This window comes from Scleropages formosus, chromosome 8 (genome assembly GCF_900964775.1).
Source record: "Scleropages formosus chromosome 8, fSclFor1.1, whole genome shotgun sequence".
Lineage (NCBI taxonomy): Eukaryota > Metazoa > Chordata > Actinopteri > Osteoglossiformes > Osteoglossidae > Scleropages > Scleropages formosus.
In genome coordinates, this window is record NC_041813.1 from 10,706,057 (window position 1) to 10,837,404 (window position 131,348).

The 131,348-nt window shown below is 43.1% G+C and overlaps 2 protein-coding genes across 4 annotated transcripts; one reads left to right on the plus strand and one right to left on the minus strand.

The window, feature by feature from the left end:
- The first annotated feature begins 8,235 nt into the window (after positions 1-8,235).
- Positions 8,236-12,848, plus strand: cox15 (cytochrome c oxidase assembly homolog 15 (yeast)). Of its 2 annotated transcripts, XM_018766161.2 has the most exons (9): positions 8,236-8,360; positions 8,893-9,077; positions 9,213-9,335; positions 9,652-9,838; positions 10,323-10,490; positions 11,115-11,196; positions 11,583-11,737; positions 11,924-12,037; positions 12,229-12,848. In XM_018766161.2, the coding sequence occupies exons 1-9, from the start codon at positions 8,283-8,285 to the stop codon at positions 12,358-12,360; spliced, it is 1,224 nt and encodes a 407-aa protein (XP_018621677.2). In that variant the 5' UTR covers positions 8,236-8,282; the 3' UTR covers positions 12,361-12,848. The 2 variants fall into 2 exon arrangements, with proteins under 2 accessions (XP_018621677.2, XP_018621678.2); XM_018766162.2 differs by lacking the exons at positions 8,236-8,360; positions 8,893-9,077 and having other exon boundaries at positions 9,255-9,335; positions 9,677-9,838.
- Positions 12,849-13,353: 505 nt separating this feature from the next.
- LOC108942584 (Kv channel-interacting protein 2) lies at positions 13,354-106,178 on the minus strand. 2 transcript variants are annotated; one of them, XM_018766016.2, is made up of 8 exons: positions 105,981-106,178; positions 20,265-20,389; positions 20,073-20,142; positions 19,634-19,704; positions 19,335-19,442; positions 19,037-19,141; positions 15,944-16,006; positions 13,354-15,754 (listed from the first exon to the last, which is right to left on the minus strand). In XM_018766016.2, exons 1-8 carry the CDS (start codon positions 106,051-106,053, stop codon positions 15,707-15,709), a joined length of 663 nt encoding a protein of 220 aa, XP_018621532.1. In that variant the 5' UTR covers positions 106,054-106,178; the 3' UTR covers positions 13,354-15,706. The 2 variants fall into 2 exon arrangements, with proteins under 2 accessions (XP_018621532.1, XP_018621531.2); XM_018766015.2 differs by lacking the exon at positions 105,981-106,178 and adding an exon at positions 24,344-24,441.
- Positions 106,179-131,348: the final 25,170 nt, after the last annotated feature.

A 131,348-nucleotide genomic window follows, 5' to 3' on the forward strand; every position in this document is an offset into this window, starting at 1 on the left:
TCCTGTTCAAAACCTCCATTGTGGAAGCAGCCAGGCACAGCTGTGGCCAAAAGCTTGTTGGTGCCAGTCAGGGCGGCAACCCAAGAACCCACTGGTGGACACTAGTGGTGAGGGAAGCCGTCAAGCTAAAGAAGGAGGCCTTTACGGCCTGGTTGGCTCTGGGAACTCCTGACTCAGCAGACAGGTACCGGCAGGCAGAAAAGGCAGCAGTGGCTGCAATTGCAGAAGCAAAATCCAGGGCATGGGAGGAGTTTGGAGAGGCTATGGAAAATGACTATTGGTTGGCTTCAAAGAGGTTCTGGAGACCATCAGGTGGCTCAGGAGCTTCGCTCAGGCTGTGCTTAGCAAGTGTGGAGAAACTCTAACCTCTGATGAGGACATTGTCGGGAGATGGAAGGAACACTCTGAGGAACTCTTAAACCCAAGAGATATGCCTCCCTTACAGGAATCAGGGCCAGAGGCTTCCGGGCTGTCAGAATCCATTTCCCTGGTGGACATCACTGAGGTAGTTGGTGAGCTCCACGGTGGCAAAGCAACGGGGATGGATGAGATTTGCCCAGAATTGCTTAAGGCCCTGAATGTTGTTGGGCTGTCATGGCTGACACCTCTCTGCAATGTTGCATGGACCTCGAGGACAGTGCCTTTGCATTGGCAAACTGGGGTGATGGTCCCTATCTTTAAGAAAGGGGACGGGAGAGTGTGTACCAACTATCAGGGTATCACGCTTCTCAGCCTCCCTGGGAAAGTCTATGTCAGGGTCCTGGAAAGGAGGCTCTGGCCAATAGTTGAACCTCAGATTGAAGAGGAACAATGCGGATTCCGTCCTGGCCGTGGAACACTGGACCAGCTTTTTACCCTCTCACAGATAATTGAAGGGGCATGGGAGTTCTCAAATCCAGTCTACATGTGTTTTGTGGACTTTGAGAAGGCTTACAATCGGGTTCCCCAAGAAATTCTGTGGGAGGTGCTCTGTACACATGAAGCAATAGCTGTGTCAGCATTCTCAGCATTAAGTCAAGCCCGTTCAATGTGGGTGTTGGACTCCGCCAAGGTTGTTCCTTGTATCCACTCCTGTTTGTGGTCTTCATGGACAGGATATCAAGGCGCAGTCGAGGCCAGGAGGGCATTCTGTGTGGGAGTCAGAAGGTGACATCTCTGCTTTTTGCAGATGATGTTGTCCTTTTGGCACTGTCACATAGCTGCCTCCGACACACACTGGAACGGTTTGCAGCTGAGTGTGAAGCGGTTGGGATGAGGATCAGCACCTCAAAGTCTGAGTCCATGGTTTTCTCACGGAAAAGGATGGCATGCCCTCTCCAGGTAAAGGGAGAGAATTTGCCCCAGGTGGAGGAGTTTAAGTATCTTGGGGTCTTGTTCACGAGTGAGGGGAGAAGGGAGCATGAGATCGGCCACAGACTGGGAGCAGCAGCAGTAATGCAGTTGCTGTACCAGACTGTAGTGGTGAAGGGGGAGCTGAGCCATAAGCCAAAGCTCTCCATTTACCGGTCGATCTACATCCCTACCCTCACCTATGGTCATGAACTTTGGGTAATGACCGAAAGAATAAGATCGCGAATAACAAGTGACTGAAATGAGTTTTCACCGCAGGGTGTTGGGACTCACTCTCCGTGATAGAGTGAGGAGTTCGGACATCCAGGAGGAACTCAGAGTAGAGCCGTTCCTCCTCCACATTGAGAGGAGCCAGTAGAGGTGGTTCAGTCATCTGATAAGGAGGTATGTCAGGCATGGCCAACTGGGGCGAGGCCCCGAGGTCGGACCAGGACCTACTGGAGGGATTATATCTCACAGTTGGCCTGGGAACAACTGGGGATCCCCCAAGCTGAGCTGGAGGAAGTTGCAGGGGAAAGGGGCAGCTGGGCCTCTCTGGTCTCCATGTTGCCACCGCAACCCTACTAGGACAAGCGGGACAGAAAATGGGTGGATGGATGGATGGATGGATGGATGGATGGATGGATGGATGGATGGAAATTTGACAAGGCAAGCTTTCTAGTTATGAATCTTCATTGTGAAAATCACTGCTACTGTACTAGTCAGTTGTGTTTTGTACCTCTGTTTGACTAGTTATGATTCTATAACTGAATGTTACAGTGTTATGCAGACTATTAGCATTCCACAGTACAGCTGTAGCAAATACTTGTAAATGCTCAGGAAAGATGAATAAAATGGGCACAGTTCCTTCCTGTCTGTCCGGTCTGATCCAACTGATCACCTCCGAAGTGCTTGTTGCAGAGCACGCTACCTTTTCTGGGCCGATGATCACATCTGCAGTTTATTATCCATATTTACAGTTTTTCTCGATCGATTTGACACATTACTCCAAACTCCAGTCACTGCTCTCAAAACAATTACAGTTTTTCTCGATCGATTTGACACATTACTCCAAACTCTGGTCACTGCTCTCAAAACAATTAACACAGACCTCTGAATACTTCATTCATTGTCCTAAATAGATTGTAAGTTCTTGTCTATCTCATACTAATTTCAAATGACATGCATACTTTTCCCAAAACACTGTGCACAAAATTCTGCAATGTTTGCACAACAGTTCATGCAGCCAACCAGAACTGTAATACATCAGGAAAAAAACAATTGCATATCTTTCATTGGTTTAACACAAATCACAAACATTTACATTTATGTACCTTTTCCTAAACACAACAAGCAAAACTCTGTCATTTGTTCAATGCTCAGTTGCACATGGTATGTTCTCAATGAGCCCCAAATTGATATCCGCTGATTTAGTAATACACACAACACAGGAAATGCAAATTTCCTAATTGATTACACAATTATCACCATCCTTACAATTACAAAAGGGGAAACGAAAAAAGACAAAAAAAAAATAATAACAAGAATGAGAAGGGGAAAAGGAAGATGTGTAAGAGTAAGAGGTGGTGGGGAGGGTAAAGGAAGATGAGTGGAAGAGGTAGAAAGAGATGAGGGGACAGGAGGTGAGGGTGTAGGAAGAGGAGAAGAGGGAGGAGTAGAGGGAGAAGAGATGGGTAGGGCAGAGGGCAATGGTGTAGTGGAAAGAGCAAGAGAAGAAAATGTAACAAGACATGAGCAGAGAGGAAGGGGGCAGCAGGGTGGAAGAGGAGGGAGGAGAGGCAGAAGGATTGGGTACAGATGGGTTTCAAATGAAATGAGGGCCACCCTAATTGACCATGTCATAAATCATGGTCTCTTCTTCAGAGAAGTTGGGCAGAGAGTTCAGCCCAACATAAACAGATCCACAGTGGTTTCAATTATCTGCACATTTCAGTGTGAAAACTGGTAAGTAACCATACCATTGCACTCCTATGGTTAGAATGCAGTACTCTAGTTCTCTGCTATAAATGTTTGTACTTATCCAAACATTCTTCAGAATAGAAGTTTGACAACATTCAGGTGGACAAACAAGACTCTTTTCAGTTGAACAAGAGCATGCCATTGTTGACATGGTGGTCCAGAACACCATCCGCCTCAAAGAAATCCAGCAAAGAATAATACAGGATAACCAAGTATTCCAGAATATTCAGCAATGCAGTCTTGCCACAATTGATCGTGCTGTAAGGAGAAATGCCATCTGGATGAAGCAGATATACAAAGTACCCTTTGAGAGGAACTCTCAGTGTGAAGGAGTTGCGATTCCAGTTTGTTCAAGTACATGTAAGTCACACAATTACTGCACTTTTATTGTAAATACAAAGATATTATTTTCCTGGATGTTACTGTATGTGTCTATATACTATTCCACTCTAAGGGGAAAAATTCAGGCGTCTCTGGGCATAGTGCTGTGTCAAAGTGGGAACCTGGACTGCTCCGCAACACTTAAAGTATAAACTTTGCAATCAATACCATTACTTTAGAAAACACTAACTTATTGTACCTTGTGTTCTTTCCTACTCTAGAGGATTTTGGAGTTGGACAGCAGTGCTACTCATTTTGAGTACCTGTATATTGATGAAGCTGGCTTCAGCCTTAACAAAAAAAGAAGAGGGAGGAATGTGATTGACTGTGGCACGATGGCCAATGTCCCTGGAGAACGGGGAGGCAACATCACCATGTCTGCTGCAATTTCAACTACTGGTGCACAATGACACACACTGCTGTCTTGGGGCCATACAATGCCAAAAGGATGCAAAATTTTTTAAACTCCCTCAATGAAATCCTCTTCCCGCAGGTTGACCAGAAGCAAATCGAGCAAAACTTTGTAGTTGTTTGGGACAATGTGCCATTCCACCATTTGGCGTTGGTACAGAAGTGGTTTGAGCATCACCCACATTTCAAGATGGTGTTCCTTCCACCATATTCTCCTTTTCTGACTCCAGCTGAGTTCTTCTCCTGTTGGAGATGGAAAGTATATGATTGCAACCCTTACAGTCAAGTAAGTATTCCTCAAGCAATGGAAGAGGCCTGTGGAGATGTTGAGGCAGCAGCTTGTCAAGCATGGATTCAACATTCACAACGTTTTTTTCCCCACAAGGCATAGCTCGCGAGAATATATGCTGCGATGTAGATGAAATTCTCTGGCCAGATGTAAATGAGAGGCATGATCAATAAAGTTCAGTGATTGCAGTGCATATTTTTTCTTTCAGATAACTCATTGCTATACAACAGAATTCATTAGTAGAGAATGTTGTGATGAATGTGCATTTGAATTCATGTATTTGTGTATGTAAATCAGACTACATTATACAGTCAACAGAGCGCACACATACTTTTGATGTTAGTATTTAATTTTGGTAAATGCATTAGTAGAAGAAAAGGCAGTACTTCTTTATGCAGTGGAACTGAATTTTTTTTTTTTGGTCAAGGTAAGTGTGTTCAGTTGGCTCTGGTAATTTGTTTTGAGAGCAATTACATTCATTTGGAGAAATGTGTGAAAACAATTGAGGAAGAAGTAATATCTTTCCTTAATCCCTTTCTTCTTTTGGGAATCTAAATTATTCAAAATGATCTGCAACAATCTCCAGATTTTACGCTCAAGACAGTGAACACTTGCACACATCACTCACAGCATTAGTATTTACTATGTTTTATTGGGAAAGAAGGTCAGTGGACATAAAAGTTCCACTGAAATGTTGGTATGTTCGCAGGGCAGTCAAACTAAGCTACAAAGCTGTACCACACAATTTTCCTTCCTGAAGATCATCTGATTTAAATACTTTAACAGTTGTTTGCTGATCCGACCCCTTTAATAGCGTTGAAACCATTGATCCCATTCATTATGCATTATATTTTGCGCTGGAGGTCTATTGCTGCAGTTTGTGGTGTTTCAGGTAATTGTAGCCATGTTGGTACCGCTTTTTCCCAACACGTATTCCTGTCGTGTAGCTGGGCGGATCGACAGACACAATCGGTTGCGTGTCTGTGTAGTTATGGGTGACACTTCTATTAATTTGTTTGTTAAATTGTATTTTGTGGTTTGTTAAGGTGCATGTTCTCTGGAACAATTGTGATCTGTAGTAAGGAGTGGGCGTGACTCTGTTGAGATCAAAGGAGCAGCACTAAGATGGTTGGAGTCCTACCTATCTGACAGATCCTATCCAGTGGTCTGGCTGAGCTCTCATTCTTCTCCTCTGCCTCTCTCAATCGATGTTCTGCAGGGCTCGGTATTGGGTCCTCTTCTCTTCTCAATCTACACCTCCTCCCTCGGCCAGGTCATAGCCTCCCATGGATTCAAACATCACTGCTATGCTGATGATACCCAGCTCTTCCTCTCCTTTCCACCTGGTGCGTCAGACAATTCTGCATGCATTGCTGTTTGCCTGTTGGACATCTCTTCATGGATGTCTGATCACCACCTCCAACTCAACCTCTCCAAAACAGAGATTCTTCACCTCCCAGCTGGCCTGTCCTCCTGTCACAATCTATCGATCAAACAGGACAACTCACTTATTTTGCCTACCTCCTCGGCTAAGAGTGTGGAGTAATGATGGACACGAGTCTGTCTTTCTCTCAGCACATTGAAGCCACAACCCGGTCCTGCAGATACACACACACACACACACACACACACACACACACATTTTCAGAACCGCTTGTCCCATATGGGGTCGCGGGGAACCGGAGCCAACCCTGTAACACAGGGCGTAAGGCTGGAGGGGGAGAGGACACACCCAGGACGGGACGCCAGATACATCCTGCATAATTCAATTCAATTCTATTCAAGTTATTTTTATAGAGCGCTCTTCTCACGCAGTGACACAGAACGCTTTAACATAGGCAGAAGGCAAGAAAAACAGATACAAACAAAGAAGACAGTCGACTAATGGCTACCATAATAAAGTCCTTTTATAGAGCTATAAGTATGCCTACTGGCCACCGGGGAAAGGAACAAAAACTCCCAACTGAAGGTTGAGGGAGAGAAAACTTCGCGAGGTCCACGGGCCAGTGGGTGCCCACCCCTCCTGGACATTTTAGAAAGTAACAATTGTAAGCCAGTGTAACAAGTAATAATGATTATGTTGCTAAATGGCATCTTGGATCCCCAGCTCAGCATGGAACGTCTCGATCGTCATGGCAGACGGACATCATCCTCTGTCAGCATGGGATATAATATAACATAATATTCATAGGATCCGTCCCTACCTCACAACTGACTCTGCCCAACTACTTGTTCAGGCCATGGTGACTTCCCGTCTGGACTACTGCAACCCTCTCCTGTGTGGCCTTCCTGCTACTGCCATCAAACCTCTGCAGCTGATTCAGAATGCTGCTGCACAAGTTGTGTTTGATTTGCCAAAGTGTTCCCATGTATCTTCCCTACTCATTTCTCTGCACTGGCTTCCTATAGCCAGCAAACTATAGCAAATTCAAGACCCTGGTTATTGTCTACAAATGCATCAGTAGAACTGCTCCTAGCTATTTACAAGACTTGATCAACCGTTACACCCCAGCCAGACCCCTTCTCTCATCTACTTCTGCTCGATTGGTGGTCCTGCACACGAAAGGTAAAGCACGGAGGTCCTCGGTTCTGGCTCTGTTGTGGTGGAATGACCTTCCCCTGCAGAATTTCTGTCTACATTCAGGAAGGGTCTGAAAACTCACCTTTTCCGGACCCATTTCGCCCAAGATCTCTCCAGCTCATGTGTGGCGTAAATGTTCTTGCACTGTAACTTCATGATCATCCCCAGATAGGCCTTTACACAGCCGCTACTCCGCCATTGTATGTGATTGTTTGTGTACCTTATTCTTAAAAAAAGGAGGCTATCAGGATTCATCTAACCTGCATTTTATGCACCTACTCAAGCAATGAACATCGGTGCATCAAGTGGAAAGTAACAAACTAGGTTTGCTTAAGAATCACGTCTGCTGCCACGTCTCTTTTTCTTAATGTAATGCAGAAATTGTATTTTTGCTGAGATGTACATCGTTTTAGAGAAAAGCGTCTGCTAAATGAATAAATGTAAATGTAAACAATCCAGATTAATGCACAGCAGAAACTGCAGAAATTCATCTGACTTGTTCTTCTGTTATCACTTGCTAGGAACATAAATTCCCCCTTAAGACTTTTTTACATAGAAGAAACGAAGTACTTGTGAAATGAGAAGCATTTCTCTGCTGCACTTATTTCTGCAGTTGGTTTAATTAAAAGTATAATATTGCGTGCGTCTTGACGTTTGCATTTTTCCAATATGGCGGCTTAGCGGAGCCTTCCATTATGTTGCCATGGCCAGTTTATGTGGGGACGAATTATTCGAAAAACCGCGTGAATCAGAGTTCCTATAAACACTATGACATACTCAAAGAAATTGTTATGTTCAATAAAGAGTGATATTTTGTTTATGCAGAATAGAGTTGCTGAGTGAATCCCGTCAGAGATACGTCATCTCCGTCCTCACTGCACTTTCTCACAGGACCGCGTTATGTATGCACATTTAAGGATCATTTCAGTCTTAATTCAATTACTGTTTTTCATCATGTCTCGTATAACCCGCTTCCACGAATATATAATAAATTAGCGGATCCCCGTGCAGACCGAGCTGTTCGCCTAGGCTAGTAGTAGTCGCAACGCTAACCCGGAGGTCTTGTTAAAAAATAAAAAATAAAAAATAAAAAAAAAAGCTGGCTTTATTTTCTGTAACAGTTTTATTCCAGGCCACTGTACATGACATTCACTATATTGGCAACGTATATCGTTCAATCGACGTTTTAAAAAGGCAACCCAAGACCGCTGTGTCAAAGATCAAAGGTGAATATGAGCGGAAACTGTCACGTTCAGGGCGACGGTGCGCCTGCGCAATTTAGCTGTGTCGCCGCACCTCCTATCATCTGATATGTCCACAATGTCTGTGTTGCTGCGCGCCTTATCGCTGCGGTGTCAGCAATGTGCTGTCGGTCGCCTGCCACTGCAGGTAAGCTCATATAGAACATGCAGCATTCATTTGTCATGGGATAGTATGCGGGGGACCACTGGTTTGTAAACTAAGCACAGCATCATCAGTGATTGAAACAGCAGAACTGTTGTCTTCTTGAAAAATAGGCAAGCAAGTTGAAGTGTAAATATTTTGTGGTCTCTAATTCGGACTACAGTGAACAATAACAACCAATCGATTCAGTCCTCATTCACACACAGGACTAGTCCGCATATTCCTGTTATGGAAGTGCAGTGTTAACACATCACGTGACGTGCTCATGTTCAGAGCTTCATTGTTTCTGGGATGACCTCTGGTCTTATGTTTACTCTTCCCCCACCTGTCATAGTGGTGAAGTGTGACTTGTGATGGGCCAGCCATCACACGCAGTGTGTCAGTTCTTATTAGACACCAGACTGTCCAATATAGTTAATTTGCAGAGTATCAGGTGACCACCAGCCTTGGTGCTCAACCCTGTACAGTCAGTGTAGCTGCCATTTATCCAATTGGGCCTGTTTTTGTGTTGTGGTAGAGATCTACGGTCAGGTCGTGGCTGGTCAACAGGCGCCGATCTACACTCACAGCTGAGGCTGTCCGAGCACAGACCCCACAGGCTGTTACAGTGCCCAATGCAGCCACCAACCGCATTGTGGGCAAATGGCTGGTGGGCTGCAGTGGACTGGTGGTTGGGGCTGTGGTTCTGGGTGGAGTCACCAGGTGAGTTCAGATTGAGGTGGGACTGTGGTAAAGAATTGTGCAGCTGTTTTTTTTTTTTTTCCCTTCTTTCAAGCCTCATGGCAGCGTTTGCATCGTCACCTAGCTGTGAGGTGCGCTGTTCTCTCTCGCTTGCAGACTGACTGAATCCGGCCTGTCCATGGTGGACTGGCACTTAATCAAAGAGATGAAACCCCCCCAGACAGAGGCTGAATGGGAGGCCGAGTTCCAGAAGTACCAGCAGTACCCAGAGTTTAAAATGTGAGTTCCAGTTCTTTGTAGCGTTTTCTTTTATGTTTTCATCCATGTCCTGAGCACACAACCCCCCGCCTTAATGGCTGAATGAATTTTTCCCTTTTGGTGGAATCCTGCTGCTGTTGAGACCTAAACTTTTCTATTTCTATACAAAAGATATTTCAATTTTGCAGCCCTTTCTTTTCCTGATTAAAATGCACCCCCTTCACCAATTCAGGTTATTAAAGGTACTTACTAAGGCTGAGATAATAGAAAAAAGAAAAACGTCCAAGGCAATCTGCACAGTAGTGGATTTCAGGATTCCTTATGGATGTATTTGCAGACTCAATCATGACATGACTCTACAGGAGTTCAAGGCCATCTTCTACATGGAGTGGGGTCATCGTATGTGGGGCCGACTGGTGGGCCTAGCCTATATTCTGCCTGCAGTCTACTTCTGGAGGAAAGGCTATTTCACCCGCCCTATGAAAGGCTGTATTCTGGGCCTCTGTGGATTTGTCTTCTTCCAGGTATCATTACATTTACATGTATTCTTTTAGTTGATGCTTTTTTCCAAAGCAACTTAGAATTTTAAACTGCCTACAGTTATTTACCCATTTATACAGCTGGGTAAGTACCTTGATCAAGGATATTGCAGCTGGAGGTGGGATTCAAACCTTTTGGTCCAAAGGCACAACCACTATGCCACCAGCTGTCCCAGTAATATGTGCCACACCCACCCAAAAGTACCTATCCAACAGGGACACCTGTGTAAGTTAGATTTTCACTGAGAATCGTTTGCTGAATTTAAGTTACTCACCATCATTATTAATAGAAACAAAAATGTGGAGGGTATAGCATTCTGGACTTCTATACTGCTTTCTTCGCATCGTGACCTGCACTCTGTGAAGTTAGATTTTAATTTTTCCATTAAACAATATTTTTGTTGTGAATGGTTCAGTGTAAGATCTTCTACAGCCAAGTATCACTGATGTGAAGACTTGATTCTGTCAGGGACTGCTGGGGTGGTATATGGTAAAGAGTGGTCTGGAGGAAAAACCAGAGTCCTACGACGTGCCTCGTGTGAGCCAGTACCGGCTTGCAGCCCACCTGGGTTCTGCCCTGGTACTGTACTGTGCCAGTTTGTGGATGGGGCTTTCCCTGCTCCTGCCCACACACAAGGTAAATCCACCCCCTCTTGGATGCTACTGCATGTGTGTAATCTACTAATTTTATTACCTGATTATATTACTTGATGTCAAGCCACCCTAGAAAACAGTGCTCTGATACCACCTGTCATGGGTCAGGATGGTACAAAGTAATGTCAAAGATGTTTTTTAAATGTCAAGATCTGAGCACTTAAAACATTTATATTGCTGCACCAGGTTTCTCCAGTGATGGTGCTATGTTTTGACACTAAGCAAGGCTCAATGGGTTCTTTTGAATCTGTTGAAAGTATATTGCATAAGTTTTTTCCTCAGAGCATATACAGTATTATGTTTGTAGGGAATGAGGAAATAAGCTCTGAATAACATCATCAGAGAAATGATATTTGATACCTGGTTGTTCACATAAATGTAAAAACTGTGTTGTTATTATGGCCTTATTTTAATTATCAATACTTATTAGTAGGACAAAATCCCCAGTAAATTAACATAGACTCATTCTGTAAGTGTTTGGTTGCTCTGAGCAATAAGAACTGGTTGTAAATGCTAGTTCTGTGAACCAAAACCTGTAACCTCCAAGCCAGTAGACTCAAATCTGAAGCCTTACTCTCCTCTCTCACCTCTGCCTGTCTTCTGGAAGCTGCCTGACACACGGCAGCTTACCCTGCTGCGGCGGTTCGCCCGGGGGACTGGGGGTCTTGTCTTTCTCACAGCCCTCTCAGGTGAGAATCATGCTGCTCTGGGGTGTGTGCATGTGTACAGGAGCTTTGAGCCTGGAGCAGCTGGTCCTGTGGGAAAGAAACCTTACTGTTATGTAAATGATGTTACTTTCACTAATGTGTAAAATTCTAAGTTTTATAACTGGCTAGTATAACGGATTTGTGTTAAACAAGAATTTTGCTCCAGTGTTGAACATTATCGTTATTTTGTTTTTTGTTTCAATCTAACCTCCCCCACAAAATTAAGGGTGCACCTCTGCGCTCCTTATTTGTACGTTATGCAATAAAAGAAATCTGGAGATAAGAACCCTTAGTAAGTTTCACGTGGACTCAATGGTCAGAAGAGTATCTCTGCTCAGAGCCTCTGTGAGATTATTCTGCCGTTACAGGGGCTTTTGTGGCTGGCCTGGATGCTGGCCTGGTTTACAACTCCTTCCCCAAGATGGGCGAGCGCTGGGTTCCTGATGACTTGCTGGCCTTCTCCCCTTTCTTAAAGAACTTTTTTGAGAACCCCACCACAGTACAGTTCGACCACCGCATATTGGTGAACATCTAGCCTCTCTTTCATAACATTTCTGTTTACACAGTTAGATGCATGTAAACAGGATGTAATGCACATGCACTTACTGGTAGTATAGAGGAATACACACACTTACATGCACAGAGGTATGCAGTGAGCAAGCTGTGGCTGTGGTTTGTGTTGAAGAAAAGCTTGTGCCTTTTGCTCCAGGGCATCTGCACGGTGACGGCCATCACAGGGCTCTACTTGTTCTCCAGGAGGATGGTGCTGCCTCGGAGGTCCAAGATTGCTCTGAGCTGCCTGCTGGCGATGGCTTATGCCCAAGTAAGTGTGGACAGGTTCTCAGCATGCCAGCTGGCTTTTCTTTGACAGAGTTTTGATAGACAGTCTGGGGCTTTTTAATTCTTAATGAAAGTGGAGCAAGAGAAACAGAAGTGGAATATTTCTGTACTATGTGACAGTTATAGTGAGTTTAAATGTGCATGCTCCTGAAAGTGTTTGTTTGTCTCCAACAGGTGGGTTTGGGTATCAGCACTCTGCTCTTCTATGTCCCCACTCCGCTGGCAGCCACTCACCAGTCTGGCTCACTGGCACTTCTCACATTGGCCATGTGGGTCCTTGCAGAACTCCGCAGGGTAGCTAAGTGATGGCCTGAGTTGTACTAGGCAGAGCTGCAACACGTGCAAGTACAGACCACCTGCTCTGGACTTTCTTTTCCTGTTAGATGCCCCCATCCCATTCTCCTAAAATTTTCCCCATTAAGATCTTATCTGAATAAGAATGTAAAATCAAATTTGAGTTTCTTTGTGGAAAAATACATATTTTTATATTTAATGAACATCCTGCAGTTTTAAGGTTCATTTTTGAAAATATGTGTAAAGGTAAAGGACTTCAGCTGATCTGGTATTTGCTGGTTGATGAATCATTGGTTCTATAGATTGAAACTGCAAAGCCTTAGAAAGTGATTTATTGTGGGATTTTGCACTTTTATTAGGTTGCTGGTGTACATGGTATTTTTTTACTTATGTTCTGCTCTGCACAGATATGTAACTGAATTATTTGTGTACTGTATACATCTTCTTGCTGAACTGAAATAAAGTGTTTAAGTGTACACCCTACACATGTGATGTGTTCCTGAAAAACCCTTTGTAAGGTGAATTTTCATATCTCCAACACATAATTATCATTTGTTTTAATGATAAACATTTGTAGTTCCTAAAACTGATGCTCATTTATACCAAATCCCATTATAATGGACAGATACTTCAGTTAACATTTATTGCAAGACAAGGATGTTTCTCTTCATTTATTACTCTGTAATACTGTATAAATGCATGCCTATGCTTATCATGTACTATAAGCTTAAATTGTGTGTTTCCTGTGAGTGTTCCAGATAAATTGTTGATTCTCATTTGCCCATAGTGTGTGAATACATAGGCCCTGTCACACTACTCTGCGGACATTGCGTGTAGAGTCAAAAACCGTGTCTAACCCTGTCATCACATAAACCTTATGGGATATGACACAATAAACTTGTAGTTACACAAAAATTAATGAAACAATCATATTCATAAAATATATTGTTATAAAAAGAAACCGTAAAAACAGCAAGATATAGAATAATACATATAAATCCCCCACTGCCAATACATCCCCCCTTTGCATCTCCCGATGTTAGCAAAGGTTTCCTTCCACAGTTAACAGACATGTTTCAGGTTAATTAGTGGCTCCAAATTGCTTGTAAAATATGTCTCTGTGTTACATTAGTCTGGTTTATCAGTTGTGTGGGTGGCTGTAGGAAGTTCGAAGAAGTGTATTTAACATTGTAAGTCTCCATGGACAAAGGCATCAGAATAATAATTTTATGGTGCTTTGGAGAAAAGTGTCCCCTGAACGAATAACTGTAAATGTCTCATCCTGCTTAGAGGTTGGGATACACAAAATCCAGATTCAGTCCTTTTAAACAAAAATAAATGCTTCATAAAATAATGAAAGGGTGTTAAACTCCTTGTAAAGTCAAATTAACTCTAATGGGCATGTCTTACGGATGACTGTACTTGCTACTCTTTTCTGGGTATTGCTGCAGGTTACTACTGGCTACCGTGGGATACAGGAGGGTAGAATTCCAGTGGACATGAGAGAGTACAGTCTTACAAGGGGACAGGCAGTGACTGTTCCACTTACATGACTGCATAGCAACTGTGAGTTTTATTGAATCTGTACAAAATATACATTGTAAATGCAGAGCAGCCGGTCAGGCTGTTAGACACAGTAAATACAATGGTTTAATATTTTCTGTTATTTATGTCATGCGAATATAGACAAGGATCACTTGTGGTCAGTAATGGAAGATAGCTTGGAAACAATTTATGCCCCTTTTTCCCACACAAATACAAGAAAATGCTATGTCAGATAGGGTCAAGCTTTTACCCACCTTATATTGCAAACATGGGTTTTGAGGAAACTGCTGATTATGCCTAATTTCCCTGATTACTGGGTACTCAAAATTTAAAAAGCAGTTTCATGATAACACTGCTTGTGTAATCTTGCTCTCTAACCATTCAAACATATTTGTAGCCATAATGTAGAAGGAAGGATGGTGACATGACCTGCTTTGGATAGTAAAGTCTCCCAGATTCCTTAGGCTCTCAGCTGGGAGGGTGGTTAATGTTGGTGAGTCCACAGAGGGAAGTCCTTCAGCAGCTCACCACACACAACAGCAAACTTCATGCTCACTTGACTCAGGCTTGACAGTGGACCCAAATCACATGCTTGAAATGAACAAGGACAAATACTTTGCAGCAGCCAAACACAATGTTCAATCTGAACAAGAGGAATACACAGAAATGTTACTTTGGCAAATCTTAAGAGCTAATGTTTCCCAGACCTTGAACTGGCCATGGGCACATTTTTGATCCGGTGTAGCTGAGGACACAGTGAAAATAATGATCCTTATAAGTTTCTTTCTGTAAGTAAGTGACTTTAATCACCATCCTTCTTTGTTGGATACGGAGATGGTTCCAACTGACTAACTAAACTCACAAAAAATTCTCAGTGGTGGGAAACAGGAACCTTGTGAATTGTTAGTCTTTGCTGTATCGTAGTATCTTGGCTCCTGTCCTTCCATAATATAAGGAAGCACAATCCTTTATATTGTCAGGATTCATCTGTGTCATCAGCATATCTTCAGGGATCACTGCTTGAATCATTCTTTTTATGCAATACAGACTTACAAGGTAAGGGTCTATATTATGCCTATCACGGAGATAACCTTCAACTATAACTTCAGCTTTTTCCTTGGCTTGGTTTGGATTTGGGATGGATCGAGATTGTCTTGACCTGCCTCACTGAACTGGCAATCATCCAACGGTAAAATAAAATGCCTTGCCTACATAAGGGTGAACAGATAAAAGGACTGTAGAGAAAGTGGGTGTTAAAGGCCAAAGCATTGCCGCTGGTTAAGGGGATCTTAACTCTTGCCCAGTGCCAATGCAGGCCTGGAAGGATGAACACATTAGAACTGCACACACACTCAGGTACAGAGAATGACAGCAGGCTTTGGAGTACTGTGATCAATACTTAAACAGCATAGGTATGTTGTGACATCATGCAATTGAAAATTGGGTTTTCATCACTTGGACTACTTTCTCATAGATGCATTATACTTGAATGGCAGTCATGTTTTCGCTTGCTGAAGAGCAGAGGTTTTTGCTCAGTGCTAGAATCTGATTCCACCTATGTCCATAAGGGTTACATGTCCAACTGACGTGATGCAGAACCAGGAAAAAAAAAAAAATGTCAGTTTGTATCCTTCAATACCGGCCCCATCCTTTGCCTCCATGTCTCTCTTTTACAGGAATAAACCAAATGAAAGGAGTCCCTTGGCCCATGGAAGCAGGTGAGGTCGGAGTGGTAGTATGCTGTTGGTCAGAGTGGCCCGTACAAGCAGGAATCATCTGACATGCCCTGTTGCTTTCTTCGCAGAACCACACCCTAAATTACATTGTCAAAGAGCTGCATTGATTGCATGATATTTTCATCCTGGGGAAGAGTACAGAGCAGAAAGGTAACAGTGAGGCACATCCATGGTGATAGCAACCTGCCAGTTTTCTCAGTCATACATAAGGTCTCCTGGATCCTTGCTGACAGGTCATATATACATTACTGAATAAGTCATAGTTTAAAATGAAAATAAAATGCTTTCTCTGTTGAAATATTCTGTACACATACCTTTTGGCATGACTCAATGAACTCCTCAATAGTTACCACGCCATCATTGTTACGGTCCATTTTCTTCAGCAGAAAAGCAAGATGCATACACAAGTTATTGACATTTCAGCCTTGGACCACAAAAAGTGTATAATAAGTTTATTGTTAAATTAGTTTTTCTACAATCTAGGTGACAAATCAATCAGCATCAGACCTGAACTTATCAATTATAAAATGTAATATATACATGGCATAAGGATCCTATATCATTAAAGAGTTTTCAAGTACTGAACCTATATAAAGTAAGTTTTACACCCTTAAAAGCAATTAACACAATGGTCACAGCATAAAACAACTTCACTGGTCCTGTCCAGAGAAAATATCTCTTATAGAAGATAGGGATGCTTTTCAAACTTTTCGGATGAAAAGACTAATTTAACTGAGAGCTTCAAACCTGGAAAAATGATCTGCAAGAGGGTATCTTACAGGAGGAGTAGAAGGTTGTTTACCTAAAGAACCTAAAGATCAACAAGTCTAAAACTGTAATGATAAACACTGGACTGCTATAAATTATCAGGGTAGTGTTGAGTGGATGAATGTAAATACCATGTTTACTCAAATATAATTCACCCTCGCATTTATCTCACACCCCTAATTTTACTTTTTTTAAAAAGAAATTAAAAGTTTTGCATATACCTTGCACATGATAAAAGTTTAAAACTAAAAAATAATAATGTTGTTACAGCAGTTTCAGATATTTTGGAATTCAGTTAAAGAAAATCAGCATTTCAACAATCGCTGGCTTGCCTTTGTTGTTGAGTTGTGTAATCTTTTGTTAATACTGCACCAATCATACGCATACTGGCCTACCATTATTGTCCATTCCGTGCTTCACTTTCAGATTACTTCTCATAAGTCATTTGTGAATTATTGTTCATAATGTATCTCAAGTCTTGTAAATTACTGGTAATCTTTACTTGAAATATGAACAAACATTCAAGTTACAGTGCTGGTTTTAAACTCAAAGTTACTGATTTCGCAGAAAAACATGGCAATCAAGCAGCAGGGCATGAGTTTACGGTGACTCAGTGCGATAGTGGTGTAAACAGAAACTTGCACTACAAAACACCAAGTACATTCAACCAACCAGCTAACTGTAATAACCGCTTGCCCCAAGCGGGGTCACAGCGAGCCAGAGCCTATCCCAGAGACAAGACAGAAGGGGTGGGGGGCACACCCTGGACAGGACGCCAGTCCATCGCAGGGCCAATACTAATTACACAGGCACATAACTGGGCAAAGGTAGTGGAGCAATTGCAGGGCAAACACCTTGCTCAAGGGCACTGCAGCCAGAGACAGGGACTGAACCAGCACCCTTTGGAGCCAAAGGCAGCTGTTCCAACCACGGTGCAAGTGCATTCATTTTATAAATAATGTGAGCAATTATAAATTATGATGAATACTGAGGATTTAATTATAAATGTCAATTTAACTTTTTCCTAAAAAACTTTAGTTTCCGAAAATTCCGACATATATCTCACACCTCGATTTTTTAACTTGAATTTTGAGAGAAAAAAGTGTGAGTTATATTTGAGTAAATATGGTAGTTCTTGTTGAACACTGTTTGTATACTGTATAGTTGTATGTGACTGGTGCAGTGGTGCAGTGGGTTGGACTGCAGTCCTGCTCTCCGGTAGGTCTGGGGTTCGAGTCCTGCTTGGGGTGCCTTGTGATGGACTGGCGTCCCGTCCTGGGTGTGTCCCCTTCCCCCTCCGGCCTTACGCCCTGTGTTGCCGGGTAGGCTCCGGTTCCCCATGACCCCGTAAGGGACAAGCGGTTCTGAAAATGTGTGTGTGTGTGTGTGTGTGTGTGTGTGTGAGTGAGAGAGTGTGAGAGAGACTGGTTGTTTTGTGTGTAATGGGGACAGCTGGTAGTGTAGTGGTTAGACCAACTGCCTTTGGACTCAAAGGTCACAGTGTTGAGTCTCACCTCTGGCTGTAGTACCCTTGAGCAAGGTACTTACCCTGAATTGCTCCAGTAAAATTACCCAGCTGTATAAAAGGGTAAATAATTGTAACCTTCACATTATAAGTTGCTTTGAAGAAAAGCATCAGCTAAATGAATAAATGTGGGTGTGTTATTCATGCATTACTTCTGGAAGGATGCTGGAATGCATATGTGTGGTCCACAAGTGTACCTAGGCATGGCCCAGCAAGGAGTTGACATTGCAGGTTCTAGTTGACTTCTTGTAGTGCAACTTATGACTTTTTCAAGACAGCATTTGGGCATGTATGCTTACAGTACAAAGCCTTTCTAAAGACCTTTGTCTCCAGACCTTGTCTGCAGCAATACCACAGAGGAGCACTACAATATATTACACTATGTATGAGTATAATGTAGCGATATAATGAGTGAGTAAGAGCATATGGAAAAATGGTGTTGACTTTCCAGATCATACTTAAAGAGATCCATCTGTAGATATCTGCACTGAGATATCCTCAGTATTTCTCCAGAGAATTAGAGTTTAAACAAATGAAAAATAATTGATAAATCTTTGCCTCACAAAAGCCAAAATCTGTAATACAGATTTTGGAGGAGAGTGAATAAATAATTCCGACATTATGAAATCAGTTATGAACATTTTAATTCTATAGTCTGAATATATTCTAAGATGTTTTTAAAAGTAGGTTATAACCGCAGTGTCATAGCTATCATTTACCTACCTTGTTTATTGTAGACTTTAAAGATCTTTGTTTACATATGTTGTGTTGTACCAGAATTTCTCATTTCATGATTTTTTTAGTCATCTAAAAAGTAGCATACTATTTGGCACCCAATAAACTATAAAACCATTTCCATAGCATATTCAGTTTCACCCACACTATAATGCTCTATGTCCAGTTGTATTACTTAAGAGTCATTAAGTACTACATTTTATGAGAAACCACGCTCTAAAAGACTACTTCTAGTAAATATTTGTAACGGGTTATGGATGAACAATGTTTTGTCACATTCATGCATAGTGGGGTAGCTGTAATTTCAGAGTTTCTTTTTTTTAAAAAAATAAAAAGGTTATGTTACAGATTCCATGTTATGATTTATGAACTTGATCACCTGGAAGAAGTTTTCCACATGTTCTCGAGGAGCATCCTCCTGCATGGTGGGGTAGGTGTATTTCCCCATCATATCATAGATAGATTTCATAATATCCAACATTTCCTGTAAGGCAGAGCAGAAGAATTTGTCAGATGGAGCACTGAGGAGACAGAGACAATTTGCAGATTTCTTGGTAAAGTTCAACATTAGGGCCTCAACTACAATACTGGGATCTGTTGACCTAGTTAGCTATCCCTAACCTACACAAAGGATTGTACGGTGGTAGTAGTGTATTTTTTGATCTCCTGAGCAGCACCTCTTTGGTAATGCAGCCGTCTTTGTTTAAATCATACAAGTTGAAGGCCCAGTTGAGGCGATCATTGATGGAACCCCTGAGGATGATGGATAAGCCCATGACAAAGTCCTGCAACAAGGTGAGGGGAGAAGGTCACAAACAAAACTTGGGTTTGAACACCATCTAGAGAGAGGAGGGCTCCAATGGAGAAGTAGTAGACCACTCAAAGGACAAGCCCTGCTTGTAAGTATAACTCCTCCTTACATTTTCAAGAGTCGTTAAATGAGGTTGCTTCATGTGTACACATAAAAAGATCTCACCTCAAAACTAACAGATCCATTCTTGTTAGTATCAAAGGCTTCAAACAGAAAATGTGCATACATGCTTGAATCTGAAACGAAAAAACACATTTCTGAGAAGGCAGACATCCTCACATTAATTCCTCTGCTAGGAACATTAACAGAGGAGGAAAAAATTTTCCCAAATACAACCCAATCACATACAACAGTTTTTGCAGGAGCAAAAAAAAATCAATTTTATTATGTTTCCTTTGAGAAAACTCAGATGGAAAATACAACTTGGTGCAACATGATTTACACTCACAAATATTTATTTTTACTTGTCCTGGAACTGCTGATCTCTGGAAACGAACTGAACATCTCACTGCCTTCATCTACAAGTCTTAGGTATTCACAAAGCCTTTCTTGATGTCTGCATAAACCCAAGGCTAGGAAACAGCATGCAGAAAAAGATGCTCACCTCCCTGGGGGAAAAACTGGGAGTAGATGAGCTTGAAGGTCTCCTCGTTGACTACTCCGCTGGGGCACTCCTTTGGAGAGGACACAGGTGGTTACACTAGTCAGTCCAGTGATCTGCAACTCTGACAGCAATCAACGGAACAGACTCTAAACGAATTCAACCCCAACCTTGAGTGTAACAGTAGAGACTCACATTCTTGAAGCCTCGATAGAGCACCTGCAGCTCCTTCTTGGTGAATTTGGTCTGCTCCTGCAGCTTGTCCAGGCCCTCAGGCCGGTGGCACACAGTGGACAGCTCAAAGTCATCTTCAGTGCTGTCTGTTGGGGGTGTGGGAAACATATTAACATGGTTCCATCCTGCTCTGCAGGTAGCCCATTGTTATCATCTAAAATGCAGGGCGTTACCTCCATGGGGCCAGTCATAAGTAATATAATCATTCTAAGAGTAATGCAAGTCAATTCTTACAATCAATTCAGTCTAAGAGTTTGAAGAAAGACAGAATGCATTGTTTAAAAATAGCAAACCCACACTACACTGTTCTCTCCCATTCTATCATATTTCTGTCTATGAATATCCAGGGAGTATCTATTTTCTGTTTCCAAATTTCAAATGTGTGTTTCTTCAAAACAGAAATGAAAAAAGCATTGCATCTTAGTGACATTTAAAGAAAAGATGTGACAAATTTCACATGGTCACCACAGCAGCACACTGATTCATGGTCACACACCCACACAGAGGCACACTGCAGTCCTTATAACAGCATGGTCCTCAACATGAGACCACTGCAATGAGCAGATGCCGGAAGAAACCCATAATAAAAGTGCTTCTGGAGAGTGCTTCCAACTGCCATTATGGAGGCCCCTTCTGTTCATAATTCACACATGCACCCCGACTAGGCAACTTCTGGAACCTGCCAGGTTGAATCAAATAATTAGAAACAGAGGCACAAAGAGGAAAGCCAACTGTGATTCAAAGTGGCACAAGCCACATGTTTTCTTTGATCCCTGTACTGTCAATAAAGAAATGAAAAGCACACTGGGAGACCGCTAGTTGAGAGGCTAAATTGACTGAAAGAATAAACCAGACATTGTAACGCATCCAGTAGCAGGACAGATGTGACAGATCAGGTGGCTGATGTGGGCTGACACAGTGCCACTGGTTATAACACTCGGTCCACCTCTCACCTGGGTGGTCGTTGGTCAACGAACACCACCAGTCTATAGGTTGACTTTATGGTGCATTCTTAATACTGGCAGTGGAAGGAACTGAATGAGCATGTGGGCCTGTGATGGTTGGAGACAGACTGGGGAAAAGAAGCTGAGAAACACTTGCATTGACTGACTGAGGGTGCGGCGCTGGGCCCACAGCATGGCAGCAGTTTGAGGAATCTCTGCTTTATGGTTTTTTTGGTTTGGCTGGAAGGAGGATTACCTGCAAGTCACCAACCACAGCAGAGAGGTTAAATACAGAGCACAGTGCACAAGCCCTTACATATGCCTGGGTAGGTAGACAAAAGGGCACGGCAAACCACAGGGACACAGAGTTATGCATGCATGCTCTTGCCGGTGAGTGTTCTAAAAACGGAATAAGGGAAGCTCGTGAGCAGACTCAAATACAGACACATGCAAGCTCACATGTACACATAATCAAATATATACACTAAATAGTGGGCAAACAGAAGCACAACAAAGTAAAGCCAAATGCGCACAGCTACACAAACAATGACACAACAGGGAATCATCTCCTGTGTGCTCTCAGAAGCTCCAGAAAGATCCTGCTGGGGGCTCACAGCTTGGGCTCACAGACACACACCCCACATTAGGTTGTCACCGTGCTGTGGGCACATGTCTGTAAATCCTAAAAAATAAACCTTGTAGGGACATTGTGTTTGCATGTATGGTTTACGGTACATTTTGTTTTGGGTAGGGTTAGGAAACATTTCTCCCACTGAAGAGACAGTCTGTATGAAATTCACACAGTGACTGGGATTATGCATGTGTGTTTCTCAGAATAATGTCTGCTCATCAGGGTGAAGTTTCTCAGGAGGCTTAAAACAATTAAACTATGTCTTGAAAACAGGAAATACCTGCACACCATGTGGCTTGCTATTAAATTACTGTGGTGTATTCTCAAGGTATATAGCACATCAGTTTGTGACTTGGCTGATGCCTTTGTTCAAATATAATGATATCTGATCTATTACAAGGAAATTTTTGTGAAAGCAGCCAGAGGTAAGCAATTTACTCAAAGGTACTTCAACAGAATCAAGGAGTGGATTTCTCGATCTTCATACTAAAATTCCATGCATTTAACTGCTACACTACCAACAAATGGGGGTTTAATTAACTCCTTTTTCCCCACATCTAAGTAAAAAAAAAAACTGTGGAATTCTGGAGATTTGTACTAAGTTGCCAGAGTTACATATAACTGGTCATGAAGTTACAAAGTGGACTAAATGAATAAACAGAAGTTCAACTTTAAATAATTATATTTAATATACATTTTACCCTAATTTAATGTTTTCTACATCAGATTCTGAAAAGGGATTTTTAGAGAAATTTCTCTGAATGTCACACCTTCAGAGTGTTTCAGAAAAGGTCATGTTCATCTTTGCTTTTATTGCTTGATGGCACTTTGCCTGTCTGACAACAAACATGTTAAAAGCAAGGGAAGCCTCAGACCAAAGGCACACAGAGATGTTATCACACAGCTGAAAGCATGCAAAGCAATTCCTCCTCACACACACACAACAATTGTTTGCTGACCAGGCTTGACATTATTTCAGTTGGGAAAGTTATAACAAGACAAGAGAGCAACTGGGAAAAGACTGACAACAAAAAACATAAAATCTGAATAAGCAGCACTGCAGCAATGTGGACCCAAATCTGTGTAGCTTTAACAAGTTCAAGTAGCATGTTTACTCGTTTAGGGTTCTGTGTCTTTCATCTTTCAATCCTGCCATATCCAGTTTCTCAGTTTTTGCCCTTATCTCTTATCAATAAATCAAAAATATGAAACAGGTTCCAAAAGTCACTCATGGCGCTAGCTGCCTTAGGAACATCAGACAGGGTATTTATAGCTGACATTTGAGAGATGCACGGCTACATCTCTTAGTTCAACACGATTGGAAACATGATGGACTTAAAAATCAGTTTATGTTAAATCAAGGCAAAGATGTTACTGTAACCTTATCACGGTCTGACAGTAGTGACTGAAAGGGCAGTTTTCTTCAGAGCACAAGTGCCACCAGTGCAACAAGTGCTACAGCTGCAGGCATAAAGCATGTTCCTAATATTTCAAAAACATTTCAACAACAGTCTTTCTGGAACAGTATTTATTCATGTCATATTGTTCTGTAGCACTGCCTAATTTAATAATTATTCAGAATACTGGGAACGGTAAATACAAAACACATACAATACCTACAACTGCTTGCCCTGAGCAGGGTTGCGGCAAGCTGGAGCCTAACCTGGCAATGAAGGACACACACACTCCAGATGGGATGCCAGTCCACTACAAGGCACCCCGAGCAGGACTCGAACCCCAAACCCGCCACACAGCAGCCCCTGGCTAAACCTACTGCACCATCATACCCCCCCAAAGACAAAACATTATACTGGCAATGACATGTCTGAACATAGGAATAGGCAAGGGTCTGAGAGCTCACAAGGGTACTAAGGACACATCCGTGCCAGCTGTACCGTGTCCACTGAGAGCAGGTCCTTAGTGGGGTGACTCAGACCACCGTGAGCCTGACATCAGCCTCCTCAACATGTTCCACAGCACTGGAGAAAGCTCAGATGTATGAAGACATTTAGCCTTGCATAACTGAAATCTATCCCCTATCATCACCAGCATGACGTCCCATTGACTTAGAAACACCCCACCCCAGCACAGTTACACGCAACTGACACAGCAACACCTTACTAATACCACTATAGTAGCAGCAACACCCATCAAAATAAGACCCCACGTGGTACCATGGTACACCTTGGCATGGAACTGCCCCATAACTACAACAAGACATCCAGTAGCAAAGACCTCAGTGACACATTGCCTCCACAGTGATACGCCAAATCATACCAACAGCCCCCAACACAGCAAATGTCTCCAGCTGCTGTACAACTCTCTCTGGACCTCCAAAGCAAAGCAGCCTGCTGGTCCATGTGCTGTCAGGGAACACTCCCCAGCCCATCCACCAGCTTCCTGACACCTGACTTCAGTTACTTTAGACCTCACTGAGCACACCACCTGTACCAGCCACTCCTTACCTGCACTGGAGAAGTCAATGAGGCCGAGAAAGTGCAACAACTTCAGGGAGCTACAGACAAGCAGTAGCATGGCCACGGTCTGCAAGCCCTCCATCTCTGACTCCTCCCTTGGGAGCAGCAGCATGGCCATAGGGCCACGACACATACCCTTCAGCAACGCAATCCCTCTGCAGCCAGCGTCTGTCCCCCTCCCTCAAGCGTCGTCTTACACGTTATGGACTCCTAGGTGAGTGGAGCCCACCTCTGACAGAACGCCTAAGCAACAAGGAGCTTGTGAAGAGCAGAGCAGAGCTGTATTCCTGGCTGGGCTGAGACCAGGTCCACCCAGACACCCTGTCCCTCAGGCTGAGATGTATTCGTTCTGCATGGATCTCTCCTGCCTAATATACTCGTGTTCCCCTCCCTCCTGTCTTTCTTCCCTGTGCCTAATTGGGTCAGCTGAGTGGGTTTTGTGAAGTGGCTGCTCGGTGACGACAGGTGGGGGCGAGGAGTGACAGCTGCAACATGCCACCTTAAACTGCCCTGTCAGGACACAGCCAGTCGATCCCCTGCTCCACATCTGCCCTGCTTTTACTTCACCATGTCCCGCCCCAGTCCCACCTGTACTCCACTAACTACTGCTCCACACTCTGGCCTGTCCCTGCTCCACCATGCCTTGGCCCACTGGAACACATTCCATAGCAGGAAAAAGAGCAAAAAGAAAAACATTCTTGTGAAATGTAGCTGCACTTTGTTCATTCAAAATGTACTTAAATCTTATGTGAGCCTTAAGAGTTTGCCACAGCACAACATCGATAACATATATCTGACAGAAGGCAAAAACCAAAATACTATAAACTCTAAATTCCAATGTTGTAAACATACCTGTGGTTGGGAGAGGATGTGCATGGCAAGAGTGTTAGAATGAGTGTCAGAACACACACGCGCAATAGCTTGGGCAAAACCATATGCCTAATTACAGTAAACAAGAAGGGGACGGACAAAATTAGCTTCCTGTCAGCTAGCAAATATCCTTTGAAAAAAATTCCTTAAATAGAACATATTTCTGTCTTGACCTGGAAAAGTGTGTGTGTGTGTGTGTGTGTGTGTGTGTGTGTGTGTGTGTGTGTGTGTTGGCCAGGAGGTAGACAATCCTGCCAGAAACGGCAGGAGACAGTCTGGGTACAGGTTTCAGACAGTCTGGGGACGGGTTTCACATCAGTCAATGGAACTCAGAGGCTCACACTATCAGTCCTACCTCATACAGAGAAGAAAAAGGAACCTGCTTGCCAGAAACTGAGCAAAACACTGAGCTTTCTCTGCTATTACTTCCGTAAGCCTGTGACAAATTACCCTCCACATATCCAGCACATTTGTCACTAACATTTATTCACTGAAAAAAATACTTTTCTACAAAGCAACATATAACTCAGTAAACAGATGTGCCTTTCAAAAGATATAAACGCACAATTACTGAAGCACAGCTTGTTGTCTGAAACTTTTCTGCTGGCACGTATTACTCTCCTATCTGTTTGTGGTGGCTGCAGTTACAAAGCAAACAAAGATAATTACAGCAGATGGTGTTGGACAAACACATATGGCTGTCACTGGGTCTGGAGATAAATGGTCTGAAAGTGAAGTATTTTGAGAGCCTTGAATGCTGGGAGGAATTCAGCAGTTCTGAGGGAGAGCAGCAGTTTGTTCCATCACATCAGGGCCAAAACTGAAAACAGACGGGCTTTTGATTTGAACCTTTCATGAGTGAGGCAAGAACGAATTTATCTGCAAGCTTACAGAGACATTTTAAGGAGTGTGCTGTTCAACAAGCTCTGTTGATATAGCTCACTGTGAAGAATTTCCTGGAGCTGGAGAGTAAATATAAATAGCAGCCAGCAGATGGCAGACTAGCTCTGCATTCCAAGCACTTGAACCCTGCTGCTGACTCCAGCATAGAAAGTGATTTAGTGAGGGCTGGAGTCCAACCCTTTCGTTGTGTAATGCTCATAAACACAGCACGTCACACATTCTCAGCTTGCTTTCAGTAATGACAAACTATTGCATGGTCTGCCGACAAGCAAAGTCTAGGTGGATTTGGCTAGCACTTCTTTACCTTTCTTAATGGTATTTTTCTTTGCTCTGGTGTTCCTCGGGGGGGCAGTAAAAGATCACCAGTATAATGGAATAGACAGCCTCCTCAAGCAGCAGTCTTACAATGCTCTGTACGACTGACCTCTCATTGCTATGTAATGACTAATGAACTGTGTGGAAGTGTCAACGCTAATATGCCTTAACGCCACTTCTGTGGGACTTTTAATTGTTGTTGATGTCGGCTGGGCTAGGCTTTGCGTGAGACTCTCATTGTCATTACCAGTACCATCACCATGACTATACTGTATAATGTGTTGCTTCATCAGAGCCAAACAGAGCTAAAGAGTAACATGACCAGAGTCTAATACTGTCATACCCTCAATGCAATTCTTTACCGAAAAAGGAAAGACTATCGCAAAAAGGGGTTGTGCTAGAGTGCAATTTAGGAAAGAATGCATAAAATGTAACGCATAAATTCACATTCAATACACACCGGGGGCATTATTTAAACAGTGTGTTTATACGTTAGCTACATGATGACAGCAAAACTGCAAAGCACAAAGTGAGTTGAAACTGGGTAAAAATCACAAGATGTGCTGACCAGGATTAATCAGTTCCTAGGATCTACCTCCTGTGTACTGCAACATGAGGCAGATGGTTAAACAATTATGCAACTCTCATCATCTATGAATGCACAACACCTAACTTCCTGAGAGATCCCACACTATTGTGGTGCTGATGAGGACAAGTGGGGACTATAAAGAGCCACTTCTGATAGACTGACCACAAACAGATACAACCATGGAAAAGATCTGCTAAGAAAACAGCTGCTCAGTAACAACTGACCACAGCTGATAATGCAACAACAAAGGGATAGAGGCAGAGAAGACCATGGTTGATACTGTGAACACAACAGGTCGAATCCAAAGAGGATCACAGCTGTACTATGACTACAAAAAGACATTCAAAGTGGACCATGCTGGCTCCAGCCACACACTGCATCCCCTTGCAAGAATTCCCACTCTGAGATAAGTGACCTGTTGTGCTCTTTTTGGTGGGGGGTCTTCACATCACTTAATAACTGGAGCTTAAATAGTGGTTAAAGGGACAGCCGTTAGTTTAGTGGTTAGCGCTATTATCTTTGCACCTCAAGGTCACAGGTTTGATTTCTACCTCTGGCTATAGTACCTTTCTGCAAGATACTCACTCTAAAATTGCTCCAGTAAAATTAACTTACTGTATAAGTGGGTAAATAATTGTTAGCTGCTTTGGAGAAAAGCATTAGCTAAATGAATAAATATAGGTAAGGTTTGCTCTGAATCTTAGACACAAAAAACCTCTGAACTGATGCCTGTGTTGTATTTCTTGGGAGAATCTTGTTTCCTCAGCATAATCTTATTAAGATCAAATTCTTGTACAATGAAAGCGAGAGAACAAGTATTCCAAAAATAAAACTGATCGAATCATATGCTATTCTCATCAACGAATTATACAGCTCTTGTATGAAAAGAAATTTGAAGGATACTTGGGTAATTTAACCATAGGTATTCATTTAGCAAAGCATGATTTCATAAAAGCCTACATCTGCAGATTCATTTACTCTGATTATTACATGTATATTTTGTTTGTATTTTAGTTATTAATCTGCAAAATGTGAGCTGAGACATCTTGATCTTGCCACTGCTAACTCACAGTGTATTGTGCTTAGCCATGATGCTCAGATTTATTACACTCGGTGAAACTGCAGGTTAAAGTTTAATTGTTAGAAAATTCACTTATTACTCAAATTAAGTGCCAGGAGACACCTGTCCACAAGGATCAACCCTGCCTCCAGCATGGTACTTTCGCTGATCAGTTTTGCATTAACTACCCATCATTTGTAGAAAAAAACTGTCCAGGAGGGTAGTCTTCATGAAAGAAAACGCAGACGCTGTCACAATGCACACTCTAACACACTCTGGTTTAGTACAACTGGTGCTGTTAATTTGTATTAATTTATTTTAATTGACAGTGTACCAACAAAGGTAGATGACAGGTCAGTGATTTTGATCAGGATGTATGTACTGAACTCCTCTCAGGCATGTGCTTTGATGACTGACCACCATCTACAACCCAATCTCTCAAAGAGTGAGATCCTCCATTTCACAGCAGGTCCTGAAGTGTGAATTGCAGCCCCTGCATGTAGACCTTGGGAATGTGTGAAAGTTCCTTCTGAGGTGATGAAGTGCAGCGCCTCTCTGTTACAGTACGCATCATTAAGTAAGAAGACTAATAGCCAATGTTTGTTCAGGCATTAAAGTTTTATTTGAAGATTTCTGGCTGAAGGGCTTCTGTTTCTTTACATCTCTTGCATATTTAATGATCCTGTCAGATGAGACGGAAACAGAGCTTGTTTCAAAAATCCAGTTGATTTTCCGGTAACACTGGCAACCTGCTACATAATGTACAAGTTAACAATTAAAGGCCATCTCTATGCCGAGTGGAGCTCACACCTAGTTACTAGTTATAGCTAACTACTAATCTGAGGCTTTGATGACTTGCAGTAAATATTCTGTTGGAAATGAATTATCCTCTGCATTACAGCACTGCAGGGTACGTGTACTGTGTGGCTAATTGAAATGAGTATAGTGAGCAACAGCCCTGAATGAGAGCCTAGGTTTCAGCTGTCACATCATGGTTCCGACTACTTTCAAAACTGTGTGAGGCTCAGGAAGATCCAATATGAAACAGCTCATTCAGGTCCTCACAGATGCATCAGGAGCAGGCGACGTATTTGGAAGCATAAGCTTTGTAGGGGAATAGGATTGCAGGGCATGGTGGGTTCACAGCGTCCACTTATCACCTCTCTGCAGTCCTCATCATCATTACTGCATCGCAGTCCCTCACGCACCTATGGTCACTACGCAAGAGGCAGATTTTCAGAGCATATACCAAAATCCTCTTTTGCTGTCTCTCACATAAACACATACTCTATGCTTGGTCTCTAGTGATGTGCACCTGAAGCAGCTCCTGAGGCTAAACACTGGATGTTCCTGTGCGCACCTGACAAAACATGTCAGCAGGGTGCTCTCACATAGGCTCTCCTTTTCCTTGCTTCACCCCTCAGTACTTAACTGATCATGTAACTGTTTCAAAAGGCATGTTCTTACATAGTCTTCAAACATTCAATGATGCTATTATTCCAACATTCTTCTGCAGAGAGAATGAATAGCAGTAATTTAAAAAGATTAATGAGAAATGAGGCTACTTTAATCTGTCATAACAAACTTCACTGGAAATTATTTTTCTGCCTTTCTCTATTTCAAAGAGCAATAATTAAAAATGAAAGATATAACTATTACAAAATTCTCAGCCAGCAGATCTTCTGCTACAGTGCCAGTGGTGTCTTGTACAAAAACTTGTCTGATTATAAGAGAAACACGATTGCAATGAGTGGCAAACACTGGAATATATATAAAGCCCTGAAGTTCATATCAAACTTTCAACCCTTTGTTATTTACTGATACTTCCCCAATCCCCTTACAGGTGGCCTCGTACTTCAGTCTGCAGCACTGCAGTAGCATCCGCTTCAATTAGCCTGACAACTAATCCAGTAAGTAGAAAGTCTTTTATTATAAACGCCTTTGAGCCTCTGAGTTTGCCTGGACGGACTCCCAAAGGGCTGGCACTGGAACAGGGTGCTGCGGCAGAAAAGATGAACAATACCTGACCTTTCCTGTTACGCAGTCAGTACAGAAGCAGGTGGATCAGTGGATAAACTATGAGACTTGTTATTAACAGGTTGGTGCAAAAATACTTTGAGCAAAAGTACCTAACCTGAATTTTTTATCAAATATCAAGCTCTATAAACAGGTAGGAAAATACAAGCATAAGCTGCTTTCGATAAGTTCTTTACTAAGAAAATACACTGGGCAGTGGTGGTTTGAAATAGAGGTGCTCTATCTAAAGCGTGTCGCTCAGAAAATGATTAATAAGTACCGGTCTTCCGTGATCATGGTTAGAACAGCTCTTTGATACTGGGACAGTGGGTAGCGTAGTGGTTAGTACTACTCCCTTTGTATCCAAAAGTTGCAGCTTTGATTCCCATGGCTAGTGAGTGTACCCTTGAGCAAGGTGCTTACTGTAAACTACTCTAGTAAAATAACCTAGCTGCATAAATGGATAAACAATTGTAAGCTTGTAATATTAAAACTGTAAGCCACTTTGGAGAAAAGTGTCAGCTAAATTAATAAATATAATATGTTTAAAAAGTTTTCAGACCACAATGGCATATACATTTTCTGCTATAAAATGGCATTTTTGACTTGATGTCTGTGGAGGGATTACACTAAACTGCTTCTGAATAGCCTCAACTACACCTAGCCATTAATACAGGATTGGCAGTGGGTGGGAGTACATGAATAACTGATAGCTGCTGCTATCATATCAAAAGGGTTTTTTGGATAATTATGATTTCTGCACAAACAAGATGGTTTCTAAAGGCTTGAATTAGCATGTAATATTCTTATAATGCTCCATCAGTATCAAGAAACAATTATATCTTCATCTTATTATTACTATCATTAGTACTAGCAGTAGTAGTAGCAGTCATAACTTACTAGAACCAAAGAACCATTCAACCACTATTGTGTCTTTACAGCTTCAACATCAAGCCCTCTCTGACTTCCTCAAAGTCAGATGTCTGAGTCTGATGTCAAACACTCAGCAGTGATATTCACACACACACGCACGCACGCACACACGCACACACACACACTGACTAAAGCTGCTTGTCCCAAGTGGAGGTTGCAGGGAGCTGGAGCCTAACCGAGCAACATAGGGCACAGGGCTGGAGGGGGTGGGGACACACCCAGGACAGGACACCAGTCCATCGCAAGGCACCCCAAGCGGGACTCGATCCCCAGACCCCCCAGAAAGCAAGCACAGGCCAAACTCACTGTGCCACCGCACCCCTCTGAAACAGTGAAATTGCCCTCCATTTTCTCCTAATTAATGTTTCACTACTCTGGTCCCCCTGACAATAAGGTCCAGCTGAAATAATGATTCTTGCAGGGAATAGCTGCATTGATCAAGCCAACCAGTGCTTGACTGCATTAGTGATGTGTCAGAGACAAAACTGTGCTGCAAACCCATTTTGCCCTTATAGTTTTGGCAACACAGATTTTCAGTATCCCTCAGAGAGCCCCACCCACAAAAGACACTGTGGCCCTTATCAAAGCCAGGATGGGGCTCACAGCTCAGACCTCTGCTGTAGCTAAGCATGAAGGAAGAGCTTATGATGCAAAATAGAGAAGCTTGTACACTTCTGATGAAAAGGATCACAATTATGACTGACAATGATTCTGAGAAATTTTCTGGCACGCTGACAGGCAGAATTCTTAAAGACACACCAAAGTCCAAATTCTTCTGATGGCAGCGGCTTTGCTTTTTGTTATCGGCAATCAGGAACGCCTCGATCTGTCTAAACAAGGGAAAAGAGGGGGCTGTTAATTAAAGATCTGAATGGGTTTATGTCGGCCAGTATGACCAATGACACCACAGTGCTGTAAAGTAGTTTCTTGCTCACCAGTGGACTTGTCATGCGAATTTCATTAGCTGCTTTTTTAAAGAACTCAGCAGCTGGATCCTTTTCAAGGCTTGTGATGTGACTATTGCAAGGCTTTGGAGACAGCTGGAATACAGGGCGAAATACTGAAACACTACAACAAAATGAGATTATCTCGACAGCATGTAAAACATACAAAAAAGAGAATGAGGAAAGTCTACTAATTTGCATTGTTTGTCTAATGTGTCAGGACCAACAAGAAATTTGCTGCCTTATCATTTATTACAATTGTATAACTGTAAGAATGATAAAGATATAATTATCATAATTTTGTTTAACATGTCAGCAGTCAGTTGCTTGGATTCAGTTCAATATGAGCTTGTAGGGGCAGGGCATGGGTCAAACATAATGGGCAGCTTCCCAGCACCTGCATCATGCTGAATCTTCTGGGTACTGGACAGTCAAGGCAAGGATAAAAAAACAGCTTATCTTGGAACAAGAGCAACGAACACCATTGCAGGCTCTGTCAAAGATTTTTTAGCTTGTTTGTTTTTTCCCCAGGATTTTTTTGTCTGTCTGTATAAAATTGCCATTGCCCTAAATTCTGTTTTCATTTTACATTTACATTTTTTTATTTAGCAGACGCTTTTCTCGAAAGCGACTTCCAATGAATTCTACGTAGTGTTATCAGCCTACACACCTTATTCACCAAGGTGACTTATATTGCTAGATACACTATTTACAATGGGTCACTCATTCATATACCAGTGGAACACACTCTCTCTGTCACTCACACACTCAACACATTTTGTTAATAAGGACTCAGTAATTGCAAAAAACCCCTGTCTAATCCATGGGGCCACCTTTGCCCTACAACTGGGCGTGTTAAGCACACTCTTTAAAATTTACAGAATATTAAACTATGAAATATTTTTACTACTTTAATACTGTACATTCAAAACTAAATTCTTCTGCCAGCTGACTTGCAAAGGCATTTGAAAGATTGTTGAATAACTGCTTCAGTTCCACATATTGTGGAAGTTACAATAAAATTGACTTTGACTGCTGCTGACTGCAACTGCATAGTAGAGTGATGCTAGACGGAGGATAGGGTGGGCACTATCCCCCAGATTTTTCCTCAGTGAAGATAAGCCCACCCATTCCATGCCACTACCCCTCCAGACGAAGCAGTCTAAACCTGGGCCCTCTGCATAGCCATATGGACTCTGATGGAATAAAAACTCCACAGGGTCAGAGGAGTCAAGTTAAAAAAGACAGAGTAATCACATCATTGGTCATCTTAAGCCAGTTGAGCTGACAGATGGTGATGAACCAAGGGAAACAGTAAACAAACCAGAATCTGTGAAAACCATCCACCCATTATAGAACAGGCCAATGACCCCGGAGCGCCTGTAGCCATGTGGTCTGTCTGGGCTTCATTGATTACTCTCATACACACACACACACAAACATATTCTGAAACCGCTTGTCCCAAGTGGGGTTGTGGTGAACCCGAGCCCAACCTGGCAGCAGAGAGCATGGGGCTGGAGGGGAAGGCGACACACCTAGGATGGGATGCCAGTTAATCGCAAGGCACCCCAAGGAGGGTTCAAACCCCGGGCCCAGCAGAGAGCAGGACCTAGCCAAACCTGCTGCACCACTGCACCCCCTCGCATTGATTACTGTTCTGTTGAATATATACATGCAGCAAAAATCAAGGTGAACATGAATGCTTCTTACAGCACAAAATCTGAAACAATCAGGAATGTTCTAAAGTCCCAATGTACAAATGGACAGGGGTCTTCAGACATAAGATGCTGGTCCCCCCAAGCTTGGAGACATGACAGTTCCATCAGAGCTCAAAGTAGCTGGATGTAGCCATGTGAAACACAACTTTTGTCTTTGACTTCACTGAGTTACATTACTCTTCCCCTGAAATTTGATTTTTGGGAGTCATGACAAAAAATCATCTCCCAGAAGGTTATCCTGGCAGAAAAAGCCTGGAGCTTGATGCAATATATCTGCATTCCACTTCATTGTGCCAGTGATTGTGCACACAAGGAAATGAAGATACTTCCTCCAGCTCTCAGAGTACAGGAGTATGGCCGTGAGGTACTCAGAAACCCACATGCTGTTACACCTTGAGTCTGCAGGCAGCATTCACTTGGCTAACAGACATGTTTTCAACACGCAATATATTTTAAGAAAACAATTAAACAGCAAATGTAAGCATATAGTACATATTTTTCTGTCAGGTAAATTACACTCAGATTAATTACACACACACATTTTCAGAACCACTTGTCCCTCACGGGGTCACGGGGAACCGGAGCCTACCCGGCAACACAGAGCGTAAGGCCAGAGGGGGAGGGGGACACACCCAGGACGGGACGCCAGTCCGCCACAAGGCACCCCAAGCGGGACTCGAACCCCAGACCCACTGGAGAGCAGAACAGCGGCCCAACCTACTGCGCCACTGCACCCCCGCGTCCCCGCGCCCCCCACTTTAATAATATCCTGCTGTAAAAGAAAACATTGAACACTTACAACCGTGGTGTTCCAGCAAAGGTGGAATCATTCCCATCCTTTAAGATGCATGCCTTGAGGATGTTCAGATCTGTGAGGTAGCCTCCTGCTACAGCTCTGATAAGGTTCATATCCTTCCATTCACACCACTCAACATATCCCAGAGACATGAGCCTGGTAATGCAGTGGTTAGTGCTACTGCCTTTAGAATCAAAGGTTCCAGGTTTGAATCTTACCTCCAGCTGTAGAACCCTTGAGCAAGGTACTTACCCTAAATTGCTCTGGTAAAATTACCCAGCTATATAAGGGGGTAAAAAAGGGGTGTGGTTATGCAGTGGGTTTGGCCTGTGCCTGCTCTGTGGTGGGTCTGGGGTTCAAGTACTGCTTTGGGTGCCTTGTGACAGACTGGTGTCCCCTCCCCCTCTGGCCTTGCACCCTGTGTTGCTGGGTTACTTGTAGGCTCTGGCTTGCTGCAATCCTGCTCAAGACAAGTGCTTTCAGTCAGTGTGTACATATACATGGATAAATAATTGTACACCAGCTCAATGTTGTAAGTTGCTTTGGAGAAAAGCTAAATGGAAAAAAATCTCAATCTGGTATCTGCTCAGCATGAGCAAAACAAAACCATTCTTCAGCACAAGAATCCCATCATTGACTAGGGAATGGTGGAATACTCTCAGAAGAATCAATTTTAAACAATGTGTTAATTCTCACTTTTTAGAGAGTGTTGAAAAAATATTTTTGTCCAGCAGTTTGCTTTGTCTGCATTCAAGAAGAGGATTTCAAAGCGTTCATTAATTTCTTTGATTTCTAAAAAGGTGAAAAACTGCAGCACTCAAGTCTTAAGGGATAACTGAAGAAGCAAATGTGCAATGGGTGAGTATTTCAGCAGTAAGTCACTTTGTCTGATGACCGACTATAGGTACAGCTAGTGAAGGACCTGCTGTTGAGCAGAATATTACATTCTGAGGGATTGTGGGAAAGAGGCTCTGCATTCTGCCCAGACAAGTTCAACATTTCCCATGTGGTCATCCAGTCCAGAGCTCTCATTTCTCATGTCCACGCAGCTACATCCATGAGTTTAATAATATTGACTAGCAACCACAATCTCAAGCAAATATACACAGACCAGCTTAATATTCAGTACAAAGGGCCTGTGGTGTGATTCTTCACATTTTGCACTCTGTTGAGTTTTAATGCTACTGAAGGTTACCAGAACATACGGTAAGCAGGCAACTCGTTGCTCAGCATTGCAAATCACACCAGCTAGATAATCAATTATTTATACCACAGATAGTTGTAAAATTCCTCTGTACCCTGATATCCCCATGCAGCCTGGCTCTCCAACTCAGGAGGACACTGCAGGGGTATAGGATTCCCCTGGTAGAGGATTGTGATCCACTGTATGCCATTTGTGTTAATGGCACACAACAGAGGCTAGCCACACCAGAGCTGTTTGATGAGCAGAAGCCACACCACTCAAAGGGACCTTGCACACTCCAGCACACCAGTACTTGAATGCTCCAGAGCTGCTCATATGCCCAGGTTTCTCAGTGCTAAAAAGAACCAGCTAAGACAAATAAGTCGCACAGTTGTCATATGTGGCCCATGCACTTAAAAACAAATCTCTGGGAATGTAACAGTCCAGAAAAAAATCTTACACTACCACCAAGAAGGACTCTTGCCAAGACACAAAGAACATGATAAAGTTTTGGTGGATTACTTGGTCAAACATTAATCCTGAACTGTGAGGATTGGGATGAGACAAACTCAGAGTCAACAGTTGTACCAATAACACAGTTACATTCACAGGAGCATGGCACTTATGAACCCCTTCGCAACCTTTACACCAACCCACCCTACCCTGCCTGTGCAATTACCTTCCCCTCCAACAGGCTCGAAGAGTCCAAACTGCTCCAAAACCTTGATAAAGAGAGCCATGACCACCAGCACTGCAATCATCTCCAGGCCATCCAGGGTCATCATGTTTGGCTGGTTGCATTGCCGTGCGCACTCCTTGGCGCACGCTGTCCCCTACACCTCCACTGGATGTCCGGGGGGTAGTAGACCAACCCAAAGCAAAAGCACTGCTACTGTCTTCGGCTCCTCCAGCCCCCGTGTCTGGGAGACACAGGGAGGATGTACTAGTGTCGCCTGAGGACTGGGGGTAGTCCAGTGGCCGGGCCTGAGCCAAGCGGACAGGAGCCAGCACCTCCGTGGGCTGAGTCGGCCGGCATGCATGTGAGGGAGGGAGGGGGGCCAGAAATAGAGGGAGGGAGAAACAGAACGAAAGAGAGGGAGAGAGGGAGGAACAAAGGGAGGGGGAAAGGGAGGGAAGGACAGAAGGAGGAGTGTCCTAACAGTCCAATGACACCACCTTCATTTGTTTGCTTAATGATGCTTCCCAGAAAACAAACTACCGATTTTACATATCTGTCACACAACTGTTGCAATGTCTTGCTTTGAGAGCAAAACATAGACTACTTTTATCCTGTACTTATATGATGCAGCTCACCCCCCCTGGCTGGGAAAAAGGATCAGGGATTGAGAAATAGCCATCGTCTGTGAACAATGTCTAAAATAAGCATTCTCTGACTTACAGCCTCAAGCTCCATCCTGTGACATGAAGCCTGGAGTTGGAGCCTGTGCTGTGGTGGGGTGGCCTTGGACTAAGGGTCCACTGTGTACTTTTGTATACAGCCTGTGCCTTTCCTGTAGCAGACTGAGAAGAAAGAAGATGTTAAAGTGAGAGGAGCAAGGAGAGCGACTGCAGGGGGAAGCTGGAGAGGCAGCCAGCAAGGGGATGCAATGTTAACCTTCTCCAGTGTCACGTACGACTCGACCATCAGACTGTCTACGTGCCTGTTTGGGGAACTGCCTTAGGTTGCACCAATCTGCATGCCTGGCAGGGAGCAATACAGCCAAATTTCACCTTCCTAAATGTCAGGAAATAGGACTGGGTTTGTCTTCCAGCGACAAAGCCTGAGCACTTTGACACACACTTCCACTGTACATTCCTCAGACTCAGCTCATCTATTGGATGGTTGTTTTGTTTTAGTAAGAGACACTTCTACCAAGTGAATTCTGTTCACCATTTTTGTTTATATGTGTGAGAAGAAAAATGGTGTACAAAAAGCAAATGTAACAGATATTCACAATGTTTTAGGTACCGGATACAATTATTGCATTAAAAATGTTTTCCATTTTCTGTGTTCCTCCAGAGCAGAAATCAATGGAAGCTGTCTGAGAGGGGCGATGCGGCATCCGTCGGGACATCCAGTATGTGGATAGTAATTGCATATTTTCAGCTTTGATTGGGACCCCAGTGCATGGAGATAAAGGTGTACATGTCCTTTCTTCTGCTCTAATGGGATATCCTGTGACAGGGCTGTTAAAGGCACTTCTCCTAGGGGACAGACATCCTTCACTTTGCTATGCTTCTATGCAGGTGCCTCCATCACTGGTCACAAAGTCATAACAGGAACTACATTAACACAGAGCCATATGAAGCCTATTCTACATTTTGCCTTCAAAAGGTTTTCTGTTTATATATGGATGGGAATATTACACACACACACACATTTTCAGAACCGCTTGTCCCAAACGGGGTCGCGGGGAACCGGAGCCTACCCGGTAACATAGGGTCTAAGGCCAGAGGGGGAGGGGACACACCCAGGACAGGACGCCAGTTCGCCGCAAGGCACCCCAAGCAGGACTCGAACCCCAGACCCACCAGAGAGCAGGACCCGGTCCAACCCACTGCGCCACCGCGCCCCCTTGGGAATATTACATTTACATTAATTTATTTATCATACGCTTTTCTTAAAAGCGACTTCCAATGAGCTCAACGTAGTGTTATCAGCCCATACACCTTATTTACTACGGTGACTTTCACTGCTAGGTACACTACTTACAATGGGTCACTCATCCATACATCACTGGAACACACTCTCTCCATCACTCATACACTGTGGATGAGCCTGAACAGCATGTCTTCAGAGTGTGGGAGGAAACCCACACAGACACAGGGAGAACATGCCAACTCCACACAGACTGAGCAGGGATCAAACCCATGCCCTCTTGCACCACCCAGGCACTGTGAGACAGCAGCGCTACTCACTGTGGCGCCCATACTACATCTACCTCACCCATAGTAATGCCAGCGGATTCTCTAAGCCAGAGACACACATTCCTTTCTGTGTCAGTTTAGGACACAGCATTACTCTAAAGTCTCATTCCCAAGCTTCCTGCACCAAAAGACCTGCAGGCCACACTGTGGCACTGCACCAGCCTACCATTCCATTTCTGGTCTCAGGAGCTTTGGCAATCCTGGCCTAAAGGGATAAGTACAAATACAACAATTTGTGACTCCGTTCCTAGGTAAAGCACTCACTGGAAGGACTCATTTTTCACTGAGAAACAAGGCAATATAATACAAACAGGAGATAAGCAAATGCTCTCAGGTCAATAGTGATGGTCATTCTATAACCCATTCTCGATGCAAGTCAGGCAAGATATTTTTACTGCATTCATAAATAATAACCCGAAAAACACAAGGTGTACAAATATAGACAAAATATATCAATGATCAGCTGATACTAATACCCATCGAGGATCTTTAATGGGCTATCTAGCCCACATATTCTCCCTGATGCCTGGATGGACAAAAATTCCAACACATGTTCCACACCTTCCCCACCCATTTCAAACTGCTTCATGAATTTTTACAGACTGCAAGCTTACAGAGTGACAAATAAGACATGAAAAGTCAAGTTTGGAGACTTGGCACAGAGCTCTGTGGTGTCTGTGGCAACAATAGGCCCAAAGGTCACCTTTGTTCTCTTAATCGTAATCTTTCCAAGGAGAAATGCCACTGTTGGTATGCTGCATGCCAAAATGCATTTGCCATTAAAACAATTTTGAGTTCATATATAACCATATATAATCATGTTAGGTATGAGCTGGAAGAACCTGCTAAAAGGTTAACAACTTTTAGCTGAGAAGAGGATAAGTGCCAATTTATATAATATTATAAGGCCAGTCCTTACACAAACTCTCTGCCAGTACCAAATGAGGTTTTTTAACAATTCACAAATTCCTCAAAATCGTTTTTCCTGCAGATGGAAATGGGTTTGGCCTGTGCCTGCTCTCTGGCGGTTCTGGGGTTCAAGTCCTGCTTGGGGTGCCCTGTGCCGGATTGGTGTCCCGTCCTGGGTGTGTCCCCTCCCCCTCCAGCCCTGCGCCCTGTGCTGGCGGGTTGGGCTCCAGTGCACCGTGACCCCACTCGGGACAAGCAGTTTCAGACAGCACGTGTGTGTGCATCTGAAGTGTGTAGATAATGAGAGTGTTGCCTCACACTGTAAACACACAAGACGGGTGGGCACAGAGAGCTGGGAGATTCACAAGCCTCGCAGTGCTTGTTTGCGGCTATCTGTTTCAGTGGCAGGTTCTTGTTCTTCACTACATAAGCATTACCCTTGGACAGCTATAACTCAGTAATATCATCCCATATAAACACCCTCTGTGCTGACACACACTGCTGGCCAAAAGTTTGGAACTGGGCTTGATAAGGGAAAAACACCAGCAAAAACCATTAAGAATCATAAATAACATATTGTAATTTGTATAGACAATAATAGAGTAAAATAAGTGTGGTTAAACCTTTTACAAACATGAACAACTCTGGCAATGAATCTGAACCACGGTTCATATCCTGCTTTCTTAGAACAATAGAGATAAGTGTGTATATGTATATATATGTATGTACCAGCGTATGCACCTCGGCAACCCCTGCTTGTTTTTGACCACGACTCTGCCTGCCCCTCCACCACCTGCACAAAACGACAGCTCACGCACTTGGGTCTGATGCCTTTTTGTGGTTGCCATGACATCAGCATATTGACTAGGCCATTGTAGGACAGTCACTATTTTGTTTTTGTGCCACTCCAGTATTCCCTTGGCCTTGTGCTTGGGATCGTTGTTTTGCTGGAAGGTGAACCTTCTCCAAAGCTTCAGTTTCTGAGGAGACAAGCAGGTTCTCTTCCAGTATTTCTCTGTAGTTCCATCCATTCTTCCATCAGTCTTAACAAGATTTTCAGTCCCTGCAGACGAAAAACAGCCCCACAGCATTATGCTGCCACCACCATACTTCACAATAGGGATGATGAGGCATGGGTAGTGTTATGTTTGAGCCGTAAATAGTTCTTTGAATTTTGACCTTTTCCCACATTGTAGTTGGGTCCCTCTCACGCATTGTGGCGAAATTTAGACGTACCTTTTATGGATATTCTTTAATAATGGCTTCTTTCTTGCCACCCTTCCAAAAAAGCCAATGTAATAGAGAGTTCTTGATACTGTGGACTCATGCATATGTAAAAGTGAATTCTACTCATCATTTTTGTTTATATGCATCAGAAACTGATTTCTGTAGTTCCTTCAAATTGATGACTGGCATCTTCGTTGCTTTTCTTACCAATTTATTTCTTGCTTTGGCACTTTGTCTTTTAAAATAAGCTGTCAGTGTGAAATAGATCTCAGTAAAAATAGTGATTGCGGGAACATTTTTATGTATCTTTTTAAATACAGAAAATGGTGCTAACTTTCAATGGGCTTCAATACTTTTTCAAGGCATTGTGTATTTGTGTGTCTGGGTGTGTATATGCTTTGCATACATACAGTGTGTTCAGAAAATATTCAGACCCCTTAAATTATTTCACATTTTTTTTATGTTGCAGCCTTATGCTAAAATCATTTAAATTCTTTTTTTTTTTAGTCTACATCAGTCTACACTCTGTACCCCATAATGACAAAGTGAAAACAGGATTATAGATACTTTTGCTAATTTATTAAAAATAAAAAATTGAAATATCACACTGACATAAGTATTCAGACCCTTTACTTAGTTCAAGCATTACACACACACACACACACACACACACACACACACACACACACACACACTGGCTAAAACCATTTGTCCGAAGCGGGGTCATGGCAATCCAGAGCCTAACCCGCCAACACAGAGCGCAAGGCTTAAGGGGGAAGGGACATGCCAGTGATTACAGCCAAAGGAAAAAATATTAATATGAAACACTGTAGGTCTCTTTACACTAGAACTGCACCATGAAAGACTGCAGAATTGTCTTTTGGAAGAACTACAGTTTTCTATATCTTTTGTTCACAGCACAGATTTCATGTTCCTCAGTCAGATTAAAAAAAATCAATGCCAGACTGTGATGCTACAAGTTAAATACCAACGCTAAAGAACAAGAATGCTATTGTTGAAATCTTTTCACTGTTCCAGTTTTGTGAAGTCAGAGGAAACTGATGTCAAAGACATCTCCAATTTAACAAATCAAGGAAAACTGCAGGTACAAGGCACAGCCACTACAGTCAGTAGACCTGAATTCCATCAAGATACCAGAAGAAGAGTTGAACAAAAGGGTCTGTCAGAATTGTACCAAATCAAAGGTGGATTTCTGGCAGGTCCTTGACGATTTATATGAAGCTTCTTCATCAGAAAACAATATTTGCAATAACACCGAGGACTACAGCAGTAAGGTAGTTTCATCTAATACTTATATAACACTTTAATAATCACGTATCAGTATTGTAAATCATATACCATTGCTACATCATTTTCAGACTTATACACACACAACTTTGGGAACCAAAGTTTCACACTTTTAGACCCTTCTCTGTAGATGCAGTGTCCCTAGCATAGTATGTGTCCCCTGCATCTGCTGAGTTATGTATTTATGCAGTGTAAACTCATGGTTCTTTCCATACCAAACAAAATCATGAATTTCTTCATCTCTTCTAACTAGACGCCCATGTTACACTGTAAGTATGACATTTTATGTCAGTTTAAAACGGATCCACTTTAAAAACAGAGGACAGGAGAACACTGCTTTTGATTCAAAGACATGTATTGACTGTTTCCATCAGAGAAGATGACAAATCCCCAGTAAAATAAGTCAAAGTCAGCTTTATTGTCACTTCCACAATATGTTCAGAACATACATCGGAGTGAAATAGCATTTCTCCTGGACCACAGTGTGACGTACATGACAACAAATACATATACTATCACTAATAAAGTACAATTCAGAATAACTAACTACTAAACTAAAAACACTATAGAATGAAGTGCAGTGGTGTGATTGATAGAATAAATACACACACACACACACACACACACACATTTTCCGAACCGCTTGTCCCAGACGGGGTCACGGGGAGCCGGAGCCTAACCCGGCAACTCAGGGCGTAAGGCTGGAGGGGGAGAGGACACACCCAGGACGGGACGCCAGTCCATCGCAAGGCACCCCAAGCGGGACTTGAACCCCAGACCCACTGAAGAGCAGGACCTGGTCCAACCCACTGCGCCACCGCGCCCCCGCGTCCCCATAGAATAAATAGAAATGTAAATAGATTTTAAAGTGGTAGCGCAAAAAAACTGAGTTTTTTGTGCAATAATTGTTTGGAAAGAGGGGTAGTGTGACCTAATGTAGGTCAATGCGGAATGTATTAAATAAATACAGCAGCTATACTTGGGATGGACACCAATTTAAGTGACGTTTCAGCAGAGACTGTCAAGGACTTGAGAGGACAATCTCTGCAGACCGTATAAAAGTGACAGGTGTCCTTCTGGATGGGAGGGAGGTTCGGTTCCAGTGATTAGAGTTCAGGATTCTGGTATGTAATAGGTGGTTATGGGTGGTACAGAGAGTTCAGGATCCTGACAGTTTGAGGAAAAAAGCTGTTGCACAGTCTGGAGGAGCCAGCTCATATGCTCCTGTATCTCTTCCCAGACGGCAGGAGGCTGAAGAGGCAGTGGGAGGGGTGTGTGGGGTCATTCACAATTTTGGAGGCTTTGCGGGCACATCAGGCATGGTAGATGTCCTGTATGGAGGGGAGTGGGGTAGCAATGATCTTCCCAGCTGTAGTCACTATACGTTGTATGGTTTTGAGGTACCATGCAATAATACAGCTAATCAGGATGCTTTCAATGGTGCCCCTGTAAAAGGTATGCATGATGTATGGTGGCGCACATACCCTCCTCAGCCTCCGCAGGAAGTATAGGTGCTGCTGAGCTTTCTTGGCCAGTAACGCAGTGTTGGTGGTCTAGTAGAGGCCATCGTGTTGTGCACCCTCAAAAATTTGGTACTGCTGACTTTCTCTACAGCAGAACGTTGGTGGTCAGTGGGGGATGATGGGTATGAGCTCTCCTGAAGTTGGTGACAATTTCCTTCATTTTCCCCACATTTGGGAGGGAATTGTTGTTCCTGCACCACACAGCCAGCTGGTCTACCACAGTTGTGCTGTCAGCAAACTTAATGATGTGGTTGGAGCTGGATCTTGCAGTACAGCCATGAATCAGTAGGGTGAAAAGCAGGAGACTGAGTACGCACCCTTGGGGGCCCTGTGTTCAGTGTGGCGGTGCTTGAAGTCCTGCTGCCAAACCAAAATCACTGAGGTCTTAAAGTGAGGAAATCCAAGATCCAGTTACGGAGGGAGGTGTTCAGGCCCAGCTAGTCTAGTTTGCCCATAAGTTGCTGAGGGAGATGGTATTGAATGCTAAGCTGAAGTCAATGAACAGCATTCTGATGTAGGTGTTCTTGCTGTCCAGGTGTGCCAGGGCCAGGTGGAAATAAACAGACTTCCTTCAAATATCAATCAACAAAATCCAGGATAGTATGTAATATTGTGAACATCTCAAAGTGCCACGTCCACACCTCCAGGCCAACACGGAACACCTGTGACGCAACGCAGACTGCAGCATAAAAGGCTGTGTCGGACAACCAGCTGATGCGGAACCTTGATCTGCCTCCTCGTTAGCGACCTTTGCCAGCCATTTCCTGTTCCCGAACGCCTTCCCCGAACCCGTCCCTTGTTCCCCCGATCTACTGCCTCCTTCGGATCATCGACCTCTTGCCTGTACACTGACCTCGCCTTTTGGATCCTCCCTGTTATGACGTTCGCACCTCGAAGACCCTTTGCCCGTCCTCTGACCTCCTCTCTTGGATTTCCCCGAAGACACCAGCACGATTACTGCTCTGCACTTGGGTCCGCCGCTTCACTCAGACGCGACAATGACACAAAGGAAATATTAATGCCACATTATTTGAGGCAGCAACACAGGGTAGCAGAAAAGGACAGAGACACATAACCTGAAGGCTGCAAGTTAAAGCTCAGCTTCCTACTACTTCCTGTATTACCTAAAATCTCGGTATTCAGTCAGAATTCCTTTAGTCAAAATATCCAATTGTATACATTAGTTAAATACTTTAAAACACTTAGAATAAAACTGTCAGGTATGGCATCTTTCACGTCCCCATAAATCAGCTCATCAGCGGCACCTGGAGCCAGTCACGGGGCACGGTATAAAAAGGCGTGCTGGATTCAACGCGGAACCTCCCCAGAGCAACTGCAGTGACTGCTCAGTGCCTATTGATGATCTGTCCTGGTTTCTTGGCTTTGACCTGTGCTTCACGCTTCCTTCGACTACAATTATGGTGTTTTCCCTTGGTGACATTTGCCGTGCGATCGACCTATGCCTGTTCCTGGATTCCCCTGTCTGTTTTTTTTTGCCTCTGGCTTTTGTCTGCTGGCTTAACGTCGAAGATGAGTGTGCAGTTGAGCCCACCGCTTAATTCCATCCAGCAGCAACGACAACATGACAGCATCAAATACTAAATGTACGAACCAAAAGGGTTTTTTTCATTTTTTTTTTTTAAATCTTTCTGTGCATGCTTCTTTCATAGACTTCCATAAAATGAAATGAAGAATAGCAGTGAAGCAAAACAATTCAGGTGAATCAATTTTTATTAAGCAACAGCCTTGCCCTCTTATGATTCATTAAAAATGGCGGTGTCATTAACCTCTGCTGAAAATGAAAGGCAGAGCTCCAATAATCGGTTTAACCACTCTGACAAATCCATCTTTGGAGCCATGCAGTAACCCAGTCCACACTCCAGGGGTAGATGGCAGCAGGGTCCAGGAAAAACACAGTCCACGTGTAACTTTTTACTAATCAACACCAAAACATCGTCCAATTTTGCCCAATTATATTATATTTATATATTTACACAAGCAACTCAATAGATACTAAGGTTATTCAGCTACTGGTGTGATGTAAATGTTACAATTTTAGGATTTGAAATTGTCCATTAATAGATAAACTTTTATGCAGCTAATTGTGTAATGTACATTGGTTCATATGGTAGAATGTAACAAATTAACTATGATTAGAATCACACATCCGCATCTAAGTCTCTCTTTTTCTGCAAGATGTACGTCGTTTTGAAGAAAAATGTCTGCTAAATAAATAAATGTAAATTTAACAAATGTCAGTAACACTGCAGAGCTCCTCTCATGGTTTAACAGACAAGGTTCAAATATACAGTTCCACGTACAAATATACATGTTGTGCTCTAACAAATACAGTAGTGGGAAGGATTATAGCAGGTTGTCACGTCACAATAATTGCCACAACCACATCCAACCCCATAAACCAAAAGAAAAAAATATGATCTATCCAACCCAGATTAATCTAAGTACAATCTATAACTTCAATGTCATGAAAAGCTTAGAGGGTAACCATCGGTTTGTCCCAGTAGTGACTGTGGCAAGAACATCTACTAGTGTGCCTGATGGACACACACAAAGCATGGCTGTCTCATCAAGGAGTGATCACACCACAGTGAATGGCCCTGGTTCCACAATCCCACTCTCCGCATATGTTTCAACTCCAACAAAACCAGCCAGGCCTATCCATCACACTGGGAGTCACCATGTGCCAGAGCATAGCACTATAAACATCTGCGGGACAGACACAGAGCTAAATGCTCAAGAATAAAGTGGCATGTCTACAGAGGTGTGTTTGTGTGCTCACTGTTTGTGCATGTATACGTGGCTGTGTGTGCAAATGCAAGAGTGTAAACATAGGCACCATGGCACTAATGAAGACTATATCTGGACACAAAGCACTATTTCTCTGAAAGGAAATATGCCATGGCCTTCCCTGCAAATTCATACTGTACAGAATAAGTGCCAGCAACATGAGGACCCCTGCTGGCTGTGATTAACTCCACCAGTGAACTAAGATTCTGCACCACAAAACTACAAACAGTGGCACTGCTCAGGGGACCCCAGTACATAGAGCTGTGCTTGCTGGGTCACTGCATTGCTACAGGTTCTACAAATATGGACTTCCATCAGAAAACCGAATTAGCAGAGGGACAAACAGGCAACTACTGCTGGCAGCTACACACTCATACAAGGAGACAGTAGTTTGCCCTCACAGGGGTGCTTATGTGCTGAATTGTTTCCATTATATTCCTTTTATGAGAGAGCAACAACAGTATTCTGATATCTTACACAGTTCCACTGTGCGATGATCTGGAAATCTCATCTTACTAAAACAGAGGAGCGGAAATACAATCTTCCGACATTTTTTTTATTTTTGTTTGCATAAGCTGGTTTGGCAGTAACACAAATAGGATCAAAGCCATCTACAGAACCTACAGAAAGTGATTGTTATTTTCCATCTGAGCCAGTGGCCGTGGATAGAGTAAAGTCACCAGCCCAAAACACAGCACCTGCCCACATCTACATATACAGTGCCAGAGCAAAGGCCATACCCACCTCCTACTGCCATAACAAAGACCATTAGATGTCACACTCACCATTCTGAAAGAGCTTATGGGAGAAAGGGAGAAAGACCAAAAGGAGAATGGTAATGATGACTCCCATGTTCTCATCAAGCAAGTTCAGTAACTCCAGGAGACCCATGACTGACATGTTATGTGTGGCGTGTGTGTCCACACATTGACATCTGTCTCCTCCCTGCTGTTCCAAACCTTCAAAACCTGCTCAAACCCACCCCCCACCCTTCCATAACAAACGTTTCTAGTCCATACATGTTTACTTGTACTTTTAATTTCTATTTGTGTTCAATGAGCCATTCTGGTTCCTTGTTCTTACCAACATCACATGTATAAATATGGCTGAATAAATGCTCCATTGTATTTTAGATCATTATCGCTGGTGCTGAGAGCCACTCGGTTTGTCATCATCGTGGTTTGTTGCAGAAGACAAGGGTGCTGTTGGCAGATATGCCCAGGAGTGACAGCAGCCCATGGCCCTTCCCGCCAAAGCATCCCTCTCATGCCACTTTGTGAAACACAGGTGCAGCCTGGGGGGATCTGACCTTTCCTTTCTTTGTAATCAGTAAAAACACCTACAAACACCTGGATCGTCTGGACAAAACACATATCTGACACTGGAGACACTGCCACTGAGAAGATGAAGCCTCTGTCTGTGAGGGTGTGCTGGAGAAAGATGGGCACACGCCAGACCAGCCCCTTGACCGTCTTCATTTCACCAAAATACACACACACACACACACACAGAACCGCTTGTCCCTTACGGGGTCACAGGGAACCGGAGCCTACCCAGCAACACAGGGCGTAAGGCCGGAGGGGGAAGGGGACACACCCAGGACGGGACGCCAGTCCGCCGCAAGGCACCCCAAGCGGGACTGGGACGCCAGTCCGCCGCAAGGCACCCCAAGCGGGACTTGAACCCCAGACCCACCGGAGAGCAGGACTGCGGTCCAACCCACTGCGCCACCGCACCCCCTTCACTAAAATATGAAACAGAAATATTTGTTAGATTTTTGTTATACTTATCAAAAGTAGTATTTACTTTACTTAATTACAGTAATTCAGCTTTATTAATTCATTAATAACGTTTTTTTGCAGGGGGGCGCGGTGGGCTTGGCCAGGTCTTACTCTCTGGGGGGTCTGGGGTTCGAGTCCTGCTTAGGGTGCCTTGCGAAGGAGTGGCGTCCTGTCTGGGGTGTGTGTCCCCTCCCCCTCCAGCCTTGCGCTCTGTGTTGCCGGGTAAGGCTCCAGTTTGCCATGACCCAGCGCTACAAAAATTCATAATTTATCTGAATTACAGTTGATATGGATGCTTGACTCGTCTTTGGATAGTGCAATTTTGATTTGTGTGTATGGACATGAATGTGGATGAACTCATAAAATCTTGCTGTTTTAGTTTGCCATTTTTGCTGCTGTTGCAAACGAGAAAAAAATAAAAATAAAGCAGCAATTATCAAAGGCGCTCATTTGACAAGGTAACTGAGCCAATTCCAGTGTTTTTTCACTATCTAAAAATGACCTGTCTGCATCATTTATACAACCCCCAATAACTGCATTAACTGTACAACCCCAGAAAATTACTTCTCCTTATCTGGTGTGTAATGTGACCCAAGAGACTCACAGAAAATAAAACAAACATGGTGCACAGCCTTAATTGGCAGATTTTTCCACTTCTCAGGGACTTTGTCAATTTAACTTCATCAGTGTCTTGCTTGCTAACTTTCCCAAACCCCTATATACATTGTATTTGTCAGTTTTTCCCATCATAAGCATAATGTAGACATCTAATTAGAACTCAGAATCATAGCAAATAAAAACACACTTTAAGCAACACCAAAATGAATGGATTTTGCCTGAAGTGAATAGTGGGTTTAATGGATTTGGTGCTGCAACTTAATTTATTTGAAGTAAATAGCAATATAGGTTAACATATAACCAATATGTTTGTATTTAGCAATGAAGAGATATTTTTTCATCCTCTTTCACATGTATACTCAGTTTTATAAGGAAAACATTTTGATACACATCTGAACTGCCTGAGCATACAAACAATGCATGTATTAGATGCAGCCTATCAGGAAAAAGGAAAGAAACAATTAGAAAATAGGAATTATTACTACATTTACAGCACTGAAATCCATTTATGAGACAGAGCTAGGATGACTTACATTCAAAATCAACACTGTTGAGCAGACACTCCCACTCACCCACTATCAGTAACCGTTTGTCCAAGTCAGGGTCAGGGTGGACTTGAGCTCATCCCGATAAAAGAGGATTGATCAGTACACCCTATATGGGACACCAGTCCATGACAGGGTAGCCACTGACACATCCATACACGACTACCAGTTTACATTTTCCCATTGACATGAAACACAGGAAAAACTTGTATGAAACCAGAGGAAAGCCAGGTAAACACATGCCAACTCCCCACACATAAAGCAAAGCTCAAACCCACATCAGAACCTACAACAAAGGGGGTCCCGAACATTTCTGGCACTGTGAGGCAGCAGCGCAACCCGCTGCACCACTGGGCCACCCTTTTTTAAGTAGTGCTGGATATATTTTAGCCACAATGTAAATTTTGTATGTTCAGCAAATTTTAGTCCTTTTTGTGTTTTGCTGGAGATTTAATTTTGTTCTCCATTCTTGTATCTGTCTTCATGCAAAAATAAAGTGCTGGCTGAAAACAATATATGATTCTGTTGATTCAATTGACTTAAGATTAATTCTGACAATACAAATTAATTTTTTAAATGTTTAAATCTACAGCCTAAAACAACTACCTCTGTCTTTGTGGAAGGCCGAAGACACAACGTCAATCTCCAGGAGACAGTCAAACTGCCCTTTTCCGCCACTGGTGTTAACTGCCAGCACTGAATCGGGGTGTCCGTGTTCAAAAGTGCCTGTGCCCACCATGCCCCCCAGTGATGGTGCAAGCTGGCACATACAGAATGATGCTGCCACACCTCTGCCCATGCACTGGGGTTAGTGCTAGGGTTCTGAACACAATGCTCAGCCCACAAAGAATGCAGGAAAGAACACACAGCAGCCCACCAGCAACACACACACACACTGGCAGAAGCCGCTTGCCCTGAACAGAGTTGCGGTGAGCTGGAGCCTAACCTGGCAACACATGGCGTAAGGCTGGAGGGGGAGGGGACACTCCCTGGACGGGACGCCACTCCATCACAAGGCACGCCAAGCGAAACTCAAACCCCAGACCCACCAGAGAGCGGGACCCAGCCAAGCCCACTGCGCTACTGCGCCCCCTGAACTGGCAACACAGATCTATGCATATTATATAGATGCCACAAGAGGGCACTGCAGGTTGTAGGGTTTCACATATGACAGCAGTTTCCGTTTTCCAAAAAAGTTTCTTTATTTGAATTTTATTCAGATTGACTGTGATCTCTGTTAACATTTTGGAACCACTGCAACCAGACCTGAGCTAGGTCTCCAAACTGCATGTTAAAACTTGGCTTTTAAAATACACCTACTGTATATTACATCTTTCCATGCAGCCGAGTCAGACGTATTGTTTACTGACTATCTTGTTTTACTGCTATATTCCAAGCAATAATCGCATATTTCAGCTAATAAAAAATAGAAAAATAAAAGTGAACATAACCTCTGAATAACTGTGTATCAACCATTGTTTCATCTGAAAGCTTGTTTGCTTAATCTAGTACAGCTTGTTATCTAATGAGTGGACTGCACTTACTTTTTCATATGCCCATATTCAATTCATATAGTTTATGCTGAAAACCACCTAGGCCATATTAGGGGTTCTTTATTCTAATGAGGTGATTAGTGCTGTCATCTCAAACTACACATATATGCTGAACAACCAAACAATGTCTACAACCGCTTGTTGTGGGAGGGGTCGCAGTGAGCCGGAGCCTATCCCAGGTCACAGACACAGGGTGTATGGCCGAGGGGGGGGTGCCTTGGACAGGATGCCAGTCTGCCGCAAGGCACCCCAAGCAGGGTTCAAACCCCAGACCCGCTTCATAGCAGGCACTGGCCAAACTCACTGTGCTGCCGCACCCCCCCTATGATGAACAAGTACTATGAAATAAAATTGCGGTAGAAATAAATAATCTATGGCAACCATTTTCGGCTATAGCTTCTGAAACTTTGAGGTTATATATTTAGTCCAGCAGTAACCTCATAAATCTGAGATTACTTGAAAACAAACGGTTTATTGGAAGACCAGCACACAGGGGAGGAGGACCCCTTTTCCTCAAGGACCTGTACTTTTCACCATGCTTAATGCTTCTCAGGCTTTCCCTCTTCCACTGTGGACAACTGACCCTTATAATCCAAGTGAGCCCCCCACAGCATTTGAACACTTATTTCACATTTTATGATTTACAAGTGTCAAACATTCAATATGGGTTGCTGCAAACAGACAAAGTTCTCATGAGTACATATACTGTAAATACCTATAGATGCACACACACAAACATATACGGTGATTGACATTACATGCAAACAGTCTCTCACTTGACTGCATCATTATCCTCTTGTCATGGTTGCAGCAGTCCAGAGCTAGTCCATTGTACAGTGTACATAAAAACAGAGATTCAAAGACATTCAGCTAAACACATTATACAGACCTAAATTCAATTCCCATGCACACACTTATACAGTATATGCAGACTTACACTCATACTGGCACATGCATAAACACAAGAACACACAGTCAGGTGTATAAGAATTGCACATGGACACCAGCCAATGCATGCATGAAATACATAACATAGAAAAATTAATATTGAAATACACATACAGTATATGCATGAACACACACCATATACAGTTATACACTCCTGAACACACACAGACACACTGCCGCTTACAGGCACTACGCTCCACTGGGCTGTAAGAAAGAAGAGCTGTGATAGAAGGACCCGCAGTCTCTGATGGAGGTGACTGGCTATCACAAAACCAAAGGGAGATCTGATAACATAGTGCTTAAAGCTGTTGCCTTTACATTCAAAGGTTAGTAGTTCAAACCTCACCTACCGCCATATTACCCTTGAGCAAGGTACTTATCCCCAATTGCTGCAGCAGAATTAACCAGTGGTATAAAGAGGTAAATAACTAAGTTGCTTTGGGGAAAAGCATCAACTAAATGAATAAATGCAAACATAATTAGGCAGGCAGCAGGAGCACAGTGAACATTAACCTTACTCCTCACTGTCCCCATCACACAGTGGGGCTGTGCACCACACTGGGAACAAGGCCCTTCTTAGCCTGATCTTGCCTGTTGCAAAGGCTGAGAAAGCTCTTCATTAACAGAGATACCTCAAAGTGATTAACACATGGGGTGCCTGGAGGCAGGTCACACTTCTTGCTAAAATTAAACAGGTAAAGAAAAGGAACTGCCGTCACGGTTTTTACAGAATTGTTCATTTGACAAACACATCAGGAAAACCATATATAAGTACACTGTAACTAGAGACCTAGGATAATAGCAGCTCTTTTATTTGTGTGTGCGTCTGGTTTGTTTCTTTTTTCCCCTCTGTGTTGGTCTCACAGCTGACTGAAGGTTGGACAAAGGTTTCATTGAAAGGCTCACATAAGAGCAGGACACAGGGGCAGAGGCAGGTTGAGACCACCAAAACACATGGCTCCTTCTGGCCTGAGCTCCATGGAGCCCTATTCAGCCAAGGTACACACTAATCATGGGCACAGATACATCTTACATTTACTTATTTAGCAGACACTTTTCTCCAAAGTGACTTCCAATGAACTCTATGTAGTGTTATCAGCCCACACACCTTATTCACCAAGGTGATTTACAGTGCTAGATACACTACTTACAATGGGTCACTCATCCATACATCAATGGAACACACTCTCTCTGTGTCACTCACACACTATGGGGGACCTAAACAGCATGTCTTTGGACTGTGGGAGGAAACCCACGCAGACACAAGGAGAACATGCAAACTCCACACAGACTGAGCAGGGATCAAACTCATGCCCTCTTGCACCACCCAGACACTGTGAGACAGCAGCGCTACTTGCTGTGCCACCATACCAACCCATACACACTCAGCATTGCTATTGTTATAACACTAGGTAAAAATGCGATTGCCATAATGTAAATATTTTAATCACTCATATTCAGTCTGCTGTACTGCTGTATCTTACTGTACTGGCCAACTGTATTTTTTGTCGCAAATTAGTATGTTTATGTCTATAGTACTTATTATTACATTGTAACACCTCTGTTTTTTTTTGTGTCTATTGTTTTTTGTTACTAATTACTGTACTGCCTTGTGCTGTTTGCACACGTCTTGCACATGTACACTTTATGTAGTCCTGTGTAGGTAGCTCTGTGTTGTTTTATGTAGCACCATAGTCATGGAGGAACACTGTTTCGTTTCACTCTATACTGTACCAGCTGTACATGGTTGAAATGACAATAAAGCCACTTTGACTTTGCTAAACTTTGACAGGCTAAATCTCATGGTCCAAAAAACAAGCAAAAGGTCACTGAGGAGCAAACGTGGTTACAGGGAAGACCCAAAAGATGCAGTCCAGAAACAAGCCGTGAGTCAGAAAACCGGGTAGACGATGATACAGGGGCAGACAAACAAGGGAACAGGGAACATGGAAAGAGTCGAGGAGAACAGGGTAGAACGCAACGATTATAGTAGGCTGAACGGAGGTTCCGTGATCCGTTGCATCTGGAGCAGCCCTTTATAGGGCCGTTCCTTGATCGGCCACAGGTGTCTCTGGTTGCGTGGGAGCGGGGCGCGTGACAAGAGGTAAAACTTCCCTTGGACTTTTTTACTTTTTCAGCATTCTTTTGGGCTTTTTGAAAACCTTTTTTGCTTTAGAGCTCTTTATTATTATAAATGATTTTAAAAATCTCAAGATTTCCGAGCTGCTTGCATTCTGTCACAGGGCTACAGACAACTGAGATGTGCAGGAGAAGCCACACCATGAATGAGGAGTTGATCACCTTGTGTGGTATTCAGTATCACCAAGACTCGTATTTTGAAGTGAAATTTCTCTTCTTGTAAGGTGTTGCATGTAATTGCTCATTATATGAATTTCAGGGTACAAGTGATATTTCCTTATAACTCTGAATTCTTGTAAAAGAAGGGTAAGGAGCGTTCATTACATGAATGAAGCCTGTACTGGCATCTCCCGTCTTAAGACTGAAAGGGAAATACCAGACTATGACTCTGTAAAGGGGAGGTGCCCGCTGTGTGGCGGGTCTGGAGTTCGATCCCTGCTTGGTGTGCCTTGTGATGACTCACGTCGCGTCCTGGGTGTGTCCCCTCCCGGCTGTATCCCCTCCGCCCTCGGCTTTGCGCCCTGTGTTGCCGGGTAGGCTCCAGCTCTCTCCGACCCAGCTCAGGTCAAGCGGTTGTAGACATTGGTTGGCTGGTCTATGAGTCTGCAGGCTGACAATGGACCACTCAATGGTATCATAATCATTCTGGTTGTACCTCACTCTGGCACATCTTTGGCTCAGAGACTCATTGGTTCTTCAGAAAATTCATAACTTGACTCCCTGAGTCGTCTCTGGCTTCTCATTTTCAAACTGAGTGTGGACAGAGGCTTTCTGCTGCCACTTAAATGAGCATCATATATCGATTTTACATCCAGCTTCTGCAGCTTCTTTCCACTCCTTGTCCTCCCATCTCAGTGTCTTCTATTGACTCCAGTCTTCCATTGCCAGACGCTCCAAAGAGATAGTGATTATCTGCACTTCTCTTGCGCTGCCAAAGTCACCTGCCTGACAACTGATATCCCATAGTTTTGGACTGGCTAATCTTCTTTCAGAAATTATTTCTGGTTTCCGAAATGACTTTGTGTCTTTTAATGAAGCCACTGTTAATTGAGCAAATGAGTTATCAACCTGTGCAGCACCGTTGTCAGCCAGGCTGGAGACGGGAGAGATAGCAGCAGACAAACGGCTATGCGGTCGCTCTAGCTTTCCCCCAGGGGACCGTACTGTGAGCTGCCCCTGGAGTGTCTCACGGATAAAAATAGGCCCCGATCCCGTTAGCTGGGAGCAGCTGAGCACAGCCCATTGTGTTTCTGAAGCAATTGCTGATCTCGGACACACCTACTGGCAAAGGTTCAATTGGCTAAAAATAATAGGTGCCATTTACTCTTGCACACAGAGAGCTTGCTATCTGATGATGTTATACAGGAAAGTGCAATTCTTGCATGGTCTTCTCAAACATGCCATGATTACCAGCAGTTAAAAATTAATGATGATATTCAGTTCCCCTTACAAAAAATTATTTATTTCCTTTGGTTCCACGCAAAGAAACAGATATAAATTTCTTCCCAAAGATACATTTCAACTGTATTTTTTCCATCTTCCTGGTTTGCATTGTTCTGTGAAGGTTATAAGCGAAGGGCACTGTTTTCCAAAGGCTAAATGCAGCATGCAAGACTGGATAAATGGAAGAGACAGGCATCTCCTGAAGGGATCAAGTGAGAGTTTTAATGGCTACGATGAAGGGCAATGTAACACCCAGGGGGCTTGCATGTCAAATTTGTGCGTGTCACATCCAAAATAAAAATTTAATTTCACATATTCACCCAGCCACACACAGAAATGCAGACACAGATTAAGTATGTTTATATGTGATCACTTAAATTGGATATAAATCAAAAACATAATGAAAAAATATGGCAGGGACAGTCATGAGGAAACTGGCAACATGAGAGCAGGAGCAGAGTTTTGCCTCCAGCGTTAAATAGATATAATTTATTTAAACTGGATTTATCCGCTTTTTCATGTGAACTGGCCACTGCAGGTAGCACAACACACACAGAGGTCCACAGAGGTACTTTTTACACAATGAGGCCAAGAAAGCTTGCTGATAAAGTAATTATTCACCAAAGCACAAGTAGATCAGTCCCAGGAGCTAAATTATACCCAATGGTTGAAAATTTTAAATACAGATATATAAGGGTTGTTATTTATACTTCTGGTAATGTCAAATAAAAAAGAATGGCTTAATGAAATATACCTACATCAGGTTTAGAAGCTGATATTACATTCCATTCCACTGCTTTGACCCAAATGTGATGTGGAATGATTTAAAGCATTACCATGGTCACCATGGTCTGACAACCAACTGGTCACTGCCAAAGGGCTGCTCATATTATACCCATCAGTGTTTAATCTGCTGTACATAAAACTGTCAGTATATCACAGACGGGGGGATGAGACCCCAGAGCCAGAGCACCTGTACAAAATTCTGGAACATCAGGACCCTTCAACATCCTGACCTTCATCCTGCCTCAGCCCTTTCGTTTTCTGGGTTACACGAGGGAAATGTAACTCTCGGTGTCTGAAGCTCCACAGATACATCTGACTTGCCAGTGCCTGAACCTACTTGCTAAACAGACAGTCAAATAATGCTCACATGGTGTTGGGGATGTATTTTGGATCAACCAGCTGATCTCAGGATCAGCCAGTAGAAACAATGGGACCCCTCAGCTACTGAAGTGTCTAGATGTTTGTGTGTGAGAAACACAGAAGAGTAGAGGGAAAGAAGCTAATCTAAGTACCACAGGTTACCCCTGTACTATATCTGGTTGTGATTTGTTCTACTATGTGGAATACTTAACGTTAAAAGTGGAAAAAGACTGCAGTGAAAAGCTCCGCTCTATACAGCACACGTGCAGGGCAAACAGTTTACACACTACAAGCTGCCTGTGACACTGGGTTTCTTTTTATAAGACAAGTAACCTTCTCCTTCAAGTACCTGATGGAAACATCCTAACAGAACTTTCCGTGATGCCCATGTGTGCCCAGAGGTTAACGTGACAGCCTCGGTGATCGAAAATTAACATAACACCTCATTACCCATACAGGTAATGAAACACTCTTACATTCCTGTAGGTTGTTCTTTATAAATAACATGACTGCACCAGGAGAGCTGACCATGATGAGCAGGATACCCCCACATGCCCATGTGGCATCTAGCAATGTGAATACAAGTGGATGGTGCCTGAGGCAGGGGGTCCACTGTCATTGCAATGCTGCCAAGGCAGAGAGCAACGGACCCGAATCCCCTTAAACACTGCCACACTCAGCTCAGCTGCTTCTTGTATAGCAGAAGTCCACTCCCGACATCCCACCCCTCAGGCATGTACATTCCTCTTTGTTTCCGCACCACACACTCTGCTGCCAGACGGCTGTTAATAAGCTTTTATTTTTAGTAAGAGGGATGGTGGATGATGGATGGAGGTCATGCTTCAAGCCATCGGTGGCAAAGGACCCTTCCAGTTTCAGACTTCATAGTGTTCTTGTGGACAACAGCACACAGCAACACACTGTTCATCACTTTCCCAGCCACACACTCTGGAAAACAGCTCTCCAGGTGACTTGATGCTTAACGGTGTGCCACTCAAATGTTCTTAGTGCATGCTCATACAGAGAAATAAAAATTACAGCTCCCCAATGAGTCTCTGAAAGGATTTTATTCCTTGAAAAATGTATTTTATAGGAGATAGCAAGGACTCACAGGTGACATTAAATCCTGCTTTGTTCAATAGCTCATTCAATTAGGAGCTTTGGGCTGTGTGTCACATTGCTCTCCTGGAGTATGATGTGTTTTCATTGTTCTCTATAATTGATGCACGGGCATAGGGTGCTGACTTCAAATCCATCTGTGAATAGCTTAATCAGTTCCTGAAATAAACTCCACACCTCGTTATCTATTTGTGAAGGTGCATGTTGGCTCATTAAGGCTTGCAAACTTTGTTGACACAGAGACTGCATAGAAGAAGAGAGGTGAAAATTGGAAGGCGTCACCAAGGCACAGAAAAAAGGAGGGAAAAAATGTTTTACAGAAGCAATTAGTGCTCGAATGAATTGACAGGAATCTTCACACTGTGAAGCCTCTAGGAAGGCATGTTTGTGAGAACTAGCCTATTGATTCCAGGTGACAGGACAGGAGTCTGAACACTGGGAGAAGGGGTCTCAGGTTGAACTGAAACCCACAAGTAAACTTGTTACATCTACCCAGCTGCTGGAGTGCACACCTCTCAGCCTCTGGCTGCTACACTTCATGTACCAAAGTGGGAGATGGACAACTGCACAGGTACCTACACGGCAGGATGCTGTAAAGCTGGGCCTGGCTCTTTTGTTACACAAAGCACTAGCAGTGTCATGCTAAGCTTGTGGGTGGAGTTTTTGGGGGAGCTGTGCAGCAAATAAGAATAGTTTCATCTTCAGAATTTCATTTTTGCTCTCACAAAACAAAGAAGTTTAGCTCCCCCATGCAAAACCTATCAAGATCTTCACGATCCCTCCTTGATTCATGATTCAAGGCTGGATTTGTTAAGGGACTACGATGGCCCCAATGTGTTTCAGAGTTAGTAGAAAGGCAGGTATGAAATACGTGTGGTTTCCACTCATTCTTACATAAGTGGATCACCGGAACCAGCAGCCATATCCCCTCCTTCCACCAGGAACTGTAACTGCGCACCGTGCTGGCAGAACAGGTTAAGCCATGTCGTGTGGGAGAGCATGAGAAAAAGACCTCAGTTATGGGCTCCTAGTTTATGGGCTGCTTTATCATCAGCTATTAATCTACAGCAGCCATGTAAGCAGCCCCTCTCAGCTATCCAAGACCAATGAATCATTGTCCATCCTACAAATCAAGTAGAAATGCACTGCGACCCTGATTGTGACTTCTTTCCATATAAAATATGTCACAATGTTTGGTCTGATATTTCAGCTCTCCATTAAAATGTGAGCCCAGTGGCTCCTTTAAATATTTTTGCATTTGTACACCTAAACAGCAATACAAAGAACAAGCTGGTAGTGTAGTGGTTAGTGCTGCTGCCTTTAGACCCAAAGGTCACAGGTTTAATTCCAACCTCCAGCTGTAGTATCCTTGAGAAACATGTTTATTATAAATTGCTCAGATGTAGAAATGGTTAAACAACTGTAAGTAGCTTAACATTGTAGGCTGCTTTGGAGAAAAGTGTCAGCTAAATGAATACATAATATGCCACATACTTTGTAATTGAGCTGAAAAACTTTTTTTTTCCAAGACCATAGTGTGGACATATGAACGTGATTCAGTATGGCTGCATGTCTGGGGCAGTCTGAATGCTCTCGGAGACTTCGCATAATTGTAGGATTTCCACCCAACTGATGTCTCAACCTTTCTGGGAGAATGGTAGACAAAAGAGATACGTGTGCATGTGTGTGGAAGGAGGGAAGAGTACTTCTGAAATGCATGGGTAAATAAGAGCAGGTGTTGTTTGTAGATAGAGAGCCCTTGGACTCCACCTCCACAGAGCACCAACTACATCCTGTGCACTCGTGTGTTTTCATGTGCAAATGAATAACAAGCACTGAGCTGTGCAGCTTCCACTAGGATGTGTGCTACCCTCACACTTGAAGGTTGACTGGGGTCACCATGTCCTGCCACAGCACACCAGGGGACATGCTGTCAGATTGAGCAAGAGGTGGAGTGGAGCCAAGAAGGTACAATCCTCACAAGATCTCATCGTTGCTGTCATCTGGCCCATGTGGTATCCTGGAGAAAAGGCTGGCTTGCAGTCACCAAGGGAAGTCAGCCAGCTGTTCTCCGGAAGACAACAATAATATTTACTGTTGCTAATGCTTCTTAATTGGGCTAAATGGATATTTTCAGCTGAAAACAAGAGTGACGGCCAAGCTCTGAGGAATCATCCTCTCCCACAGGAAATGTGATGGAGAGCAGCTATGCAAATAACTCTAATGGTAGTTAGGTTACAACTGCGCCAAGGACGGTCCCAAACCCGGCTGCAAAAGGAGGAGGGTGAAGCGTAGGGCTATCAACCCCACCCTGTAAAACTTTCATCACTACAGAAACCAGCACTGCTAAGGCCCTATGCTCTGACTGGAGCGAAGAGGATTCAAGAGAGATTTAGGTCACAGATGGCTAAGAATCCATTACAGCACCACTGTAGGACCCACTAAACCAATAAACACACCTTTAGGTGGAGATAAAGGAGGTGATGGAGTGGTTCACCCATCCTCCCTGCAAAGCCCCATGTAATAATTCACATGGAATAAAAGCAAGGCAATGTCTTAGGCTGTAATGCCAGAAAACCTGTAGCTTTGGTTCATGTGAGAACATGTCTGTCATGGTGTCACTCCGGAAGGAAGCCGTCGGACCTAAGGGTGGAAGGTCGGGATTTAAACGGGAATCCAAAAACCGTGGTCACAAAACAAAACGAGGGTCACTGATGCACAAACGTTATCAAAGGGACAAACCAAAATCCGTAATCCGTGAGTCAAGCAGGAGATCGTGAAAACCGTAGGACCTTAACAAGAGAAAGGAAAGGAGACAGGAGAACAGGGCTAAGGACGGGTGGAACAGGAGAGGCAAGAACTCGGGAAGCACACTTGCTATGATAAAGGCTGAACAAGGTTCCACGTTCGAGTGTGCTCCGGACCGCCCTTTTATGCGGTCATTCCCTGATCCGCCGTCGGTGATCCTCGTTGTGCTGAGGGGGGGTGACAATGTTTCTTGCAACCCAATTAACTGACCCTGCCGCATGTTGACGTAATGAGGAGCTCTGACTAACAGTTGTCAGATATACAAATCCCAGCACAGCACAGAACCTTAGTAGAACCTAAGAACCTTCCTGCTTCTCCCAGTGAACTAAGTGAAGCACTTCAGTGGCACTGGTGGTGAGTGAGGCAATTCAGGCAAGACAGCGGTGTCTGAGCGTTGTGTTAGCACACATGGCAGGAGGCAGCCACGGAGGGCTTCATTAGATGCCCCAGCTCCTCGCTGTCCACAGCACAACTCTGCTTTGATCTCGCCCTCTCTACCAACCACTTGACACACACCAAGCCAGGCCTGACAGCACAAGTTGAGCAGGAGGCAGAACACACACCTGGATTGACAGTCTGGCCTCCATCAACATTCAGCTACCTATCTGTGTCAATGCTGAGCTTCCCCATAATGAGCAACACATCCGGCAGAGAAGAGGACAGTGGGACCGAACACAAATTCTTCCTATATGCCTTTCAGAGCTCACAACAAAGAAGCGTGCTGATCTTCACACCCCTCAGAGACAAACACAGCTAGCGCTACACTCACATACACACAAGCACACTCTCAATCCAAAACAGATTCTTTCTAGTTGAACTACTTGGTCTCCAACATGTAAGTCTAACAACCCAGAATATGAGTCATTCTCTCACTCTTTTTACAATCTATTAATTTAATTCAGTAACTAACATATGAAAGGTGATAAATTTCACAATTTTTTTCAAAAGTTGACTAATGTTTTAGGGGTCTGCATGCGGTTTGTAAAGAGCTTAGTACATAAACCTAACGTTGTCTCTTTCTAAGAATAAATGGACGAATAAATGATAAAAAGGCCTTTTTTCACTCCATCACACATCCTGGTGTGATCTGTTTTTCAGCGTTTACTTTCTTTTCAGAAAACTTCTTCAAAACATGTTCTCACAAGGTTAGAAAAACATACTGTCACATTCACACAGAAACATTTACACACACTTACACACATCCATGCTGTCTAACTCAGATGTACAGTTGTCAGGCGATACAAAAAAAAAAAAAATCCAAGCTAACACAGCACACATCAGACACACAACAAAACCCAGAGGCACACTCAGAGACACACACACACACACACACACACACACACACACACAGAGTGAAGCTTGGGGACCAACACAAAGGATGCTGTTTGTGCCTTAACCATTAGATTTACTATATAGCATGGTACCTGTGGTGGCAGGTCTGGGGTTTGAGTCATGCTTGGGGTGCGGTGGCCCTGTCTTTGTCCCTGTGTTTGCCCCCCCCCCCCGCCATGCAGAGGAAGGACCTGGCAACCCACCTCTTTTTCCTCCCTTGACTTGCCTTGAAAACCACGCGAGTGGTCACAATAGGTCAGCTTCGACTCGGAACTTATCATACCATACCATGGTACCTGTGATTCTGTTTTGATCTGTTCCTGTATCTGGGTGCACAGTGTAACCTAAGCCCTGCACAGTCAAGAAGTGGCCGGGAGCGTTTCTCTTCACACCGCCTCACTCTGATTAATTCAATGCCCCAGGCAAGAAGTGTGCTAATACTCCTCATCACACAGCACACTCTGTGATGGCAGTGCTACAACCTTCCAGGGAAACATCATGCTCCTGTTGCTTCACAGAGCCACAAGCCTGAGGACTGAGATGGACCAACATGAGGATGGAAGACAAGCCAAGTGGCAGCTGGTTCACGTGGCCAAACTGAGGTGGAACGAAGGAAGACTGACTAGACTTTCAGAGCCTATCGAAGGGGAGCAGGCATAAGAAGAGCACACAAACTGTACAGTAAGACAGCAGTTTTCACCAGACTGGTGGGTGTGTCAAAGAAACAACAGTTATTGCTGTATAATGAGACACCTGCCTCATATCGTAAATATACACAAACACACAGAAGCACATACAAAGACTTATGCATTTACAGACAGACACAGTGACATATCCAGACATACAAAGCTGAACCCATATTCACACACACACACACACACACACACACACACACACACATAAATATGCTCGTAGACACACATAAATATACACTCCTTCATAGAGATCAAAGATGTACACATAGACCCTCATATACAACTCAGAAAGACATGACACATATATAATACATACACAGAGGCACACATGCCTACATTTGCACTCACAATCACAAATGCGCCACTTGTGCCAATTGCATACCTACACATATGAATGTATGACCACGCACATTCACAATCCCTCATACACAGACACTCACTCGTATACATGAATCAACTCGGACTCAGGGTTTGAGACAGAACAATTAATGAGTGTTTCCTTAAAGCCATCCTCAGACCAGTCATTCTTCATACGGACAGAGCTATAACTGAATTAGGCTTTTATGTGGCCGCAGCAAGTTCCTCCGTGCCGTTCTCCGCTAGCTCTCATGAACAGACAGGCAGGGCACTATCTCCATGGCAACAAGTGGGGATAGAAACTTGAAAATGTTTGCTCATCTTCATCTTACCTAATAACGGGAACTAATTTCTTTTAAAAAAAAGAGGAATATCCTAATTTCATGAATGTACCTTGTGACAAACCATATGATACTGAAAGGGTACTTCTCCCACTCTGCAATGAGAATTTACACAAGGATTACCATGTGCACCACATATCGCTATAAAATATAATGGCAGGATCTGCAATACACCTGCGTTAGACCAAATAGAAACTTATGGAAAATTTGGAATATCATGAACAAAACCAATTATTCTGGAAATAGGGACTCATGAGCATTAACACAGTTCCCTTTTACCATGGCACCAAGCATCCCAGTGGGCTGAAGGGATCACTAGTGCTTACCACTGGGATCCTCCAGAGGCCCCCCACCCAGCAGCCCATCCAACTGCCACCTTCTTTCCAGAACCTGCATTCATTTTAATCACTCTTTTCCATATTCCTGCTCTAAGTGCACATACAGTGTGACACCCATCTTTCACCCAGTTCACCAACACTGTCACATCCAGCGAGTACACCACCCCACCTGGGGGCCACATGAGGGGACAAGTGCAGCACCTACCTTGGGTCAGTGTGCCAGTGATGAGGCGGTAGAAGTATCGCACCACCTTGGACAGCTGCCTCCTGCACCTGTTCCTGCAGGGACTCATCCTGGCCAGGCTGCTGCTGCTGAGGAAGGCAGGGCAGCGGCAAAACGGTGTGTGCGTCTGCTGCACTCCACCTGTAGGGCACTGTGGCACTCAAACTCCTTCCTCCTGCTCCACGAGGTCTAACGTAGGGGGCCGCCTCCAGCTGGGGCGGGGAAGCAGTCCCTAACCTCTGAGGTCTGTCGCTGGTGCTCCAGCTAAATGAGCTTCCTCCCGTTCCTCCTGAGGGCTTGTTGTTTTTCCACCCGTTTCTGAGACGGCGCCTCAAGAGACTTCCTCTCTAGCGTGTCGTCTGTGAGGTAAACACAGCATGGAGCACAAAGCAAACAGATCCACTAGCACTCAGCACTCTGCCAGCCAGAGGAACCCCCAGGGAGTCGTGAACCCCCCTCCACAGTCACTAAGAAGGGCGGGGACTCCTCCAGAGGTGGATCTCACCCAGAGCACAAGGCAGCAGCAAGGGCAATTGTCTGTGCCCTGCAAGGCGTGCAAAACTGATCTTGTCTCTTTTTTGTTGCTTTTTTCTGTAGTAAAGTTGCTCTTCAGCAGAGTTTCTCCTAGTGCTCTCCTGGAATTCTTGCTAATGAATCCAGACATAAAGGCTTGGCGGATGACACCTGCTGTGAGGGTGAGCTTGTGAGGTGGCAGATTGAGGAGGTCCTGCTCGCTCCTCATTCTCCCGATCACTCCTCTGCTCCTGAGATCAAGTTCTGCAGTGACCAAAGCTGCTTTCTCCTTCAATGAATGCCAGCATTTCCAGCTGCCCTCTCGGGCTCCACTCACCTCACTGTCTTGCTTTCTCCAGCTCTCCTTCCTTGGAGCCCACAGCTCACTTTCAGCTCACCTCTTTTACTATATGCTGTGAATCACAGGCGATCACGGTTGTCCCGGTAACCACAGATATAACGGATTTTTCCAAGGCAGCTACAATGTTTGCAAACTCCATGCGCTTCATTCTCCCCAACAGAAACACACAGTTATTCCATTTATAACATGCACTATTATGACCCCTTCACAAACTGAGGACTGGGGAGTCAGATGAAATTTCTGGAAAGTATTTTCACACACAGCTCAGGAGAGATGCATCCCACTGCCCCTGAAGCACTCTGGAGATCACACTTCTTTGGTGTACCAAAATGCATATTAAAAAATGAATCTGAACATGCGGCAGACTGGACCCTAGTCACACCCGCATTGACACCCATAGCTGTGGCTCATTGGAAAAAGAGCACCAGACATGGAGTTCTGCTTGTTACGAGTAATGTGATGGCGTTGAATTTGAGTTTCTACTCCTCTGAGATGGAATATTTTCTGTTTTGAGTGAGGTGAACATGGAGACTACTAAATAAAAACTAATGGAAGTCCAGCAACAAACACCATGGTAGTGTCTTCACACATAAGATACGACACTTCATCAAACAACATGTTACAACACTGTTTCGCTGCTTGGACAGTAGTATGTTTCATGTACTTATGTACATTGCAGTGATAACATTCCGATTCAGACTTTCTCTAGGGTACAACATCAGGAACCCTATTGCAATAGGTTGTACATATAGAGCTGCCCAAAACTCATCTATGTCAGCCATCATTTTATGTGGAACTGTTTACATCCACTGGCCAGCCTTGGTGCAAACTGCACATAATACACTCTGAGCTCCACAACCGCTGGACCGCTGCCTGAGGAGCATTCCCTGGCCCTGCTGTAGAACTCTGAATGACACCCTCTTACCCTACAGTGTCCAACCCCTGCTGTACAGCTAGAAACGAGATCTTTCACAATAAATCATCAGATGAGCTCCAAACTGGTGGTCCTGTCACTGACTCCTGAGAAGCTATTGTTCGATGCCACCTTTCCCTCATTGTCCTTGAGCCAAAGCCCTGCAGTGAGAGTGACAAGTAGGTCACCTACTAATCAGAAATGCCAATGCTCCTTGGGAGCACACCATAGTTATACACCCCAAAGCCCATGCTTTCATTCGCCTGCAAAATGACTCACGGCACTTTATCACCACAGAAAGTGGTGGTCCACATGTAACTTGGTTCCTAATTCTGCTCCAGCCTCTTCGTTGCACAGCATGCCAAGCAGGCACCTAATGACAGCACTGCCTCAGCTTTGCAACGACCGGGGCAGCAGGGTGGGGGATGTGTAGGACCAGGAACAGGTAAAGTGGATACTAGGGAAGCCAGCTGAAATACATCAGTGAAGAGGCTGGGCTTACATCATCTTTCGAAGGACCACAGAGGTGAGGCTACAAATGTCAGGATATATATTAGTGATTTTTTCTTCCCACTGTTTCATAATGAAGACGACTCTGGATTCTTTTTCAGTTGTTACGGAGATACAGATCATGTTCTGATCATGACTCTGTCATCAGTTGTTTGTATTCTCACTCGAGGATCACTGTACCCGCAGATTAGGGAATTTCAAGTCGTTCTTTTGACTTGTAGAAGCAGCACTTCTGCAATGGGGCAGATTTCTACTGGTTCTCTGATGGGTGCAGAACCAGTTTACTCACCACTGGTACAAGCAGGCAGGAGGTGTAAACAAGAAACAAATTATTGCACTTTCTGTTTCTCTCTCTCATACATACGGACTATCTCACTATAGATGTAAAGAGCATCTCTGTACTGTGGCAATCTCAGGCGAAATTCTGTAACGTAATTACATTCTTTTCATCTTTTCAGTGAAATCAATAATTACAGTTTAAAAATGTGATTCATCCTTTATAAAATAAGCATTCACAAATATACACTCAGACATGTCGACATACATAACGAAACACACAGACATTTGCACATATAACTACCGATTGCACTCACACCTATAATAATAAAATGCTTTGAGCGGCTAGTCATGAAACAAATAAAGAACAGTCTTCCCACCACACTGGACTCATTTTAGTATGCCTACTGTCCCAACCGCACAACATAGGGCGCCATATCTGCTACCATCCACCTTTCTTTGACCCATCTCGACAAAAAAGGACAATTATGCAAGGATGCTGTTCGTAGAGTTCAGCTCAGCATTCAATACAATCATCCTTCAGAAACTGATAACAAAGCTGAGCCTGCTGGGTCTGACCACCTCCCTCTGCAACTGGATCCTGGACGTTTTGACTGGGAGACCCCAGTCCGTCAGGATCAGTAACTCCACCTCCAGCACCACCACACTGAACACCGGTGCTCCCCAGGGCTGTATGCTCAGTCCACTGCTCTTTACCCTGCTGACTCATGACTGTGCTGCAACGTACAGTTCAAATCTTATTATCAAGTTTGCCGATGACACAACAGTTGTGGGCCTCATCGGCAACAATGATGAGTCAGCATACAGAGAGGAGATGAACCAGCTTGCAGAATGGTGTAGAAACAACAATCTATCTCTTAATGTTGATAAGACTGAAGAGGTGATTGTTGACTTCAGGAGGACCCGAGTAGACCACTCACCACTGCATATCAACGGAACAACTGTGGAGAGAGTCAAAAGCTCCAAGTTTCTTGATATGCACATGATGGAGGACCTCTGCTGGACTCTCAAGACCACCTGCCTAGCCAAGAAGGCCCAGCAGTGCCTCCATTTCCTATGGAGGCTGAAGAGAGCCAAACTCCCCCCTCCCAACCTCACCACCTCTACAGAGGGACAACAGAAAGTGTCCTGACCAGCTGCCTCACCATGTAGTAATGGAACTGCACAGTCTCTGACTGCAAGACCCTACAGCAAATTGTGAGAACAGCTGAAATGCTCATCAGAGTCTCCCTACCCACCATTGACTCCCTACCCACCATTGACACCTCATACAAAAAAACTGCTGCATCTCTAAAGCCATCAGTATTGCGGATGACCCTTCTCACCCCTCTCATGGACTCTTCACCTTTTTGCCATCTGCCAGAAGGTACAGGAGCATCCATGCCACCACCAGCAGACTCTGCAACAGTTTCTTCTCTGAGGCAGTCAGATCACTCAACACCCTGCTGCCTCCCAATGCTCACCTGGCAAAGTCAAACAGCTAACGCAGCATGACTCAGTACCACTGCACACCTGCACTTTACAAAGTTGTATCAGACAGTTTTATTAAGGGACTCGTTTTGATGCCACTTAATACTTATTGCTGCTACGCTACAAAATGTTTACAACCCATGTCCTGTGTATTTACTGTCCTGTGTATCTATTATTCTGTATATTTATTGTCCTGTACTCATCTCACACTGTTCTGTATTTGCACTTCGTGTATTCTTGCGTACTGTTCTGTGTTGCACCATGGCCCCAGAGAAACAACATTTCGTTCCACTGTATACAAGCTATACAGAGGAATGACAATAAAAACCCACTTGAATCTGAACTTGACACATATGCAGCACATGCATTCATCTGTACTTGTTTTTATGAAGAATTCACTACTTGGGCAGCACATTGAGGGCCAGTGTGATGTTTTGTATCTCTGTGAGACACTGTGTGTAAAAATACACAACCGTCACTTCAGGCCAATACCCTCACTGAAGGATGTTTCTCATTAGTAAGTAATTTACTTCTCATCAGTAACTGAAATAAACACGAGTGACTTGCAGCCCCAGGAGACAAAGCATGGCATCAGTGAGGAGTCTCTCACACACTGTCCATCCCTCTGGAACACATGCTCATGCTTCCATGATGCCGAGTCTCTCACAGAAAACAAAGTACTGTGCAGTCAAAGTCAAGCATCAGTTTAGTAACAGTGGGTTCTGCGTTGTTCGCAGCATATGTTGGAGTGATAAGAACTATGTCAAATGAACAAGACAGGTTTACACATTAACCCTGTTACCACCCAGAAACTCATGTACACATGTTTAACTGTAGGTATGTTCCTCCAAACCCAGGGTGCCCTTGGAGGCCCCTCTGCTCTCAGTGGCAATTCACAAACACCCTAGAGCACAGTCCAACAATGGCCCTTAACGACGGTAACGCTAACCATCCGCAAAAAAGTAATAGTGTGTGTTCTGTTCCAGGAATGGCAATTGTCATTCTGTTTCTTTCTTACTTTACACATTTAACAACATGTCTTTTATCACCTATATTACATTTAAATCTCAGATAGTCAGTTCCTGCATGTGAATGAGTCTTTGCTTTAATGGATCTGTCTCTGTGTGTTTATAAACAGTATGCTTGGTTAGATACTGTATGTATATATAAACACACAAAGAACTCTTACAACATGCATTTGTGTAGATTTACTTACTATGTATTTGTGTCCATAGACAATTCTTCATTTAGCTTTTCTCCACAAGGTCTTTTACAATTATTTACACAGCTGAGCAATTTTTACTGCAGCAATTTCAGGATGAGCATCTCACTCAAGGGCACTATAGCTGGAGGTTTGATTCACACCTGTAACCTTAGGGTCCAAAGGTAACAGCTCTATCTATTATGTTACCAGCTGTCCCAAACATCTATTTCTGCGTGCAGATGGATGAGTGTGGATGCACATATTTGTGTGTCAGTGAGTACAACAATTTTTATACAGTATATATCTGCATAAGTATGAAAGCTACATCGATCAGCCAAAATATTAAAACCACTTGCCTAATATTGTGTCGGTCCCCCTCGTGCCGCCAAAACAGCTCTGACCTCTCGAGACATGGACTCCACAAGACCTCTGAAGGTGTCCTGTGGTATCTGGCATCAAGACGTCAGCAGTAGATCCTTTAAGTCCTGTAACTTGCAAGGTGGGGCCTCCATGGATTGGACTTGTTTTTTCAGCACATGCCACAAGTGCTCATTCAGCTTGAGATCTGGGGAACCTGGAGGCCATGTCAACACCTTGAATTCTTGTCGTGTTCCTCAAACCATTCCTGAACAATTTTTGCCATGTGGCAGAGTGCATTATCCTGCTGAAAGAGGCCACTGTCATCAGGGAATAATGTTGCCGTTAAGGGGTGTACGTGGTCTGTAACAATCTTTAGGAAGGTGGTACATGTCAAAGTAACATCCACATGAATGCCAGGACCCAAGGTTTCCCAGCAGAACATTGCCAGATTATTATACTGCCTCCGCTGGCTTGCCTTCTTCCCACAGCGCATCCTGTTGCCATCTCTTCCCCAGGTAAATAACGCACACGCACCCGGCCGTCCACATGATCTAGAAGAAAACGTGATTCATCAGACCAGGCCACCTTCTTCCATTCCTCCAAGGTCCAGTTCTGACACTCACATCCCCATCGTATGCACTTTTGGCAATGGACAGGAGTCAGCATGGACACTTTGACCAGTCTGCGGCTACACAGCCCCATACACAACATGCTGTGATACATTGTGTGTTCTGACACCTTTCTATCATGGCCAGCATTAAGGTTTTCAGCAATTTGTACTACAGTAGTTCTACTGTGGGATCGGACCAGACGGGCTAGCCTTCACTCCCCACACACATTAATGAACCTTGGGCACCCATAACCCTGTCAGCGGTTCACCAGTTGTCCTTCCTTGTTCCACTTTCGGTAGGTACTAACCACTGCATACCAGGAACACCGCACAAGACCTGCCGTTTAGGAGATGCTCTGACTCAGTCGTTTAGCCATCACAATTTGGCCCTTGTCAAAGTTGCTCAGATCCTTATGCTTGCCCATTTTCCTGCTTGCAACACAATTACTGTAACTGACTTCACTTGCTGCTTAATATATCCCACCCCTTCACAGGTGCCATTGTAATGAAATAATCAATGTTATTCACTTGACCTGTCAGTGGTTTTAATGTTTTGGCTGATCGGTGTATGAAGGAAGTGCCACTGCAGACCACTGGTTGTAATGGTTTTACACCATTCACACTCAGCCTTATTACACCAGAGAAAGTTTATACTGACTTTTCATCAAAGCAACTTACAATCTTATGATGATCACAATTATTTACCCATTCATACAACTGGGTAACTTCCTTGCTCAAGAGTACTGAAGCCAGAGGAAAGAGTCAAACCTACAACCTTTGGGTTCAAAAGCAGCAGCACTAACCACTACACTACAAGCTGTAATTCACACAATTAGCCCGTGCCCATTAGAATTTACAGAGCAAAAATGATGGCTGAAGCGACAGAAAGCCATTTTGATAGTGACAGACTGCCATTAACATTAACTGCTATTCATTTATAAACGTTAACCATCCCACAATGCTAAACCTTCGTTACTAACTTCAGGGCCAACACGTAAAATATTATTTGGGATTTGCTGCCACCTAGTGGACAGCAATAATTCAACACACTATTAACGACATCTGAAACCTGTGGCAAAAAGGGACAGTAGAGACATGGATCACCTTCTATGGAACATTAATTCTGCTTTGAAATGAGCATCTTTCTACAATTACACCACAGCTCAAATATCTAAAATCTTTCAAATACTCAAAGATGCACAAACACTGCATGTACTCAGGCCAATGAGAAGTTTACACCTGAGGAAAATGCTCTAATGCTCTGGGATACAAAAAGACATCCCCGTTGTAATTTAAGATCCGTCCTTCTCAGCCTTACTTGCTGGGGTCACCAAGACACTAGTTAAGCCACTAAAACAAGTTCAAAATCATATTACATCAGATCTTACTAAACCTGTTGTTAAATCCTAATTGCACATCTTTCACTCCATATAATTTGAAAATAGGATTAGTTACTAAACACAGGGGAGGGTGCGGTGGCTCAGTGGGTTGGACCGCAGTACTACTTTCCGGTGGGTCTGGGGTTCGAGTCCCGCTTGGGGTGCCTTGCGGCGGACTAGTGTCCCGTCCTGGGTGTGTCCCCTTCCCCCTCCGGCCTTACGCCCTGTGTTGCCGGGTAGGCTCCAGTTCCCCGTGACCCCGTCAGGGACAAGCGGTTCTGAAAATGTGTGTGTGTGTGTGTGTGTGTGTACTAAACACAGGACAGCAGTTAGTGCTGTGGGTGAAGCTGTCACCTTGCACTTGAATGATGAGACTGAAGTTTTTGTACTTTGTTTTGCTATTTTTGTACTATTCTGTGTACTATCTTATTCTCTCAAAGAGGCTGTAATGTTTGGGAACATTAAAAGGAAAAAGAAGAGAATCAGCAGTCAGATGGACTCGATTACAGGACTTATTCATCAATGGACACACTTTTACACAAAACACAAAGGTGAAGGACAGAAGTTCCTTCACGGACTCCATATACGTGATCTCCGACAGGTGCTATTGACTCAATAACACTTAAAAGCAACACGTTACACTACTTACTGCTATCTAGCCATTTATTCTGCTGCCTAATTCTTGCTTTATCAATGCAGTGCTTCTAATAAGAGTTCTCGCCTGATTTGATCCAGTTTCTGTTTGTTTTCCTGGAAGTCCATGATGTCCTCCAGCATCACACTTCAGTAAACTCTGTGTTCTCCCTGTCCTGCTCTTCTTTCAAAGCCCAATTTTCATATCTATATGGTTGTAATAACTACCACTGCCTGAGCACTTTGATTCTTTATCCCTGTGGATAAATCAGCATATCTGAAGAACTTTTTCAGCTGTGCCACAGGCTAGTTTTGGACATACCTCTTCATTGCTGTAGCTTACTATAAAAACCCAGTCTTGTAAGCTGTTTTGAAGGAATGTCAGGTAATAAGCTATAAATGTCACACCCACAACCTCGTGCGAGACAGATGCACCTGCAGCGAATCGGGGAGACAGGGCATAAAGGAGTTGCTTCGACACCCCAGATTACGGAACCCCATTAGAGCAACTGCAGCCTCTATGGCTAGTTCCATGACCATTGTCTCCCAAACTCCCTGTTTTCCCAGTTCCCTGCTCCTTCCCTGTACACCCCCTTCTGCTTTCCTGGCTCCTGACTTACGACTCTGGCTTTTTTCCCGCAGTATGACATTTGTGCATCGGTGACGTCCTGCCTATTTTTTGTCTAAGCTGTTGCCTGCCCCTTGTTTGATCCGACGACATAATAAACTCGCACCTGCAATTGGGTCCGACGCCTCCTTCTTTCTGGCCACTATAACAATGAACAGGTTTGAAAGGGAAAATCTTCAAAAAACTGCATTTTTTTTGATGAGCTGACATTTTTGCATGAGCATTTGGTATATGTGCAAAAAATATTAAGTGTTAAAAGGTTGCTGTGGACAGTCAAATGGTGTAGCACTTCTATACTATGAACTCTGGAAAAACAGCGAAAAATCCATGTGCAATTTGAGTACAACGACAGTAGGTGGCAGCACTAAGCCACCCACTGTGAACATGAAGAACACTGCTTGGACATGTTCTAAAGATCAGATCCAAAGTGTAGGAAAGTTTCAGATTTAAGGAAAACCTCAGTATTGTCCACAGAGCTCATCGACTGTTAAGTGAGTCCAGTGTTGTACAGGGGAAATCCTCATAGACTAATTTTGATCTCTGTTGCTCAGATTATAAAACCATCCAAAGAAAGCAAATGCCTGGAATACCATGCTTTCCATGCAGGATCACAGACCTTTACTAATACTAATCAGTATCAGGTGGCACGGGTGGGACAGCGATTAGCCCTGCTGTCTCACAGCACCTGGGTGGTATGACAGGACCTGGGTTCGATCCCTGCTCAGTCTGTGTGGAGTTCTCCCTGTGTCTGCATGGGTTTCCTCCCATAGTCCAAAGACATGCTGTTCAGGTTCACCTGTAGTGTGTGAGTGACACAGAGAAAGTGTGTTCCACTGATGTATGGATGACTGGTCCATTGTAAGTAGCGTATCTAGCAGTGTAAGTCACCTTGGTGAACAAGGTGTGTGGGCTGATAACACTACATGGTATCCATTGGAAGTCGCTTTGGAGAAAAGTGTCTGCTAATTAAATGCAATCCAACAGCCACAGTGAACACATAGATCAGCTGGGATCTGTTGCTTGTATAATGGGTGATACAAAGAAACAGACAATGGATCTATAACAGGGGCAATGGTTCTGTTGTGGCTCAGTAAATTCATTAGCCAGGAGTGGCACCCTTCTGGAAATGTTTTTTAAAAAACTATTCTGACAATTTGATCAGCATTAGCTCACCTTCTCTAATACAAACCTGAAGTGTTCTGAACTAAATCGCTTCAACCAATTTCATTTCCGGTGTCGGCAGATAGAGATATAATGAACATCCAGATCTGCAGTGCAGAACCCACTTCCCACTATTAGCCCTGTGGGGAGAGCAGGGTGTTCAGGGATGCTGTAGGAAGAAGTGGCAGAACCGGACATGTAGATTCAGCTCCCTGAGGTTGGACACTTTGACATTTCTGGTTGTCCTCCACTTCCATTTGGGTACTGTACAGTATTTCACACTCTTATTCCCTTAATTGCTTCAGGTAAGAACTGGCTACATGAACGGATAACATTCTTGCTGTAAGAGTCTCTCTGTGTACATTTATTTACTTCACCAATGCTTTTCTCCAAATTGATTCAGAATGTTGAATTTGTATACTAAGCTACTTACATTGATTTACACATTGATACAGCTGGGTAAATTTTAGTGGAGGAACAGAGGGCAAATACATTGCATTTAAATTCATTCATTTATCAGAAACTTTTCTCCAAAATTCAGAGCATTTTACAGCAGGCGAAGAGCTTTAGATACAGACACCATTATCAGAGCACAGCCAGTTTTTGTTGCATTACAGAAGTAGCTGCCTATAGAACTGTGTGATAGGAAATACAAAGACGATTGTGACAGATGGTGTGATGCATATTTATGGAGCAGTTATTAGACCAGGAGAGAAGTGTATCCAAAAGTGATGTGTTCTGTGACCCTTCTTTAATGCTGAAAAGGATTTAGCAGTTCTGAGGGAAAGAGGGAGCTTATTTACATTTACATTTATTTAGCAGATGCTTTTCTCCAAAGTGACTTCCAATGAACTCTATGTAGTGTTATCAGCCCACACATCTTATTCAACAAGGTGATTTACACTGCTAGATACACTACTTACAATGGGTCACTCATCCATACATCGGTGGAACACACGCTACACCACAAAGGAGTCTAAACCCACAACTGACAGACTTTTAGTTTTGAACCTCTTGTAAGTCGGACCACCATGTGACTAAAGGTGCAGGAGCATACAGTTCTTGCAGGCATTTAGGTAGTCATCAGGTCATGTAGGTATCAGAGTAAATCCTTAGTTCAGGGGTACAACAACTTCAGTGGGAATTTGAACCCAGGTCCTTTGATTACAAGGCGACAGCTCTAACTACTGCATTTTTTGTGGTGCCCTCTGAGATTTCTAATCGCATAACTGAGCCAGAGTTTGTTCATCCCCCGCTGTGCTGGTGGACCTGTTCTGTTTTCAGACCTGTTTCTCGAGGAAATGCCCTTTAGGAGTTGCTAAGCACAGGGACTCCATCTCCCAGGGAGGAAGCCTACAGTCACCACACAGCAATTACATTTTTATGAGCCTCGTGCAAGACAAAATTCCAAAGCAAACTGAAATGTCAGCACAAACCCAGTGAGTGTCGGACGTGCAAGAAGCAAGCAGCCTTGCTGAACATGCACGAACAGCCAGGATCACGGAGGTCTTGATGTTAGACAGGCAGCAGCCCAACAAAGGAGTGCAGCAGTCAGGTAGAGCCTTGGATCTTCCCCTACTCTGAGGGAGCAGTGCTCCTCCTACATCAAGCTGCTTGTGTGAAGGTGGCCAAGCTGCACGTCTGTGCTTTGAAGATGTGTGGTGATGGCTGTGGGGCTGTCAGACAGAGCATCAAGCCAGGTCAGCTCTCTCATCCCACAGCCTCCTCTTTGTTTTTGAACCAGTTCTCTTTGCTTCCCCTTCCTTCCCCTGCTGTCCAGCCAGAGCTGTCCAAAGGCATTTAAAGGGCTGCACAAGGCTATTATGCTTGATCTAAGACAATTCACGTATCTGGGCATTAAGAAGCACACTAAGGAAACATGGCTGACTTTTCTAAACACAGCAGCTTGGATCTCAGCAGCAGTTGCTCTTGCCATGTGTAAAAAAGGCTTTGATCATTTCGCATCCCCCAGTCTGGCTTAGACTGCGAGGACCAAGGCAGATTTGCCATCACTCCTACAAACACCTCTCTGATAGGATATCGACCAGGCAATCTTCTTAAGCATAGATGCTCCAAAACGATGCCCAAAGCCCAGCAATTCTAAGCTATCACCCATCTATAGATCTCCATCACTAGACAGGAGGAAGAAGACAAGGGCACTCAGGTCAACCAGAGCAAATGAAGCACAGACGAGAGATGATTCTCTGGGAGTGAGGTTACTAGAGGGGCTTCTTCTCTTTTAAAGGAGCAATGGGGTTCAACAAACGTTCCTATGACAGGTGTGACTTTGCATCAATGGTGTATAAGTGAGTGAGAAAGCATGTGATTCTGAATGAGTGTTTCAGTGAGAGAGCAAATGAGTAAGGACTTTCCTGGAGCTGGAGTGTGAGTACTCAGTGCAAGGAAACGGGGCAAGGGAACTTGTCCCTGATGGCCACCACTGAGGTCTGATGGCATCCATCTCATACACAACTGGCAGGGATATTCCACAGGGGAGTAGTCTGAGGGCACAAGACTTGTCCTGTCATTTATTTTGCTCAAAATGAACAAGGGCCACGAGCAGCTTACATATTGACAGTCCACATAGGAATAAGCCTGTGCAGTACATACACACATGTACATTCATGTGTTCCTGTGGGGATTTCATTCACACAAACAAAATGTTTTTACAAGTCTTAATACGTGCATTTACACCTCATTCCCAATGTTTGTGGGACAGGATCTATACATCCACAACCACAACTGGACTGATGGATGCATGGATGGATGGATGGATGGATGGAAATGGCATATTTCATAATTGGACATCCTCCCAAAGTCGGTTTTTCAGGGTTTACTACAAAGACAGCAAAATAGGCACACACATAGACAAACAGAAACAGGAACACACATACACACAGAAACAGGAACACACACACACACACACACACACATACACACTACCTATTCCCGGGAGCAAGAGATGTGCTAATGCATTTCACTAATGAAAGCCCCACGGCCTGAACACCGAGTGGGAAAAGTGACGGACAGCTGGCTCTGTTCCACTGCGGTGTGGGGCAGCTGACAGACTTGCACAGACCCTGCTCAGGGGATGATGACCTGTGCAGGATCCACAGGGAACAGAACCAAGGGGCTCAGCACTGGCTTAGAACTGCATCCCATTTCCCCCTTATCACAGTTACTGTTTCCCTTTGGGCTCCCTACCGAAAGAGGCCTGACAGCAGAAATATGCAGAGGTCAAAAATGGTGTCAACCAGAAAGCCGTTCTATTTAGTTTTGCAGCCATTTTTCCACACATCATGTTTAACAAGTTTCCCACAGCTGACAGCTCTCAATCGGTCTGTTTGCCACAGGGCTGCTTCTGCAAACATCATCCAGCTGGGATTAACAAACATGCAGTTCGACAGCAAGTAGCTAAGGAAGCTATTTGAGAAAACCAAACCATTGTAGTAGGTGTATTGCAACCCATGACAAGCTTTTCTCCAACATTTATAGAACCCCCAGCAATTTATCATCCCAGCATCCTGCCCAGTAAGAGAACTGCGTACGCTGCTGTTACTGGTCCCACAAACAAACAGAGCACCAATTTTCCATGTCACACTCTGGATTATTAGAAAACATAAACTGACACCGGAAAAGCCTTGCAACTGCATAATGTGTTTCTGACAGTGCAATCAGTAACAAGGCACCTGTGAGCATCGAGTAAACGAAACCACGCCAATTACACTGTCAGCATCACTATGCCCAATTACAGAGTATAAAAACACACAAAGGGAGTAATAAGAACTCCATACAGAAGCTTCGAAAGGCAACAGTATGGATTTAAATAAATAAAGGCAGCAAAAACTAGTCCACATCATGTGTGTGTTATCTTTCTTTCCGCTATGACACATGGATACACACAGACATACACACACAGGCTCTTGTGTTTACAAAAAAAAGCAGCCATAATGCCATCAAAGACTGGCTCAACTCAAGCACTAGGGACCAGAGGATGAATAAAATCAGGTGCACTCTGGGTGCATAAATGCATGCTTTCTTAAAATTCTAAAACGCACTGTGTGTGTACTGTGCAACTGTGCATGTGGTGTATGATGATCTTTTGTGTGTGACAATGTATGCAGTTGCTAGTGTGTGCAAGCATTGCATTCAGGTGTGTGTTTTATATTTGTTACACCATATTTTCATATCTTACACGTCTTTGTGGATGCCGCTCCATTCCAACCAGCATACATACAGAGAGAGGCACAGTCCCCATATACACAGGCAAAGAGACAGGGTTCCCGTGCAGGGCGGTAAATACAGAAAAGTACATGGATGCAGTCGAAGTACAGGACTGTCCAGGGTGACACTCCAACTACAGGAAGAGAGTTTGCCCCAGTACAGAAAAGTGCTAATAGTTCTACTAGAGGAAGGTACAACTTCATGTAGGTACAGTAAATTCAACTACAAGATGGTACAACCACAGGAATAAACAAAAGGCATGTAAGAACAAGGACACAAACAGACACAAAGAGCACAGGTATGAGGCACCATGATCCATCACAGGTACAACTAATGACTCCCAGCCTGAACTCTCCACCAAAAGGCTCTCAACGTGGTACCTGTGGCTTCTTGCCTCTAATAGACTCACAAAGGAAAGTTTAATCAGGACTGCGAATGAGGTAATGAGCAAAGCCTGGTCCCATACACACAACTCTGAGAGTGAGAGACCAGTCTTGGTGACACATGTCTCCACAGACAGCCACCTTCTCTCACATACATCGGGAATGAAGACACGTTTTATGACTGGTGGGAGGGCCTTTTGGGACACATTACACTGAGAGACGTGGTAATGAAAGCAGTCCAAGATTCCCAGATCTTTATGTCATTTAGTAATGTCCAATTATTTATTTGACATGGACATCTCTGTCTTGGTATGCCAAATGTCACCCTATTTTTTACCAAGAGGATTCAAAAGAGGAAGAGATCAGGCATAGTGCTCCATGTCCTCGTTCAGGTGCTCCCGCTCCATATAAATAATTACATAGAGAGAGGAGCACAGACGCTGCCATGCTGACAGGGATTGTCAACATCAGCCTTCCCCTAATTGTGCTGTCTGGAGCTGTGAACAATGGGCTCTTCAGCAGCAGCAGTCTAACAAGGAACATCAGGGCACACAGAGATACACATACACACACAATTTGCTCCTTTCCTTCACGAAATGCACATCATCTTGGCTCAGGGAGGGGTAAAGTGGGAAGACACAAGGAGGTGGTTGAGGAGCATCAGTCCTCCTCCAGGTGTTAAAGAGCTGCAGTCATGCCAGTTAAGCCAGTGTTCCCCCAACTCTGGTCTCAATCCTGTCTCACTCAGTCTTGAGGTAAACATGTGTGGTAAAGACTCTCATCAAGAACCCTTTATCATGTTAAGCCACAGTAAAGGTCCTGTCACTAGAGTAGGTTGAGCACCACAATGATGCCAAAGCATCTTGATGAAGAGCCATTTTTAGATGAAGTAGTAGGTTCTTAGGGTTTTAAGGCTGAAATGAGCAAGTGTTAAGGCTGAATTTCTAGTCATAGACTGACACTCATTCTCTGTTACACACACAGACACACACACTACCACTTATCGAGATATCTCAGCTTCAGAAGGTCATCTCTGTGTGGTCATATGAAACGTGATGGCTGACGTGATACAGTAACATCAATGGTGCCAGTGTTGAATGTTATACCAGCGGTCTACTGATCATTTACATACATTTATTCATTTAGCTGATGCTTTGCTTCAAAGCAGCTTAAAAAGTTGAGCTTCTTAAAATTATTTGCCCATTTCCACAAGTGGGCAATTTTAACAGGAGCAGTTTAGGGTAAGTACCTTGATCAGACAGCTGTAACTATTCAAACATGTTACCTCTAGGCGAAAAGCCAGCAGTTCTACCCACTACCCTACCAGCTCCCACACCCTCCTTATTTGGGTGTACCCCACTGCAAGGTAGAAAAGTAAAGCATAACAATAATTGTACCACTCTTCATTTCACAGTAACAAAGTACACACACACACACACACACACACACTGTCTGAAACCGCTTGTCCCGAGTGGGGTCGCGGAGAGCCGGAGCCTAACCCGGCAACACAGGGCACAAGGCCAAAGGGGTAGGGGACAACCTGTGATGGGATGCCAGTCCGTCACAAGGCACCCCAAGCAAGGCTCAAAGCCCAGACCCGATAGTAACAAAGTAACACATCAGATTATCTTATAAGAGATTGTACTACAATTGTCCATTATCGCAAACCTCTATGTTTGACAAAATTAACCCTGTTTCTTGTGCCACATGAACTAGGCTACTGAATAATATAACAGCATAACGCAGTATCTGTCCCTTTTTAGGGCAATCTGTTGGTTTATGGAAAATAACTACAGCAATGCGTAAAAGCAGGGAAATTGCCTGATAGGAAAAGATGGCTCGCCAATGTGTGGCATTCTTCACAGGGAGAAACGGCACCTGAACTGCAATTAAAACATCAAGTGTAATTACAGACCTTAATGTTATATTCCTATTTATTGCTATTTATTCAAACTGTCAGTTCACCAGAAGTAACAATTAATATGTTTAAAAATGTTTCAAGCATTTACTGAATTTTTATTTTTCACACACAGAAATCAGTTGTATAAATCTTTTTGAGGGAATTAAAACAGACATCTATATCTCTGCAGCAAAGTGATGTAGCAAGTAATATAACAATCTTTACAGAAGTAATATGGGGTATAATAAATGGTTTAATAATTTCAAATTTCCAGTACTCACTGGCTATGTTGCACATTCAGCTGCTACACAAGCAACTATCACACACATACAGCTGTCATACATGCAGCTATACTTTTATTATATCTATTTTACTTTTACTATGGGGGGTGTGGTGGTGCAGTGGGTTGGACTGGGTCTTGCTCTCCAGTGGGTCTGGGGTTCAAGTCCCACTTGGGGTGCCTTATGTCGGACTGCCGTCTCATCCTGGGTGTGTCCCCTCCCCCTCCAGCCTTACACCCTGTGTTGCCGGGTGAGGCTCCAGCTTCCCGCAACCCCGTACAGGACAAGTGGTTCAGACAATGTGTATGTACTTTTATTATATAGCAATGCCTGTGGTAAGATGGTCAGGTTCATTGTGATTGTAAACATTATTGATAATTAATGTGTCCACTTTAAAGGATAATAGGCAAATTTACTTGGTAATATCAATAGTAAGATACAAAAATACTTTATGAAGAGTTTAATGAGTTCAGTTACACTTAATAGGGTCATGAAATACACATTTTACTTGGTTTTTAGCAAATAAAGTTGATGGTTTGCTTTATTTATGGCTAAAGTTAGAATGAGAAGACTCAGAAAAAGATTATGCTAGAGGGACAAACTACATAACCTTGTTATGTTCCAGACAACAAGCTTATTCCAAACATCCGAACAGCATATACATCAGTCCAGCAGCAGGAGGCAAATAAATCCCACAGAAAGCACACTGGAGAGAGGAACCAAAGAGACATTCACAAAAAAATTAATTGTTTTCAATACCATTTACAAGGACACATACTGTATGGTCTTCAACTTCCAAAATGCATCAGGAGAGCTGTGACTGACACTATGAGGAGTTCTAAGTTATTTCTTTCTAGAAGAGATGAGGAAATAATTTTGTTTTCCCTGCATTAGCAATTTGGGTTTTATCTTTTTTCAGTACTTGTTTCCTCACATTACACACACACACACACACACACTTTCCGAACCGCTTGTCCCATACAGGGTCGCGGGGAACCAGAGCCTAACCTGGCAACTCAGGGCGTAAGGCCAGAGGGGGAGGGGACACACCCATGACGGGACGCCAGTCCGTCACAAGGCACCTTAAGCGGGACTCAAACCCCAGACCCACTGGAGAGCAGGACCCGGTCCAACCCACTGCGCCACTGCACCCCCTGCCTTCTTCACATTATTTTTGATATAAAAATGTACTGCATAGAGTCATGTGACATCATGCTTATAAAAATGAGCTTGTAAAAATGTAATAAAACCTGGTAGATTAAGGTCTTCCCTCTAAATTTCTGAAAGTTCACTAAAAGACACTTCACGCACCAGTCTGCATTGGAAATCTCCCAATCCTGTATTGGAATTTTAAAGAATCAGTACTGACAATAGCAACACTTGCACAAGCTTTCATGTGTGAATATCTCCCCAAAACACAGGTATCAGAGGTCTGCTGAATAAAAGCTATGAAAAGATGGAGTCTTCATTTACATTGTATGACATAAAGTGTTCATATATTTTTGGTAACTGAAGTTAATGATGGCAGCAAGCTAAGCAGAGCACACCAGATATAAATTAACATGGTAATAGTCTCCAGCTCCTCATGGGGGATCCCCAGGCATTCATAGACTCACTGAGCTGCAAAATCTGTCCAGCATGTCCTAGATCTCTTCCAGTGGGGTGTGCTCAGGACACATTTCATGGGAGAGACACATGGGGAGTCCTCATGTCTTTGAACCACTCCAGAATATTCCTCTCAGCCTGCAGAAGGAACAGCTCTACTGATAGCCTCCCCAACCGATGAACTCCTCACCACGTCCGAGAGAGAGAGTCCAGTCATGTCTGTTCGTTACAAGATTTTTTGTATCTGCCCAGAACTTATGATCATAGGCAAGGATGGGTACGTAAATTAAACAAGAAATTGATTAAAATAGATTTATGAGGACAATAACTCCTGCTTCACTGCCACCTTGGTCCGAACAGCATCCACAATACTGCAGCTGCTGCACCAATCCTCTGGTTGTCCTTGCAGTCCCCTTTGCCTTAATTTGCCTAAAGACACCAAGGTGCTTAGACTACTTAACCCCAATAATGGACAACAAGCCACAGATTTCTGAGAAAGAATCATAACTTCGGATTTGGAGATTTGACCTTCATCTTGACCATGTCAGAGGCTGCAGCCAATGGAGCCAGTGTTCCCACATCGTGGTGGTAGGATACTTGTCCACTTCTCACATCAGTCCCAGCACTGTCACCAGTACAGTGGCACTCCAATCTTGGTCTGCGCTGTTCTTGCCTGTCATCCGAAAAGCACTGCACCTGATCCACATCCATCATGTTGCATCTGTATGGTATCTTTTGGAATCCAGCCTATTGCTTCGACACATATTCCTACCTCACCTACCCACACAGGTCATGTAACATCCTTGTCACCAGTGCTCTTAAGCTGGGCGACTGCTGAATCCAGCACAATGTGTATACACACAGGCAGCAAATGAAGCATGTAGCTGGGTGAAAATGCATGGCAGTACTCTAATGACACACAGATGATGTAGCAAAAGACAGACTGTTTACACAATTGTCTAGTTGACTCATCTGTTATGTGAGCCTCACTTGCAGGGTGAGGCAATTACATACAAATAAAAGTGAATTACCTTAAAAGACCACTATTGCACTATTACATCCAAACTTGTTGGCGAGGTTGGAAGTTATTCCCCACTTCTGTGTGATGAAAGTTTGAACAGGTATATGTGAAGCTAAACGGAAATGTCTGTGGCAACAGAACCTTGCTTGTTGCACAGGGGATGTACGTTATTTGTCTGCTGCTCCCCTGAGTCAGAGAAGGTTAATTGCACTGGCAACCTTTGTAAACACCAGAAGAAGAACAAACACTCCAGAATTCACTGCCCGCATCAGAAACTAATTCTGGTATCAGGAAATTTACTACTATCAGTTAAACTCAAAAAGATTAAGGGAACATCTTTTATGTGGTATTAAAGTGGCTTTCCGTTCTGGATAAATTAGGTCAGGCATAAATAGTTATTCGTCAAAGTCAAACACATTTATATGTAAGCTCATTAAAGTTGATCCGGAATCCTTGTCAACCGTAACGGTACAGAAAGGAAGCTAATGACAAGCTGATAATAGTGATTCGCTTAATAGGCTGGCATTGAACTGTGCACTCTGTACCTACACAGCTGCCAAGCTCATTTAAACTGTGTACCACATGGGAAACAAAGTAGAGAAACCAGTGCATAAACACCAAAACCCTGGATTTTTAAATATACTTTTACATTATTGTGCAGTTCCCTTCATTATTAATAATGGTCTTAACTGTCTATGTAGCCCTATCCATTGCAGATAAATAGTAATGATAGTAACAAAGAACAAGAAAATATTTAAAAAACAAAATTCCATGAGCAAAATAAACTATAAGTGTGAGGAACAATCTGAAATTAACTGGTTTTTAAAGATTATGACCTTTAGCTGGTGACTGCCCAACAGGAACATGACCAGAATGCTTTAAAGTACTCTACACCATTACCCAATACTCTACATGACTCCTAATTACTGCAGAAAACTCCATACTATTGCCCAGCAGTGTACAACTTTCCAGAGCACTCAAGAGCAATCAGGAGAGAGCCAAATCACAGAGCCACCATAGGCCAGTTACTATGGGAGTTAGAACACAGGTGTACGTGGATACAGCTTGGGCATGTTTAGCTGGAAGAGTTAAGTGGAAAGACATTTACATTAAACACACAAACGGAGAAACTCAGAATAAAAGCTTCTGGTCAGCATATAGTGACATAAGTTAAATCACCTTTTACCTGTTCATGTTACAAAACCCCTCAGAAAATATTTAGAATTTCAAGCAAATGGAAGCTTTGCTCGACAAGCCCGACTCCTTAAGTAAACACATCCTGTCAAGCATTATTAGAAAGGCAAATAACATTGTTTGTAATGCTGATGTGAAGGTAAATTGCTCTCCACAGCTTTCTTTAGAAAGAGATGGTAAGCAGAATCCTTAATACTTCGGGAAAAGTTTCTAAACACTTTCACTGGATTGATCATGCAACTCTCACTATGTAATGTGTTTTAAACAAAGAGATTTTTACTCTAATCTTTGACTCCCAGCTGTTCACAGGCTTCACTGGGGACAATAGGACGTTGAAATCATGTTCATTGTGGTGTCTCCCACCCTGATGTCAATTTTCTAGACTTCTAAACATAGTGGATCTCCTGCTGTACAGTGAGATTAGCCATATGGTACATCAAGGCAAGCTAGGGCACAGGATGAAGAAAGCGCAAGCAAACTAGCAGAAAAAAATGCATGGCAAGTTCATGAGCACGAACATCTGTGGCACAACACAAACCGCGAATAACCAGACAGGATGACAGGCCATGTCCCCAGAAATCACTCATTTTCAACCAGGCCTAAGCCTCAGGCTTGCCTCTGTTGAGGGCTGTCAGTTCCTCAAGCCTGAGAACCAGCTGTGACAGAGCTGTGAATGCTAGTCCACACTAATAGAATTACATTTTTCACAGCAGCCTCCGAGGGGGTAGAGAGAAAGTCATCTGAGCAACTGTGCAACTGGGGTGAACTGATAAGCCCAGCTTCCAATATGCACATCAATAAGAAGGGAGAAGCACATTTTGGAAGATCTCCCATCTTTAAAAAGGGTCTGATGGAGAAGAAAGTATGACTCCAGCCTTAAATATGAAAGTATGTAGTGGCTTGGAGTGCTCTCTAGTGGGGTATCCTACTGAGCCTTGCTACAAGACTCAGTAGGTACTTCTATGTATTCCACCTGTAGAAAATAGCATTTCTGCAGGAGCCTGGGGGGGGGGGGGAGGGGGCTGGCACCAGGTAATCATGGAAAAACACACAGCGGAAAAAGCAGTAACGGGTGCAAGAGGCCAGGAGTTCCTCAAACATGGCAACTTTATTCAAATCCATGTCTAAACTGAGAAAGATTATTATATGCAGAGATACATGTACAGGAAAACACACACAAACAACACTAGGACTGTATTCTATCACATACACACACTTTCAGCCTACAGGGAGTGCTGTATAATGAGTTGATGCTCTTTTTAATGATGCTTTAATCACCACTGAGTACACAAACAGTGTTTACTCAATGAATGCACAAGTAATATTACTTTAACATCACCTGGTGAGTCATGTTGACAGTGAAGCGCTCTCTCTTAGGGCAAGAAAAACTGCTTAACAAATTATGGTTCTCATGTGAAAAGAAGCCATAAGAGCTGATAAAACTGAGAGATTTACTGAACAAGATTGTCTGGTTCACTTATGCCACCGCACACATATTAATTTCCAAACATTTTCTCGCTAATGTAAGAAGTTGCATGCTGCTGGTTTCTAACTTTACCTTTTCTGTACTACTTCCTTGGGTAAAGAAGGTTATCCAGGCACAGACCTACTTGGAAAAAACTATACTTCACAAGACAATTACATGCATAACAAGTACTCAAAAAATGACAAACTGATAACAGAATCAAAAAAGGGGGGTGTGGTGGCGCAGTGGGTTGGACTGGGTCCTGCTCTGTGGTAGGTTTGGGGTTCAAGTCCCGCTTGGGGTGCCTTGCGACAGACTGGCGTCCTGTCCTGGGTTTGTCCCCTCCTCCTCCAGCCTTATGCCCTGTGTTGCCTGGTTAGGCTCTGGCTCCCTGCGACCCCAAATGGGACAAGCGGTTCAGAAAATGTGTGTGTGTGTGTGTGATAACAGAATCAAAACAGTATGAAAAAATTGCGCATAATACAAAACCCTTTGACTATTTAAAAGTTGTGCACATGACTGGTTCTCCATAAAACAGGCAGAAGTAATATGAGCTGGTAGAACATAGTGGAAATAAAGGAAGGGCTCACTCAACTGCCAGCACTGGCAGCTGTGGAAGCCTGTGGTCCAGACAGAGCTCAGGCTGTAGTGGCAGCCAATCACCCCCACGGAGCAGAGGACACTATCCTAACCACCCCAGAGCAACACCAACTGCAAAGGTGTAAAAACATTGGCAGAGACAAACTCCAACAGATGCCTTTTTCAGATAAACACTGAACACTGTTGCGACACAGAGGACATGAACAACATGACCAGCAGGCAGTGAATTGTGAGCACTCAGGGTCTGTTTTTGAGTGCTTTTGGTAAGATCCTTTGGGAGCACTGGTTCTGGTGGATCCTAAAGGAATGTGCTGCAATGTGAAATTTCAGGGGAGCGATGCAAGAGTGAGATGTCCCCTCACACAGTGTTCCTCCAGCCTGTACATATTGACAGAAGCTGTTCTCCTTCCTGAGACCCTGTCAGCTATGTGATTCAGCTCCTCAAATGTGTGTGCACCCAGGAACATTCACCTGCTAGGGTCTACTCCATATCACAATCATACCTCTAAGAGGGACAATCCATAAATCTGCCACGGAATATCTTGCCTGTAGAGGCAGGAGAGCTTTACTGACGGAATACAGTGGTGTGTGTGTGTGTGTTTGTGTATCTGTGTGTCTGAGCGTGTGCTCCTTGAGCCGGACTCTGCTTTCCACCACTCTTCATAATTGACAGCTAAAGCACCGTCCGACCCTGTCTGTGTCTCTCTGTCATTTGCCAGCTCTCGCACCCCCCATCCCCACCTCACAGATGCCAAGAGGATGATTTCATGTCTTTCTATGACCTGACAAGGACAGATGCAATTTTATTTACTAATAGTCCGTCAACAATATATCTACACATGAAACGCTGAAAATTTCAAGTTTGTTACACAACAAATATTTCACTCCCACAAACTGTCCTGGGGATGACCTGCACTGGCAATTAAATCTGGGAGGGGCCAATGGAAGGTTTCATTGTCCTTCCAGAATGGTGGCAGCCATCTAGGGAAACATGTATACAACTATAACTTGTGCAGACACACAGGCTGCAGTCAAACTAAAGCTCTGTGTGCATCACAAGCTTCCAGACAAAGTTGTCAATGCGAGACCAAGTTGATATGTAACTTGCTCTAGGCTTGCAGGTCACAGAAGACAGAAGAATGTCTTAGTAGCCCATCAAGACTCAGTTTAAACAAGCCCAGCTTATCCACCCCCACGGCCCCTTTACTCCCAAAGGTCATGTTGTCAAATTGTCGTCCTATGGACACTAATGCATTAGCTAGATTGGTTTCTGGCAATCCAGACAGCACTTGATAAAGGTCCAAATGAAAGATTGGATCTTTGACCTGGAGTTTGATAGGCAGGTCGCGTTAGTGGAGAGAGCATTAGCCAAGGGTACAGATAGACTCTGGGAGCTGTGTTGAAATAATCAAGGGGACACTACAGAAACCTAACATCATCATCAGGTTTCTCTTCACTGACACAGCAAGTCACTACAGGTTCATCTCTCATACAAACCAGATAAGCGAGAAGAAGCGCTCTAAAGCCACAGGCTACACAGTAAACAGGAGAAGACTGGCATTTAATGACAAGAGGAACTATAGAAGCAAACTGGACCGAGCTACACTTATATATTATATATATATATATATATATATATATATATATATATATATATTATATATGTTTGCTTGGAAAAGTGGACATTATCCCAAAAAGTTTAAGTTCAAAGCTGCGCCACATTTTTATCTGTGGTTAACTGATCAACAGTAACAGACATAACAGAGCATATAGTTCATCAAGATTATACAGTGCTCATATTACTAAGTAATTCAGCTTCAGTTTGGGTACCTTTAATAAGAGGAGAGCCCCACCTGGAATTTTAATCAGCAACCCACTGGTTCTGTGTAACACACACTAGGCTACCTGGCTGTGAGGGCAACAGGAAGCCCTTCCTTTGTGGAGGGCCAGGTTATGAATGGCCATGGATGCCCTGAATGATTTTCTGTGTGGCTTCCCACAGATCCTGAAGTCTTATTTAGGGGGAAGCATTAATATGACCTTATTTTCTGAGCACACTCCCCCACAAACACAAAAAGCAATTTAGAGAGGACAGCCCCTGGCTTGGCCCTGCACAACAGCAGTGTTGGTCGACGCAGCCATCCCCAGGGAGTCTCTGCCCTTTGCTTTCGGCATTTATTTAACACAGCCAGCAGAACAGCAGGACAGCACTCTAGTACCGGTGGCCACATCTCCACCACTGAAAACCCACACAGACCACAAAGCCCAACCCCTCACAACCCCCCCAGTGGGGGGTGCATACGAAAGACACAAATTTGACTCCTAACTGACCTTGCAGTTCTTTTATTATATCAGTTGCACACAGAAGAGCAAATTAGACCTCCATTCGCAGGCATTAAATAACAGCTTAAGTTCACATGATTATCGGCAAAGAAAGCCAGGCACGAGCATGTGGCCAACTTGACTCACAGCTCACAGTAATGGGAAGCTAACACCCTCACCAGGGCCACCATCCCAAAGCCGGCACACACAGACACACATGGCAGTCGCAGTCTCCGGGCATTGCCACAGTGCACTTTACATAGAGAATATATCAATGACATACTAAAATGGAAATGGTGCCTTTATAAAGCACTAGCCAACCACTATGTGTTCAGCACAAAGCAAACATGAGCCACTTGGCAGAAGCAAAGAAACTGAGATAATTTTGAGACACACAGCAGGGAACAGTCAGTGAAACACACACTTCCTACAGCTCTGTATCAGCCACATGCTGGCTACAGCGGTGAAGGCATTGCTCATGTTTCTATTTGCTATTTATTTGCTCTCCTTGTAACCTCAGCTGCTACAAAGAGGAGATGGAGCGGTCTTTCTGAACAGCCCTAATTCAGTCATCTCTTTTGTTCCCTTCACAGCATCTAATGTGAGTAGATCAGATTGGATCTCCTTTACTCTCCATTTTCAGAGACATTCTTACTGTGACACCGGAAATTACATTAAACACACATTATTAAAAATGTTAAACACATGCAGACATTGGGTGAACTTGTCTTGTAATTATTACAGTAAGGCTCGGCGCACCCTTAATATGGCACTAAGATTATTCAGAGCTTTACAAAGCCATCTGCTCCACCACATCATCATCAAAGAGAATTGTCATGCAGCTCTTTGAAAGGGGATCAAACGACTCATTATGAGTTAAAAGTGCTGGCCTGCCAATTAATTAACATTGTCATCACTATTCTTCTGGCAATTCCCTGTGCAAATACTCTCTGCCACACTTAATGCAAGTTCTGTGCTCCCCAGCCGAAGCAAAAGAGTCTCACAAGACCGCTGCTGAGAAAAATAGAGGCAGTTTTTCATTATATCATTCTCGGCAAAGCACAAAAGCAGCCATACTAAGGCTTTCCCACTAGGTCCTCATCACACATATGCCTCTGGTTTCAGCCTCTTGATCGCAGTGCACATGGACCACTGGAGGTCAGGACATGGAGGAAACAGTAGCTCTGCCCTTTGCCAATGCATCAAGGGACAGTCAGTCCCACAAAGAGCCATGAAGACAGGAGATTAAAAGGATACATTTACACCTCTTCTGCTTTGCTTTTTGGGGGAGCGCAAGGGGGGGCCTTTGGCCATGGGAGAGAAAAGCTCTGTTACTGGGGAACATGGGGCCTGAAACCCGTCCTACCACCCTAATGGTAATCCTGTGTGTCCTTGAGGTGGAACCGCACCTAAGATCCTACACATAAAATATGCAACAAAAATTCAAAACAGCATTTAAAAAAATGTGTTCAGCATTTCTAAAGTACCGTATTCTAGTCCCCAGGGCACCATTTCATACTTTAAATCCACTGCCAGTTGAGTGTGTCACCCTGAAGGGTGGAAAGCTCAAGCAGCACCAAAGGGTATTCTTTAAACACACACTTACACTCATTCTGCTATGAAATTTAGTCAAATAACAAAACAGGACCAACAGCAGAAATGAAAAACAGTGCTGCATCTCAGTAGTGCATTTTGCTGGAAGAAAAAAGAATGTGTCACATAGCTGTATGAGTAATTCTGTTAGTAAAGACAAAGAGAGGTGCCAAGAGAAAGTTTCCCCCTCACACCAAATCACGAGTGACAGGGAACACGAGTCCAAACCTTATCTCCAGTAGCTGCAATTAAAGAGTGCTAATGTTTACCTTTTTATTTTGTTCTATAAAAAAGAAAACATAGAATTGTAGAACAACAATGCCTTGGGTTATGTAAAAATCATAAAATACTGAACATTCTGTTTCACTATGACTGGCTGGATATTCACTCCTCTTGCTCATACCTTCACACAATTCCTCTACGGCATCCCTGACAGGCCAAGTCACTAACCTCCCCCGTCCATTTAAAACAAAAGACTCACCAGAGCGTTAGGCTCATTGCAGACACAATTAACTTTTAAAAGAGTTTAATCACATCCAAGACCCAAGCTGAACCAGGAACTGGCAGGAGAATAAATCCTGTCAACAAACTGTCTTCTCCTCTTAGTGCCAGGGGAGGATATTGGCTAGGATTTATGAGTTCACCCATTTATCATTTTCCATAAAGAAAATGGACATCAAGCATGAGCATGTTAATAAGACAGCCACTTTTATAGACCCTATGGCCCTTAGGGGTGAACTGCTGTCCACTGCGGGATCAATGACTAACAATCCACAGCAGGAGTGAGTCTCCCCTCCACAAATCCATGACTGGCTGCCCCCACTGGCAGGTGAACAGTGATTAAAATGCACTGAGGTTGTTACCCACTATAGTTGACAGCCAAGAGTCATCTGTAATTAAATCATATTTTGCAAAATAATTGTATATAATACAGCTGTTGGCTTGCCCTAGCTATGAGCTGTCTCAAGGTCCATTATTTGGCCTCCCATGGTTCCTCAAAGAAGTTACCTACAGCTACCCTTCAACAAAACTGAGCGCACACATGGTGGTTTGGTCGTGAGATATTCGGTTAATTGATCTTCATGTGTTACAGTGCCTTCCACCACAGTAGGAAGCTGAGACAGGCTCGGTTCCTTACATTAAGTTCTCTAAACAACCTTTCCATTTGCACAGACATCTCAGCTCTTTCACTAGCACTAAATATTTAAATAGATCATACTGACAGTCATAAAATATAAACAGCACATTAATCAGTGGCATAAATCACTTGTTTACTCTTAGTGAGAAACTTGTGTATCATGTAAGCACAATACATTTGCAGGAGATGGACCTAATGATAGCATAAATTTTGCATAAAAACATAAGAAGGCAAATAAGCCCAGATGTAAACAGCAATCTTGAAAGGATCTGTGGTGACAAGTACTGAAGACAATGTGTTTGTGCATCGCAGTGCATATACCTCACCAATCTGTCTGCAGCAGAGATAGCACAATCTGCGGATTGTGCAAGACAATGAGAAATGTGGAAGGACTGCCGTTTCATCACGCGCTGATGACCAAACATGAAATGTCCCTGCAGAGGGCAGAAAATTAGCCCTTTTAATGAGGGTATAATTCAAACAGGATTTCAATTTTTCGCTGGAAGAATCAGGTGAAGAGAGCCAGCAAAAAAAGCAGGTTCAGAGAGGCACCGGCACACACTGCAGCGAAGAATAACCTGTCAGTGTTGAGGGACTCAATGGCCTGGCATTGGGGAGCAGTCTTCCGAAAAACGATGACAACATTGTGCCAGCAGGAAAAGCTGTTTGCTGCTGAGTGGTTAATTAAATAATAAAAATAGCTTGCTTATTTATTGCTTGTTCATGACAACGGCGGCAATTTTTTAAAAAATCTGTCACTCATGTATGTGGAACTTCGCTCGTCCATGACAGTTCCGTTTATAAGAGATCCAACTCTTCATCTCTCCTTCAAACATAATGTCACACAGAATAAACAAATCAAAATTAATACTCAGAAACATGTTCTCTTCATTTGTCTGGGATGCTGTGTGCCTTGACTGTAGGATTTCTAGTGGGGTCTGGAGATGCTGGAAAAAAAAAAGCTAACATCTGGAAACATGAAGCGTAACTCATATATTCAGGAGAGATTAAAGTAAAATTATTCTCAGAACAGCCTACTAAAATAAAATAACAGTAACCATATCTGAGTAAAAGTAGGTGCCTTACACAAAATTAAGGACTCAAAGTTACAGCTTTCAGCATTGAGCAGCTGGGAAGTGGGAGTTATGGGGGCGAGTAGCAGAAACATCTCTGTACCGTTTCTGTCCACACAGAGAGACAAGTCCGCAGTTAGAGCAAGAAAAGTATGGAACCCAGTGATGGGCCTGGCATGTGGCTCCAGCTCACCCACACAGCACCCCCATGAGGCCACAACAGCAGTTTCAAACACAAACACACATATTCTCAAACACACACGTTCCTGTCTTCCTGGGGATATCACAATCGCACACGCGCGCACATGTGCACACACTCTCTGAAACATCTCGTCTCAAGCAAGATCGCGGCGAGCCGGAGGCTAACTCGGCATGACAGGGCACAAAGCCAGAGGGGAATGGGACACACCCCAGACGGGACGCCAGTCTACCGCAGTGCACCCCAAGCAGGACTAGAACCCCAAACCCACCAGAGAGCAGGCCCTGACCAAACCTGCTGCGCCACTGTACCCCCCCCCCCCCCCATAACACAATCACTATTAATTTAATATAATAATTGAATCTTACTTCCACATCAATGAAACAAACTCACAACAGTTAAAATAAAATTTCAAAAGTACAATTTTGGTTTTTGTAACGTGATAGTTTTTTAGAAAGGCAAAGGTGTGTTCCTACAAATTGCACCTTTCAGGGGTTTGCAATAGTTTTGGAGATTTCCTTAAACAAAATCCCCTCAAAGCAGAGAAAAACAACACAGACAAGGACACACAGAGAGAGTGCCCCCATGAAGCCAGGTCATAAAGGGGAACAGTTACAGTCAAAGAAAGCCCCGAAGCTGCTCCCTCTCAAGACACCATTAAGCAGAATGCCCAGCACATTTGACTTCACTCTGGTGCACATTTTTAGTCCATTTGTCATTTGTCAGTGAAGATCACTTTTTCTCCCTGCTTTGGTTTATCACTCGCAGCACACCGATCTATGAGTCATTGCTTCCAGGAGTGGATATGAACAGAAAACCCTCCACTGAGTGTTGGCACCCTTCGCTCTGCCTTTCCACCCACCAGTTCACCACATTTCTGCATCTCTCGGTAAATTAGACTGGATGCCAAGCTACCTTGATGCTAATTTCATTGGATGCTGTGCTCCACTCTGTAATGATTGCATTGCTGTCATGTCAGGCGTTTCAGCCATCAATCAAAATGAGCTCCAGCAGTTCTCTTCTCTGTGTCTGGAGACATCATTTAAACCTTATGAAATTTCAATAGGGAACAGGGTGACATAACAGCAGTGCCCAGAGATATGAACTGTGCATCAGAGAGCTTTGTGTAATCCATTTAGCATAGCCAGAGCTTGGAAAATGATATATACCCCCCAGATTTCCATACATGGGGCTCAAGAAGAAATTTAACAAATTGACAGATATTTAAGGCCCTTTTTCACAGATCGATTCCTGAATATAGCTCAATGCATTACAGCTGAATGGGCTCTTTGATATCAAGGCCAAGCCAGATATTACAAAATGTCATGGTTTATTATCAAACATATTGTTGTCCTTTCTTGACCCAGTTTTCACTGGTTGCTGGCCACTCAACCATAGTACGCATGGGTAGGACGTGGCAAGGCAATGATGCATTACAAAGATATACCTGCAGGGCAGGGCAGGGTGAAAGCATTTTATTCTTAATCCAAGAAAACTGCATTGAATTAACCCCACTGCACCAACAAAGTTAGTTGATATGTATGTGACCAACACTACAAAAAATAAAAAATGTAGTGCTACACACAGTCACAGTTTGAGATCAGGCCATTTTGAAACAAGCTGGACTCTCATGTGCTCAACTTATTGAAGAAGGTAGTGATCATACATCGTATCTATTGAGCTCCAGTTTCAAACAAAAAACTAGGAAGGACAGGCCTGATTGTGGCTCCAGCAGCCTGTTGGAAACCAGCTGTTCGATTGTTTGACCAGTGGCCATAACCACAGAGGAAGACATGCAATGAAAGGGGTTCAGATAGACTGGACCACATGTGGCTCTATGTGGGTAGGAGGAGAGTCCACCATGGAGAGTCGCCTGATCAACTAGCCATCATCCTTGGCATATACACACCACATCTGTCTAAGAGATCAAAAACCATTTTCAGCTTTTTGTTCAAGTTCCTTGCACAAGATAGTGCTCTCAGCTGTCACAATGTGTTACAAATGTCAAGGTCATATCCAAAACATCCCCGTTTAGAAGAACCAAATTCAGCTAGGTCGACATATACAGTAAATTCCAGACATGTTTCCTCAGTGAAGAGAGAGCCACAGGGAAGTTAGAGCATACAGTAAGCCTCAGTAGAAAATTAGCTCTCCAGACTAATCCCCTACATTGCTCAGAGTGGGTGCATCAGTCAGCATTTACAGTGAGCCACCATGACCGACTGTTTGGCCCACATGATCACTGCCTGGTGCAACAGAACTCTGTCGCTGCCACCAGGTTCACGTTTCTCTGGCTGTAGTGCTGCTGGGGTTTCCGCTTAGATGCTCCACCTGCAGCATCCCCATCTGTGTTCCAAATGTAAGAAATTGGCTTATAGCGGGGAGTTCAAGCACTGGGACCCTCTCTGTGGGACAGTGCCGGCAATGCCTTCATAAAGCAGGACTTCCCTCAATGAGCGACAAGCTCCGTGGCACCCACTCCTACTGCTGACAACTTTTGAAATTAATTACCAAGTCTGTGAATCAGACTGCTGAACTGCAAATGACAAACACCAGTTGTTACTACACTACAACAACATTTGCCCCACCGCTGCTGCTTAGAATTCAAAGCATTTTTCTTAATGCATGTTCTCTGGGTTTACTTCAGCTCACTGAACCTGCAAGCATTTTCAAAAGAGTGACCAATCAGCAGGTTTCTCAGTGTGATGTGCAATGTGAAGTACAACGTGATGTACAGGTGACCTTGCCACATCTGGTGTGAGTTCACATTCCACCAGGTCTCTGAAATAGTCTAGAAATGGTGAAAGCACCCCCAAAAGTAGAACCACTATAACTGGCAATGCTAGTACATTCCTGGAATCAGTTCAAAAAAGAGTATTATCCCTGGTTATTCTGCAGACAAGCAGCTGCTTCATGTGGGATGTTTAAGGAAGAACATGTACTGCTGTCATCTTGTGAAGATCACAAATAGGAGAATCCATCCTCTTGAAGGGAAAAACTCAAATAGGAAGGAGGAGGTGGAATTGTGGAGGTGTCTTAGCGATTAAAAAGTTTTAAATGTTTTAATCAGCTTGTAATAAGGGGTTGTCTGAAAAAAATCCCCTCAAGAATCTTTAATTTATAGATTAATTAAAAAACATGCACAAAGTAAAGAGATTTGTAAACATGCAGATTATCAGTAATTTAAAACTGCAATAATGAAGACAGAATTTTGAAACACCTTGTTCAGTTCAAATGCACATGAGGAATGATGGCGCATTTCAGGCTTGTCCATATGCTCCAGCATGTGTTCAGCCCGCAGCAACAAATCCTGTCATCCTAAAACCCCCTGACTCACTCACCACTACTACACACGCTTATGAAAAACTGCTAGCACAGTCCCACCAGCCCATCTCCTGGAAGCACAAAGCATCAGCCACCTTTCCCTCTCAGTCACAGCCCTTTTAGCCCTCTGCTTTCACCCATACTCCAGTATACTCCAAGTAGAGCAGAGTGACAATACAACAAATAAGCCAAATTTAAGAGAGAGTAGCAAGGGAACGGTGTGTCAGTACGATAGATGAGCTGGTACCCCAAGTTCTAAGGTATTGGCACTTGCTGTGCTCTCTCTCTTTTGAGAACCCCTCATACTGTATCCTAAGCATAACTGTAACTGAGTCCTGTATTCCATGTCAGCACTGTATTAATGACTGCCCCTCCACAGTTAACAGCCCTGTGCACAAAGCATGTCCCTAGCAGTCACCAGCCTACAGTCACTTCCACCTCCACTCCATACCTTCTTGGCTTCTGAACCTCATTTGTCTGATCTATTTCCACTGTGAAACCTTTCTACTGTGAAATGTTTCTCTTTATCTCTTCATCTCTGTTATGTTGTCCATTATATATTCAGGTACAAAACTTTTTAAAGACTGGCTATTCAGAAATTCATGTAATCCAAGCTCCGGCACTAACCTCAGTATGCACTCCATTAATTTTTCTGCAGTAATGTGTATAGTGGCTGAAAGGCTCAGACAGTGCGGGCCTTCAGCTAAGCCAGGTCATCTGCCAGCACTGGTTGGGATTTCTCAACTAAGCTCAAAGCCCAGTACTCCAGCCAGCAATGTGCTGGGGTCTCCAGGGCTTTAGCTTCCCTCCCCCCTTGTCTCTCACCCAGACTCCAATGACATTCCACAGACATCCTCCCAGAGTGGCTTCCCTCTGGCCTGCAAACTAAGCACTTATAAATGAAACTGTGTTTACAGAAAAGGAGCGCAGAGGTTATTTTAATTAACGATCCCAACCTCTGAAGATGTGGTCTGAGATTAATCTCATTCTGATCGATCCACTAGTCTGTGCCATCATAGCAAGGTGATGTTCCCTGAGAGGGGGGAGGAGTGAAGGATGGTATGCTGAACAGGGAGCAGCAGAATGGGAGGAACCAGATCAAGAGAATGTGCCCTGTGCCGACTCAACTGACATTATTCCTAAAAAAAAATCTTCACACCTGAAGAAAGCATGTATCAACCAAATACAGGAGCCCTTCAATTATGGCATTTGTAGCATATTAAATTTTAAATGAGCAATGAATTCACATCTTTGTAGTCTAAATTTTCTGTGCTCTCTTCATATACTTGTTCCTTCCTATTTTTCACTGAAATCTAGCAAACAGCATGGTCAGAAGGATCACTTTAGGACAAATGAAGGTCAAATCCATCTATTAAAATGAATCAAAAAGCAACAGTAAAAAAAACATCAAATGTCTCCTTTTATGACCAAATGAAATGTACCTTAAAATCAATTTATAAGCTACAGTTAACCTGCAGTTAAAAGAAATGCCTTATAGGCAAAAGAATTAAAACTCATAAAATGAGATCTTTCATAACACAAAGGAATACACAAAGAGTCCCAGCAAAATCAGTACCAGCATCAGTGACTATCTTACATCTCAGAATTTAAGCACCTACATGGCATTGTTTTATTCTCCCCTAACCGAAAGATTTTATTTTCTTACATTTCACAGCATGTTACACATATGGTTTTTGATGATGTTTAATCAAATGTTTCAATGTTTCTTCTTAAGTCACATGTGGCACAGGCTATGCACAGCAACACTGGGGGACACTGGTCCCACCCACAAGCATACCAGGTAACAGTTAGTAACAGTCAGTTAAACAATTTGATTGCCTACATGCCAGCCTATAACCAGTATGCAACTTTCCCAGAGTGAGTGCAAGGAGAGGAGGAGTTGGTAGTATAAAGTAGTATAGTAGTATATAGTTAAAGCTGCTGCCTTTGGACATAAAGGTTGGAGGTTTAAATCCCACCTCCAGCTGCAGTACCCTTCAGCAAGGTCTTTACCCTAAATTGCTCCAGAAGAATTACCCACCTATATAAATAGGTATATTGATGTAGGTAACTTAACATTGTAAGTTGCTTTGGAGAAAAGCAAATGAATAAATGTAATGTAAATGAAGAAGAAGAAATCTGCAAAACTCCAGAAAAATAAAAGGGGGTTGAGAGTTCTCACAGTCTGATTTATATGCTTTTCTTTATTATAGTCACAAACACATGTGTGGGTGGCATTGTGGAATAGCTGGTACACCTAATGTCTCACAGTTCCATGTTTGTGGGTTAGTTCCTTTGCTTGTGTGAAAGTTCCTTACACTAGACTACAGTCAAGTTCATGTTTACTATCAGCTAGGTTTGTGTTGACTGTGAGAAGTTTGCATTTTCTCTATTTTAGAGAACAACAAAAGCATTTCCCTGTGTTTTACCACCAAATGTGTGTCCTGTGTCCAGTATTTTAATTAATAAGACAGTAACAGCAGGTTAGTAACCTTATATGGAGCTTTAATTCAAAGAGCTACCCTGTTGTGTTATGATAGCCAGCATCATGAACCAAAGCTTGTCCATGTGTATACTATATGATCAGGATATAATTTTGACAAACTAGCTAAATAAACCTAGTAAACTCAACCTGGCTCTGACTCATCTGTTTTTTAGGTACATTCCATCTACATACATTAAAAACCTGTGTTACATAATCTAGAATCTGAAACTGTCTAATTAATATCCACTGATACAATGTAAAGTAATGGCATATATGAATACTACAAGCCATGGAATATGGAAGCTTTTTCACTCTACTGTTAAACAGCAGTCATACTGCTGCCTTATGACTTATTGAGCTAATTGAAATGATTTGTGTCTGGTAGAGGGGGTGCAGTGGTGCAGTGGGTTGGACCACAGTCCTGCTCTCCGGTGGGTCTGGGGTTCGAGTCCCGCTTGGGGTGCCTTGCGGCGGACTGGCGTCCCGTCCTGGGTGTGTCCCCTTCCCCCTCCGGCCTTACGCCCTGTGTTGCCGGGTAGGCTCCGGTTCCCCGTGACCCCGTATGGGACAAGCGGTTCTGAAAATGTGTGTGTGTGTGTGTCTGGTAGGGAACACTTGCAGCCTTTGTTAATTGCTGCATAAATAACAGCATAAAAATCAATTCAAAAAAGAAAATCCAGGGAACTCTTCAAGTCTGAGATAAACATTGAAATAATTTTTTTATACTGCTATACTGAAATATATTAAGACCAAGAAAAAAATGTCATTATGGTGGTACTTCTCCACAAACATAGTGACAGATTACTTCAGGGCATTGCCTGCAGCAAAAAGTTTCAATGTTTTCGTACAGAGCTGACAACACACCTAGGAGGTGCAACAGTTAATGTACAGGTAATTAAACTGTAACTAACCATTATACATCATAAATGACAGTATAAACAGAGAACAGACAACTCATTCTTTGACAAATATGGGATAATTTTAATTCTTGCATTTATTTCTGGATACTTGACAGCTTTAAGAAGAGAAATGTGAAAGGCATCTGTCATAAAAGTATTAATTTTCCCACCTCAGATATGTTTATCAGACCCAAAACCTCAACAGCATTGGGATTATTATTTTGTGTTACGTTGTAATTTTTTGCTACTGTTTGCCACTATCCATATGAAATGAGGACTTTTTATCTTATTGCTAAATATTAAAGAAAGATTAAATTGTCATTGCTTAACTTTCAACCCAGAGTCACATTCCAAAGAGAACCATCACATATCAACTACTATTAATATTCTGAATATGACAGAATTATTGTTGTTTTCCATTAAAAAAAAAAATCCAGTCCAACTGCATTGTCCGTATGTGTTTTCTTCATCATTCTTAGGAAGAATAGTGGCCAAAAATATAATGTCCTGGATGTGCTGAACTAAACACTCATTTTTCCTCATCACAGTTAGAAACAGAGCTAAAATGTAATCACCACACATGTTGGGTGTCAACACAGACTGCACAAAACTAAGCATATCTTGGATACTCATCAAAATATTGCACTACACTCCATAAGCCTGAAGAGGTAGCGAAGCCAGCTGCCCCGGTCAAGCAAGACTCACAGCAACGGTGCAGTAAAAATGGGCTTGACTGCCTTGTCAGAGGCCTTCTCTGTTAATGCCCTCATTGTTTGTCTTCCTACTGTCCACATCCAGGCACAGTAATTTATGATCTGTTGAATGAGTTGTTGAATGCTGCATCGTAGACTCTTGGGATGAATGTTTGTCTTCATCGTGTCCTTGTAGATGAACTCCATCAAGGATTTCAGGATTGTTGTTTTCATCTCTGCCTAATACATTCTATTAATTTCTTCCACAAATGTGCTAATGCATCCATGCCTGAACACACAATAAGACAGAAACACTCTCCCATTAACCCAGTCACGCATGCATATGCACATGCTCATACACACCTTGCTTCACACACACACACACAGCGTCTGAAACCGCTTGTCCCAAGCGGGGCTGCGGCAAGCGAGAGCCTAACCCAGCAACACAGAATGTAAGGCTGGAGGAGGAGGGGACACAACCAGAACGGGATGCCAGTCCATCACAAGGTGTCACAAGGCACCCCAAGTGGGACTCAAACCCCAGACCCAGAGAGTAGGACCCGGCCAAACCCACTGCGCCACCGCGCCCCCCTCACCTTGCTTCAGCACTTTTAAATCAGAATAGGGCATGGCAGTTACTTTCAGCTACTTTCATTATTTAACAGCACTTTCCTGCTTTTCCATTTCAAACCTCCCATGGACCAATCCACACATAAGCATGCAAGCCCACGTCTCGCACACCCCCCATCTACAAACACACTTTTAATTTGGTTCTCTCTTTTCGATATTACTCTGCCATACCATGACAGTCACTGCTTTCTCTTTTCTTGTGAAAATATCCTCGTTAGTCACAAGAGAATAAGAACATGCTATATTTTAAGAAAACACTAACAGTGAGTCCACAGGAAGACAAGAAATGTAGGGCGTCGCTCTGCAGCACACCAAAGCTTGCTGATTTCAACAGTAGAAGCCATCCGATTGTTTCAATGTCCTGTCACCACCACTACTGAACTGAGAATACAGTGCCAATGAATTTTCATCCTTCCGCTGTGAAAAGTTGCACAGAGCCAATGTAAGGGTCCGGTCAAAGTGTCCAGTCAAAGTGCCTACTTCTTAATGGAGGGATAGGGCAAACCTCAGCTTTTCTAAAGCAACCCCCCATTATACTGTGAATACTGAACCAAGGGAAATATTTGAGTGAGAATCAGTCTCATATTCTCCCCAGTGTAATTATCCAGAAGTGAAGCAAAGGAAACATGTGAGGGTGGGTCTCAGCTCCTCTAGAGCACCCCAGCACACTGAGACAGTGGAAGTGTTGAGTACTCAAGTGAAGGAAAGGTGGGCAGGGATGTGTATCAGCTTTTCTAAAGGATCCCAACCAGGCATAATACATTTGCTAATACATACTAATTACATGCGTGCGCACACACACACACACACACACACACACACACACACACACACACTGTCTGAAGTCACTTGTCCCAAGCGGGGTTGTCAGTGAGCCAGAGCCTAACCCAGCAACACAGGGTGAAAGGCCGGAGGGGAAGGGGACACAGCCAGGATGGGATGCCAAACCGCCGCAAGGCACTCCAAGCAGGACTCGAACCCCAGGCCCACCAGAGAGCAGACCTGGCCAAGCCCGTTACGCCACAGCTCCCCCATACTAATTTCAGTTGCAGAACTGTAGAGGAAAAATTACAGGAAAACATCACTTTGGGGAGGTGTGGGTGGAAAAAACTTACTGTTCAAGAAAAATGTTGAAAAAAAGCACTTTTCTGGTTTGAAAAACGCGTTCCAGAACAGTTGTCTGCTGAAACCCTGTCAAATGGAACAGACAATACTGTGGCTACGAGCTTAATGTTCATTTGAAATTAACTATTAACTTGTCTGGTGTGAAGTGAATGGACAGCAACCTGGGGTTAAGAGGAGACCGTAGTGTACGGGTAATGGAAGGGGGACTTGCTCTTCACAGCACAGCCAGCAAAGCAAAAGAAACCCGGAGTACAGAATAAGTAAGGCACTTCTCTGCAAGTAAAATCACACATAGTATCATAATTGCTAATGAGGCCTTCTCACATCACCACTGGATTTCAGAGTGACACGTCCCAATTAAACAACAGTGTTGTATTTGTTGTGTTATTGGCCTGGTCACAGTTCCATTCAGCGGCGACCCAAGTGTGTTTTTATAAGACATTCTGTTCATTGCATGTGCCACCTTGCTATGTCTGCAGTGTTCATTTTTTGCACTCTGCCTGTACCGTCAAGATGCATATTCACCACATCAAAATTCCATTAAAATTAAACAAAGAAACAGTGCAAAGGCATCAGCAGTTATTCTCATAAATGTTTTAATAGACCCAGACTTCACAGCTCAAGCAAAAGAGTTGAATACAGGCACAGATTCTGCAAGTATGCCTTGATCCATCAAAGCAGGATACTGTGGATCATGGTGAAGAAGGTACAGAAACAGGCTGTGTACAGGTTATTTTTGGGAAGCTGTGCTGCACTCAGAAAGCGCCGTATTTTATGGACCTGGTCCAGCTAGAGACCACCCACGTTAACATGGCACCACACGGGTCAGCCTGCCACGCGAGGCCACTCGCACCACAAGTATGGAGAGGCAGCAATGAATCACCCAGCCTCTCCCTGCTTACACCCACTACAAACACAGAGAAACCTGTCACCAGAAAACGGGCCAGGGATGTGCAGGAGGCTGATGAGCTGCTTCTCATGAACCACACCGTGAGTCTCCATAGTATACCACTTAGCATCTCAGATCTCAAAGGATGAGCACAAAGTTAGAGAACAGCAGTAGAAGGGTATGGGGAAGCTCTATATGAGACTGAATTATAAAAGTAAAGGTGGCGCACAGGCCACTGAGGGCAGGACCACTGTACAAAAAGAACACCAATTACCTGAACAGCAGGATACTTTTGAAACATACCTGCGTTAAACAGTAGTATGTTTCTTTACGTACTTTTTAATGTCTTTTTCAAGCAAGATTCCATAGTTTAAGAAAAGCATAGATATACAAAATCTAAATGCTCAAAAAAGGCAAAACTTCATGCAATTCATAATGTTGAAAAAGACATTGTGTTTGACTAAATCTAAAAAAGACTTGACAGTAGCCTACTGAGGCAGCTTTGGTTGGAGAAATATACACCCATAGCAGTGCCTATTCCAAAATAATTCAGTTTCCCACATGCAGTGGCACCACAAAAGAATGCAAAGAATATATAATGAATGCAGCTCAAAGAAGTAAGTAGAAATGCACCAGTTAGCTATTTGGAGTAAGGCAGCCTTTGTTGCACAGGAATAAAGCCCAAGCCAGTCTTTCAAACACAACAACCTCCATGTGACAATGTAAAACTACACTTAGAGGTAAAACAGACAAACTTCAACAAAACCCATATTTCTGGAAAAAAATTTGTTCACCCCCATAATTAATCTGATCAAATTAAGATGCAATTATAAAGAGCAGGTGGAGGAAAACAATGACTTCTACTAAAGTGCACATGGGAATTCAATGAAAAAAATCTCGCAAACGCTTCTCATATCCATCTTATTGTATAGGGAATTCAGTAATCTTCCAATTAAGAGTAGCTGGCATAGGCATAGAGAGGACAGAAGGTAAGGGCCACAATTCTGACAAAATAGTACAAAGTGTGTGAATCTCAGGTGTACAAGCAGACAGGTGGGTTTTGAAGAATTGTTTAGGCCAGTATTCCGCAAAAGAACTGGGGAGCAGGACACTGTATTTCTGCATTGCCACCATTCCTCACTCTCGCTCTCGACTTCATTCAATACTAAATGTGTATTGAATATTAAACCCTAACAGTAGGAGAAATTATGAACGACTGTAAACCAGGCAGTCTACAATCCAAATGAAAGAATTTCAGTTTTCTGACTTCATCACAAATCTGCAACTGGTTCAGTAGATCTGGACCTAGTTGAAAAAAAGCCATTTACAACATACAATGGTCATAGATATCATTAAAACTCACCACCTGCATGGTGACACAAACAGCAAAGAGGACAATGGGATTCCCCTTCTAAAATGTTTTCACAAGAACTGTTCTAATGTCAAAATTGTGAGAAGCTGCCTATAGCATAAAAGAACATTTTCATTTGCACCAACCCAACTGGAAATAAACTCTTTTTGCTACACTCAAGTGAAGACAACAGGACAGTGAGTCTTCAATACTATTTGAGAAGGGAGACTCAAGGTTCCGCTGGCTGCAGTGCCTCAACCACTCCAAATGCTCAAAGCTCACAAAACCACATGACCACTTGGTCCCACACAGAATTAACTATTATCACAAGGTAAATGTGATGATGTGAGTCTGTAGAGCTGCAATGCAACACACTGGCTAGCCGGGGAAACAGTGATATTATTTTACATTTTACTTGTGTCAAATGGAAAAGCTTTGCATACCATTTTAGACTACATGAAATTGCAAAATAAAGATCAATGCATTTCTCTTTTCCATTAGAAGTCAAAAACATTGAAATGATTTTGTAAACTGGTTCTATTCCTTTTTCTGTAGGTATCTTCTGTAAACACCACTTCAAGCCCAGCTCTAAAACAAGCCATTAAATTGAGGTGCCTACGCAGTCAGTGTGGCAAAATGTGATCATTTATCATGTAATTACAAGGGGCGTTCAGAAATATTCAGGTTTGTGATTCAGAAACACTAAAAGAAAGCATAATTTTACTTCAGAGACCGGTTTGGTAGAAGCTATAGTGTACATGTATGTGGATAAAAGTGCTTTTTTAGGAGCAACTTGCTTTGCTCATCTACACATATTGGTCCCTCAATAACTGCCAAGTTATTACACCACAGCTCATCCACCACTTTCATTTTATTGTGCCAAAAAGGAAATCTACCTTGTAAAACCTGTGTGATGAGCACACTTACTTCATCAAAATCTAGAAATCTGTGAAATTGAAAATGTCATTTAAATGTCAATTAGATGATGATGGACTCAGAAGTGCCCTAACATGACAGTCTTGACCTGTGACAGCAGTGGGCTGCATGGGGGCCCTTTTCCTACCTGGCAAGTAAGAGCATAACTACTCATTAGAATAACTAAAGAGTATTATGCTTCAGAAATGTAAAGTTTCCAGTGATTTATAGCAGAGTGGAGAGTTGAAAAAGGGCTGTTTATTCAACACTGAATGAAACATTCTAAGACCATGAACATAAAAAAAATCTGCCAAAAATGTTCCATTATCAGGTTTCACGTTACACCCAATTATAGGCTAATAATAAGACCTTTAAAAGTCTTTTTTTAATAGGGTGAAGGAGCCAATACACATATTCTAAAACCTTTAAGTATCAATAGTAAAACAGGTAAAACTATGGATCAGCTCCGCTTTATTGGTATTTTTTCGATCAGGAAAAGTCAGTCGGATGCTTAGAATGCAGCCAGGTCAGCAAACTGTAACCGCACACACATGCAAAGGACAAAGCGAATAAACAAAATAAAAAGTGCAGCGTTCGCCAGGAGTTCATAGTCTGGGCGGAAATAATTTAGATACATAACATAATTATTAATAAAGACTCAAATTTTTATATATACCCTGCACACCTAGCTGGTCAAGTTCAGGACAGGTTTTTTGTGAAACTGCGGCAATGGGGCCGACTGGTTATAGTGCTTCCAGTTGTGAGTTATAAACAAGGATATTCTTTTTTTCCATACTTCACTAAGTCTAAGGCACACTGCACTTTTCATTGTACAAATATTACCAAAAATGCATTTACTCACCGGTGAGAGGGTCGTAGGAGCCGTCCAGCTCCCTCGAGTCCGACAAGCTTTGCTCTCTGTTTTTTGCCTTCATGTCTAGTGCAACTCTCAGTTACAGAGTGTACGGATGTGTAGAAGCGCGGTCCTTCCCACGGTCTCGTGCTGTTACTTTCCCATTAAGAGTGAGGGGAGTGCCAGCCGTGCCCGTGGAGCCCCGTGACCGAATGCGATCAGTGCCCAGTAAGAGCAGTTCCCAGTCCGATCGGTGCCCGTGGAGCGCCGTGCCTGCTGCGATCGGTGCCCAGTGAGCCGTGCCCGGTGCTATCCTAAGCCTTCTCACAGAGAAACTCCTGGCCGTGTGCGCTGCTCTCCCGATCGAGCCCGTGCGTGTGGGCGGGTGCAAAACCGGGGAAACGGCATCACCTGTGTGTTTGACCCTGTGTTGGAGCGAATGCAGTCCGGCAGTGACTGACAGACCCCGGGGCTTTACAGACACGCGGACTCCGAGAAGAAGGTGCCGCGTGTGTTCGGGATGCTTAAGTTCCGGCTTCTGTCAGCTCCCCTCTCTCTCTCACACATACACAAACCTCCGTGAATGTCTTTTCGACTGATACGTCAGTTATAATTCCTAGGTGGCAGGAGTTAAACATCGACAAGAAACATTCTGACACTGATCGCGGTGTTTCGCCTCCCTTCGGTTAGTGGTGCGAGACGCGCTCGGTGCCTCTCCGCTCCAATGTCACCCCATCAGTGAAGCCCTTCCCCTGATGAGCCTCACGTGTGTCACCTCACAAAGTACCACTGAGGGCCGAACAATACATTTCCATACCTGTGTTGTTTTTGGGGTGTAAGAGTGGTGCTACTCGAACCGGACGGACGGCCACTGCGTCGCTGTTCACTGTTCCGCGTGTCAGCAGTCAGGATAGTGCCAGTGGCATAATTAATACGCAAAGGAAAATAGCGCATTAATCGCGTGTACCAAACACGCACTGTAATTTCTCTGAGAAAAATAATACAGTTCGGAAACAGACGTGACATCTGGAGTTTTGTAGAACTTTCAGTGCACTTTGTTTGCGCAGGTGCTGAGAGACAACGCTCCGCTCAGGACTTTTGGAAGGCTTCAGGAATCTCCCGGGAGCTGGTTCGAAGACCATCAGCTGTGCTTGCTTGTGTTCGGAACCGTTATTCATTTTTGCATCTTTTAAAATTGTATGTGACAAACAGGAACAGCAGTGGCCCACAACGAGACTAAGACATAACACTCTTGTACCGTTAAAACACGAACACATACGGGTGCACAGAACAATATCAAGAGGTAAGGTTACAGTGAGTGACTAGCAGCCTGGGGTGCTGCTGCACCTCTACTTAGTTCCAATAGAGTGATCCAGCATTGCAGAGTTTGTTCGAATTGTTGTGCAGTTTACAGTTTTAACTAGTCAAAGATTAACAGATACTCGAGTCTACCACATATTTGAGTGTAGAGCAGAGATCCATGGTTTTGTTTCAAAGGGATCCTGTGAAAGGCAGGCTCATGTTTTACATCGTCTTGCCACGTAGCTGATGCAGCGAAGACAGACAGCATCATCATAAACATCTAAAATGGACACATCAAAAAATACAAGCGCAAATATAAGAAAATAACGCCCTTGGTCCGAGGACCCCTATTTTTCAAAGACCAGCAGCTTAAGCTAGTCTTCGCAGCCTGCTTAGCACCCCTTACGATTTCCTCCCCTCTTTCGCTGGCAGCCACACTCACCTCTTATATTCCCTGTGAGTTCCCACAGCAGTTGAACACTTTTTTTTTTACCCACAACTCAACTATTTATAATAAACCCACTTTCCCACTCAAACGTAACATTGCTCAGTAACACGGGTTGTTACAATAACAAGTTATATTACTTATTGTAGTGTCCCCCCCTGGAGCTACTAGAAACCGGCTCAGGAGCTAGGGTAAAAATAACGTGCTCTTTATTGCACGTGTACATGTCATTTGGAAGCAGTCTTAACAAAGACACCTCAGACAGTACAAATGGTACAGAACAACTGAAGAATCCCCCTTGGTCACTCCCAACCCCCCTACTGCTCCCCATGGTTAAGGGGCTACCCCCGGAACTCCCCAGAATCCCCCTCTTGAACACTGAACATAAATAGAACAACAACCAATCAGCACAACACACACACAACTATGTACATACATGGACACTAATATCAACTATTTACACAACGCTGTTATAACTCCCCTCAGCACCTTTACATTATCATACTAGTAAGTAATCAGTTATGAAGTGAAAATATGATCTTACTAATTCTGTGTGAAAGTAATAAAGTTACTGTTAAATAAATGGCAATATTGCAAAATAAATTTAATACTTTAAGTGCAATTTATTTACGGACATGTTTTCAGAGTGCACTGTTAAATTTTTATAGACTTATGAAGGGGGCCCTGGCCCAAAAAAGGTTCAAAAACAGAATTTAGTTTGTGGTTTTAATAGGAATATAGAAGGGGACAAATCAAACTTCTTGTTAAAGAAGTTTTCAATGGCTGAATGAATGCTGTTAGCTTGTATCTCATCACATTGCCAGAATAGGCCTAACTGTATCAAAGTGCCTTACATTCGAAACAAAGATGAGCTATTCCCAGGAATAATCTTCTTTTTTTTAAAAAAATGGTGACATGTAAAGCTGAGAGCACCTAAGTTAACTGTGAGTAAGGTGATACTTCCTTGTATCTCAAAGAAAATACTTAAGTTAAGGATTTTTAAGCATAAATGCTTAAAAATCTGACATTTAAATCAACTGAAGTAATTTTAAAATGACCAATATGAATCAAACTGACTGATAAGTGCTGAAATCTAGTGATTAAGCTTGATGTAATTTTATTGTTATTGAGTTACTCTGCAGTAAAATTATTTTACCAGTGGAAAGTGAAAAGCAAACACTTACATATAAATGTGAAATGTATAAAACTGAATTGCAAAGTAATATTTTCAAAGCCAGTGCCTACTGGCAGAATAAAAGCACATTGCTATTCTCCAGCACAGACAATATAGTTTTTCTGTAGCTAATGTACATGAGCTTTAGGGTTGAAAGTATGACAGAAGTATTTGAAGGCCCCACAAATAGTACTCAATGCTGAAGTTTATGGAAACGAGCAAAAAGGCAATTGTGTTCAGACAGCAGCATAAAAGTCAGTACTAGTCTTGTACTTGAAGGACTCCTGCTGTAGTAGTCTTGAGAAAGGTATTTACACTGAATTGTCCCAGTAAATATCACCCATCTTTACAAATCAATAAAATCAGTAATTGTAAAAAGCTAATCATTAAGTTACTTTGTAGAAAAGCATCAGGTAGAAGAATCAATCGAAACATTATGAAGTTGATTCCACTGGTTTCAACTAAATACATGTCTTACCAGCCAGCACAGAAAGCAACTCAGAAATAAGCTAAAGGTCTATAATACTGCTGCACAGTTTGTTTTCAAACAATCAGATACTTAATTCCTACTCTGTATCTCTGGTATATCTGAAGTTATGTGTACCTTCAGATGCGAAGGAAGTTAAATTCAGGACTTCAATAAAAGTTATTGCAAAGGCCTATCTTGGGACCTTCCCAATAGGTTGACTCATTTCCTGCTTGTGAATTCCTTACGGAATCTGAATTTAGAAATGTCTCAGAGATTCAGCAAAACCTGTACAAAGCAGCTTGCCGAACCGGATGAAAGTATCAGAGATTTTTCATCTGTCTGTGTGCAGTAGATCGTGGTACTATGGAGCTCATTAAGCAAACAATGACTGGGAGACAATATGTCTTACATGCTAAACAGCATACACAATCAACAGTCCAGACTGCGAACCTTCTGCAAACGTTTACCTAGATATTGTAAACAGATCTCTTGTAACTATTATTGTCCACTGTGAGCTGTAGATTGAATACTGTGCCTTTTAAAAATATTCCATTACCATAAAGGAAAAAAATAAGTAAGAATATGCTCTTCACTCTGAAGGTATAATGTAAAAGTGTAGAAAATAATTGGATTGGTAGATTTTCACTTTCAGACTTAAAAGCTTAATGGATAATTGATAGTGGATGTTTTTTTTTGTCTTGATTCAACTTGGAGAGAAATTACTGTGAAGCCAGACTTTTTTCCTGATCATTATGCTATGGAATACACTTACACATCAACTAGTGGGTATTTCAGTGAGAATGAAGTACAGGTGATGGACGCAGTCTTTAGTGTCCACCTGGGGCAATCGTTTTGTAACCTTGGGAAAACAACTTGATCTGAATCAGGGGATCATAAAAATTCTTATAGAGATTAAAACACTGAAAGATAATCTGCAAAAAATGATTGCAATTACTCCTGTCAAACAAACCATTAGCTAAAGTTTGTATTAAATTTTCAGTTTTTAGTTTATTTTTATAGAGAGCTCTTCTCACGAGTGAAACTGAGGACTAAATAAGATTGCTCTAAATTGTACAGTATTACAGGTATAACAGATTTAGTAAACAATACAGCAACCCAGCTGGCTATGGAGGACAGGAAAATGAAAACCCTCCAATACACAAAGGAAGGAAAGAAAATAAACCTCTGGGAGTCTAAGTATCATGTGGGAATTCTCCAGTGGTGACAGGGGACCTATGTGGATATGTCTATTTCATTGTTGTTTATCATGGTAGCTAAGGTTCAGTAACAGAATTAAATCGATCCCTTTAAATTTCATTCATACTTATTTTTCATCATTGTCATGCCCCCGACCACACCGCAGTCTACCGCACCTGGCAGGAATCAACAGGATTGAAAATAAAAAGCCCGCCAATGAATCAGTCTTTGAACTTCCTAGTCTCTGCGGGGGTTTTTTCATAAGCAAAAAGGACGGGGGTTTACACCTGTGAATCGATTAACGAGATCATAGTAAAATATTCTCACCCTCTTCCCGTCATTACAGCTGCTTTGGAGCAGGTTCATGTTGCAGCCATATTCACGACACTCGACCTGTGCAGCATGTATAACGTGGTTCATATCCAGCAGGGGGATGAGTGGAAAACTGCATTCTGCACCTCGTTGGGTCATTATGAATATCTTGTGATGCCTTTTGGCTTAGCGAACACGCCCTCAATGTTCCGGGACTTTGTTAACCATGTATTAAGGAATCTCAAAAAAGTGTGTTCTTGTGTATCTAGATGACATTGTGATAATTTTCTAGGTCAGAGGGCAAAATATAAGACATTTACATTTACATTCATATTTATTCATTTAGCAGATGCTTTTCTCTAAAGTGATGTACATCTCAGCAAAAATACAATTTGTGCATTACATTAAGAGAAAGAGACATGGCTGCAAACATGTGATTCTTAGGTAAACCTAGTTTGTTACTTTCCACTTGATGCACCAATGTTCATCGCTCAAGTAGGTGCATAAAGTGCAGGATAGATGAATCCTGATAACCTCCTACAATTTCTTTTTTTTTATAATAAGCTACACAAACATTCACATACAATGCCAGAGTAGCGGCTGTGTAAAGGCTTATCTGGGGATGATCATGAAGTTACAGTGCATGAACATTTACACCATACATGAGCTGGAGAGATCTTGGGTGAAGTGGGTCCGGAAAAGGTAGGTTTTCAGACACTTCTTGAATGTAGACAGAGTTTCTGCAGTTCTGAGTGAGAGGGGAAGGTCATTCCACCACAACAGAGACAGAACCAAGAACCTCCGTGTTTTACTTTTCGTGCACGGGATCAACAAGTGAGCAGAAGAAGACGACAGTAAACGAAGGTGTCTGGGCTTGGGTGTAGGGGTTGACCGAGTCTTGTAAATACCTGGGAGCAGTTCTATTGATGCATTTGTAGACAATAACCAGGGTCTTGAATTTGATTCGGGCAGCTATAGGAAGCCAGTGCAGAGAAGTGGAGATACATGGGAACGCTTTGGCAAATCAAACACAACTTATGCAGCAGCATTCTGTATCAGCTGCAGAGGTTTGATGGCAGTAGCAGGAAGGCCACACAGGAGAGAGTTGCAGTAGTCCAGACAGGAAGTCACCATGGCCTGGACAAGTAGTTGGGCAGAGTCAGTTGTGAGGTAGGGACGGATCCTACGAATATTATGAAGGATGTATCTGCAGGACCAGGTTGTGGCTTCGATGTGCTGAGAAAAAGATAGTCATGTCAATCATTACTCCCAGACTCTTAGCCAAGAAGGTAGGTGAAATGAGTGAGTTGTCCAGTTTGATCGATAGATCGTGACAGGAGGACAGGCCAGCTGGGAGGTGAAGAATCTCTGTTTTGGAGAGGTTGAGTTGGAGGTGGTGATCAGACATCCATGCAGAGATGTCCAACAGGCAGGCAGCAATGCATGCAGAAATGTCTGATGCACGAGGTGGAAAGGAGAGGAAGAGCTGGGTATCATCAGCATAGTAGTGGTATTTGAATCCATGGGAGGCTATGACCGGACTGAGGGAGGTGGTGTAGATCAAGAAAAGAAGAGGACCCAATACCTATTCCTGTGGGACACCGGGTGAGAGAGGCAGAGAAGAAGAATGAGAGCTCCACCAGACCACTTGATCGGATCTGTCAAATAGGTAGGACTCAACCATCTTTGTGCTGCTCCTTTGATCCCAAGCTGACTAAGAACGGAGAGTAGAATCCAGCAGTTGATGGTGCCGAATGCTGCAGACGGATTGAGGACGATGACGACTGAGGAGAGGGAGGCGGCTCTATCAGATTGGAGAGCATCAGACACCGCTAGAAGCATTGTCTCAGTGGAGTGACCAACTTTGAAACCAGACTGATATCCATCGAGGAGATGGCTTTGGGTGAGGAAATCAGACAGTTGATCACAGGCTGCCCGCTCTAGAGTTTAAGACAGGAAGGAGAGGAAGAAGACCGGTCTGTAGTTTTGCACCGAATTGGGATCCAGGGAGAGTTTCTTTAACAGAAGTGAAATGAGAGCGGTTTGGAAGGCAGCTGGGAAACAGCCAGAGGAGAGTGAGGAATTGATGATCTTAGAGATGAAGTTGATGATCTTAGGGATGAAAATAAAAAGGTAAAAAGACATGTTTGGCAGGTTTTGCAGAGGTTGTGGGCCAATAACCTTTACGTGAAAGGCTAGAAATGTCTTTTCCACTAGGAGCACATTTCATTCCTGGGTTTCATCCTGAGCTCAGACAGGGTAGAAATGGACCCTAAGAAGGTCAGTGCAGTACTTGACTGGCTACGTCCCCTTTTGGTTAAAGCCTTACAACAGTTCCTGGGGTTTGCTAATTTTTATTGTTGCTTCATTCAGGCGTTCAGTGATATTGCGGCTCCCCTTTCCTCCTTTTGTTGCGAGTGAAAGGAATCCGGTTCACCTGGTTGCCAGAGGCTGTAAAGGCCTTCAGAGAGCTAAATAAACTGTTCACCACCACCCTAGTACTACAGCATCCAGACCCAAAACTCCCTTTTGTGGTGGAGGTTGAACCATACTATCCCAGCAATAGGGAAAACCACCGAAACTCCACCCGTGTGCCTATTTCTCACATAAATTCTCCCCAGCTGAACGGGGGATGTACGTTGCTTTGGAGAAAAGTGTCTGCTAAATGAATAAATGTTACGTGATTATGACACTGGAAATCGTGAGTTGTTGGCTGTGAAGTTAGCCTTAAAGGGTTGGAGGCGTTGGCTCAAGGGGGCCACTCACTGGTTCCTGGTCCTCACTGAACACTGCAACCTGGAGTACCAGAAAAAGGGTCATTGCCTGAATTCCCAATAAGCATGCTGGCCTGGGGTTTTTTTACCTACTTCTGGTTCACCATCTCCTATCAGCCTGGGTCCAAGAACACAGAAGCCAACACGTTATCTAGGTTGCAAGACAGAGACCCCAAGCAAACCACCCCTGAATCCATCTTGCCAGACTCCTGTTTTGTCACGCCCGTGCAATGGCAGTTTCGAGAACAGCTCCAAGCAGCCCAAGAGGAGGAACCGGGTCCAGTTAACCAACACAAGGGAAGATAGTACTTCCCGGCGTGGCTCCGCTCCTCCCTGCTCCATTGGGTGCACGACTCCCTGGGTGCACGACATCCAGGTGGCTGCAAGACCCTTTCCTTGATTCAGAAGAAATTCTGGTGGCCCTCTCTCCGGGAAGACATCCAAGAATCCGTGGAGGCATGCAAGGGATGCGTCCAGTCCAAGATCCTATGACAGAGACCCTCAGGGCTGCTTGAACCACTGCCAGTGCCCTCCCAGCTATGGTTCCTTGTGACTCTTGACTTCATTACAGTACTTCCAATGTCTGAAGGTAATACAGCTACCCTTGTTGTTATTAATCGGTTCATGAAAGCATGTCGGTTAATTTCAATCGCCTAACTTCCCTCAGCCTTGGACACTGCTGAACTGGTATTTCAACAAGTATTTCGACTGCACGGCCTGCCAGAGGACATCGGACTCGATCAAGGGCTCCAATTCACATCTGAAAAGTGGCGTGCATTTTGGCAGAGACTAGGAGTGGTGGTCATCCTGACCTCAGGGTATCACCCACAGGCGAATGGCCAGACCTAGGATGCTTCTTGCGTAGTTATCGTTGGCAAGAGCAGAACACGTGGTCAAGGTACCTTTCGTGGGCCAAATATGCCCATAACTCGCTCCCCCACTCTTCCACAGGACTGTTGCCATTTCAGTTTCTTTCAGGTTACCAGTCACCTCTGTTCCCCTGGCACCCAAGCCTCACTGAGAGCCCTACAGTGAATGCCGGGTATCAAAAGAGTAGAGAGGTATGGTGTGCAGTACAGGCGACTTATGATTTTTTCAACTTTACGATGGTGAGCTTGTGATAGACATTCAGTAGAAACCGTACTTCAAATTTTGAATTTTATTTTTTTCCCGGGCAAGAAATATGCAGTGCGACACTCTCTCGCGATGCTAGGCAGCAGCAGCGAACCGTATTTCCCAATCTGTCATGCAGAGGTGTGTGTTAGGTGTATTAAATGCATTTTCAACTTACAATATTTAGGACTTATGATGGGTTTTGCAGAACGCAACCCCATCGTGAATGAGGGACCACCTGTACAAGAACAGCTCCAGCAAAAGAGCCAGCAGTATAAGCACCAGGCCAACAAGCAATGCCGCACCCTGCTGTTCCAGCCAGGACAGAGAGTTTGGTTATCCACCAGGGATATTAAATTGAAATTGCTGTCCTGGGAACTCATTCACAGGTACATTGGGTCCTTCAAGATAATCAGGCGAATCACCCTGGTGACTTAGTGACTGCAACTGCCTTCGCATTTCCATATCAGCTCCATGTTCCATGTGTTTTTGCTCAAGCCCTATCACACTTCACTCCTTCACACTCCCACAAGGACTGCACCTCCTCCCCTGTTGGAAGTGAATGGTTCTCCGGCCTACACAGCTTGCTCCTTCCTGGATTCAAAGCAGCGGTGTGGAGGCTTGTACTACCTGGTGGACTGGAGAGAGTATGGGCCAAAGGAGCGTAGCAAAGTCCCGGCGCGTGACATCCTCAACATCTCTGATATCAGACTTTCACAGGAACCTCCCAGACTGGTCGGTGCCTCGTCTCGGGGGCGTCCCCCTTCCAAGGGTTGCAGGGCGACCAGTGGAGGAGGTACGGTCACGCGCCCGACCACACCGCAGTCTACCACACTTGGCAGGATTCAGCGGGATTGGATATAAAAAGCCATGCCACCACTCCGAGGTTATTTTATTATTATTATTTTTATTTTTTATAGAGCGCTCTTCTCACGCAGTGACACAGAGCACTTTAACACAGGGATACAGCAAGAAAAATTGATACAAACAAAGAAGACAGTCAACTAATGGCTACCATAATGAAGAACTTATTATAGAGCTATAAGTATACCTACTGGCCACCGGGGAAAGGAACAAAAACTCCCAATTGAAGGCTGAGGGAGAAAAAAACCTCTGGGGGTCCACGGGCCAGTGGTTGCCCACCCCTCCTGAGCATTCTAGAAAGTAACAATTTGTAAGTCAGTGTTTAACAAGTAATTATGATGTTGGTAAATGGCATCTTGGATCCCCAGCTCGGCATGGGATCAGGTTGCGGAATCTCCCTGAGACAACCACATTTGCAACCTGCATCTCTCATCCTTTGCCTTATGTTCCTACTTCATTACCCCAGTCTCGCCTCCTCACCCAAAGTCCTGATGTCTCAACCTCAACCAAGGCTTCGTCCTTCGACCACAGCCTTGGATTATCCCTTCATACGACGTTTGCACATTGATTCATTGACACACGTCTGTCCCCAACCATAAATATTGCCTCGCCCATCAGAAAAGTAATAAAACAATCTCACACTTGGATCCTACCTTAGGTCGCCTGCACTCATGCCCCTGATAATAATTAGCAGTGTTAAGATGACTCAAATTAGCTACCAAATCAATTTAAAGATTAAAACTAATTTGACACACCAAGTTGTGTGTGAATATTAGTCTCCCCTCTAACGAGAAATCCATAAATATGCACTCCAATTCCAAGACAAACAGAACTGAAAGTAGTGTGTGTACCAGGAAAGGCCAAAGGGAGTAGGAAAAAATGGAGATAATAGCTGGCACCCTTCAATAACAATTTAAAGAAATATCTGTTTAGAAAATGTTTTGCTGTTTTCATGTTTTGAAAAAGTAAGTCCTCTTTATATGAGAGGGAGTACCACCAACTACAGTGCTAAACAAAAAGCAACATGTAAAGCCTTGAACTGCAATGTGCATCAGGAACATCAGTCTTTTACTGGACTCTAAATAAATAGTATAAAACAATTAAATTTTGTAAAGACTGTTATTCAATACACAACTAAGTTATTGAATCAGATATCTGCAGTGTCAGGGTATAACACAAAGTAGTTCTGGTTGGCTCCATGAATAACTGATTGCAATATTTCTGTTAGCACCACCAGCAAGATGTGTCCCCTTCATTAACGAAGACACTCCTAAATCCTCGGTCCAAGTGGGAAAACACTGAGTGTGCCTTTCATCCTGGCACTTCAGCTGAACAGATGGGAGAAGAATGTAGCCCATCATTAGTCTACTAACACCGTCTGGGATATGACCTACGGAAGATGGCTGGTGTTTCACATGACTTCACTGAATCCCTTCCGGAATACTAATGTAATACATTTGTTAAGTATATACAGAAACACACACAAACAATTGACTTATAGAGTGACTGGGATAACACAGGATGTTCGATCACATGCAGTATCACAATAGTTTGGTTATTTGAATCAATACTTCATATCTGTTTTTCTGAACTTTGTGTTGAGTAGGATTCTCCTTTAGCTTCAATGGTTTCTTTTATCATACGTATTGAAAAGGCTAACCTACATAAAGGAAAACCTTAAAATGACCTCAATAAAGGTAAATGAAATCATTGTAGCCATATGAAGTTAAAGAAAGCAAATAAGGTTAATTATTAACCTAAGATCTCTTTGGAGATTGAGAGAGTTTATACTGGACAGTACCATAGCAACAAGCATATTTTATAGTACAGATTAATAATGGAGTTTTGGCAATAGCCAATAAGTGAGGTATCACTGGAACTTTGCTATTTTCCTATAATTTAGCACAAAAAATATATCAACATCTCTGTCTTCTGATCATGACAACACCAACACCTACTGAAACTGTATGCCAACTGACAATGGAATTGCCAATTACAAAATGGAAACAAAGAATAGGAGGAAAAAATAATTATAACGCTATGAAGTCAGATTGTAAATGTGAAGCCATCAGTCCCATTGAATATGCCAAATTAAGAACAATGCCACATGGACAGATGGGACTCCATCCTGAGGTTTAATTTATCCTACTGTTCATCTTCAAAACTCATCCACACAAATTCATTCCAGGCTACAAATTTCGTACAAAAAGTACAAATGTTTAGCACATTTACAGTAGTATTACTGTGGGAAGCACATGAAAGAAAAAAATAAAAACAGAGAGTATATCAATGTGAGTAATGACACTGATTAGAGCTAGAAGGCTGAATCCTCCCTAGGACAAGTTAGAACAGGTAAGAATTAGTTTGTTGACCCTGCACAGCATGATGGGCACACTGTTACCTGAATCTAAGTCTCAACTGGAGCACCAGCAACTATCAAGTATGAATGAAGCTATATGTCATGGTTTCCTTCAGGGGGGGAGGTGTTGGATCCAAGTGCAGTGCACAGGTTGGTTTTTCTCAGGGGAAATCCGAAGACGTAGTCAATAGAACAGGCAAAGGGTCACCAATGTGCAGACGTAGTACTGAGGAGAATCCAAAGACGTTTTCCGAGAGGCGAGTCATGGGTCAAAGATACCGGAGCGACTAAGAGACGAAGGAGGACGGGAATGGGAAGGGCGAGGAAGAAGGGGCAAGGAGCAAGAAACAGAGGATACGGGAGAGCAGATGCTAACACTGAGAACAGGTACGTTGAACTAAGGTTCCACATCTTGTTGTGTTGCGAGCTCCCTATTATCCTTGCATCGGCTGATCGGTTGCAGGTGTCCCTCATTGGTCGGAGGTGGTGGGCGTGACACTGTAGCATGGCATTTATCCTGAACTGTCACGTAATTGTTATCCTGAAACACTGTAAACATTCTTATAAGACAGAGATAAATCACCATAATAATATGAATGACATTATTATAAATACTTTTTTATTATTTACAGATTATATATATATATATATATAGGGGGGCGCGGTGGTGCAGTGGGTTGGACCGGGTCCTGCTCTCCAGTGGGTCTGGAGTTCGAGTTCCGCTTGGGGTGCCTTGCAACAGATTGGCGTCCCGTCCTGGTGTGTCCCCTCCCCCTCCAGCCTTATGCCCTGAGTTGCCGGGTTAGGCTCCGGTTTCCCGCAACCTCATATGGGACAAGCGGTTCAGAAAATGTGTGTGTGTGTGTATATATATATATATATTTTTTTTAAATCAACAGCAAACAACTTGAGGACTTTGATCCTCAGACTCACATCATATCAACACACCAATCTTGTCAGCGGCACTTTCAAATGACATGAAAGTAAAAACACTCACAGACTTTACTTCCAGTAACTCCAAGTTATTCATGGGAAGGTGTCAATTCTGTGAAATTACTGGGTAAATCATGTGTCATTACAGTAACAAAATTCCTTATTGATTATCTCTTTGTGTCTGCATTCTGACCCACAGGGATGGTATACCAGCTTGCCCTAGTCATGGTCCATAGCACAGGGTTCCTGGGAGGAAATTACAGGGTTGAAATTAGAGAGTACTTCAGAGTGATTGCTGTTTTGTGTGGCTAAGCACTACAAAACAAGAATGTAACTCTGTGGAAATCATTGCATCATACACAAGCTCAACTAGCAATGAGATTATGGTGCCTCAATGTTCAAGGGAGTAGAAGGATAGACCTTGGATTCTCAGCAAGTCAAGAAAGAGCAAGACAGAGAGTATATTTCAACATGGAGGTTAAGACCTATTGGTTCAGCAGCCTGAACAGAGCTTCACAGAAGCAAGACCATACCGCTTTTGACACTCCTCTTTTACTTGCTGAAATACGACAACCTCAAAACAATGACAGCGATGGCTCTCGAACTGATTGCACAGAGTGGGTTTCAGTTGTAGCTTCAGCTTCAGGGAAAGGATTAACAAAAATAGTATTGTTTGTGTATGCTTCATGCTGCATTTATTCAGCTACAGGAAAGATACTCCTGTGCTTGTGATTCTCAACATGGGAAGAGCTCTCTGTGACCCAGATGACCTGCTGGCACTTCCTACCTGTCTCTAACTGTTTATGTCCCTCCCCATCACCAGATGGCAATTGTCGATTGTCCTTGATTAAATATTCGGCATCTTTCATGAGCCAAAATCCTTGTGAATATTGATGAAGCTGGACTCCAGACCTGTAACATTAGCACAGCAGTGTACAGTTGTACGCACATCTAGACTTTTATATAACACTCTTCTGCAGGATGCTGCATGAACAACTTGAAACCATAGCCAAAATCAGAATAGCAAAGATTATTCAAACTGTTTTTAAATAACGTGGGGGGTGCGGTGGCGCAGTGGGTTGGACCGGGTCCTGCTCTCCAGTGAGTCTGGTGTTTGAGTCCCGCTTGGGGTGCCTTGCGGTGGACTGGTGTCCTGTCCTGGGTGTGTCCCCTCCCCCTCCGGCCTTACGCCCTGTGTTGCTTGGTAGGCTCCGTGACCCCGTCCGGGACAGGCGGTTCAGAAAATGTGTGTGTGTGTGTGTGTGTGTGTGTGTGTGTGTATGTGTTTTTGAATAATAACAGAAGATTATACAACAATAAAGCAGATTTGAAGCTCTGAGGGATAAAAATGCATAGGTCACTATGTCATTCTATTGCATTTTCTATTGTGCCCAGAGGCTGGGCATACTTTCCATACCACCAGTGGTATTAGGACCACGAGGACTGCTGATATCTCTGCTTCCTTGAGAACACAAGGACTGTAGTGAGCCAGTGTGTTCTATATCCCCTCTATTAATTTAGATGATTGCAGGTTCCATTTTAAGAGCCCTATGCTGCTGTTTATTAAGCCTGACACAGAACTCTAACTCCCATTCTTGTTCCATTTTAATTTATCCCTCCTGACCTCCATTCTTGTCCCACCACCTGAGCTATAATCAAAGTTGACTGTCTAGCCTACAGTTTCTATTCTTTGCGTTTCATTTCATTCTTGCCTTGGAGAAATATGATGACCAAGGACAATCAGATTAACAATTCACTGGATCCTTTACTGAATAAAAGAGTACAAGCTTCTACCTGAAGAATCTTTCAGTGAGAATTCCATCATATATTTAATGCTTCTTCATTTCAGAATTCGCATGGCATTGCTTCTTCTCAGGAGGCAAATTCATGACAGCAGATACTAGGAATAAGTATTTACTTGTCACTGTTGTGAAATACCTTATTAAGTTTTTGAACATCTGGGAGGGTGCAGTTAAACAGAAGCAAAGATTTATAAGTTATGAGTGTTGAGTTATATTCACAAGGGAGAACATACCATGAATGTGAAAGGAAAAAGCAAATATCTGTCTATGGCGCTAGTTGGTAGCCTTTTTCATCATATTTTATGGTGAAGTAACATTTCAGGTTACAATTCATCAGTCTCAGTTATTTTCCAGTCATCGTCTCATATTGTGATCACTGGAGGGTTATGATGGCTCAGCAGACGGGCAGTCCATCTTTGGGGAATACTAAGTATGTCACCTTCAGAAGATGCCTAATCTCCTCCTTCTGCAGTGCTTAATGCTGACTGGGAAGACTGATCAATACAGTGTAGCAAACAGCCAGAGGCACAGATGAAGACTGTAACTTGATTCTACACTTTATTTAAACTCACAAAACATCCTCCTAAGAGAGTTTCTCATAATGACATAGAACAGGGCTCTGACAATTTATGAAATGACTAAAAATTTTAGAGTGCGGAGTGCATATCATACGTTCCAAGCAGGTTGTTTGTAGGGTGGTATGAAGAAATCCTTACACCCATCACATTTCCCTTTACTACATTTACAGTTGGTCAGCTGGTACAATCTTGACTGGCCATTGACAGTCACCTAAAAGCAAGGGGAAAGTGTCAAGGTCATATATGTTCCTGTCTGTCATTTACTTCTCTTTATCATCAGCGCTGGCACTCACAGATTTTATCATTAGTCATGTACAATAGGAAAAGTACAACGAGGTCAGGGCACTTAAAAAAATTCATATATCAGACAAATAATTCTGTTAACCAATGGAAAACTGCTTGATGTCATGAAACTAATGGATAAAGAAATATGAGCGAGTGTATTACCTATTAATAACCAATACAGCCTCAGGTATACTATTAAAAACTGTGTTTGTTTTAACACAGCTCAGCGTAAAGCTTTTTCAAGAGCTGAGGAGTGCAATCACTGCTGGGTAACCCTAGGTCATTGCAAAGCCTGTGAGCACAATCTTCAAGATCAGTGTCCGTTTCAACTCCACAGGTTTGAAAAAAATCAGCTCTACAAGTCAAGAGGACATACTGTATAAAATACATGAATGTACTGAAATTTCCAAGTCTCAAATGACAATACGTTGTTAGTGACACAAAGTGAAAAAACTATTCTTTTTGGCGGGTAACAGCAACAGACAGCATGTTCCGTAAGGCTAAAGTCCTGTCAATGGCCGATTCCTTTTCTAAAAGTTCCAACCATAGACCACTGGCAAGTATTAGCTCTTCAATCATCTGATTTTACCATGCAGATCCAAACCCACATAAATGTATTTGTTACATATGCTTGTAAAGTAAATTGCTGGTAAATCGTAAACATGTTAGCAGTGACAGTTTGGGATAACCACAAAGGGAACAAAGGTGAGCGGAGGGATGGAAGAGCAGATTACATGACAGTCTTTTCCATGTGCTATGACAGCATGCCCACTGTGGTCACATCTCTGTTAGACAGAGTTCCCATTCCTGGGCTTTCAGAGTCCTGTCTATTATTTTCAGGTTGTGAATGTGTCTCTATCAGCTGTCACACCCAGCTTGACACTGACAGAAAAAAAAAAAATTGAGTCATCTGGCAGCACCCAGACGATACACAGACAGACAGTAAAATGCACCATATAATTGCCAAGAAAGAAAATGCCCATACTGCGAAAAGGACACCCTTGCTACTACTAAGCTGACTGCAAACTTCCTAGCAGCACACAAGAGAGTAAAGTGTGTTAATGATGAAGCCTGGCCGACAGATGGATGATGGCATCAGAGAACTGAATAAAACAGAGCAAGATTCATGAGGTCTGGAGAATGTGCAGTTCATTGCATAGTTACTTGAGAAATGAGAATAGTCTGTGGCAATCAGTGTGTTGCTGTTCAACCTCAGTTCTTAATTACCTAATTCTAATGGTTTCCTGCATCCTATTCCTCATACCTCCAAATATCACCCAGGCTCAGGTAGGCCAGGACTGGTGACTATAGGCACAATGGACCATGGGGCATAGGACATAGTGAAACATGGTGATTGTAACAGCCAGTGACATTATGATTGTTATTAATGGATAGTGGGCCTTAGGTAATCTAGGTGGGCTGCTTTACACTGTTTGCTGGAGGACTGCAAATTTTTTGAGCAGCTGGCCTCCCGTCAGCTTAACCACAAATGTCCATTTGTCAGCATTCGAAACCCTCTAGCTCAGAAAGTATGGGGCAAAAGCTCAGGCTCTGAGCCTGTCTCGATGTGATAGCGAAACTCATTATGGATCCATATCTGTTTGTCATCATGCATTTCAAGCCAAATTGCTCTGAGCTCAAACACAATGCTTTCCCCATTATTTCCACTTTCTCAGTAAAGTAAATATTGTGATATATGTGATACAGAACATAGCAAGCATTTCTAAACTTAACGATTACATGGAGGTCATATCAAGGTCATGCAGAGTTAATAAATGAGTCGTGTTCAAACTAAAGTTCAGTTTAAACTATTCACACATACAATGTCTGAAACCGCTTGTCGCGGCAAACCAGAGCCTAACTTGGCAACAGAGGGCGCAATGTTGGAGGTGGAGGGGACACACCCCGGGCGGGACACGAGTCCATTGCAAGGCACCCCAAGCAGGACTCGAACCCCAGACCCACCAGAGAGCAGACCCCGGCCAAACCCACTGTACCACCACATCCCCCAACTTTACTCTATTCAAACTGTTAAAATAAATGCATACAGAGGACAACTACCAATGTACATTTCATCCTGCAGCCTTCAGAGTTTAATCTCAGAATTGAAAAATGCAAAGAGGTCCAGGTGGCTGCAAGAATATGTGTTATCCAGGAGAAACCCAGCCTATTACGATGCAAAATGAGGACCTGAGGGTGTGACAGAGTGTGAGTACAATGCAGGACCAACATGTGCTCATCCAACAAAAAGAGCTCTTTATTTCAAACCTACACATTATACATAACATCACATATAGATAAAGAGATTTTTGAGAGGTCTGCTCAAGTAAAGAACTGAGCCAAATGGCCTTTCAGTTTAATGAGAGTGCTATTTTATAGGACAAATTAAACTGTGACCTGCAGTAAAAGCTACTGATATCACACTACAGTGTTCTCTGCATCAGTTGATTGCAGTATGGCTAAAAGCAAAGGGACTCAAAGATACCACTTGAATAATGTAACGTTACAAAGCTTTTGGGCTAACAAACATCAGACCAAACCAGGGGTGTATAACTCTGGTCTTTTCAGGTCAGTGTCAAGCAGGATTTAGACAATTTCTTTAAATTAGAGCCTTGTTGACTACACCTGAAATACCAGGTAAAACGACATACTTTACAGCTGACTACTTCAATAAAGTGGTTAAGAGCAGAGTCTGAGCAAAAATACCCCGCAGCCACTAAGAAATATGACTTACACTTCTCTGAGACGATGCGATTTCTCACAAGAAAACGATTTTATGTTGTTATTCTAAAGTTTCCTACTGTATTCACATCCTACTGGTGAATCCCTGGAAGACCTAAACACTGAATTATTCTCCCTCTACCTGGGAACAGTGCTGACTGAAAAACAAATCCAAATACATGCAGTGAGCTTGTGCATAGCAATACATGCATGGCAACTTACAGTACAGAATGGGCTAAATGGCTATCAAGCCTGACTAAGAGACACAAACACACAGTAATAGATGTCACAGATTAGTTTGGCCAGACAGAAAGGCAGGTCCACAGGCAGAAGCCGAGAAGCACACATACTGTGATGGATGGAGCCCAGCTCCGCGATAAATTTAATGATGGAGAGGGCCGCTGACATGTTGACAGGCTGGGTCACAAATAGGTGACCATGCAGCCTCCATTTTCCAGCCAACACACTAAACTCCCATTCACTATGTAGGCTGACAGCTGGCCAAAAAACACTGGGTGCAGGGGTCAGCGAAGGAGCAACAAAGCGCCATGTATAAAGAAGAGTGAGTAGGTATGGAGCAATCATCGCAGAACCCAGAGCAAAGCTGTTCTTAAGACTGAAGCCCTGATGCACAGCGCTGAGAGGAAGACAGAGAAGGAGCTTCGCCAAGGATTCCATGTCCCCATCAGCAGTCATTGCATCAGCTTCTTCTCCCTCATACTCCGCCATGCTGAATATCAGATTCATGTAATTCTCCAGTCAAATTCCAGTCTGGAACTTGCGACTACAGATTTATTACAACTGGAGATCATTGTTGATGAATGTTAAATTCTCAACACAGAAAACATATTGAAAACAAAACACATTCATTTTACAAACCCTACACCCGCAAATGCAAATCTGAGAGGTGCTAAACATGGTGTCTAAACAGTAGGCACAAACATTTGTGACAAAGTAGTTCCATGTGAATACGACCTTTCGAGAGGAGGACAGCTGTCCAGAAAGTGTTTAGCAGGAGGCTGTCCACGCAAACAAGTGTTTGATTTCACAGACGTCTCACTAATCCAGTACTGTCAGTGACTGACTGATCTTTGTACAGTATAGCACACACACCGTAGAGGCAGAGGCACAATCTCCTTCTGGATGAATCTTTCATGAGAGATAATACCTTTAAATTAAATGTAAGACAGATGCCTTAATGGTCTGAAAAAACACTTTCGTCACATCCATAGAATGGACACATTCAGATGTCATTTTCCTCAAGACATTCTTCTAAATTTTGTTGCTTCATTACACACACACAGAACCGCTTGTCCCATACAGGGTCGCGGGGAGCCAGAGCCTAACCCGGCAACTCAGGGCATAAGGCTGGAAGGGGACACACCCAGGACGGGACACCAGTCCATCGCAAGGCACCCTAAGCAGGACTTGAACCCCAGACCCACCTGAGAGCAGGACCTAGTCCAACCCACTGCGCCACCGCACCCCCTCTGCTTCATTACATATAATGCAAATACTGATCTAAGCTGTTTGCTTTTTAGAATGAATAGAGGGAAAAATGACAACATATTTTTTAAAAAAGATTGTTAACATTAACATCAGAACATGCCTTTCTTGTGAAATGGTATCTGGAGTAATGTTGATTTTTATTGCTGGGAGTTATCTGTTAAACATCTGGCACAGTGGTGTATAATTTCATTGTGTTCGACTGGGGCTGCCTGTGTTGTCAGCATCAAGATACTCAGACGGTTTCTGCTTTTCCCTAATCAGTAAAGCAGGGCCTGGGCTGGCAAACTAGCGCACAGCCTCTCACCACCGGAGGAAACTGTAAATAGAGAGATCACTAAGACACTGTGTGGGAAGTTTTAGCAGCCTTTGAGAAGCAGCTTATATACAGCAAGGGAGATATCCTAATCAGGCCAGCCTGGCACTTCGTGAGCACTCTCGAAAGTCTTTTCTTTCCAAAGACATGGCTGCAAACCCCAGAGTTCTAGTTAAGAAAAAGCCACTTATTAAACAACACTGTTTCTTTATTATTGTTTAAGAAAAACACAGCAATAGCAGATTAAAAACTACAGTCTATAAGTCTACACAGGTACTTAAAATATGGAGATTGCTTTTAGGTAAAAATTAAAAGGACTGTTGCTTCGTTGCTGTTGAAATGTTACTTGTTACTGCAAATTAACAGAAAACGGTGAGAGGTAAGGACTAAGGTGGACAGATATACAGCAGCTTTCAGCTCTCCTTCATTTCACTATATGATCAGTTTTCTGCAAAGAAATACTGATATTCAGTGCTCTCAAGACTTGTTGAGCTTGTATGGGGTTTTCAGGACCTGCAGGATTTATGCAGAACTTGCAAGACTTGAGCGGCTTGTGGAGGTCTTTCAAGATTTGTGACGTTTGTCTAGGTCTCTCAAGACTAGAAGAGCTTGTATGGAGCATTAAGGCATGTGACATTTCTGAAGAACTTTCAAGATTTGTGAGTTATGTGTACGTCTTTCAAGAACTGTTGGGCTTGAGTAGGGTTTTCAAGACTTGTGGAGCTTGTGTAGGTCTTTCAAAATGTGAGTTTGTGTGATTGTCATCTGTCCCCTTTTCAATAAATCTTATTTCAGTGCTTAAACAGACTCAGGTCTAAATTGTATTTTCCTGCAGGAAGTGTGTGCATTAACAACTCTAACACACCTCTCTCACCAGTCCATCTATATGTTGGGCTTTACCCTGCCAGGCAGCAATCCATTACAAGTCATTGTACATGTGATATTTATTGCCAGCTGATGGTCGCAGAAGAGTGAACCCTTGTTGTACATCATCATTACAGTGTGGAGTGGGCAACAGTCCCTTGGGGCATCAGGAGCCAGAGCAGCTACAAGGCAAGAACCTACTGATTTGCAGTTGGTATATCTCTCCGGGGGGTATTGTGGCTTGGATTCCATGTGGTCCTGTCTTCTACTGCCCCCTATTGGTGCTCACCTGTCAGCTCTTGCATAAGTCCATCCATCATTAACAACATCTTGTCCCGAGTGGGGTTGCGGCAAGCTGGAGCCTTACCCAGGACGGGGCACCCCAAGCAGGGCTTGAATCCCAGATCTGCCACATAGCGGGCACCAGCTGAACCTGCCAAGCCACCCCCTTCTTGCATAAGTGATTGGGTAATCTTTAGGAACTATACTTCCCTTCCAAGAAGTGTGAGCAATCTGAGCTTGAGAACAGTGAGTTTACCAGAGGAACTACTAACGAGCCCCACCCAACAAATGACACTGATGAGTGTTTCAACTACAAGTTTTTCTGAGCAAAGTGGCAAACTGTGAACAGAGGACTTTCTTGGCAGTTCTGGTACATTATGGAGGTAGGTGGGGTAGGGATGGTTTTTTTACTGAAACGGTACATATGACTTTGAGTGCTACCAAAAGGATACAATTGTATGGATATTTTTTGGAAACTGCAATTATAAGTAAGACAGCAGTAACTGCTTCATGATGAAAGTATTACGCTGCTTAGCCACTCGTAGGGGAAACACTAGTAATGTAATATACCGGCAAAAATTTAGGGCAAGTAATTAAAACTGCAAACTCAATCAGAACTTGGCATCAGAAATTTTCCTTCTAACTACAAATGATGCTATACAAAATGGTCTTAACAGAGTTGTTCAAAAACAGTTTTGGCATGTTCACCTCTTAGCTGTGAAGGACATTTTTTTTGTGGAAAGAACAGGTTTTTCATTTGTTTGACTGAAAAGCTATACAGATCAATAATCAATCTTTTTCATGCGCTCATGATTACATGGTGTTGTCTAGTTAGGAATGGTATTTAGATCTGGAGAGGATACAATGTGTGTGAAGTTAATGAAGTCTTATCAGTCCCAGCCATGTGAAGCATGTTCCCATCAGCCAGGAAAAAAGACTCTGGAAGGAGGTACTCCTCTTACATGGTTTGGCTCCCCCTCAGGACTAATGAAAACAGAAGCATTGCATTGTTTGCATGTAAGTTTGCATGTATGCTACATATATGCTATCTGTGTTAATTCACATCGGTGTAAACTGTCTAACACACACATTTTACAGGTATTAGTTATTAGTTTTTGAGCTTAAATGCCATGCTTAGTACAAGTTTCATAGATTCCACTCCCAATATCCAATCATGAATAGCTTTAAGATTAGGATACCAACTATCATACTAGCAGAAGCATGAAAACAGAGGGCAGCTGGCTGCTACAGTGGGGTCGTTGGATGTTAAAGCCACTGACAAAAGCCACTGCTATTCCCTACCTATCCTAGTTGTTATCTGTGCCACAACCAGTGCAATACACAACGCTATTTATATTTATAATTATATCTATTTATCACATCATATCTCTTACTCACATTTCCTTGCATTTGTATAGAACATACCTGTACATACATATAATGTCTAGTGACTATTTTTTGTATATTGTGTACTTTATATTTTTTCTATATTTTTTATCCTTTATTCACATATTCTATCTTCTCATCTGTGTCTTGTCACTGTCATTCTGTCTGTGCTGTGGAAGTTTCTGTCACCAAGACAAATTCCTTGTATGTGTGAACATACTTGGCAATAAAGCTCGTTCTGATTCTGATTCTAATAATCATTCAAGGGATTTGAGAAACTGGTAACACTGGCAACTATACCAAAAAGTTTGTTTTACATAGTCGGTCGAATAGATATTCAGGTCATTCTATTTTGTTTTGAAAATACAGCTTTAAAATTTTACCATGACTAATGTGCTTGTATGTCTTACAGAGGTGTTAGTGCTGCACCTTATAGAGACAAATTGCTCAAAGTTGTAAAGCTGCCTAAGTAAAGTTCTTTGCTTCAGGGCACACAATAATTAAATGGTTAGTTAAATTTAACACCGGACAACTGCACTAAAAAACACAGAAGTTCAGAGCTTTTCTGCAGCTGTCACTGACCATTACAAGAATGGTCCTAACGGAGACAAAAAGCAGCAGTCATATTTCAAGAGCAAATTCACAGCATCCAGTCTTATACCTCCTGGCAATGCACAGCTGCTGATGTCTTAAATTATCAAAAGACTCAGAGGGCCACAGACATTTCATTACATTAGCTAATTCCACTGCCAAGGTAAAAATACCACACATATCCCCACCTTGGGTCATTTAATGAAATAACAGCACAGCTTTAGAATGAAATTCCGGTTTATTTGTTAACCAAGCTCTGGCATCAGTTTGATAATGGAATTCATGTCCATTACTCAAATAGACCATTAGCCAGAAGATAAAAAATAGAAAAATAGTTTTGTCACTGAGAAATGGGCTTGCTAATCGATAGGCTGATGCCCATGCCCTGCCATTAGCCCAGAAAATTTATTTTACATTGGAAAAGCAATGTTTGGTCCATTCGTTCTCATAAAGGAGACACTTCATAAATATCTTCCCCTGGTCAGCAGGACTTTGCCAAAGACAATGCATAATAGAAAAGGATAACAGGAAAAAACATCCAATAGTTTGTTTACAAACCATGACAAGGGCTTACACTGGCATCAGAGGCACAAATGAATGGATAAAGGAAGTAGTTAATTACAAGAACACCAACATATATATATAGCTACTTTCAATGCTGCAAACCATTATACCAAATAGGAAGCTAATCCACTTCTTTTACACTGCCACTGCATATGATGGTTTTAAAAATAACTCCTAAATCATATCACGCTGAGCCTTCTGCACCTGGGTCCTGCACAGCACTTCTCTGAATTCTGGAATCCATACCATACAATGCTCAAGGCAACGGAAGTCTTTTTCAAAAAGACCCCAAAAAATAGTGTGCTGAGTATAGGATCAGCCTCAGTATATTCTCACAGAGCTGCATATAACACAAGCACAAAAAATTTCATGACAGCAACAGTCACATGGCAGTGATCAGGGCTTGCCTGTGGCTCTGAGGAACTCAACAAGAGCTGTTAAACCATGCTTAAGCTGAAGCCAGGTCACAAGGCACTGGAGGCATGCAACACAAGCTATGGTAGTCTGAGGGGACCAAGAGAACACGTGAGAGGGGCGGACACCACATATGATGACTGAATTCACTTAACATATCTATCATTTTAGACTGATTGCAAAAAGTTTTCATCCTGCGGGGTTATTCACATATTAATAATTATATTTCCTTTGTTGCTGGAGGGGCTGAAGCTGAAGCATTTATTGTTGAAGCCTATCAGCCCTTGACAGCATTATTCAGAATTCTATCATGCTGAAAGCAAACAGAAGATCATACACTGAAAGGTGAATTTCCTTTCCCCATAAATCAGACTTTGTGTTTTTTTGTTTTGCAGTATTAAATTTTATGCAGTGCACAGGTATTGCATAAACAGTGAAAATCCTCTTAATCCCAACACAATGGAAGTTCATACCTTTTCACGTTTTTTGAATAATGAGAAATAGAGAGAAAATGAAATGAAAGAGGCATTAATCTGAGGGGAATCTCATTTTCCTTATGGGCATGTTGATTAATGTGCTTTCACTACTGTCTCCATGCTGGTGGAAGCCGACTACAGGAAGCACAGCAACAGGTCACCAAAGTCCAGGTTCCTGTGGCACTACAGACAGAGCTGCTGGTGGTATGCTGCCCATGTAACCTTATAGACACATGTAACTGTTTCATATGGGTAAGACAAACATATTGGGAGCTGCTGCCATGGCTTATCAGTTTAAAACTTCATTAGTCCTTCTCTTTCCATTGTCCCTGGTATATTGTTGTTTTCACCAAACTTGTTTTTCAACAAGCTGGGAGGAAGACGGGAAATCAAAGATAGAGGAAGACTCAGCTATCGTTATATTTTTAAAACACAACACCATTTGTTCATTTTTTTCTGTCTGGATTCACATACTCATATCTGGAGCTTACAATTACAGGAAATGCACATTATTTAAAAGTGGGTTACGGTTTTCTTTTGACAAACTCAGCGGCATAAAATTAGTTCTCAGCAATAATGTTATGTTTGTTTAATTTAGAGCATAATGGCCTTTTGAGTGATGTGTGATTTATGTTGATGTGTAATTTGTT

Coding starts and splice junctions, on each gene's coding strand:
- cox15 (XM_018766161.2), top strand. CDS start 8,283: ATGTCCACAATGTCTGTGTTGCTGCGCGCCTTATCGCTGCGGTGTCAG. Junction 8,361..8,892: donor TCGGTCGCCTGCCACTGCAG/GTAAGCTCATAT, acceptor GTGTTGTGGTAG/AGATCTACGGTCAGGTCGTG. Junction 9,336..9,651: donor CAGTACCCAGAGTTTAAAAT/GTGAGTTCCAGT, acceptor ATGTATTTGCAG/ACTCAATCATGACATGACTC.
- LOC108942584 (XM_018766015.2), bottom strand. CDS start 24,437: ATGGAGGGCTTGCAGACCGTGGCCATGCTACTGCTTGTCTGTAGCTCC. Junction 20,390..24,343: donor CATTGACTTCTCCAGTGCAG/GTAAGGAGTGGC, acceptor CACCCCCAACAG/ACAGCACTGAAGATGACTTT. Junction 19,142..19,334: donor ACGGCTGCATTACCAAAGAG/GTGCTGCTCAGG, acceptor TCTGCCTTACAG/GAAATGTTGGATATTATGAA.